The sequence below is a fragment of the Felis catus genome, chromosome A3 (assembly GCF_018350175.1).
Source record: "Felis catus isolate Fca126 chromosome A3, F.catus_Fca126_mat1.0, whole genome shotgun sequence".
Taxonomy (NCBI): Eukaryota; Metazoa; Chordata; class Mammalia; order Carnivora; family Felidae; genus Felis; species Felis catus.
In genome coordinates this window covers 26,110,273-26,245,522 of record NC_058370.1, presented here as the reverse complement: position 1 = coordinate 26,245,522, position 135,250 = coordinate 26,110,273, and the positions used below count along the sequence as shown (strand labels likewise).

At 48.8% G+C, this 135,250-nt stretch overlaps 3 protein-coding genes and 1 long non-coding RNA gene across 17 annotated transcripts; 1 reads left to right on the top strand and 3 right to left on the bottom strand.

The window, feature by feature from the left end:
- Positions 1 to 10,784: 10,784 nt before the first annotated feature.
- On the bottom strand, positions 10,785 to 25,165 carry LOC109498496 (uncharacterized protein C20orf203). Its single transcript, XM_045055075.1, is given in 6 exon segments — positions 10,785 to 16,079; positions 16,081 to 16,191; positions 16,193 to 16,239; positions 16,241 to 16,298; positions 23,036 to 23,129; positions 25,108 to 25,165. Coding segments are annotated over 6 exon segments (477 nt in total). The 3' UTR covers positions 10,785 to 15,970.
- Positions 25,166 to 55,111: 29,946 nt separating this feature from the next.
- COMMD7 (COMM domain containing 7) lies at positions 55,112 to 74,766 on the bottom strand. 3 transcript variants are annotated; one of them, XM_045053753.1, is made up of 9 exons: positions 74,607 to 74,766; positions 67,136 to 67,189; positions 66,940 to 67,042; positions 58,023 to 58,079; positions 57,900 to 57,937; positions 57,168 to 57,258; positions 56,808 to 56,857; positions 56,381 to 56,456; positions 55,112 to 55,857 (listed from the first exon to the last, which is right to left on the bottom strand). In XM_045053753.1, the coding sequence occupies exons 1-9, from the start codon at positions 74,688 to 74,690 to the stop codon at positions 55,781 to 55,783; spliced, it is 630 nt and encodes a 209-aa protein (XP_044909688.1). In that variant the 5' UTR covers positions 74,691 to 74,766; the 3' UTR covers positions 55,112 to 55,780. The 3 variants fall into 3 exon arrangements, with proteins under 3 accessions (XP_044909688.1, XP_023107107.1, XP_044909689.1); XM_023251339.2 differs by having other exon boundaries at positions 56,381 to 56,429; positions 74,607 to 74,765; XM_045053754.1 differs by having other exon boundaries at positions 56,381 to 56,429; positions 67,136 to 67,186; positions 74,607 to 74,764.
- Positions 74,767 to 86,636: 11,870 nt separating this feature from the next.
- On the bottom strand, positions 86,637 to 94,095 carry LOC123384326. Its single transcript, XR_006595245.1, has 3 exons — positions 93,962 to 94,095; positions 90,918 to 91,087; positions 86,637 to 87,087 (listed from the first exon to the last, which is right to left on the bottom strand). It is a non-coding gene; the product is annotated as an uncharacterized LOC123384326 (long non-coding RNA).
- Positions 92,654 to 134,383, top strand: DNMT3B (DNA methyltransferase 3 beta). Of its 12 annotated transcripts, none has more exons than XM_023251333.2 (23): positions 92,654 to 92,938; positions 107,636 to 107,798; positions 108,778 to 108,839; positions 110,816 to 110,923; positions 111,895 to 112,020; positions 112,680 to 112,889; positions 114,043 to 114,201; positions 116,714 to 116,821; positions 117,699 to 117,843; positions 118,651 to 118,710; positions 119,888 to 120,013; positions 120,174 to 120,218; positions 121,589 to 121,668; positions 121,976 to 122,088; positions 122,717 to 122,900; positions 123,460 to 123,544; positions 124,564 to 124,709; positions 125,709 to 125,799; positions 126,114 to 126,262; positions 127,340 to 127,425; positions 130,245 to 130,314; positions 131,077 to 131,195; positions 132,789 to 134,383. In XM_023251333.2, the coding sequence occupies exons 2-23, from the start codon at positions 107,642 to 107,644 to the stop codon at positions 132,928 to 132,930; spliced, it is 2,571 nt and encodes an 856-aa protein (XP_023107101.1). In that variant the 5' UTR covers positions 92,654 to 92,938; positions 107,636 to 107,641; the 3' UTR covers positions 132,931 to 134,383. The 12 variants fall into 12 exon arrangements, with proteins under 12 accessions (XP_023107101.1, XP_044909681.1, XP_044909682.1 ...); XM_045053746.1 differs by lacking the exon at positions 92,654 to 92,938 and adding an exon at positions 98,377 to 98,399; XM_019826656.3 differs by lacking the exon at positions 92,654 to 92,938 and adding an exon at positions 103,604 to 104,206.
- The last annotated feature ends 867 nt before the right edge of the window (positions 134,384 to 135,250 follow it).

The following is a 135,250-nucleotide window of genomic DNA, read 5'->3' as shown; positions in this document are numbered from 1 at the left end:
CTTTGTTCCACACTGCCCGTGTGGCGGAAGCCTTAGGAAAAAGAGCTCCCAAAAGGGGCAGGGACTTCACCAAACTTCCTCTTCCTTTAGATATGGGAGAAATTTGGAGGCTAGGAGATTCCTCCGTTTTCCCTGAAATCACCCCAGGCAGGAGGTCACTCACTAGCAGGACAAACCAAGATGGCTGGAAAGTTCCCTGTAATCCAGGTTTCAAAGCCATCCCAATAGAGTGATTGGAGGCTTGGGAGGTAAGGATCATGCTGGGGAGAGATGGTCTGATACAAAAATGTGATACACTGGGCAGCTGAGTGCCAGTGATGTGCACAGAAGCAGGCGGTCTATGCCCTGTGTGGGAGTGTGGCTTTGCTCTCTGGCTTCCCCGGGCTGCGATTTTTTAGTACTCGTCACAGATGGGGTACCCAGTGTCTTCAGTAGTGCTGGGAGGTTAGCCAGGTACCTATCCCAGAGAAATTGCTCCGTGCAATGAGGCCTGCCCAGGGCCGTTTGTGGAAGCAAAACAATAGAAATCATTTAAATGTTCAATAGGGGACTGGACAAGAAACGACGGGCCAGCTCACATGGTGGAATAGTGCTCAGCTGTTAAAAAGCAGGTGGTTGTATGTCTGCGGACCCAGAACAACGCCCATATGACATTCAGTGAAAAATGAGGCACCTTGCAGAACAGAACATGCAGAACGTTACCACTTATGTGAGAAGCACACACACCTCTACATCCATAGTTATAGATACAGTTGATGCAGATATAGACGAAGGTATAGTCACATCCGCAGATGGAAATGTACATACAGAGGGAAAGATAGACATATACACAGGATAGCAAAACGTTCAAGGGCATACCCACTAACAGGCAGTAATGTTTGAGGGGAATGAGGCTCAGGAAATTCAGGGGAATTACTCCGGTTTTCGTCTGCTACATTTTGTTAATGCTTGAGATATTGCAAGGAGAACGTTTCCCTGAAATATGTGCATAACGCTAAAAATTAAAAAAGAAAAGAGCCTGGCCACGTGTCTGGCATCTCGAGGCAGGGCTGGGCCGGGATCTCACGGGAGGCTGCTCTGTGGGGGTCAGGCCCGCTGGGTAGTCTCAGGCTGAGCCTGGAGCTCCTTCCTACACCAGCTGTGGCTCTTTGTCCCTAAGGCCAGAGGCAGAGAGAACTGGCTTTGGTGGCAGCAGCAGCACATGCAGGTTTCCTAGTCTGGGAAGTCTGGAAGTATGTGAACGCTGAGCACTTACCCCGCAAGATGGGCTCACTTCCACCCCAAGATGCAGGGAGAGCCCTGGAACCTGGCAGATGGCCACCTCGGAACATGTAGGCACAGAAGCGGGTGAGGGTCCTGTGAGCCCCAGGCCTGCGGTTCCCAGACTGTGTGTTCCCAGACTGTGCTTGCACCTGAGCCGGATGAACACTGTGCCCCTCGCTTACACAGACCCGCAGCCAACGAGGCCATGGGTGGGAGAGGGGAGAAGGCCATTCATGTACATCCCGGGTGCTGGACCCTGAGCTAAACGCCTTTCCTGCTGTGTATCTTTGGCCTTCTAATCGTTTAGAATCGTTCTTTTTTATTTTAATTTTGGGTTTTTTTTTTTTTTTGGACACACAGGTTTTTCAACCTGATGAGGACAACAAAAGGTTAAAAGCCTTCCAACAACACAAAAGGATATATAGTGAAAAGCTGATCTTTTCCTCACCTTCTCTCCCCAGCCACCCAGCTCCCTCCCCAGAGAATCCACGCACATGAACATGCGTGTGTCTATTCACACCCCTCCTCTGATACTAGTGGAAGGTCTCCACACAAAACGTTCCGTACCTTGCCCTTTTCACTAAAAATATGTATCTTAGAGCTTCTTCCATTGCGGTACACGCGAGCTGGCTCATTCTTTTTCATGACTGGATTTCCATGGCACATGGAAGTCTTTAATATTCATGTAATCGATCTAGAATTCTACTCCCATGGTTTTCTGCCTTTCCCCTGTGCTTACTTCTGTTGTGCACAACAGCCCTGGGAGGCGGGCGGTTCCCCATGTCCCAGGTGAGGGAACTAGAGTGACCAACCATCCCTGTTTGCCTGGGACTGTCCTAGTTTTAGCAGGGAGAGCACCGCATCCTGGGGAAATCCTCATTCTTAGGCAAACCAAGATGGTTGTTCGCCCTAAAGGAAACCGAGGCTCAGAGGGGGTAGGGACATTCTCCAAGACCCTGTGCTCGGTCAGCACAGGCTACCTGATGATGACGACACCTCAGGAGGACTGGCAGCATCTCCTGCTTAGTAAGTGTTTCCTCCGTGTGTAACTGCACCTCCTCTGGTCTCACCACAGCCTGGGAGGGAGACTGCAGGGAATCACGAACGGAACCTGTGGTCTCCAAACCTGGGTTCCATCTCGGCTACAGGGCTTGCTCGCGTGTGTGACCGTGATGGTCAGTTCCATCTCAGCCTCTGATCCTGGGCCCAGAACAGACACTCAACAAGTGTCTGTTAAGCGAGAAAGAAAATGAATGAATGAATGAATGAATGAATGAATGAATGAATGAAGTACTAACATTTGTTATTCACATTTTATAGATGGAAAAACTGAGGCACAGAAAAGCAAAGTCACTGACTCAGAATCACACAGCTTGTACGCATCAAGGTCAGGATTTGATTCCACGTGGAGGCTCCAGAGCCCATGAAACTCTTCCCTCTTCTGGAATGTTCTTGTCCACATTACCCTCCATTCGCGCCCCCCTGCCTCTGACTCCCAAGGTCAGTCCCTAGTTCACTCCCTCCTTTGCTGCCCTGCACTGCCCAGGCCCCTGCTTCCTTTCTCAAGAGTCTGCCCTTCCCTGTTCCTTGCTCTTGGCTCAGGGGCCCTGCTCTGCACCCCACTCTGTCCCCCTGCACTGGATGCTCGTCTGAAGTCCAATGTCGGAGCCCCAGCCTCCTCCATGGACTTTGTTTCATTTGTTCAATTCATTTGTCCAACTCTCCATTCCTTTGCTCAACAAACATTTACTGAAACTGAAATGAGCCAGCTCAACCCCTGGTTCTGGAAATTCAGAGATGAATCTAGCCTGGGCCTTGTCCTCAGGGGACAAGGAAAACCAGACAAAGAAACAGCACTTGTGACCCCGCAAGAAAGCACTCCGGTGGAGATGGCCCAGGCACACAGCGGCAGAGGGAGTGGCGGTGGGGAGCTCCCAGCCTGGGGGCCCTGGGAAAGCTCCCTGGGGAAGCTTATGCCAGCGTCTGGAAAGATGAGGAAGTCAGTAAGACAGAGAGAAGGGGGAAAAGAGAGAGCTCGGGGAGGGGCGTTGTAACACCCAGACAAACCGGCCTGGAGGTAGGTGAGACCAGAGGCACTCAGAAAGTGCAAGTTGTTCCCTACAGCTGAGGCCCAGGCTGTCCTCAGGTGGGACCGGGTGGCCTTGGGAAACCCACCCCCTCTCCTGGTTACCCAGCCAGCTCCGCGCTGAGCAGGGTTTCCAAGAATCTCATGTCTAGGAACTGACCAGAAAAAAAAAAAAATCAGCGATGTGGACATGGAATTATGTATGTATGGAGGCTGTTTATCACGGTGTTCTTTGTTACAGCAAACAAGTGCAAACAGTGCCCAGCCATGAAAAATCACCACTTTAGCCAAGAATCCACCACTGGCTGGAGTCATCCGAATGGCTTAGAAATCAGGTTAGCAGAGGTTATTTAATGGCACTAGAAAAATGCATCTGGCGCAATGTTAAGTAAAAAGCAGCAAAATGCAGGGGCTCCTGAATTTCGTACACCATGCCACTCTCGATCTCCGGGTTGTGAGTCTGAACCCCAGGTTGGGTATGGAGGTTACTTAAAATCTTTAAGGGGCCCCCAGGTAGCTCAGTCGGCTGAGCGTCTGGCTCTTGGTTTCCACTCGGGTCATGAGCTCAGGGGGCGTGGGATTGAGCCCCGCATCAGGCTCTGCCGTGCTGAGCCTGGAGCCTGCTTGGGATTCCCTCTCTCCCTCTGCCCCTCCCCCACCTGCACGCGTGCGCGCTCTCGCTCTCTCGAATTAAAAAAATAAAAATAAAATTTTTAATCTTCAAAAAAACCCAAAGACAGCATGATACAAACTAACTTATTATTCTAAATTATAAGTATGTATAGATACATGTATATATAAAGATATTAGGAAATGCGTCGAATACTTCACAATGGTTACCTCTGGTGGTGGGCTAACCTAGGGGTTGTATTTCCTTTTTTAAGATAATTTCCTGTGTTCTCTGATTTTGCAACAGTGGGCCAGTCTCACTTTTATTTTCAGAGGCGGAATCGAGGAGACAAGGTCCGTGAGGCCACAACTTCCCTTTCCAGTCTCTCTCGAACCCTCCATTGAGCCACACAGAACGTCCTGTTGCCTCAACATCCCTGTGCCTCCAGTCTCTGAGCTTTTGTCTCTGCTCTTCCTCCATCTGAGTGCCCTTCCCTTTCCCTTTCCATCCTGTGAACCCCGGCTGCCCGCCTCCCCCGCCCCACTCCCACCCCCTGGCCTCCCAGGCCTGCCTCAGGGCCCTTCCTCTGAGGACCTCACACACACGGAGCACCCACCCTGTGGAAAGGCGAGTTTATGGACCCAGACCCCGCATCAGAGCCTGGGCTGCTGGAGGGAAGGACCCTGCCTCATCTATACCCTCCCCAGATCTCTATATGGGGCCGAGGACTTATTTTTATTTACTCTTCACCACAACATTTTTTGAATATGTCTAAACCTACAGAAAATAATGCAACAAACACCCCTCTACCCTTCAGTTAGATTCTCCACTATTCGCTTTGAAATTCCCTGTCTTGCTGACCCAGTGCAGACATCTTGGCCAGAGCTGGGAGATTGGAAGGTGCTCAATGCTCACTGGAATGAAGGAAAGGAGGAACGAGGACATGGTATTGCGCTCTCTCTCTCTCTCTCTCTCTCTCTCCTCTGCTTGGGGAGAAAACTTGCAGAGCAAAGCACGGCTTTTTCTAAAATGCAGACACAGGCACCCACCTGCTTGGAAGCCGGCTGCCCACAGTCAACGCCGCCCCCACACAGACCCCCAAGGCCCCGTCATGCCTTCCTGCCCCATCGCCTGCTGACCCCCGGAAGACAGTGTTGTCCCATACCTGCAGCCCCGACAGGCTCTGGCACTGGTGATTTGGGGCCTCTGTCATCCTCGCTCACCTGGCAAGGGCGCATGGCCTCTCCCTTCCCCATCCCTCGCAAGGGTCACATCCTCAGAGAAGCAAGTGGAGGCCTTTGCTGACCTTTCCTGGGCCCGCTGGTACCGAGGGCAATCTCTGTGAGGGCGACCACTTGTCCTGGTTTGTCCGGGACTTTCCGGTTTGGCACTGAAAGTCCTGTGTCTCGAGGACACCTCAGCCCCGGGCAGATCCCGTGACTGGTCACCCTAGATTCTGCTTCCACTCCTTCCACCAGGCCTGCTAAGGCCACATAACGGGCCCAAGGAGATGTTTGGTGTCACTGGCTGACTGCCTGGAGGGAGGGAGGGAGGGAGGGAGGGAAGAAGGAAGGAAGGAAGAGGAAGGAAGGAAGGAACAAATGAACAAACGAGTGAATGAATGAATGAATGAATGAACAAATAACCCCATCTCCTTTAAATCTTTGCTCAGATACCCCTTCTCCGCAGGGCCTCCTTGGCTCCCCTGTCTCAGCTAACAACCTCTCCAGTACCCTCCTCCCTCTCCCTGCTGGACGTGTTCTTCCGGCATTTATCACGAACCAGCATTCTCTCTGTGTCACTATTCATTTCCTTTGGGGTCTGGCTCCCCTATGAGAGTGTCCCCTCTACCCTGGCAGCGGTTTCCCTGTTGTGTTTGCTGCTGGATCCCCAGTGCCTCCAATAGCAGGTGCTCAGCAGGCAATAGTTGAATAAAAGAATGAACGGTGACCGAATGAGTAGACCCTGCACTTTCCCCTCTCCACCTTCTTTTTATGCATTTCGTCTTTTGTTTAGTTTGTTCAACAGACATCAGCACACAAGGTGTCCATGCAGGGTGCGGGCGGGGGCCTACAAAGCAGAGTGCCCAGTCTAACGGGCTGGTGGTAGGAGGGACAGAGACCAGGCTGTATGTGGGTCCGCAGACCTGGCATTTGGAGCTGGGGTCCCTGGGGCAGGACTTGGGCACTGCAACAGTCCTAAGAGGCCAGGATCATAGTAACCATGGCCAAAATATCTTGAACATTTGCTATGTCCCACCCACTGTTCTGAGGCTTTTACATGTAATTTTCTCAGTGAATTCTCAAATTGTGGAGGTGCAGATGAGGAGACTGAGGCTAGGGAGGCTGAGTTACTTTCCCAGGGGGCCACAGCAGTAAGTGCGGGGGTCAGAATCGGACTCTGGAGCCAGCTGCTAACCTTGCTACCATAGGGAAGGAAGGAGGCTCGGGGGGGGGGGGGGCGTCTCTTACTGAGGTCACCGAGCTGCTCAGAGGCAGGGCTGAGCTTCACAAAAGGGTCCACAGGACTACAAAGGCAGCCTGGGTCCCAGTAGGTGGCTGTCCTAGAGTTGGTGCTGAGGGGGATGAAGGGAAGATGGACAGGAAGCAGGGGAGGGGTACAGAGACCAGGCCAGGCCGGTTGGGGTCCATGTTGAAGGGGTACAGAGAAACTGCCTGGGACAGGCAGACAGGGGGTACCCAGCCTGTCTGGGGAGATGGGGGCAGACTTCTTGGTGGCGGTGTCCCCTTCCTCTTCTCTCCTAGTCAATGGGTTGGGAAGCTGTGGCCAACTGTCTCCAAGCCTTCACATGGGCTGGCCACCCATCCGCTGGGTCTGGAGGGGAGCATACAAAACGCCAGCGTGGGCAAAAGCCCCCTCAGGGGCCCTTCCTCCTGGGCTCCCTGCCTCTGTCAGCCTGGCTCACCCCAGTGATACCAAAGCTCATCCCATGTCAGGAGCTACGCTGAGTGACCCCAGGCACTCTAACTTATTCAGAGCTTACACCTACCTGTCTCAGGAAAATCAAGTTCAGACCGTGGGGTAACTGCCCACGTCACCAGTGGAGGTGGGGTTCCAAGCCCGACTGTCTGGCTGCAGAGCCTGTGCCCCTCACCCCTACCCGGGAGGTGGGGCCCTGGCTCACCCTGGCGGCCACCCTGCCAGCCTGTGCATTGAGCAGACACCGCATTCAAGCCCCTACTGTGTCCCCACAGCCCAGCAGAGGGCTCAGAGCGAGTAGGCACACATGAACACATCTCTTGTTCAAAATCTAGCAGCAGTGACTTCCCCCTTGGGCTGCTCCCTCTCCAGGTCTGGGAAATAATAGCCCAATCCCCAATTTGGACAGGATTCAAGGCTTTTCAGAGGTGTCCCTTCCTTGGAGGACAGCAAAGCAGCAAGGACACTGACTTTCAAGAGGCAAACCTGGAAATGAACCTTAGCTCCACCCTCGACTGTTTGCAAAGGGCAGGCGGCAGCTCCCTGAGCCTCAGTTTCCCCATCTGTCACATGGGGTTGATGGTATTGTAAGGAGACAACATGAGCCTACGCCAGGCACACAGTAGGTGCTTGGGAAGGGTGGTTTCTTTCCAGAGGGTCACAACCACCTCCGGGGTCAGTGCCTGACCACCCTCCCTACTTTTAAACCATGGATGTTTTAAACCATGATGTGTCGGAAGCATACAGAACAGCACAGAAAGGAGCTGGGCCTGGCGGGAGTGCTCAGCTAGGCCCAGATGGAATCTGAACAGGGCCTCCACCTTCAGAGTGTTTCCCTTGGGCCCCGTGTCTGTATCACGTGCCTTACGTGTGCCATGTCCTTCCTTCTGTCCTCTCTGCTTCCTCTGGAGGGGGTCCTTGGGTTACCCCAACTTACAGGTGGAGAGACCAAGTGTCTGAGAGCTGAGGTTGGCTTACCCAAGGCCCACAGCCAAGGAGTGGTTGAAGCAGGATTCGGTTTTACATCCAGGTAGGTTTACTGACATGTTCTCCATGTATTATCAAATGAAAAAGCAGCATGTAGGGCAACTATATAATTTGGGAGAGTATCATTGAGATGTAACAGGGGAGGGGGCACTTGGGTGACTCAGTTGGTTGAGTGTCCGACTCTTGATTTTGGCTCAGGCCTTGATCACGGTCATGAGATTGAGCCCCACACCTAGGTCCACACTGACAATGGGATTCTCTTTCTCATCTCTCTCTCTCTCTCTCTCTCTCTCTCTCTCTCTCTCTCTCTCTCTCTCAAAATAGAATAGGATAGGATAGGATGGAATGGAATGGAATGGACTAGACTAGAATAGAATAATAATAAAATAAAATAAAATGTAACAGGGGAAAAAAATACATAAAATGTAACAGGGGTTGTCTCTACATGATAGGATTATGACCTTACCATTTTTTTCTTTTGCTTATCTGTATATCCTAACTTTTTATAGCAGCTTTATGCTGATGTAATTCACATATCACACAATTCACTCATTTAGAGTCCAATTCAACGGTTTCTGGTGTATTCACAGAGCTGTGCCTCCAACACCACTATTTGCTAAGTTTGTCATCATTCCCCCACAAAACCCTACTCATTAGCAGTCACTCCCCATTTCCCCAAACCCCTGCTCCTAGCCATAAGCAACCACTTTTTGTCTCTCCAGATGTGTCTGTTCTGGACCTTTCATACAAATGGATTCACACAATGTGTGGTGCTTGTGTCTGGCTTCCTTTACTTAACATGCCTTCAAGGTTCACCCGTGCTATAGCGTGTGGTCGGCACTTTATTCCTTTTAATGGCTAAGTAGCATCCCATGTTATATTTCTCAATTCATCAGTTGAAAGACATTCAGGTTATTTCTACTTTTCTGGGTATTATGAGTAATACTTCTACGAACATTTATGTCATTTGTGTGTGTGGACATGTGTTTGCAAGTCCCTGGGGGGATCCACCTAGGAGTGGAATTGCTGGGGCATAGGATAATGCTATGTTTCATCTTCTGAGGATGTTTTCCAGAACATCTGTACCACTTTACATTCCCACCAGCAGTACATGAAGGTCACACTTTCTCTATGTCCTCGCCAACACTTGTTATGATCTGTCTTTTTGATTAGAGCCATCCTAGTGGGTATGATGTGATATCCCACGTGGTTTTGATTTGCATTTCCCTGATGGCTAATAGTGTTTAGCATCTTTCGTGTGCTTATTGGCTCTTTACATATCTTCTTGGGAGAAATGTCTACTCAGATCCTTTGCTCATTTAAAAAAAACTATGGGTCATTTGTGTCTTTATTATTAACTTACTGAAGTAGGATTTGAGCCCACATCCTGTCCCACTGTCAAGCAATAGATCCTGCCCATACAGTCATGCACCCCTGACTCCAGGGAGATCTGGAAGCATCCTGGAGTCCTGCCTACCCTCTGGGCAAGTGAGGGCCAGCACAGCTGCTACGGAAGCCAGCCCAGCTGGGGCCAGGCCCACGACAGGTGTCCAATGAGGGTCTGTGGATGGACACAGACGGACAAACAAGTCCACCTCCAGGAACCGGTGAACCAAAGGGAAGAAAAAAACACCCAGAACAAAAAGTCTGCGCCCCAGAAGGAGGAAATGGCCAAGACCCTGCTCCGGGAGCTGGAGATAAAGCCCTGAGTGGCCGAGAAGCCTCCATGGCAACTGCTTCTTGGTGGCAGCAACCTATCCACCTGTTTTTATGCTACTGACTGTTGGCCTGTGTAAGGCTGGGAAGGGGAGGCCCGGAGACATTGGCAAGGAACTGGAGAGCGTGTCTGTCCAGAGGGGGACTGTAGAGGATCGGTAGGGGCCATGGCGAGTCAGAGGAGAACAGGGCCGTGGTGGGGCGTGACCCTGCTGCTGTGCCCCTGCCCTGGCTCCGGAAAGCCACTGCTTTGTCACCAAGGGCACCTGAATCCTGAACACCCAGCTCTGGAATCCAACTGCCTGACTGTGAATCCCAGCCTCACCATCTCCTGGCTGTGTGGCTGGGACAATTACTTCCCCGCTCTGAGTCTTGGCTCCCCTCTAAGCCTCTCCTGCAAGAATGGAGAAACCGGGGTGCGGATGAAATGAGACCATAACAGAGCCTCTTGGTGGGGCCAGACTGCTGCTAGGCAAGCTGTGGACAGCAGGGCTCACCTACTGGGTGTCCCCAGGCCCTGGATTCAGAGCTTGAAGACTGTCCTCCTGTGAAATGGGAGGCAGACTCTCCCAAGAACGCTGGAGACCAGCCTCTTGCAGGAAGCTTAACCGTCAGACAGGAGCCTCAGCGTGTGGCTGCTGGGCAGGGCCGGCTTCACCAACCCAGCCTCCGTGGTGAAGGCATGCGCGGTGGTTGTGTGTGTAGCCCCTCATTCAGGCAGCCTGAGTTCAAATCCCGCTTACAAGCTGTGAACCTTGGGGAAGGGCCTGCCTCTCTGTGCCTCTGTTTACCCTCAGAAAAATGAAGACGACAGCAGTGTTTACTCTCCAGGGTGGTTGTGAGTTGACGCACATAAAATAGGGATTAAAGTCTCAGCTTTTTAGAGATTAGTTTATTTTTAACTTCTGCACCCAATGTGGGTCTCAAACTCACGGTCCTGAGATCAAGAGTCACATGCTCCACTGAATGAGCCAATGTCCCAAAGTCCCAGCTTTAAAGTAAAGGTTGGAGGGGCACCTGGGTGGCTCAGTCGCTTGAGAGTCTAGCTCTTGATTTCAGCTCAGGTCATGATCCCAGGGTCATGGGATTGAGCCCCGAGTTGGGCTCTGCACTGAGTGGGGAGCCTACTTAAGATTCTTTCTCTCCCCCCCCTCCCCCTGCCTCTCCCCTCTGCTCATGCAGTCTTTCTCTCTCTCTCCCATAAATAAATAAATAATACAGACACCATTTAGAAAATAAAATAAAGGTTCGAACATCCTCCAAGTCCTTTCAACTTATTTGGCCCCCATCTTCCCTTCATGTCCTCCAGCTTTCATACATGGAGGAGGGGGAAATTTTCAACCATTTCGGCATTTCCCAAAGTGAGTTCCATAGCCCTCTAGTCTCACGAGATGCTTTTTGAAAAAACAATCCGAGGGACGCCTGGGTGGCTCAGTAAGTTAAGCATCTGACTCTTGGTTTCCGCTCAGGTCGCGATCTCACGGTCCGTGGGTGTGAACCTCACGTCATCGGACTCTGCGCGGCTGTGAGGAGCCTGCTTGGGATTCTGTCTCCCTCTCTCTCTGCCCCTCCCCTGCTCACGCTCTCCCTCTTTCTCTCTCAAAATAAATAAATAAATTTAAAAGAAAGGAAGGAAGGAAGGGAGGGAGGACGGAAGGGAGAGAGAAAGAAAGAAAAGACGGTTGAAAAGAACATGACCTTCCAACAGGCCTGGCTGCTGGGTAGGTACAGCCCCTGCCCTTAGCAAATGCTCAGGAAAGGGCCTGAGAAACCTGCAGTGAGGAAGCCCATTGGATGTTCATGGTGGTGTTTCCCAAATTTATTTGACCACGAATGCCCTTTTCGGCCCAATATCAATTTAGCATCTTCCTGGAAAAACACTGATGGTCAAGGTCATATCTGGCTCACAGTTTCCACCTCACAGAAAAGACAGAACGTTTTCTAAAAATCATCCTCCTTGCCTTGAAAACCCCCTCAGAAACCCCCAGTTTTTCAAGCACGGTCACGCTGGCCCACAGGCGAGCGTCGCCCTGCCATGTGCCCTCAGCCCTGCTCCACGGGTCGGGGGGGATCGGAGCGTGAAGGCCCCTCAAGGATGCCCAGCAAGAACTGACCCAGCCCGCTTCCACCCTCCGCAGCAGCCTCGGCTCTTACAGACCACACGCAACACCCAGACATCATCAGGACAGAAGGCGGCGTCTTGTCTTGTCAGGAGCCTTTGAGAAAAAGGACTTGCCAAAGAGAAACCTCTGTGAGTTGGGCAAGCCCAGCCTCGGGCAAGAGAGAGGTGTCTCAGGCTCAGGAGACTCCTGGCACCTGCAGAGGAGGCCCTGTGACCACCAAGCCCCATTAGCAGGGACAGCACCACTTGCAAATCATCTCTTCCATCTTCTTGTAAATGTTCCAGCAATTCTAGCATTTGGCAACCAAAGTACAGATCCCAGACGGCCGTGTGAATACAGGACAAGTGCCAGAGTTTGTCTCTAGGCCCCGTAGGGTTTGGAAAACAAGATTACTTGGCTAGTCAGTGGAGGAGAGTGACTTATTGAGCACCTACTACAGGTTGTGCATCGTGTCAGAAGCTCTATCTTTGTGGTGAGATCTCGGCCTGATAACGGCCCCGTTTTACAGATGGGGAAAATGAGGCTCACGGTGGTGACTTAGCATGCCCAGGGACACAGCAGAGCTGGGCGGCAAACCCAAGCGTGGTTTTGCCTCCCCGGTCCCAGCATTCTCCGCTCCATGGTGCTGTTCTGATGCAGCCTGGCTAGAATCACTCCAAGACCTCGCTCTACACCTAGATCCCAGGGCCCCCTTGTTATTACTAACCCAGGTTCTCAGGGCCTAGGGTGTGAGGAAGGGAACCGGATGGGGGGCTAAAATAGTCTGGCCCCTAACAGTCTGGTGCACACTGCAGATGAAAAAACTGGCATTTGGGTTTGTTCTGGAGAGTCTGATTGTTTTAGCCCCCAACATTCTGATCATCCCGGGGTGGGCAGGGCAGGTAGATGAATCCGTTTTCTGAGCCTGCCTGGCTGGAGGCCAGCCCACCAGCCTGAGGTCACACTGCCAGTATGGAGACCCCCAGGAATCCAGCCTAAGCTGGCACCTGGGTGCCCGCTTCTGGCTGCGGCCTCCTCGTCTGCATCCTGCCCCGGCCACCTCCCCACCCCCGCAGGGTCCTGGCGCTCAGCCCGTGTGTGGGGGGGGGGGGGGGCGGGCATCACACAAACCTTTGGAAACCCCCCTCCCCTCTCCTGACTCCTCAGAACTCCTGGGTCAGCAGCGTGGCTGCGTGCTGGGAGGCAGTGGGGAGAGGGTTCCACCCATCCCTCTCGTGGGCCGGCCCCCTGCTCTGTCTGCACAGCTGCAGGGAAGGAAGGCCCCACCTGAGCTGAGGGCCCCCTGAAGCACCCACCTGGCCCTGCCCTTCCTCCTGCCCATCATGACAATCGGGGGTGAGACCAGTGTGCCCGGAGCCCGCCCCACGCCTGAGCTCTCCACCACTTGCACTCACCCTCAAGCCATCTGAGAGGAGAGCTTCCTTCTCTTTGTCCTGGCGGGGGAGGGGGCCCGCATCGCAGGGAAGACGGTGACTTGCCCGAGGCTATGCAGCCAGGCAGTGGTGGACATCAGTCCTGGGTCCAGCGGGCTCCAGAGTCGGGGGCGTTTCTCCCAGGACGGTGCCGCAGCGGTGCAGTGGGTTCTGAAGTGAGCCAGCCGGACTCAGGTCCCGGCCCCTCAACCCGCTCAGAGTCACGGGGGGCTGGTCGCACAACCTCTCTGTGCCTCGCTTTCCTCATCTGTACAATGCTGTCAGAGAGTCCCTGAGTCTGAACCCTGTGGGAGAGCGACTTAACCTGCCTGTGCCCCAGTTCACTCTGACTTAACGTGAAGGGCTCAATACACGCACAGCAAGGCTGGGGATGAGGATGAGAAAAGACAGCCCTGTATCTAGGGCTTTCTGGAAGGTGGTACCAGGGGGCCCGCCGATGGTCCGCTGGTGTGGTCCAAGAGTTGTCGTCCAGACCGCAAGGAACGGGTCTCAGACAGCATCTCTGGGGAGGAAAAGTGAGGGGGAGGGGGGAATCTAAATTGTCATCCTATCTGTTGTTTTGGACTTCCAGAATTTTGTATGACATACGTGTGGTGTTACTGTTACTGGAGTGGATTACGTAACTATCACACAGAGGTGCTCCCTTGCCGTGACACATGGTCTCATGCTGGCCAGAGACCGCATCCACAGGGTGCCTGGCTTGGCCCACCCCTCTGTAGCCACACCCAGGCCTGGACCCTCTCCGTGTCTCCCAGCAAGACCCCAGCACAACCTCAACACCCAGGAGGTGTCCCTTCCAAGCACAGGCCTGTGACATGGGCCGAGTCTCCACCTGTCCACCGGCCCGTCTAGAAGCGAAATGACCGCATTGCCCCCACGGGGTAACTAAGTTACAGACTAAAATGAGCTACTAGAGAGGGGCCTGGCTGGCTCAGTTGGTGGAGCGTGCAACTCTTGATCTCTGGGCCGTGAGTTCAAGCCCCGTGTTGGGCATAGAGCTTACTTAAAAAAAAAAAAAAAAAAGAGGTACCAGAGAGCTAGGTACAGGCTCTTGCCGAGTCTCCTTCCTTCCTGTCTTCTGAAAGGGCAAAATGATGCTGAAGGGAAGCTACTTCCCCCTCTGAACGCATCTCCCCACATGGAGCCTCTCCCACCCAGCGGGTGGACTGCAAACCTCCCAAGGCAGTGGTTGCCTCCGGGCCTTTGCACTTGCCGGTCCGCTTGGGGCAGGCCCTTCCATCTCCCAAGGTTGGCTCCTTCCCATCACTCAGTTTCTCCCAAGTGTCGCTTCTTCACAGAGACCCTCCCCCACACCCTCTTCTATCTTAGCCCTGTTTATTTTCTTCATGGTGCTTATCCTTACCCGAAATTGTGTTTTTTAAACAAACTTTTTTGGGGGAGGGATAATTTCAGGTTCACAGAAAAGCTGCAGAGACAGTACAGAGGGTCGCTGTATACATTTCGTCCACTTTTCTCCACGTCACCGCGTCACTTAACCTGACCATGGTACATCTGTTAAAACCAAGATGTTAACGCCGGCACATTACTATTAACTAAACCGCAGACTTTGTTCAGACGCAATTGCAATTTTCCTTTATTTACTTGTTTTCATCCGCCTCCCCCACCGGAAGGAAAACTCTGAAAGGCAGGGAGATTGCCATATTACTCACCACCAAGTCCCTCATACCTGGCAATAAATATCGATCGGTAAAAAGCAGGGGAAATCATGGCAGAAACAGCCAATGATTCCTCCCTCTGCCAGGCGCCGTTCTGAGTGTGTTAAACATCGTGAATCATTTAATCCTCAGGACAGCCCGCGAGGTAGACATTATGGGGAAACTGAGGCACGGCACAGTTTGGTGGCTGGCCGCGGCCACGCAGATGGTCAGTACCAGAGAAAGCGCCAGTCCTTCCGTGTCCCTAGTCCATATCAGAGCAGGGGGGCCGGCACCCTTCTGTGGGCAGGACTGAGGCCCCAGGGCGGCTGATTTGCCTGAAGCCACAGGAGGGACTGGGGCGCAGGGCTGCTGGAACCTGAGCCTCCAGCCTCCAGCTGGCTGCCCTGAGGCGGTGGCACCCCGGCTCTGCCCGGAAGGGTGTGAGCGCGGCTGCCGGGGCCACCAGCTCCGCCCTGCTTCAGGGCAACAGAGGGCAGCTGGTTCGGCCACACACTGTGGGCTCTCTCCTGTGCCCCCAAGGCCCCAGAGGGGGGCTGAGACGCCTCACCGCCTCCCTTTGCCCATGGCCTCGGCCGGGGCCTCTGGGATCTGAGCACTGCGGAGGCCCGGCTGGAGGAAGGGCCCTCTCCCCTGCAGTGGATGCAGCCTTCTCCGGGGGGCTTGCTGGGCTCTGGGGCAGGGAGGCGAAGGAAGAAACGGTCGTTCCTTTCTGGTTGCAGGGTGCGGGGCGGGGAGCAACAGGGAGGATTATTAAGCTTTTCCCAACACCCTGGGACCAGCTGGAGAGGTGTCCCGGCACCTCCCAAAGGGAAAAGCCGTTCTGGAACAGTTGGACAGGACGGCGGCCGGCCACCCCCATCCAGCCTGGGTTCCGCCCAGCGCCAGCCTGGCGCAGACTCGAAGCCCTAATAATGTTTGCTGGATGCTTTGAATACAAGCGTCAGTGCCCAGAATCTCCTTGAGGTTTCAGCCAGGCGTGCCCGCCCCATCCCCCCTTCTGGGGAGCAGAATAAATACGGTGGGGTGTGTGTGTGTGTGTGTGTGAGAGGGGACACCATGAGGTGGTGGCAGCCTCCGTGAGAGAGGCAGGCTGCTCAACCCAGAGCTGGGGGGTAGGGGTGCCTTGTGCGCGGCTAATTAAACAGTGACTGAGATGAATCGGGGAGAGGCTGCTGCTCGCTAATTAAAGGTGCGGGCGCCTTGCCTGGCAAGGAGGGAAGGCAGCTCTGGGACCATGTCAAGAGGCCAGGCCAGCAAGGACAGCGCTGGCTCCCGGCATCCCTTCCATCCTCAGGCCCTCCCAGCAGGGCCCCACGGCCCCCTCCCCACTTCCCTATCTCTCCTACCCACCTTGCCGGAGCCCGGGGCCTCGGACTTCCCCCTCCCCACCAACCCAAATTGCTTTCCTGATAAGGGCCCGGGCGTTGGGGAGGAGGAGCCTGCTGGTGCCCAGTGTCTGGGCTGGAGGGTGGGCATCATTTTGAGCCTCTGAGGTACTTCCTTTCACCCTCTCCCAAGACCCCCGAGTTGGGCAAATGAGCTCGACCAAGACGGGAGGCTGGCTGTTGTGGACGAGACCCCGAGATGACTTTTCGAATCACAGATTCTGAGACCCATAGGGGCTTTGAGGATTACCCAATTTCCCTGCTGTGACAACACCTGCTGTCGCTGGGGTCCTGCTTTGCCCCACAGGCCCTGGTGTGTGTGTGAGAGAGAGAGACAGAGATTGAGAGGAGGGGTTCCTTTCTGGTCTCGGTACACAAGTCTAGAAAAGAGGATCAGAACCGAGGATCTGTGGTCCTTGGAGGTTCCAATGTAGTGGACAAAGAGACCCCAAACTGCCCGTCCCAGCCCCACATCTGCTCAAGGCAGGAAGTGGCCCAGTGGCTAAGAGCGTGGGCTCCAGAGGCCAGAGGTCCAAGCCCCAGTCCCACCTTTTGCCAACTGTGGGACCTTGGGCGAGGCAGCTAATCGTTCCATGCTTCGGTTTCCTCATCTGCAAAGCTGAGGACGGTAACGCGTCCTCCTCACAGGGTCGCTGAAGGGATCAAGAGAGATGACCCAGGTGAGCTACTCAGCACGATGTCTGGTGCACAGAAGGGGCCCAGAAAACGCCAGCCATTATTTGAAAATCCCAGGGAGTCACGTGGCCTGCTGTCCACCTCTCTTCCATGTGACCTCCTAGCTGACACCACAGCTGCAGCAGGGGTGATAAGGGCCTGTGTCCCTGTGTCGGACACAGAAAGAGCAGGTCACCCCTCACACCACGGCTCTCATCTCCGCTCTGACCCCTGTGACCGTCTGAGGGAAGTAGAGGAACAAAGAAAAAACAAAGTGGATGCGCAGAAACCTAAGTGACCTGCCCAAAGTCGTATGGCTCAGAAAGGGGTAGAGGCAGCCCTGGTCCCCGGAGTGGGAGACAATGGGGTCAGGGTTCCCATGGTGACACCTGCTGAGCTTCTCTACTGGACGCCAAGTCCTGAGCCAGCCACCCTGAAGTGGACGTAGGGGAACTGGACACTCACTCTGCCTTCAAGAGGACCCGGTGTGGAAGGGGGGGAAGACACAACGATAATGGGGGCTCCAGGCAAACGTGGTGGGCATCTGGGCACATGCTCCCGTGTCCTTCCACGCGAGGGGCTGAGAGCTGCTGCTTTGACTTGGAGCTCGATTTGAAAGCAAAAGTTCTGCTTCTATTTGGACGGTACAATCAGCATCAGGGGGAGGCTAGAGAGGGCTGCTGGAACCCCTCTGGTGCTCCCAGGAGAATCCTTCGCCACGGGGGTCAGATACTCTGCCCTGGGGAGTGTCGGGTGGTCTCTGATGCCTAAGGTGCCTAGTTCCGAGGTTTGGGGAGTCGGTCTCTTGAGGAATCTGGGAGTCCCAGAGGGTGTGGTTTCAGACAAGACACTGTCCAGGACCCCCGGCAAGAATCCATCCATGTCCTAAAGGGGCTGTAATTGTTCCCTTCCAGGTGGCCAGGAACTCACCAGGAGGGAGGCTTTGTACTGCCACGAAATGCAGTAGGCAAAGGATGCGGTGCCCACAGGGGCCCAGAGACAGTAGAAACCTTTCCCGGCTGAGACACTCAAGGCTGTTGGCCCTGACACCGGATGCCTGGGCCTTAGGCGGCCAAACCAAGGCAGTCAGGGATGAGTGCAAGGTCACTGGCCTTGGGGGTGATGTCTCCATCCTCCCTCCTCAGAGACCAGGGCTCATCCAGAGGAATGAGGCACAGGGCCTGGCAGGTGTAGCCACAAGGAAGCCTGAGCAAGCAAAGCTAGCAGCTCCTTAAAAACACACCCTGCTTCTCAGCCTCCCCAGGGCCCCCTGTGCCCTAGCTGGGCCAAATGCTGGTCTGGGGTGCCCTCTGGTGGCCACTCTGGGCAGTGGCAGAAGCAGCCCAGGTTTAAGGGTGGACGGTCAGACCGGTCAGACGGGTCAGACGTGGAGACTTCAGAGTTGAACCACTTCTCCACTGCACAGATAGGAAAACCAAGGTCTGGGGCTGCGAGGGGTGTGGAGGGGGAGTAACTTGCTCAAGGTCATGCAGTAAGTCCGTGGCCAGGTCCAGAACAGAAGCCAGGTCTCCTTCTGCACCAGTGGCTGCTCTTGGTGGGTCGAGAGGCATCTCCATCAGGGGAGGGAAGACTGAGTGTCCCAGAGGCTCACTCCCCAGTGACCAAAGACAACTGGAATGGCAGGTAGCTGAGCAACTGTGTGATGATGTATGCAGCACTTCCGCTCTCTGGCCTTGGGCTCCTCACCTCTAAAACCTGGAGCTACTGACAAGGAGATTAGGGACTGGGGTCCCTCTCATATGCTGCTAATAGTGAGGCTCTAACCAACCAGCCTTTCAGGAAAGCCTAAAATGAGCCTTCCTACAGAGAGTATTTGGTATCGTACTTAATGGTGAAAGACTGGGTGCTTTCCCCCTGAGACCAGAACAAGACAATGATGTACATGTCTGCCCTTCTAGTCAACATTTTACTGGAAGTTCCAGCCAGTATACTTAAACAAGGCGGGGAAAGGCATCCAGGTTGCAAGGGAAGAAGTAAAACTATCTCTATTTTCAGGTGACGTGATCTTGTAAATAGAAAATCCTAAAGAATCCACACACAAAAATTTAGAGCGAAAAAATGAGTTCAGCAAGGTTGCAGGATTCAAGATGAATATACAAAAAAAGTCAACTGTATCTCTGTGCACTTGCAATGAACACTTCAAAATGTAATTAAGAAATTAATTCTATTTATACTAGCATAAAAGAATAAAATGCTTACAAATAATTTAACAAAACAAGTATAAAACTTATACTCTAAAAATTACAAAATACTGTTGAAAGAAATTAACGTAGACCTAAATATATGGAAAAACATCCCATGTTCATGGATCTGAAGACCCAATATTGTTAAGATGGCAAGACTCCCAAAATTGATCTTCAGATTCAATACCATCTCCAACAAAATTCCAACTTTCTTCTTTGCAGAAATTATCAAGATGATCTTAAATTTCTTAGAGAAATTCAAGTGACCCCAAATGGCCAAAACAATATTGAAAAAAGAAGAACATTGTTGGAGAAACCATAGGAAGTTTTCCACAAAGTTACAGTAGTTAAAACAGTGTGGTATTGACATAAGAATAGATATATAGATTAACAGAACGGAATGAGAGTCCAAAAATAAACCCTCACATTTACAGACAATTAATCTTCAACAAGAGTGCTCAGACAGGGGCGCCTGGGTGGCTCAGTCGGTTAAGCGTCTGACTCTTGATTTTGGCTCAGGTCATGATCTAGCAGTCACGGGATCATGGGATTGAGCCCCGCATCAGGCTCCATGCTGAGTGTGGAGCCCTCTTGAGATTCTTTCTGTCCCTCTCTTTCTCTGTCCCCCACTCCCCCCAAGATAAACACGTAAACTTAAAAAAAAAAAAAAAGAGTGCCCAGAAAGTTCAGTGGGGAAAGGACAGTCTTTTCAACAAATGGTGCCTGGGGCAACTAGACATCCACATTGCAAAAAAAGGAGGCTGGGCACCTTCCTCACACCCTACACAGAAATTAACTCAAAATGGATCTTACACCCAAATATAAGAGTTAAAACTATAAGACTCTTAGAAGAAAGCACAGGCCTGAATCTTCATTACCTAGGATTAGTCGATAATATGACGCAAAAGCATAGCAACCACAACAAAAAGAAAACAGGTAAATTGGACATCATCAAAATAACAAACTTCTGTGCTGCAAAGGACATCGTCAAGAAAATGAAAAGACAGGGCGCCTGGCTGGCTCAGTTGGTAGAACGTGCAAGTATTGATCTCGGGGTTGTGAGCTCGAGGCACGTTGGGTGTAGAGATCACTTAAAATAAAATATTTTTTAAAAAAGGGAAAAAAGTGAAAAGACATAGAATGGGAGAAAATATCTGCAAACCATATATCCAGGGGCGCCTGGGTGGTGCAGTCGGTTAAGCGTCCGACTTCAGCCAGGTCACGATCTCGCGGTCCGTGAGTTCGAGCCCCGCGTCGGCCTCTGGGCTGATGGCTCAGAGCCTGGAGCCTGTTTCTGATTCTGTGTCTCCCTCTCTCTCTGCCCCTCCCCCGTTCATGCTCTGTCTCTCTCTGTCCCCAAAAAAAATAAATAAACGTTAAAAAAAATTTTTTTTTAAAAACCATATATCTGGATAGGAATTGTAACCAGAATACATAAAGGACTCTTACAACTCAGTACTAAAAGACAAATAACCCAATTTAAAAATGGGCAAATGATCTGCATAAACATTGATCCAAAGAAGATATACAAATGGTCCATAAGCTCATGAAAAGATGCTGAAAATCACTAGCCATTTGGGAAATGCAAATCAAAACCATGAGATGCTACTTCACACACAGTAGGTTTGCTGTAATCAAAAAAAAAAAAAAACCAGTGAAAAGTGTTGGCAAGGATGTGGAGAAATCAGAACCCTCACACGCTACTGGTGGGAATGCAAACAGTGCAGCCATCTTGAAAAACAGTCTGGGAGTTCCTCAAAAGCTTAAATAGCATGACCACGTGACCCAGCAGTTCTATACCTGGGAGGTACAGATCTGAGAGAAGTGAAAACATATGTTCATCCCAAATCTTACATGAATGTTCACAGATGTATTATTCATAATAGCTAAGAAAGTAGAAACAACCCAAAGGCCCATCAACTGATGAATGAATAGATCAAATGTGATCTAGCCACACACAGAAATATTATTCAGCAAGAAAAAGGAAAGGAGTACTGATACGTGCTGTGACATGGGTAAACCCTGAAATATATGCTAAGTGAAAGAAGTCAGTCACAAAAGATCGCAAATTGTATGGTTTCATTTACACGAAGTGTCCATAATGGGTGAACCTTGCAGACTCTTTTACAGCAGTGATTGCCTAGAGGTAGGGGGAAGGGACTGGGGAGAAATGGGTGTGGAGTTCTTTCTGGGATGATGAAAATGTTCTGAAATTGATGGTGGTGATGATTGCACAACTCTGAACATACCATTGAAAAACTATTGAGTTGTGTGCTTCAAATGGGCGAATGGGATGGCAAGTGAATCATACTGTTAAAAAAAAAAAAATCTATTCTTTGGACCCATGACTCTACTTCCAGAAATGTCTTCTAAGAATTACTCAAGTGCATAAAAAGATAGGTATAAAGATTTCCATCACAGTATTGTTTGTAACAGCAAGAGTGTAAACCTAAGTTCCATCAGTGGGGGGGGGACCGGTCAGTTATGTTCAACCCTGAGATGGAACAATGGAATCATTGAAAAATATAAAAATAACAATGAGAGTCACATTTACTAACATGGACAAGGTCTAGGATATACTGTCATGTTTTGTAAAAAAAAAAAAAAAAAAAAAAAAGTTAAAAAAATACATCTATAGATTAAAAGGGACTTAAAAGAGATTTTTTTTAAAAGACAAAATTATAGTATCTAGGGATTCACACTGAGTGATAACTAGCAAGAAAGTGATGACCTTAAAAGTCAGGATAACAGTGGGGCGCCTGGCTGGCTCAGTCGGTGGACCATGATTCTTGATCTCTGGGTCATGAGTTCAAGGCCCATGTTGGGCATAAAGCTTACTTTAAAAAAAGAAAGAAAGAAAAAAAAAGGCACCTGTCTGGCTCAGTCAGTAGAGCATGTGACTCCTGATCTCAGGGTCATGAGTTCAAGCCCCATGCTGGGAGGAGAGATTATTTAAAAAAAAAAAAAAAGAAAAGAAAAGAAAAGAAAAGGAAAGAAAAGAAAGAAAGAAAAGAAAAAAAAGAAAAAAAAAGTCAGGCTAACAGTAACTCTTTGTGGTGGGGTAGGGTGAGGGGGCACACTGAAAGCTTCTAGGGTGGCTGGCAGAGTTCTTCACCTGGGCAGTGGTTCCAGAAGTTTGCCTTATAATAATATGTCAATTGAACAATTATTTTGTATGGTCATTCTGTATCATATTTTGTAACAAAAAAGTTAAAAATCAAGTATTCTCAGGGCACCTGGGTGGCTCAGTCGGTCAAGTGTCTGACTTTGGCTCAGGTCATGATCTCATGGCTCATGGGTTCGAGCTCCGCGTCGGGCTCTGTGCTGACAGCTCGGAGCCTGGAGCCTGCTTCGGATTCTGTGTCTCCCCCTCTCTCTGCCCCTCCCTTGCTCATGCTCTGTCTCTCTCTCAAAAACAAATAAACATTAAAAAAATCAAGTATTCTCATTTCAATTTTTAAAGCGTGTATCATAAGAGTCGACCTTTGTAAAAAACAATCTATATCTTTATGTGCATATGCACAAAAGCAGCCAAAAGTTTGGGATTTGGGGTGCTCTTAATTTACGCTTTTCTGATTTTTTTTTTCCTGCAATGAACAAGAATTACTTTTACAGCCCGAAAGAAAACAATAAAGCTATTTGCTGTGGCTGGGGCATTCCTTTGGCGCTCTGACATTGTGTAGCCAGAAAAGTAGACGCTGGGGCATTGGGAGACTGCACAGGGGCACTTCAGGAGAAGACCAAAGTTCGTTCTCTGCTCAGCACCCCAGGGCTTAGCTGAAACCCCAAGGCCCAGCCTCCACCGCGGCTTCCTGGAGACTCAGCCGGTCAGGTAGCTGGCAGCAGGTGCTGCGTGGCCATCCCCCCCTGCGCTCCAGACACTGAGAGTGCGGCTCTGACCTGGCAAACCCGAGGGAGGTCACTCTGGTCCCACCTGTATGAGCCTCCTATTGTGGGCCAGAGGAAGAAGCCCTGGGCAGGGGGCAGGGCGGGCGGCGGCAGGGTCTCATCCTGGCTGGCTTTGCCCACTAGCGGCACAAAATCCCGTAATAACGAGCTAAATGAGCAATATATATTTGTGCTAGGTGGGTTACATGGTTGGTTTTATGGAACCTTCCCGATGACCTGAAGCCATGGGTAGGATCATCATCTCCATAGTATACCTGGGCAAACGAGGTCTGGGAAGCCTGGGTGCTTGGGGAAGTCACTCTCACTGAGGCTGGACTTAGCCAGACCCTTCGCAGGCACAGCGTCAGAGGCTTCTCCCGGAAATCCAGGAAGGTGGCTGCCCTGGTTTTGCAGATGAGGACACGGAGGCGGAGAGAGGGAAGTCACCTGTCCATGTCCCACGGCGACTATGTGGCAGGGCCAGGCGCAGAGGCAGAGACTCTCAGAAGCTCCGCCAGGCGGCCTCCGGTAGCTGCGAGAGGCCCCGGCACGGCACGCTCCCCACCTCCGTGGGCTGGCTCCTAGTAAAGTGACTAGTTACTGTAGCACAACCTCAGGAGCGTTCGGGGCAGAGGCGAAGGTGCATTGTTTCATTTGCTCCTCTCATCAAAACTGCAAATCTTCCATCTGATTGAAGCCTGGAGACGGGAGGTCCAGAGCCATGAGTGACAGGCAGTGAAGGCATGGGGGCCCCCATGGCACGGTCCAGGGCAGCCTGGTGTGGAAGCTCCTGGCAGTGCAGCCAGCTCCCTTCTCCCATCACAGGGGCATCAGGAGAACAGTTCTCCAGCGGAGCGGCCTGCCTCCCAGCCAAGCCCCCCACCCCCAGCACCCCCCGCCCCCGCTGTAGCGTGAGCCTTCCCGGCAGGGGAAAGGGCACTGAATGGCAGGGCCAAGGCGAATTGCCAAGGACAGCTGCAGGGGTCTCAGGGGATCTGTAACCCTCTGCTGCCTCTCAGGTAGCCCCAGCTCAAGATTATCTCATGCTCCTCCCAGAGTCAATAGTTCAGCCAACTCGAGTCAGAGAGCTCATCGTGGACAGAGGGCCAGGCCACTGGCAACAAGAGGGGCTGCCTCTTTGGGTACCTACCACCTTCCAGGCGCCAGCTATATGCAATCGGGCAGCAAGCCTCATAAAGCCCTTTCAAGACATCATATCTGCCTCATTTTGCAGAAGAGGTGATGGGGGCTCAGAGAGGTAGAGTGACTTGTCCAAAGTCACACAGCCAGGAAGTCTCAGAGTTCCTGGCGGCCAACTTCAACCAAGGAGGGACAGAGGGATGGATCATCCAGGACCCTTCAGAGGGAGGCCAGGGACCCACTATGGAGGGGAGGTGGGGAGAAGGAAGGGCCTGCGTCATGAGCTCTGACTCTCTTGGGACATGATTTATTCATCAATCCATTTGTTCTCTGTTCATGCATTCATGGACCTCTCTCCACATGTCAGTGTCTTTGCTGGGCATTGAGGACTCAGGTAAAGTGGGCTCATCTGTGCTCTCGCAGAGCTCATGGCCTAGCAGAACAGGAAGGGAAACTGAGGCAGGAAGAGGCCACCACTTGCTTGGGTCTGCTAGAATTTACTGAAGGCTTACTATAGGCCAGGCCCCGTGCTGGGAACCGGGGGCACCAAGTAAACGAGAAGCACAAGGCTCTTCCCCTCCTGGAGCATATATTCTAGTAGTATCCAGTTCCAAACCTCCAGAAACCCTGCTTGCGTGACCCCTGAGTCCTGAACACAATGGGAAATTTCTCTAGGGGTTGGGTTCTCCATGAGTCATACGTGGGCCTGGTTCTGGGATGCTGAGCAGGGATCCAGAAAGGGCAGGGAAACCCAATTAATGCCTTAGGAACAAGCGTGTGTCTCTTTGCTCCCCACTGACAGCATACTGGCTCAGAGGCAGCGTTATGGCATTCGGTTCAGCCACTCTGACACCAGGTCCCTTTCACAGCCTAGGAAACGGAGAAACGGGGCAGGGGAAGGACTGGCCCAAGATCACACCAGCCTGTGGCACAGGCAAAATGTGAACCAAGGACTGCCAGGCCTCTCCACCAGCTCACATGCCAAGAAGCCACCTGCAAGGATGGGCACATCTACACCCAAACTGGCTATGCCCATGGTTCTTCACCGCATGAGCTGCAGGCACAGAGGGAAACTCCTTTCCTTTTTTAATTAAAAAAATTTTTTTTTGTTAATGTTTATTTATTTTTGAGAGAGAGATGGAGACATAGAGTCTAAAGCAGGCTCCAGGCTCCGAGCTGTCAGCACAGAGCCTGACGTGGGGCTTGAACTCACGAGCCGTGAGATCATGACCTGAACTGAAGTCGGACGCTTCACCGACAGAGCCACCCAGGGGTCCCAGGAAACTCCTTTCCTAAACATCCCGATGGTGGTGGTTTTTATTTTTTGTTTTTGTTTTTGTGTTTCTAAATACTCTACCTCTGCTGTCACCTGAGCTGTTCAACCTGAGAGGCCCTTCTCAGTGTGAATGGCAGAGAGCAACCCAGAACTGTTCCATCTCAGCAGCTAAAAAGCTGGATCTAAATTTTTAGGTGGAATTTTATTTTTTTGAAAAAAGTATTTCTTAATGTTTACTCACTTTTGAGAAAGAGAATGTGAACGGGGTAGGGGCATAGAGAGGGGGACAGAAAATCCAAAACAGGCTCTGAGCTTACAGCAGAGAGTCTGATGTGGGGCTCGAACTTATGAACTGTGAGATCATGACCTGAACTAAAGTCAGACTCTTAACCGACTGAGCCAACCAAGCGCCCTTTGGGCAGAATTTTAAAAACTGCCAAGTCTCCTTGGTTTAAAAAGAGAGAGAGAGAGACAGAGAGAGAGAGTCAAAATAGGAGAATGAAAAAAAAAATAGGAGAATGGCTAAATTATTAACACAATACCATATAGCCATTAAATAACTTTAAAGAAAATTTTAACTGTGAGAAAACATTTCACCATATAACGTAAGGCAGGGGGTAAAGCCAGCTACAGAGTATTATTATAATTAAAAAATGCACTTATATGCATATGTATGATCCAAAGAGAAAAACAGAACTGGAGAGAAATATAACAAAGTAGTTATGACAGTTATCTCTGGGCAGCGAGATGACAGATGACTTTCATTTTCTCCTTTGCACCTTAATGTAGTTCCCCAATTTTACAATGAGTATGAATTGCTTTTATAATTAGACATCAAGCAGAAAGGCAGAGAAGGGGTTGCCCTTGCCCAGGCCCGTCCCCGCCACCTCCACCCGCCCCCTGCACACAGCTGGGTGGCCTCTGGGTCTGTCCTCACTGACCAGCCCAGCGCCGGCCAGAGCTGAGGGGCCCTAGCCAGGCCACTGGAGGCCGAGGGCAGCCGGCACAGAGGGCATGGGATTCACCAGCCATCTCTGCCCATGAAGGAACCAGCAAGGGGACACTGCCCTGTCTGGGCCCTCCAGAAGGGTCAATGGCAGGCTGTAAATTTCCTGGCCGGGGACATTGGGATTTGATGCTCTCAGGGGCTGCGAATCAGAACATTCATTATCTGCTGTATGAGAGAAGTCATCTTCTTTGTTCCTTGCATTTCTTTCAGAGCTGCTGAGTACAGCAGGAAGGCTGGAGGACAGCTGGCCTTTGTCACCCTCTCGCTGTGGGCTCAGGCAGGCTCTCGGCTTCCCCACATGGGACTGGAGTGCCTGACCCACCTCGTCTCCCTGGGCCCTTGTAACTAACCTGAGAGGTGAAGGCCCAGGGGTGCTGGCCTGCGTTTGCCCTCCCAGGTTACTGTGCTCCAGGAGCGACTCAGCTTTGCCTCTGGCAGGGCTGCCTCCTGTCCCACCCCGATCTCACCCAGGGGGGCTGGATAAGGCAGAGTTTCCAGAGAAGGGCCTCCCTGCTCTCTGGAGCTGCAGACTTGGGCAGGTTCCAAGAATGGTGCCCTCACTTCCTTCCAGCTGAGATCTTAGCCACCCCCTCCCTGTTCTGGAAGCTTCCGCCCTCCTCCTGGGCTATTTTAGCAATCAGGTCACCCGTTGGCTCACTCTGAGCTTGCGGTCAATTAAAACCCACAGGCCCTTTTCACAGAAATGGTGGCATCTCTCCCTCCTCCAGATGCTGCCAAAGTCAGTGTCCTCAGGGTGAAAACTGCATGAGGGGACAGCCCGGTGGTCCTCCCGTAGCAGGGGGCTCTTGCTCAGGAGCTGAGGCCATGCATTATTTCCATGCCCACTGTGGCTGGCATCCTGTGAAGGTGGCTGAGGGCAGGAAGGGCGAGCTGGTCACAAGGATGTTCTGATGGCCTGAACATCTATGTGTCCCCACGCCGTACCCTGCTGGTGACACACAGCCCTCCCTCTGGTCCTCACTGGCTCTAGGCAGGGAGCCAATCCTCACTTAAATGGGAGCTGGGTGACCTCCAAAGGTCACCGTGTGGTAAGCAGCAAGGCTGAGAGGGACCCTGGGGTGTCCCAGCAAAGCCCAAATCCACCTCGGCCGCACTGGCGATTCCCAATGACCTGGCACACATGACCGCGGACCCAGGCTGCCAAACGGGTTCTTGTGATGAAGACTGGGGAGGCTTCGCACCGTCATCCTACTGACACGGCAGGTGCCCCAAACCCCACACAAGCCCAAAGGCCCTCTCTCAAAGTTCATGTGTGTGTTCTGCTCAGAGCTGCTGAGGATCCTGGTCACCTGCTTCAGCTAAACCCTGGCCAGCAGCACGCGGAGCCCTTTGGCTGGAGACCCCGGGTCAGTTCCCATCCTTCCTTCCGCCAGGTATGTGACTGACCCCAGGCTCTTCCTGGCTGTGGTCCAGAGTCAGGTGGTGGACCAAGGGCAGAGCACCTGCAGTGGGGGACCCCAACTCTGCCTGGGGCAGCAAGACAGCAAACAGGAGAAAGATTGCAAGGGCGCCTGGGTGGTTTAGTTGGGGAAGCATCCGACTCTTGGTCTCGGGTCAGGTCATGATCTTGCAGTTTGTGAGATCGAACCCCACATCGGCTGTGCTGACAGTGCAGAGCTTATCTGGGATTCTCTCTCTCTCTCTCCTCATTCTCTGCCCCTCCCCTGCTCTCTCTCTCTCTCTCAAAATAAATAAATAAGCATTAAAAAAAATAACTTAGGGGCGCCTGGGTAGCTCTGTTGGTTAAGCATCTTATTCTTAGTTTCGGCTCAGGTCACGATCCCAGTTTTGTGGGTTCGAGCTCCGCATTGTGCTGTCAGCACAGAGCCTACTTGAGATCCTGTCTCCCTCTCTCTCTGCCGCTCCCCCACTCACACTCTCTCTGTCTCTCTCAAAATAAATACACTTGAGGAAAAAAACTCAATAAAATAAATAAATAGATGAGCATTTCAAAAATAAAATAAAATAAGAAAATCAAGATTTATTTTTAAAAAGGAGAAAGATTGCAACTGCAGAGGGCACTGAAAGTAGCAGACAAACATAGGCCCTGCCTGCCTGAGGGAAGACCTCGGGCAGACCAGGAACTGACAAAGGCCAGCGTGTGGCTGCAACAGCACTGTCTGATGGGACCAGAACACAAGCCATGCTTGGAATTGACAATTTCTAGTAGCCACAATAAAAAAAAGAGAGTCTTAGTCAGTTGAGCGTCCCACTCTTAATTTCAGCTCAGGTCATGATCCCAGGGTCATGGGATCAAGCCCCACATTAGGCTCTGCGCTGAGTGTGGAACCTGCTTAAGATTCTCTCTCTCTGTCCCTCTCCCCCGCTCCCCTGCTCACGTGCTCATTCTCTCTTTAAAAAAGAAAAAAATGTAGGGGTGCCTGGGTGGCTCAGTCAGTGAAGCGTCTGACTTTGGCTCAGGTCATGATCTCACAGTTCATGAATTTGAGCCCTGTGTTGGGTTCTGTGCTGACAGCTCGGAGCCTGGAGCCTGCTTTGCATTCTGTGTCTCCCTCTCTCTCTGCCCCTGTCCTGCTCACGCTCTGTCTCTCAAAAATGAATAAGCATTAAAAAAATTTTGTTAGGGGCGCCTGGGTGGCTCAGTCGGTTGAGCGGCCGACTTTGGCTCAGGTCATGATCTCGCGGTCTGTGAGTTCGAGCCCTGCGTCGGGCTCTGTGCTCGGAGCCTGAAGCCTGTTTCAGATTCTGTGTCTCCCTCTCTCTGCCCCTCCCCTGTTCATGCTCTGTCTCTCCCTGTCTCAAAAATAAATAAATGTTAAAGTTAAAAAAAAATTTTTTGTTAAAGGTAGAAAGAAGTGAAATTAATTTTAATAATGTATTTTGTTTAACCCAATATATAAAAAACATCATTTCAACATATAATAAATATCAGGGCGCCTGGGTGACTCAGTCTAAGCGTCTGATTCTTGGTTTCAGCTCAGGCCATGATCTCACAGTTCATTTGTGAGTTCAAGCCCCGTGTTGTGCTCTGCACTGACAGCATGGGGCCTGCTTGGGATTCTCTGTCTCCCTCTCTCTGCCTCTCTCTCTCTCTCTCTCTCTCTCTCTCTCTCTCTCTCTCTCTCAAAAATAAATAATTTTTTTTTTAAAAATTAAAAAAATAGACATATAGTCAATATAAAATTACTAATAAGGTATTTTACGCCCTCTTTTGGACTATAGCTTAGAGAGCCAGTGTGTATTTTATATGGACAAGCACATCTCAATTTGGACTGGCCACATTTCAAATGCTCAGCAGCCCCATATGGCTAGTGGCCACTGGCTGGCATAGCACAGCAGGGCTACAGGGTGCTGAGCAAAGGGGAGGTGCGAGATGAAGTCAGAGAGGCGGGCAGGGGTCATGCTGGGTTTTATTCCAAGAGCTCTGAGAAGCCACGGGAAGGCTTTAAGCAGGAGTGTGATGTGATCCATTGTTGTCTTTTAGAGGCTGACTCTGGCCACTTGCAATGCTGCAGAGCAGATGAGATTGGCTGTCCAGAGACATGCCCAGGTCAGGGCCAAAGGTGGCCTGTACCCTGGTGAAGGCAGCCACGGTGAGCTTCAGGGAACACAGGAGAGGCCATGGAGAGGCGGCGAGACAGGGGGAGAGGCCTTACCATCTGCTTTTTTCCTCCCTCTCTGCCAAAATTCTTCCCAAGTAACCCTGTCTCAACAGTTGCCTCCCTTCCAGGAAGAGATCTGCATGGTAGCTATTTAACAAAGCCTAAAGGAACTCGACCAAAAACATGTTGCCAAGGGCCCAGAACTGAAACAGCTGCCACTTTCTGTATCCCAAAGAATCACTCAAGAAAAGATAAATCTTCTAGATGCTCGTATCATATAATAATTAAGTGGTCTCTGGGACTGACCTGCTTGGGTTTGAACCCCTGCTGCCCTCTAATTAGCTGTGTGACCTTGGAAAGATACTTGACCCCTCTGGGCTTCTGTTTCCTCATCGTATAGTGGATGTGTGAATGATCTTGATCTCTGGGGGGTGGCCAGGAGGAGTTTATACCCTATATAAGTGCTTAGGGCAGTGCCTGACACATAGGAGGCACTCATTACACGTTAGCCTGTTACTATGCTTGTTGTCGGTGTTAACAGACCAGACAACTAAGACACAGGGACAGGAAGGGGCCTGTTTAATGGCACACAGCAAACCTAAGGCAGAGCAGGAAGCAGAATCTAAATGTTCTCATTTCTGGCTCTAATGGCTGCCTCACAATTGAAGTTGCTGGCTATCCCGTCATTCGGACATTTACCCCGTTCTCCGCATGTGCCAGATGTCGTGCTGGCAGCTTGGGGGAGACGCCGAGATGGTACAAGCCTCGTCTCCGCAAAATCAAGGCTTTCCCATTGAGAAAGAGAAACCTCTTTCTCAACCACTCTGGGCCACAGGGGAAGAAAATTCTATTCAATGCAGACAGAGCTACAGGCCGATTCGAGTGCAGTCAAAACAGTACTGGCCTGAGAACTGGGAGAGCCCAGGCTGAGCCACCTCTGGCTGACCCGCTCTGTGACGGGGGCAAAGGGTTTCACCTCTCTGATCTCAGCATCCCTGGCTGCATGGAAGAGAACAAATGTTAGCTGAGCCCCTACTCTGTGAAGTCCCGACTCCAAAGTGCTCACATTCTGGGGAAAAGGAACTAACTGCCAGTCAGACTGGGATGTGGCCTCTAAGGACATAAGTCCTACAGCTCAGATTTTTTCTGGAACATTCCTGACTGACCCATTCATCTCATAAGAGCTATGTGCATGCCAGACCACACATTCAAACTTTTAAAATATAATTGGACACTACAACAAAATTATGAGACTCTGGTTCACAAGATTTCACAGACCAATAACATTTCTAAAGAAACATTGGGGAACCTGCAAAGGACTGAACATTTGTGATTCTGCCAAGGAAGGCCCTTAAAACCAAATAACAAATGGTAGTGGGAAAGCCAGATACCCACGCAAAAGAGTGTAAGGGGGCCCTGATGTTACCACACACAATAATCAACTCAACATGAAGACTTAAATGTAGCACCTGAAACTATAAAACTCCTAGAAGAACACATAAGAGAACAGCTTCATAGCATTGGTGTTGACAGTGATTTCTCGGGTATGATGCCAAAAGTACAGACAACAAGAGCAAAACTGGACAAGTGGGACGCCATCAAACTGAAAACCTTCCGCAGGGCAAAGGAAACAGTAAACTGAGGGCACCTGGCTGGCTCAGTCAGTAGAGAGCATGAGTTCAAGACCCACGCCAGGCATAAAGCTTACTTCAAAAAATTTTTTTTAAAAGGGGAGCCTGGGTAGCTCAGTCAGTTAAGTGTCAGACTCTTGGTTTCGGCTCAGGTCATGATCTCACAGCTCGTGAGATTGAGCCCCACATCAGGCTCTGCACTGACAGCACAGAGCCTGGTTGGGATTCTCTCTCCGTCTTTCTCTGCCCTTCCCCAACGTGCGCACACATGCGCGCTCTCTCTCTCTCTCTCTCTCTCTCTCTCTCTCTCTCAAAGTAAATTAAAAAAAAAAACCAGAAAAAAATTGTTTAAAAAGAAACAATTAACAAAACAAAGAGACAATCTACAGAATGGGAGAAAATATTTGCAAACCATGTATCTGGTAAGGGGTAATATCCAAACTATATAAGGAACTCCTAACAACTCAATAGCAAAACAAACAAAAAACCTGATTTAAAAATGGGCAAAGGACCTGAATAGACATTTCTCCAAAGAAGACATACAAATAGTACATGAAAAGGTGTTCAACATCTCTAATCATTAAGAAAATGGATATCAAACCACAACGAGGTATCACCCCACGTATGTTCGAGAGCTGTTATCAAAAAGACAAGAGACAAATGTTGGAGTCTGTGGAGAAAAGAGAACCCTTGTGCACTGTTGGTGGGAATGTAAAATGCTGCAGGTGCTAGGAAAAACAGTATGGGGGTCCTTCAAAAAAATTAAAAATAGAACTACCATATGATCCAGCAATCCCACCTTTGGTATTTATCCAAAAGAACTGTATTCAGGATCTCAAAAGGTATTTTCCCTCCCACGGTCACTGCAGCATCAGTGACAAAAGCCAAGAGGTAGAAACAACCTGCATGTCCACCGGTGGATGAATGGATAATGAAAATGTGGTCTATCCATATTATGGAATATAATTCAGCCATAAAAAAGAAGGAAATCCTGTCACATGCTACAACGCAGATGCATCTTGAGGACATCACGCTAAGTGAAATAAGCCACTCCCAGAAGGACAAATCCTGCAAGATCCCACTTATAGGAGGGATCTGACGTGGTCAAATTCAAACCCACAGAAACAGGAAGTTAGAGTGGTGGTTCCCAGGGACTGGGGAAAGGAGGAAGTAGGAGCTGCTGGCCAGCGGGTACAGAGTCTCTGTCACACGAGATGAAGACATACCAGGGACGTGCCATCCAACATCGTGCATTTAGTTAGCAATACAGTACCACACAGTTAAAAACTTGTCAAGAGGGGCAGGTGTCATGTTATATGCTTTTTACTACAATAGAAAAAAAAGAGGGGGCACCGGGCTGGCTCAGGTGGTGGAGCGTCTGATTCTTGGTCTCAGAGTCGGTCATGGGTTCAAGCCCCACACTGGGCGTGGAGCTTACTTTAAAAGAAATTTTTTTTCAGAGCAATGAAACAAATAAACAACAAAGTACCTCCTGGACAGGACATTAAAACACAAAAGAACAGGAAGGTCATCATCTCAGAATAAAGAATAACCCTTCAAATTAAATAGCTTTTGGGGCGCCCAGCTGGCTCAGTCAGAAGAGCACGTGACTCTTGATCTTGGGGTTGTGAGTTCAAGCCCCATGTTGGGTATAGAGATTACTTAAATAAATAAAACTTAAAGTTTTTTTTCCCAAATTAAATAGCTTTTAAATAACCATCATGTGCGGGTGTCTCGATCTCCTGTTCTCTTTCTCTTCATAGCCCCCTCCCCCAACCTGCCCAGACAATTCCTCATCACACTAAGGGCTTGTTTGGAAATCCCAGGGGAAGGAAGCCATGGTCTCTTCCTCCACTGACCACCACTCCTCCCTCCCCTTCTTCCCCCAAGCCTATAGCTCTCTGCACACGCATTTGCAGAAAACTGCTTCTCTTGCTCACTCAGGCCTGGCTCTGCTGTCTGCCCACCGGGCTGGGGGCTCCAGAGGGCAGGGAGCATCCCACCCTCTGTCCCCTCCTCTACCCAGAGCCGGCCGCCACGTGGAGTCCGGTAAGTACTGTGGCTGGGGAATGGATTCTGACTGAGACACATGGGAGGCACAGCTGGCGTCAGGCCTGGGAGACCATGGAGGACCTGAGGAAGGGAAGAGTGGAAGCCAGCAGCGACGAGGGGGCTGAAAGGGAGTGTCGGTGAAAGAAGCCAGCCAGCCCCAAGATGCCTCCCCTCACGGCCTGGGAGGAAGGTGGGGAAGGGAAGTGGGAAGGGGGTGGGGAGAAGCCCTGGAAAATGCCTTCCTGACTAGACCCGGGACAAAGGGCAGGAAGAGGCTGGAGTGGGCCCTCAGAACCACAGACAAACTGGGAGGGGGAGGCCCTCAGTCCTTCCTGGGACAGTCGGGCTGCCCCTCCTGCTCCCCTCAACGCTGGCCCGAGATGCCTCAGCCCCACCAGCAACCACAGGGACAGCAAAGGGCGGAAGTGGCCGGGACTTCAGACCTGGCTGCCGGAGATGGGCTCAACGGCCACGCGCCCCCACAGCGGGGGAGCCCCGGCCACAACAGGTCCCGTGGGCCCAGAGGCCCAGGTGGGGCTCCAGGGGACACGTGAGGGCCAGGGAGACTCAGACAGCAACTTCAAAAGCACACAGAGATCTTTCTGCTCGCTCTTTCCCTCTGTCACCCACCCTGGCTTCAAACCCTTCAGGGTCACCTCGTGCTTTTAAGATAAAGACAGGGGCTGAGCTGGGGCCAGCTGCAGGCTCCCCTCCTCACCCTGTGCTCCTCTGGGCCTCTTGCCCAGGCTGCTTGGCTGTTTGCAGTTGTGTGTTTCTTGGTGAGATTCTTCAAGTTCGCAGGGATGCATCTGCTTTTGCTCATTGTGGCATCCCCAACAGGAAGCAGGGAGCCTGGTCACCTTAGCCACTTAAAGCTGTTTGTTGATGGAATGGATGGAGATGCGGGGGAGGGAAGGAGTGGGCGCAGCAAAGCGTTTGGAGATCAGACAGGTCTGAGAAGCAAAGCCAGCTGAGACCCACTAGCTGTGTGACCTTGGGCCGGTCGCTGTCCGGGAAGACTTTGCCAGCAGCTGTTCTCTCAGCCTTTGCCTGCTAGCTGAGCACGAGTCTAACATACACCCGCTTCTCGAAGGCAGGGTAGGAGCCGTGCTGCCCAAAAAAGACTGGTTCCTTTCCTTTTTTTTTTCTAAGTCTAGGCCCATCATTTTTTTTTTAATTTTTTTTTTCAACGTTTATTTATTTTTGGGACAGAGAGAGACAGAGCATGAACGGGGGAGGGGCAGAGAGAGAGGGAGACACAGAAACGGAAATAGGCTCCAGGCTCTGAGCCATCAGCCCAGTGCCTGACGCGGGGCTCGAACTCACGGACCGCGAGATCGTGACCTGGGTGAAGTCGGACGCTTAACCGACTGCGCCACCCAGGCGCCCCTAGACCCATCATTTTATGGACAGGACACTTCGGGGAAGTGATCTACCCTGTCTCATCTTATTTATGTTTAAATGGACCAAAAAAGGTGGGGGGGGGGGGGCGCGCCTGGGTGGCTCAGTCAGTTAAGCAGCCCACTTTGGCTCAGGTCATGATCTCACAGCTCGTGGGTTAGAGCCCGGCGTCAGGCTCTGTGCTGACACCTCAGAGCCTGGAGGCTGCTTCAGATTCTGTGCCTCTCTCTCTCTCTGCCCCTCTTCCACTCATGCTCTGTCTCTGTCTCTCTCTCAAAAATAAAAATAAGTAAACATTAAATGGACCAAAAAGGGAGTGCAAACTGGTGCAAACTTTTTTGGAAAAAGACTTAGACATAACTTGCCTACATGTGAAATGCTCATGGGGTGCCTGGGTGGCTCAGTCAGTTAAGCGTCTGACTTCAACTCAGGTCATGATCTTGTGGTTTGTGAGTTTGAGCCCCATATCGGGCTCTCTGTCCTTAGCACACAGCCTGCTTCAGATCTTCTGTCTCCCTCTCTCTCTGCCCCTACCCCACTGGTTTTCTCTCTCTCTCTCTCTCTCTCTCTCTCTCTCAAAAATAAATAAATAAACTTAAAAAAAAATAATTGGGGCGATTGGGTGGCTCAGTCAGTTGAGCGTCCAACTTCGGTTCAGGTCACGATCTCACAGCTCGTGAGTTCAAGCCCCGTGTCGGGCTCTGTGCTGACAGCTCGGAGCCTGGAGCCCGCTTCGGATGCTGTGTCTCCCTCTCTCTCTGTGTCCCTTCCCTGCTTGCACTCTGTCTCTCTCTCTCAAAAATAGATAAACATTAAAAAAAACTTAAAAAAAATAAAGTAAAATAAAATAAGTAGTAAAAAATAAAATGCTGGTGTCCACCAACCATGCCCTTGTGCTTTCAGGAATTTATCCTATAGAAAATATGTTGTATTTGGATTTATTTGTTTGGTACTCAGGAAAAAAGTACAGTACCTTGTTTGAATGAGGGAGAAAAAGCAAGCCAGAAAACATTGAGCATTTTTAGAACCAACCACCAGGAGGCACCTCTGGGTCAGGGGCTCAGTCAGGTTAGCCCACAGCGTCTGGATTTAAATGACAAAAACAAATGACAAGGGGTGCCAGGGTGGCTCAGTTGGTTAAACATCAGACTTCTGCTCAGGTTATGGTCCCACGGTTTGTGAGTTCAAGCCCCATGTCAGACTCTCTGCTGGAGCCCTCTTCAGATCCTGTCCCCCCCCCACCCTCCACCTCTGCCTCTACCCCCCTCCTTCTCTTGCTCTCAAAAATAAACATATATATATATATTTAAAAACAACAAATGACAATACCCAGAACTTCTTCAAAAACAGGCCAGTCTTTTTGCTTCATCTCACCCAAGAAGCTTTAGTTGTTGACAATATCTACATGTTTGGCTTCCTCTCTGTCCTTCCTCACAAACAGTGCCCCTTAACCAAAAACAAACACACAGAAAACAATTCTAACTCTTCTATCCTCACATTGTTCTGCTGGGATTATTTGTGTCCAGTTCTCCATCTCTCAAAACTCCACAGTCAGGGGATGCCTGGCTGGCTTAGCTGGTAGAGCACGCGACTCTCGATCTCAGGGTCGTGAGCTCAAGCCCCATGCTGGGTATGCAGCCTACTTAAACAAAACAAAACAAAAAGCCAGTTTCCCACAGGATACTCCTGGATTTCTAGGTACCCCTGGGTTTTCCTCCCACCCTCTCCTTCTCCCCCCCCCCCCCCGCTGCTCCTCCCCTTCCAGTCTGGGCCAGACACTGTGACAGGAGGACATTCACTGCATTCACTTTGCCAGCACTCTGGGCATCAAGCACTGCCCTCAAGGGCACTGGGCCGCTTGGGCTCTGGGAGTGCCTCTCTTTGGGCCCCGGCCTCCAGTCTTGAGGACCCCATGCCCTTCTTAGCTCAGGCATGCCACACTCTTGCCTACCCCTGTACAGCAGCTTTTCATTATGCTAATCTTTTAAGGAGGAAAAAAGAATAACAAAGAATTCTTCTTGTTCCTGACCTCTAGGTTATTTATAATGACAGTTCATGAGGAGCTGGGCTTCGAGCTGAAAACACTCCATTTTGGAAGGGGTGAGGCCTGGAAGGGAGGCAGAGAGGAAAGCAATGGTGACAGCCTCTATTCTGGTCTCTTGCTTCCCTCTTCTCCCACCCCTCCTGGGAGAGTGACAGGAAGGCCTTTTGACAAAAACAAAACAAAACAAAACAAAACACCTTCCAGTCTTTCTACTCTCCAGGAGCAGTACTGGTGTGGTGAGCAAGGCCCCACAGGGTCTGGCAAACCTGCTCATTCGTTCATTCGTTCGTTCGTTCATTCATTCGTTTATTCATTCATTCGTTCATTCACTCACCCATTTGTTCATTCATTCACTCATCAAATATGTATTCAGCACCAAGCCCTGGGCTGGGGAGAGAGAGTAAAAGGTGCAACATAAACATATTGTCGCACCTGATGTCAAGTGTCACAAAGAGCCATAGAAGGGGCGCCTGGGTGGCCAGTCGGTTAAGCATCCGACTTCGGCTCAGGTCATGATCTCGCGGTTCGTGAGTTCGAGCCTCGCGTCGGGCTCTGGGCTGACAGCTCAGAGCCTGGAGCCTGTTTCAGATTCCGTGTCTCCCTCTCTCTGACCCTCCCCTGTTCATGCTCTTTCTCTGTCTCAAAAATAAATAAACATTAAAAAAATTAAAAAAACAAAACAAAGAGCCATAGGGAATGCCGAGGTGTGCAGGCCTCCTGGGGGAGAGGACACTGAGCTGAGACCTGCCTAACGAGGAGGGGTTAGCCTGCGAGGCCACAGGACACCAGAGCAGCAGAGAGGGTGACGGAGGGGCAGGGGCTGGACCACACAGGACTGCCTGACAGGTGGGGGAGCCAAGGCACAGCGCCAGGTGACTTACACATGGACCCGAAGCTTGTTAGGCACCCCTTCCTGACTGCCCCCACCCAAGGCACCCAACCCTTTGTCCAAATGGTTCTGAATCACCTGCCGTGGGTCACGTGTCCACCCTGGGGCTTCCAGGACAGAGGGTGCATCACATCCATCTTGGAGGCCCGGTGGTGTGTAGGAGGTGCTCAATAAGCATTTATTGAATTGGCTCTTGGTGTCTCCAGGATGCTCCGAGAGCACGTGGGCTGAGCCGGCACCGCCCTCGGTGTCACTCAACAGGCAGAGATGATGGGGTGGCAGCCGCATGGCGCTCCCACTGCTTCCTGGCCTCCCTGCTACCTGCTGATTAGCGCCATCACAGAAGTGTGGGGTCTTGGTGGTGCTAGGGCATCAGGGGCCCCTAGAGAGCCTGAGCCCAGCTCCTCACATTGGTTTCACTTCCAGTTTGTAGCCCTCTCAGTCCAGTATGAGCTCAAGCCTCAGTGGTAGAAGTTGCAGAGCTGGTTTCAGGGTGTCTCTGGCAATTTCAAGGATATTACTTACATGCTCTCCTATCTACCTTGACAGTAGCACATGCTTCGGGAAGAAAGCCCCGCCCATAAACATGTATCCAGCAAACACATATCAAGCACCTCCTCGGTTTGGGGCCTTCTAGGATGCTGGGGGTGGTACGATGGGCAGTGGCTCTGGGCACCCCCACGGGCCCGTTTATCAGCTCTCGCAGAGGGACAGAACCACCAGTTCAGGATGTGGCAGGTGCGAATGGAAGAGGAAGTGCATGATCTGCAGCCTGGCTCCTTCTCAAGGCAGTCTGGGCAATCGTCTGCTTCTCCCGGTGCCAGGGGTTCTGCCGGGAACACATCAGCCCCACGCTCCCAGCAGGAACTCGGCAAAGTAAGGGGCGGGGGGGGGGGGGGTTGGGGAAGCACACAGTAGTACCCTGAGGCTCAGAAGCAGGAAGGGCCCTGCCTCCCCTCCTCTCCCTGCGAAGACTGTGAAAGCATCCATCCAACAATAATGGGTGTCGGCCCTAGGGCGCACAGCCCTAGAATCACAGGAGCTCACCATCTAGCTGGGAGACAGATGGGTAAAGAGTCAAGTACAGTGCAGGTGCTCAGATGGAAGTCCCATCACAGTGCTGTCGGGGGGCAAAGGAGACGGCTGCCTCCATCCGGGGACAGTGTCCAGCATAATGCAAGGGGGTGGGCTGTGTGAGGTGTTATGCCAACAGTAACAGCCACCCTCAGCAGCGATGGCCGTCACGGACTGACTCACCCTGGATGCCAAGAATACACACTTGGCTTCATGTACTCCAACAACCCCAGAGTAGGAATTGCTTCCATTTTATTTATCGTTTTCATTTTATTTTTTTAAAGTAAGCTCTCCGCCCAGTGTAGGGCTCGAACTCAGACCCTGAGTTCAAGAGTCTCATTCGGGGTGCCTGGGTGGCTCAGTCGGTTAAACATCCGATTCTTGATCTCCACTTAGGTCGTGACCTCAGAGTTTTTGAGATCGAGCCCCGCGTCGTGCTCTACGCTGCCCCTGTGGAGCCTGCTTGGGCTTCTGTGTCTCTCCCTCCCTCTCTGCCCCACCCCTGTTCACATTCTCTCTCGCGTGCGCTCTGTGTCTCAAAATAAATAAAGTTTAAGAAAAAAAAAAAAGGCTCATGCTCTACTGACTGAGCCAGCTAGGTGCACAGGAATTGCTCCCATTTTAGAGACGGCAAAATTGAGGCACCCAGAGGGGAGCAACTTGCTCATGGGCCCCCAGGCAGTAAGTGTAGGTCTGGAAGGAGGAAGCTGGCATGCCGGTTTCCAGAGACGTTCCCCCAAGGGAGCACTGACAGGGGCTTCCAGGAACCTGATATGTTTAAACTTGCCAACTTGTTCCGTCTTGTTTCCAGCATCACTAACCAGCCTTGCTACTTCTAGCCCCTCTCAGCTAGCAGGGTGGGGCCTCGGTCCTCGGCTGTGCCACAAAGACAAGGATGAGGGGGCAGGCCTGACTCAGCCTGCAGATAAGTCTGGGAGGAGAAGACCTTGACCCAGATGCTCCTCAGCAACTAGATTTTCCAGGCCCTCCAGAGGCTGCCCCCTCCCCTCCGCCCCCACCGCCTGCAGCCGGCTGCAAATTGCTTCCAAATGTTGATAATTACAGCAGACCCAATCTAATCAACACCTGAGAGGGAATAGGGGGCTCCTCCTTCCAGAGTGTCCCAGAGCCCTTGGCATCCTCATCTCCCTTGAGCCTCTAGTACGGAGGCAGGATGTGGGTCATGGACCCCATTCTCTGAGGCCTGGGCTCAGTGACTTGCCCAAGGTCACACAGACCTTTCAGGCAAAGAGGAGTCAGAGCTCAGCTTCCACTTACCAGCAGTGACTTTCCTTCCCAGAACTGAACCAGCTTTGAAGGAAGAGTGGAAGATCCCCAGGAAGGGGCTCTGGTAGCCACAGCCAGGCAGGACTCTCAGCCAAGTCAGTCAGCGTCCAGCCCCCCTGCAAAGCTCTGGGCCTTGGCGGGTGATTTCAGAAGGAAAACCTTGGCACAGGCAGGGATCTCAATCGCATCTAGTTTAAACCCTTTCTGGTACAGATGGAGTAATAGAGGAGCAGAAAGAGGGCGCAGTTTGCCCAAGATCACACAGCAAGTTTGATTCTAATCCCTGACTCCCCCATCTCGTCCTTCTCTATGGCACACACTAAGAGGGACTCTTCCTCCAAATTCATCTTCTTCACAGGTTTTCCCTCCCAGAGGAAGGGGATGAAGTGTAAGGAATGGCTTTAGGGCTAGGCAGACTGGTTGGAAGCCTCACTCTCTGCAACTTAACTGCTGTGTGTCTTTGGGCAACTGGATTCCCCTCTCTGAGCCTGTTTCTTCATATTTAAAATGGGGAAAATAATAACTGCTTCTTAATGTTGTAGTAAGCAGTTGATGACATAAGGTGTCTACAAGATGGAATGTTCCACCTGGGCCCCCGGCGGTCCTTCCTGGTGCCTAGTAGGCGGTCAGACATTCCACAGATTCCCTTCCCCCTCTCCCTCACTTTCCCAAGCTCAGAGACACACATCTGTCCAGGCTCTTGGACGGGCTTGAAAATCCTCCCACGCTGGCCACAAGCACGGGGCTTCTTTCTGGAATGGTTTCTCTGACCCTGGGGAGATGACAGAGTGAGTCAGGGAATTCTCTGGGGGAGAGCTCCCAAGGGCTGGTGCACGGATGGAGGAGGCAGAATCTGTCCTCACCAGTCTCCCTGGCTTCCTGAGAGCTCAGCCCCCTCCCTCCAGTCCCGCCCAGAACCTGCTGGCTGTAGAGGCCCGCTGGGCAGAGGGGCTCTTAGGGAGCAGCCTTCCTCTCCCCCCAACAACCCCCCCCCATACACACACACACACACACACACACATACACACACACGCTGCCCACAGACACGAGGCTGCTGAGAGCTGCACGGGAGTGAGGCGGGCACTGGAGCTGAAAGCTGCTGACGGCAGGCCTCTGAGGAGGAGCACGGTGGGGAGGAGCGGGGGAAGGAAAAGAAAGGAGGAGGAGGAGAGAGGCCTGGTGGGTCCTGCTGGACAAGCTAAGAAAAGCTCTGGGGTAGAAAAACCGCCAGAGATGCACAGTTGCCCTCCCCTCCAAGCGGGCGGGAGGCCCTTCCTTCCCCGGGGCCAGCTGCCCCAGGCAGATTAGTACGAGGCTCCGGAAAAGCAGGCCCCACACACCCGCCTGCGGGAGGCTGCCAGCTGAGTCAGCCTCTCTACCTGTCAGGAAATCATTCATAAAAAATGACACCTTCCCAGCGCCCGGCTCCTGGCCTCACCCCAACCACTGTCCCCGAGCCAGCTACACAACACAACGACATTACCTCCAGCCTCCTCCCTCCCGCCTCTCCCCCGCCCACTTTACACTCTCCTCCTGGGATAAAGACCAATGTGAAATCAGGCCAGCTCAGCCTTGGTAAATCCTATCTACTGGTTGTTTGCCCTGGGGACCATGTCAGCGGTGGACACTTCTTTATCTTCAGTGTATGTACGGGTAGCTGGAGGCTCCCAGGACACCTCAATAGACATAGATCACTGGGCCAGTCCTCCCACAAAGGGAAACTGAGGTCCACAGTGGTGAAGTGACTCGCCCCAGGTCACACACGTCCTCAGACTTGAAGCCCATGTCCCCTCAAATGGAGATGTCGTAAGTTGTCCTTCTCACTTCCCATCATTCAAACCCTGATGTACTCCGACCTGGGAGATAAAAACGCAAGTTGCTCTCCTGAAGAACTCAATTCCTTAGCACAGCCCTGTGTGCCTGGGCCCTGCTAACCTCTGTCCTCATTACGCTCCCCCTTGCTGTCCTCCAGCCACCCTGGCGTCCTTGTTTCTCAAACCCACCAAGCATGCCGCAGGGCCTTTGTACATACCACGCCTTCTGTCTACCATACATTAGTCGCCAGGCTCCTTATCATTCTCCAGGACTAGGTTTCTTGTCACCTCCTCAGAGAGACCTTCCCCGACCACCACAAGAAGCCTCCCCCCACCACACATTATCCCTATCCTTGCATTAAAATAGTTCCCAACCCATATTACAATTATGTACTTCTTCACCTATCTATTGTCTGCGCCCACGTGTAGAGTAAGCCTGTAAGGTTGGTTTTGCTCACAATGGTGTCTCCGTGCCTGATGCAAAGCAGACCTTCGGCAAATATTTATTATATAAGTAACTGAAGGACTCATCGTATATGATCAGAACCCCTCAGGCTGGCACTCAAGTCCCTCTGTCCTCTGACTATATCACCAAGTCGACCAGTCAAATGATCAGAACATGTCCATTCCTTTCACTGTTCTTACTTTTTTTTACCTCGATTTTTTTAAGTTTATTTATTTAAGTCAACTCTATACCCAACACGGGGCTCGAACTCACAACCCCGAGATCAAGAGTCCATGCACTGTCAACCGAGCCAGCCAGGTGCCCCTCATTGTTCTTATTTGACATTCATGAGAGAGGGGTCAGAAGGACACTGGAGGGGGGGGTGGAGCCAAGAGTCTGGAGCCCAGGCACAGGGCTCCACCCACTCAGGTGAGCCCCCCCACCCTGTGGATGATGATGTGAGACAGCATTCTGTAGGACACTCCACAAACTGCCGTCGTCCCGTTCTCTGTGGCCCCAAGCATGGCAGAGTCATCAAACACCCATGGCTTCATGACAGGTGTTTCGAGCTTGTCTGGGTCCCCCTCTGATCAATCTCTAATCAGCATTTACGAGCACCCACTAGGACCCAGACCTATGTCAGAAGGCAAAGCAAATACAGTAAAAACCTTGGATTGTGAAGAACTTGGTTCTGCGAGTGTTCCACAAGACGAGCCAACATTTCTAATAAATTTTAACTTGATGAACGAGCGATGTCTTGCAATAGGAGTACGACGTGGCACCAGATGTCACATGATGACGACTGAGCCAATGGTTCTCTCTCTCTCTCTGCAGGTTTGTGGGTAATGCTCCCCTGCTCGGACTGTGAGTGACGTCTCCCATGTTCGGATGCTCAGTCTCAGGCCGTGGTGTTTGGTGGAAATCAGTGATGTTTCAGAACATTGGTGCCCACAGGTGCCCACAACTGGCACTGGCGTATTTTTTGTCACTTTGAAGCACCTGCGGACAGTCCTTTGCTTTTCCAAACAAGAGTAAACTTAGGGATGTTTTGATTCATTCTAGGTCAAGCTGCCTGCAGATATAGACCCCTTCCTCTGCTGCCTTATTGCCAGTTATGTTAATTACACTATATGACAGAGTTTATTAATACTATACTGTAGTCAATATCCATTAGTGATAGTGAAAGTGGTCCTACAAAACAACCCTCCTCTCTCTTGTCTCTCTCACACCAGCCACGAAGGTTTTCAAAGGTCAGTGCAAGTTAATTTATTTACTTTTCTTTTCTTTTTTAAAAATGTTTTAATTTATTTTTGAAGGAGAGAGAGACAGAGCATGAGCCGGGGAGGAGCAGAGAGAGAGGGAGACATAGAATCCGAAGTAGGCTCCGGGCTCTGAGCTGTCAGCACAGAGCCTGACGCGGGGCTCGAACTCACGAGCCGTGAGATCATGACCTGAGCCGAAGTCGGACACTCAACCGACTGAGCCACCCAAGCGCCCCTATTTACTTTTCTTTATATTTTGTATTTTCTTTGTTATTTTGCATTATATTACATTATTGTAATCATTTTTATATGAATATTTTGGGGCTGTGGAACGAATCCTCTGAGTTTCCATTATTTCCTATGGGGAAATTCACTTCGACATACAAGTGTTTCGGATTAGAAGCATGTTTCCAGAATGAATTATGTTCGCAAACCAAGGTTCTACTGTACATCCAAATGATAGGATCAAGTGTTCTAAACATTGTGTATACATGAGAATCACCCAGGGAGCCTATTAAAAATGCAGATGCCCCAACCATGCCCCCATCCCATGCTAATCTCACAAGTCTGGAATGGGGTGAAGCAAAGGCCCTGGGGGATTCTGATGCACACCAAGGGACCTGAGGAGCTTCTGAAAACATTGATGCCAGGCCCCTCTGCTGCCAGAGATCCTGACTCAAGGGCCAGGGACCTGACATTGGTGTTTTCAAACATTCTTCAGGTGATTCTGTGGTGCAGCCAGAGTTAAGAACCACTGCCTAGATCCTTGTTTTCTAGATTACTCCAGCTGACCCAAGTCAGAGGACCTGGATCATCTTGTGGGAAGTGGATGTTGAGGGTCAAGGCCACCCAACTTCTGTCACCAGCACTCTTGGCAACACTGAACAGTTATGGGCTGTGCTGGACACGTCCCCTGCCCTTGAGGCCTTCACTCCCACTCGGGCTGGGAGACAGCTAGGAGGAGGGCCAGACCAGAAGGCAGGACACGATGCTCCTGTCACTCTTTTGAGTAACACCTGGCTGTGACTCCCTTCAGGACCAAGTCCTAAGGCTGGCCTGCTAGGATCTGGTCCTTTACTATCTTATGTCAACCCTGGGTCTCTGTCACATCTGTCACCTCCCCGCAAAGGCAACACCGTTCCCTCAGCAGTACCATCACCCCACCTTTCCTGCTTGCCCAGATCCTGCTGGTACCTCTCCCCAGTCTGAGTCAGACATGCCCCTCTGGGGCTCCTGGGTATGCCCTGCACTCTTCCTCCAGTGGGCATCTGTGACACTGCCCTGGAGGCACTGTCCCTAAGAACAAAGCTGGGCATCCCAAGTATTGAGCCCAGGCAGGTAGTGGTCTGGGTGAGCAGAGGGTAAGCAGGGACCAGATGTAGTTTCAGGTTACTGTGGCCAGGTTCAAAAGACTCCCAAAAGGACACAGAGCCTCAGGCAGGGCAGAGAGGAGACTCTTCTGTACCAACTCAAGGACTAGAAGATTGCCACAATAATGGAAATCTATCAATTGACAGTCTAGGAATTACCATTTACTTTATCACTTGGTTAAACTCCAGACTCTACCATATACCAGCTGTGGGTCTTTGGGCAAGCTATTTAATCTCTCTGAACCTCAGTTTCCTCATCTGTACAATAGAGATCATTATAGTTCTAAGTCAGGGTTACTCAAAAGCAGTGGAACAAGCCAATGTATATAAAGCACTTTAGGTAGTGCCTGGCATAAAGAATCATTCAGTAAATGTTGGCAATTATTATTGTTATTATTACTCATGGAACACTCATACTGAAAAGGCCTTTAGAGATCATCTAAATTAACTCCTGCATTTTATAGCTGAAACTGAGGCAGGAAAGAGGAAGGTCTCACTGGCGCTCTGTCCAGCCCTCATAAACCCAGTCGACAGGGTCCCCTTCTAGGCCACTGGGGAGAGCAGGTGAGGGGCTGCTGGGAATCAGCTGATGTGCTGGCAGGATCCCAGCCTGGAGTTCCCAGTGACTTAGAGCCTGACAGAGTCCCAACATCTTGGCTCTGTTTCCTGCGAAATCGTTCAGCATATTTTAGGATCAGCAAAAACCCACAATGCCTTTGGCTGAGCACTTTTCCTCTTCTTGTTGAAGCCCAGGGGTATTTTCTAGGAAATTGAGTCCATCTGTTTCTGATTCATTTGTACTTAACTCATCACCAAGCTGTTTTGTAAGAGCCCTTTGATGTGAAAGCCGCCTTATTCTATAAGCCTCTGTAAGCCTTTATTTAGTCAACAGTAGGTAAATGGTCTCTCGAAGAGGCCAGAGGCAGCTTCTTGATCTTCCTCAACACACTGGGCCATGAGAAGGGAACGTGTGGCCCTGGCACTCCCCCTCTTTCAGCCTGTCAGGGCAAAGCGACAGCTCCTGACTCTGGACCAGCCTGCACTGAGGCCTCCACAACCACTCATCCCCTCTCCTCCCCGACCGGTGCTCCTCCTTGTCCACCATGCACAGCCTGTCCAGACAGATTTACCATTTCCGGTGTGTTGCCTGAGTTTCTTGAACTTGATTTCAAGTTCCTTGATGATGAGAAGCTAGATATCCTAATTCACTCTGCACCCCCCCCACCCCCCCTGCCACGCCAGCACCATGCCTCGTACACAGTTACAGGGACTATTACTTCCAAACCAAAAACCTATGGAAAAGATCTCACAAGCTTAAGGGTTCCCAAAGGGACAAGGGGGCAGAATTTTGAAACTGGGGTTGCCATATACACAGCAAACAGCTCAAAAAACCATTGATTGAAGGGAACATATAAGAGTATAACAGGGGGTGCCTGGGTGGCTCAGTCAGTTAAGCATCTGACTTTGGCTCAGGTCATGATCTCATGGTTTGTGGGTTCAGGCCCCACGTCGGGCTCTGTGCTTACAGAGGCTGCTTCAGACTCTGGGTCTCCCTCTCTCTCCCTGCCCGTCCCCTGTGTGTATGCCCTCTCGCTCTCTCTCTCTCAAAAACAAATAAACTTAAAAAAAAAAAAAGTATAACGGGAAGAATCTGTCTTCCCTTCTCTCTGATATCCAGACAAAGCACTCCACAAGTCTCAAACCTGCCCTGTTTCGTACAGCAGGATGAAAAAAAAAAAAAAAATTGAAGAACAACCTAATCCACTAGATGAAACTCTTTACTAAATTCAAGGGTGAGTTCATCATGAAGTGCTCCTGGGGGAAGCCAACGCGTTTTAAGGGACGTCTCTAAATTTCAAGGCTCCTCAACCCATGCTTCAGAGGCATTTCTGTCAGAGGTAGAATCTTAGCAGGGTCCTCCTTGGCCTGGTCATTTTCTGTGTTTATTAAAGACGTGTTCAGGGGTCTCTCAAAGGCAGGGGATGGTGTATGTAATATAGGGGTTCTCAGATTGGAGCGTATACCACAATCACCCTCAGAGGCTTGGTTAAAACACAGATGACTGGGTCCCACCCCAGAGTTCCTGACTCAGTAGGTCTAGAGCGGGGGCAGAAGAATTTATATTTCTAGCAAGTTTCCAGGGAATGCTGATGCTATTGGTCTAGGGACCACACTTTGAGAACCACAGGTCTAACCATTCCTTCAGTCCTGGGGTGAAAATTTTAGGGAAGGGGTGCAGTTACCCAGTACCAATGATTTTATTTCCCTTTTTCTCTTTACCAACAACCCAAAGATGGGTGACAGCAGTGACAATGCACCAACCCCTCTGGAGCAGGCCCTGGGCTTTGCACCGGGCAGAGGCCACCTCAGTCGGTCCTTACAACCACACTGTATATAAGGCAGCCACTCAATTCTACAGATGAACCCAAAGGTGCACAGTGGTGAGGCGAACCTCTTCAAAGTCACATGCAGCTTAGCATCTGAGCTGGTGCACATCAGGTGGCCAACGTATTCTCATGGAACAAGCGTATCCAGGAACACAGCTGGTAAGAGGCAAATTTGAACCCAAGTCCGATTCCAAAGCTCAAACTCATTCTACCACATCAGCGGGAAGCATTAAAAGTCATGCAAGTTCTGGGAGGCGAGGACTAAGGACTAAAGCTTCTTTGTCGGTTTTTTTGTTTGTTTGTTTACTTATTTATTTTGAGACTGCGTGTGCATGCGCGCATGGGCTCAAGGGAGGAGCAGAGACAGAGAGACAGAGGGAGAGAGAGAGAGAATCCCAAGGAGGCCTACAAGAAACCTGACTTGGGGCTTGAGCCCATGAACCTCGAGATCATGACCGGAGCCGAAATCAAGTCAGAGGCTTAATGGACTGAGCCACCCAGGCGCCCCTCTCTTCCTCTACTCCTTTTTCTCTTTTTCTCTTTCCCTCCCTTCCTTCTTTCCTTCTTGATTTTATAAGAGTAGAGATACCTGAAAGTTTTTCTGAATTAAATATACCGTCAAGATGCTCAGGGCTGGATCTAGGGGCACAAGAATGAAAAGACACAGTACAGAGCTGGCTCCAGAGGGGCTGTGGGAGAGAAGTGGGGCCACCAGCTAGAAGAATGGACTCCCAGGTTATGGGCCCACATCAGCCACATCATGGCCTTTTTAGGGACAGGGCAGAAATGTTAGGGACAGAAATAATTCAGGTCGTTGGTGTGGAGGAAGTTCAACTGTTTTGGTTGAAAAAGTTTTTACAAAAATAATAGCTGTTCTTAGCAATCTGAGGGGCAGGGAAGGAGGTTGTTTTCACTTTTCATCATTTTCAGTTCTGTTTGAACTTTTGATTGTGCACCTTTCATGTATTATCTCTATAAATGAATCATATGCTTATATTGAAAAATTTAGAAACTACAGACAAGCAAAAGAAAAAATTAAAATTAATTAAAATTATTTTTAAATTAAAAATTACATTTCTATGGAAACATTTTTTACCAGAGTGGGTTCGCTTTGACCTGTTTTGATAACCTGATTTTTTTTTTTTTTTTGCCTATACACCATGACCATGATCCCTTTCACACACTGTCTTCTTCAGTATCAGCTTCAGTGGCTGCATGCTATCCCATTCTATACCCATATGTAATGTATACAACAAATCTCCGATTACCTAATATTATGTTGCTCTCAATTAGTTGCTATTACAAATGTTTATTTTTAGACTACTACCTTTAAGTCATCATTGGATCACTCATGATTCAAAAAGAGCCCAATATGGATCAAAAAATGGTTTAGGGTGCCTGGGGTAGCTCAGTCAGTTGAATGTCCAACTCTTCTTGATTTTGGCTTGGGTCATGATCTCAGGGTCTTGGGATCAAGTCCTGTGTCCGGGCTCCACGCTGAGTGTGGACCTGCTTGAGATTCTCTCTCTCTCTCTCTCTCTCTCTCTGCCCGTCTCCCCTGCTTGCACACTCTCTCTCGAATTTTTTTTTTAAATGATGTTTTAAGATTCTTCCTGTCTTAGCACAGAATAAGAAATAAAATATTCTTGGAGATGTTTCAGTGGGGATTAGATTGTATAATACTTCCTAGTTTATGTAATTCTGTTAATACCTTTCCAATTTTATAGAATTTTACGGAATGTGGATTATCTCTCAATAAAAAACAAACAAAAACCCTTTCTATTTGGGAGTTAGATGACCAAGGCTCCAAATATTGCCCGGTGACCCCATGTAAGCATAACCCTTGGTGTGTCCTTTTTCTCTGACCTGATGTAACAACTCCCAACTCTGAGGGTGTCCTGGGCTTCAGAAGATGAGGGATGTGAAAGGATGAATGCTGAAAAAACTATATTACTGTTCTTTATTCATAATCACCAATGCAGGGAACAACCCATTCCATTGGTTAGCAGTAAACAGATAAAAACCAAACAAAACACCTGAGCTGTATCCATACCATGGAATGTAAGCCAGGCATAAAAAGGAATAAACTACTGATGTGTCAATAACATAGATGAATCTGAAAAACATGCTAAGTAGAAGAAACTGGGCACAAAAGGGTGCATATTGAATGATTGACTTCCATTCTGGAAAAGGTGAAACTATAGGGATGGCAATCAGGTCAATGGTTACCAGAACTGGGGGTAAGAGGAGAGGATTGCCTATAAAGAATAGGAGGGAACTTTTTGGGGTGATGGAAATATTCTGTATCTTGATTGTGGTAATAGTTACATGACTACATACACCTACTCATTGAGCTGGGTGCACCTCAGTGGCTCAGTCAGTTGAGCATCCTACTTCGGCTCAGGTCATGATCTCATGGTTTGTGAGTTCGAGTCCCACATCAGGTTCACTGTTGTCGTCAGTGTAGAGCCTGCTTCAAATCATCTGTCCTCTTCTCTCTCTGCCCCTCCCTTGCTTGTGCTCTCTCTCTCAAAAGTAAATTTAAAAAACATTAAAAAAAACTCATTAAGCTGTATACTTAAAAAAAGTGAATTGTATTGCACATGAGTTATGCCTTAACAAATCTGACTTCCCTCAAAAAAACCAAAAAACTATAGTGCCATCCAAATACAAGATATCATCCATCAGACATTATCTGTAATGCTTTCCACAGTTCTGAAATAACTTTGTGAAATATAACAAATGTAAAAAAAATACAATCCAGAAAAGACCAAATACGTTTCAGGAAGATATGTGTTGTTCGGCTATCTGCCTTTCCGAAAGGTCATTTTGACACCCCAGCAAATGCTCGTGTGTGAGGCAGCTGGTCCCACAGTGGAGCAGCTGACCACTTGAACTGTTTGGGGATTTTCCTTGTCATCACGTTTTGGGTTTTTTTGTTTTTGTTTTTGTTTTTTTCTTTTCTAAATCACCAGAGTAAAATTAATTCTGTGTCAGAACTGAACAGTGAATGTTTCCTCCACCCCAACCAGGGCAGTCCTTTTTCCTCCAGGGAAAGAAGACAGGTATTGCTGATTGATCTTTTGGCCTGACTACTGCCATCTTAAGAAACGCTATGCTCCAAAAGTAAATAAGATATAAAATAAGAAGAATCTGTAGCCAAAGACTAGGTGAACAGACAGCAGATTTTTAAGCAGAATAGGAACAAGAGTGAATCAACGCAAAGGTGAAGTGCTAACAGTAAGAAAGACCCTGCTCAGAGGCCCCAGCACTGCAGCAGAATCTCTGCCTAACAGTCTACAGGCCCTCTGATCAATGCCCCTGATTCGATAGATGATATTTGGAATGAAATTCCAATCGATAAAGTGACTGGAGGAGCTCCTGGGGTTCATAATGAAATCTGCACTAGAACAATTGGGAGTGAGGATATAACCTCCTCTTGCATAGAACTAGAGGCACTGAAAAGACAAACTGCCAGTTACCGGTGGCGTAGACAGCTTATTGTCCACAGGGACCAGGGGAGCCCTGGCCCATAGGAGGCGCTCCAAGAACGTTGGTGGGATCATGGAGCAAGGTGTTCAACGGCTCCTGGAAGAAGGCCCTTGGAAGAGGGGCACCCAGCCTGGCAAGCTGCCTTGTACTAAGACTTATCTATGATCTATGTTAAAACTAACCAATGATCAAGCCAGGCCTGTTTAACAGTCCTGCCACAGAGGATCTGCACACAGCCTCATTTCATTTCGACTGACAACAGGACCTGTGACCAGGTGGGGGTTGGGATGCCAAGTGTTAGGGTTCCTGAGCCGAAAAACAAGTCTTATCAAGGAGCTCACAGGCTAGTGGGGAAGAGAATCCTGGAAACAAATAATTACAATAAGTTGATAATGAAGAGCTCACCGTTAGTTGAGCAGGCATTATGAGCCATCCGATAACCCTGTGAGGCGAGAACTATACCTGTTTCACAAATGTGGAAACTAAAGTTCTGAGAGGTTAGGAGCTGGCCTGAGGGAGACACAGAATCTGAAACAGGCTCCAGGCTCTGAGCTGTCAGCAGCACAGAGCCCAACGCGGGGCTCGAACTCACGAACTGCGAGATCATGACCCGAGCCGAAGTCAGATGCTCAACCTACTGAGAGACCCAGGCGCCCCTAGGGGAAGTATTTTTTTAATGTCAACTTATTTATGGGGGTGGGGAGTTACAAAGAGAGGGAGAGAGAGAATCGCAGAGCCCAAGCTGAAATCAAGAGCCAGATGCCCACCCGAGCCACCCAGGTGCCCCCTGTAGTGGAAGTGTTGGCGGAGACCAGAGTTCTCCTTATTATGGCCCGGAGACGTCAGAGGAGGTCCTCTGAAGTGCCCTGGATACTACATCTCGAAGCATTGGCAAGCACTGTGGGCCCAAGGGGAAAAGAGGCAGATGGCTTCATGGCTTGTCAGCTGTCAGTAGGCTGGTAGACCAGACACTCCTCTACAGGACACGTGCCAGGAGGCAAGGGGGATGGAGGGGTGGAAGATATAGGCAGGACCAGACTGTGGGGGGTTGGTGTGCTAAGGAGTTTGGACTTTCCCCTGGATACCATGCAGAGTCACGAGCATTTGGATCTGTCTACTGACATGAGACTTGCCCACAAGAATGCTCACACAGGAAACAGGCCAGATAGCAGAAGCTGTGAGGTTGAAGCCTGGGGTGGGGCCATCAGGAAGCCACTGTTGCCATCCAGGTGGGGCCGGAAGGCTTGAATTGGGCAGGGCCAAGGAGCTCCTTGGTCAGAATCTGTCCAGTGGCCAGCTGGGTGCAACCGTTACCGAGTATCCTGACTGAGACCAGCACTTGCCAGGCTGAATCCCCTTCAGGTCTCTCAGGATTGCATTTCTGAACCAAGCAGGACACCCATGGCTCACAGGGCTCACCTTTAGCCAGTGACCAGTTTCAGTCTCTAGGACTCTACTTCCCCATTTGTAAATATGAGTGGATTTAACTAGATTGTATGTATATTTAGGGTGTCTTCCTGTTCTGACATTCTGTGAATTCTTTTTACGTTAGATTTTCATGGTTTCAGGCATATGAGGCCCCCAGAAATCTCACAGACACATTTGGACATTGTCCAAAGGCACCAATTTGCCCTTCTTTGGTATTTGTAAGATTAATTTGGTAATCTTGCATACATTGGAACAATCTCTATATGTCAGTTTGGCACCGTAATGGTTAATTTTATGTATTAACTTGGCTGGCCTGCTAGGGCCAAATATTTGGTCAAATATTATTCTGAATGTTTCTGTAAAACTGTTTTTTTTTATGAGATTAACATTTAAATTGGTGGACTTTTGGGGCGCCTGGGTGGTGCAGTCGGTTGGGCGTCCGACTTCAGCCAGGTCACGATCTCGCAGTCCGTGAGTTTGAGCCCCGCATCAGGCTCTGGGCTGATGGCTCAGAGCCTGGAGCCTGTTTCCGATTCTGTGTCTCCCTCTCTCTCTGCCCCTCCCCCATTCATGCTCTCTCTCTGTCCCAAAAAATAAATAAACGTTGGAAAAAAAATTAAAAAAAAAAAATTTAAATTGGTGGACTTTTATATGAGAGTAAAGCAGATTCTCCTTCATAGTGTGGGTGGGCCTCATCCAATCAGTTGAAGGCCTTAATAGAACAAAGACTGATTCCCCAGGGGTGCCTGGGTTGCTCAGTAGGTACAGCATGACTTTGGCTCAGGTCATGATCTTGTGGTTTGTGGGTTTGAGCCCTGCATCGGGCTCTGTGCTTACAGCTCAGAGCCTGGACCCTGCTTCAAATTCTGTCTCCCTTTCTCTCTGCCCCTCCTCTGCTCATGCTCTCTCTCAAAAATAAATAAACATTAAAAAAAAAAAAAAGATGGATATCCCTACCTCCCCCAGCAAGAAGAAATTCTTCCAGCCTATCCCGCAGATTTTATTTTTTACTTTATATATTTTTAAAGTTTATTTATTTTTCTAGTAATCTCTACACCTAATGTGGGGCTCGAACTCATGACCCCAAGGTCAAGGGTCTCATGTTCTTCCAACTGAGCCACCCAGATACCCCTATCCTGCAGACTTTACCAAATCTCCACAATCATGTGAGCCAATCCTTGAAAGTCAATCAATCTGTCTGTCTACGGTTCTGTGAATATGCTACAGCCACAGGAAAGAATGCACTTTATATACTGACATGGAAAGTTCTCCAAGATATATTAAGGATAGTACATATAGTGTATAATCATCTGTATATAAAACAAAAAGAGTAAACATTTGAATTCTCATTGGTTATATGTTGGGGAAAAACCCTCTGGAAGGATACTTAAGAAACTAACAGCATGGGGCGCCTGGGTGGCTCAGTTGGTTGAGTTGATGTCCGACATCGGCTTAGGTCACACGGCTCTGCGCTGACAGCTCAGAACCTGCTTCAGATTCTGTGTCTCCCTCTCTCTCTGCCCCTCCCTAACTCGTTCGTGTTCTGTCTTTCTCTCTCAAAAATAAAATAAAACATTAAAAAAATTAAAAACAAAAAAGAAACTAACAGCAGGGATTATCTGTTGGAGGAGAGTAGTAGGGAAACTGAGTAAATGGGATAAGGCAGAAGAATTTTTTGTTTTATTCCTTTTCATACTCTTTGATAAATGCACATATTCTTTGACCCAGCAATTCCACACCCATTTGTTTACCTTATAAATACACTTCCACACATGCAAAATGACATACCTACAAAAATATTCAGATGCAGCATCATTAATATGAGAAAAAGAATGGAACCAACCTAAACACCTACCAGCAGGAAACCGGTTAAATAAATCATCCATGTGAAGAAACATGGTACATTTGTTACAGAGGACTGCTCTCTCTGTTCTGATGTGGAACGATTTCCAGGGTAAGTAGAAAACAAAGCAAGACGCAGGATGCCGTGTGTACTTCCCACTTGTGTGGGAAGAAAATCAGACCCTATGCCTGTGTATTTGCAAACACGAGAAAAGAGTCCAGAAGGGCACAGAATAAACTGTAACAGTGGTTACCTCTGGGGAAAGGCACCAGGGAACTAGGGAATGGGCGTGAGGCACAAATTACTTCACAATGTACCTTCTGAACCACGGGCACGTATTATCTACTCACAACGCAGAGGACTAACCACTACACGATCACGGCCATGTATCATCTATGCTCAATTTAAAAAATTCCCGAGGAGGAGGGACGAGGCAGGAGGGGAGAAATCACATACGAGGTGGGGGCCCAGAGTCAGGGGAACACAAAGCATTCGTACGCTACGATCTTTGTAATGTTTTTAACCTGAATCTCCCCTGAACTGCTCTTACAGATTCCAACTTTGGACGACAGTTTCACAGAAGACGCAGGGCCTTCCCCAAAACCGGGAAAATAAGCGTTGCAGATTAGAGCAACGGTGTTCTGCGAGGCAGATGACTCTTTCATCCATGCACAGAGACAACTGGATTCACACCTTTTCTTCAGAACCTTTTTTATTCAACATCTAACCAACAGAGAAGGTCAGCCTGAACCAAAACAAGCTAAAATAGCCTCATTACAACACAACAGGGCACAACCCGAAACGAGGACAGAGGTTGGCCTCGGTTCTTTACTGAGCAGACGAAGCAAGTATTTATACACAGGTGCCCCGTTCAAAACTGATTAGCCATGCACCACCACCACCGCCACCACCACCGAGGCAGGGCGCGCACAGATTGCTGGGGCTCCCCACGTGTGTCAGCCACCGAGTCCGCCTCTTCCTCAGCCATAAATAAGCCCTTGCTTTTTGGAGGGGAGGGTGATCAGCGGGCATCTTGAGTGATGGCACCATCTGTTTACTCTGAAACTTTGATGGGGAAGTGACAACTTATTTCCTCCCCTGAATCTGAGAAGCAATAGCCTGTCTGAATACCTAAAAAGTGTCCTGGGAGATATAGGTGCTGGAGGTTCCCTTTACAAAGAATTCACAGAGTAATGGTGTAGGGCTCTTTAAGTACTTAATCCTGTTGTTTTCCAGAAACCTTTGCACCTGGGCTCCCGAGAAGCAAGCAGGGCTGTTATCAGCACCCCACAGGCCTGTGGGTGAGGCGCCTCTCAGAGCAGCCACCCATGGAAGGGGAGGGGGCAGGGAAGGGGGCCAGACATCAGCTGAAACACTCCATGCTGGCTCTGACCCGCTCCATCTCGTGCAGGAAGCTGTAGAACTGGGGCAAGGTTAATTCTGGGGAGAGAAAATTCAGCTTCAGGTACATGTTTCCAACTCCACAGAATCATCCGAGAAAACGAATTTCCACCCAAAGAGTTTTTTCTGTTTCTTTTTTGACTTAGTACATCTAAGCAGCTCTTGATGGGTAATTGACCATAATAAAGAACTGAGAGCCTTGAGCAGAGAAGGGTTCTCTCGGCTCCATACAGAATTTAAAAGCGGCCTAACTCCACAGCACAAAGAGATGAAAGGACATTAGTCAGGACGCTCAACGCGACTTCTGCAGCAAGGGCTGCTTGCTCTTCAGTCTTGCCGTCCCTTCTCCCTGCGCTTTCCCTTTTTCAAAGAGGCCCTTCAACTGTGGGGTCTCCAACCTGCCGACGGCTTATTATTTACGAGAGGAGAGGCAGCGGAATGGCTCCTCCACAGCTCGGTTATGACTTTGTGCTAGAAGAAATGATTTGTGGTGCTTCACGAGCCCACAGACTGAGGAGAACGCGGGAAGAGTGAAAAGGCTCAAATGGGAATTCGGACTCACCTATGTACAAGTTTTCAGTTTGATTTCCTTTCTTAACCACCAACTTTAACTGATTAAAAAAAGAAGAAATAAAAAGCTGAAATTAAAATGATGACAACTGGGCAAAGAGATTCTTGAAACCCTTCCACTTAAATATCAAAGCATCCAGCTTCGGACTTGAGAGTCGGACGGGAGCGGTCTGGGCGTCTATCACTGAAACTTCTAACAATTTGCATGATTACAGAACAATCGAGCTTTTAAGAACAATGTCAGGATCCTATTAATCCGAGAGTAGGCGTGTCAGTGGCCACATTTTTGGCTGACAATACTGCTCGGAGATACACAGGACCTCCACGTCCAAACTGGGTATTAAAAAAAATCCAATGTCGATTTTATAATTATTAACCAAGTCAAAAATCTACCCATTTTCACAGATCAGGAAACTTACTTGTAAAAAAATACTTCCCACTTTTTCCAGTTCACTGCTCCCGGATGTCACTGTGACACAAAAGAGAAAAGTAGTAAGTGATGGGTTGACAACGGACTCTGAACACCCCAATCTTGCAGACTGTCCAGCAGAAGCCGTGTGGGGACGAGTATGAGGACAGCAAAATGTGCTCTTCAGGAAGTCAACTGACTGAGAGCCATGGATAGAAACAGCTGCCCAGTGGCAATACAGAGCAGCCGCTGCTGGCCCCAATCATCTTTGAGGACTGAGGACCTGTCCTCCCCCTGGAAGCTATCTGAAAGCCTCTGCACCCCCGCCCTACATCCCCCAAATGACCCAGGACTGGCTCTAACTAGTTACCTCCAAATTTCCACTCCATATCTATAAGCTGGTTAATCATCAGAGTCTGTCCTATAGCCCATCGAGCAAGGGTGGGGGCATTCTGCTTCCACTGAAACAAAAGCAAAAAGCCAAAGTCATAACAATGGGGAAAATCCCCCTTCTTCATTCTGCCCCCAACACGGCAATGTATTTATTTATACAGACAAGGTGAAGAATGCAGAACTAAGGGCCTGGCCTATAGGCACAGATCTGGGGGATGTGGGAAGCAAAGAGGGGCAGAAGACGATATAAATGTTTTTCTTCTTTTAATGTTTTATTTACTTTTGAGAGGCAGAGGGGGACAGAGGATCCAAAGCAGGCCCCATGCTGACAGGAGAGAGCCGACACAGGGCTCGAACTCACGAACCACGAGATCATGACCTGAGCTGAAGTCGGAAACTCAACCAACTGAGCCACCCAGGTGCCCCTAAATGTTTTCTTTCATTCCAAGATTTGTTCCAAATTGGAACAAAAACTGTATGACAATTAAAGTCAGACAAATCAGAGGCAAAAAATTAGAGATGCACCAAATAGTGCCGTTTAAATGCTGTATGTATGTTATTTGCATGAAATCAAATGAAAACCAGTAAGCTGGGGAAATAACACATAATGATGAATGGTTTCTCCTTAGTCGGCATTTCTCATTTGTTTCTATTCATGAAATAAAAGCAAACAATCTTAATTAACCTTGATTAAGAGGAATTACGATACCTTTTCAGAAAAGTAAGTGGCTTTCTCCTCACTAAGACCTATAAGAGAAGAGAAGGAGATTTTAACATCGTAAAGAGCCACTGGGCCTGTCACCCTGAGCAACCTCCCTCGGTGATGACCTACCCAGAGTTATGAAATCAGCCCGGACCTGATCAGCTGTGAGACTCTTCTTCAAGGCACCTGGGAAACAGGGGAGAAAGCAGTTAAAAAGGACAAATCAGTAATCAATTGGCAGTAGGCATCAATGGGCAAAAGGGATACACAAAGACGTGGCCGGTTCCAGGAAGATCTCAACCCAGCTGCGGAGAAGATGCAGAAAGGAAACGACTGGAGAACGTGACAGCAGGTTCTATTTATTGTACAACACGGGTGTTCACCCTTCCAGAAAGTACGAAGGAAGCTAGAGACAACAGAAAGGACTTTATGGACTTGGGGCTGGGGGGTCCCTGATCAGAGGCAAGAATAAGGCCTCAGATTCCTGGAGCAACATCGGGGAGCTCGACGTCAGGCTGGGCGTAAGGGCAACAGCCTAGAACTGCGCTGGGCAATACGTAACCATAAAGATGTGTGGCTATTTAAAGTTTCTTTCTCTCTTTCTCCCAGCACCCTCTTAGGTTGTAATTAATTAAAACTAAACAAAATTTAAAATTCTGTTCCTCAGTTGCACTAGCTGTTCTGAGTCCTCGACAGCCACATGGGTTCAGTGGCCACGGTACTGGACAGCACAGATCAGAGACCATCTCCGTCTACCTAGATAGTTGCGCTGGCCAGCGCTGCCATAGAGAACCTGCTTTCAGGACGTAAACCAACACGGACTAAACAGTTGGCCTCTATGACTCACAAGTTACTTCCAGAGGGACCGGGCAAAGCTCCTCACAAGCCCTGCGATCACTCCCCTGTGGGGGCTGCTTTGTTCTGCTTGCGAGCTCCAATTCCTGAAAACAAAGTGTTGCCAGCAACCTGGGCTTCTCAGTGTTCAACCTCAGACTACAGGCTAGAGTCACAATTTGGAAACCACTTTAAAATTTTCCACTTCTTAGTCTTCCAGAAGATGACTAATTAAAGAATAAGAAGATATCCACCACCATCCAGGGAGGGCCCTGAAGTAATACCCTAAACCCAACTCCCCACCCCCATCTCACTCCAGAAAAACAATCCTAAAGCCTGTCCGCTGCAAAATAAACCATGTAAACAAAGGGAGGAAATCTTTTATCGTCAAAATCAGACTGAGCAAGGAAGCCATAGGGAAATAAAAAAGGCAAGACACCCGGAAACCCTGGCCATAAAGGCCCTAGAAAAAGGCCACTTCCTAGCCAATTCAATTAATTCATAACTACCACATGTACAGCCCCTTAGTGTATACCTAGCTCAAATCCAATATATTGCTTGATGATCCCAAAGTACTCTGAAGTGGGGGATTGCTATCGAAGCCTTTAATTTACCAGGAAAACTAAAGATCAGAAAGATTAAGCTTTGGGGGAGAAAATCTGGCAAAGGCACATAGTCAACAACTGCACTGCCAAGAAGTCACCCAACAGATACACTCCCGAAAGTGCACTGAAATACACGCGTGGCAGCGGCTGGCCACCTCTAGAACCCCTAAGCTCTTCTCTCCCTTGCTCACTCACCTTTTTCTACAACATGCCAGGCAGGTTCCCACCTCCTGGCATTTGCCTTTGGAGTTCCCTCTGCTGGGGACACTCCTCCTCAAATCTGCACACAGTCATTCCGGCCTCTCCATGAACATCCCCCCTCCATTTCAGGCGGAGCCACTCTTCACTGGCACCCTCCTACTGCTACGCTTTTCTGCATTGCATTTATAACCACCCAGTTTCATGTTACATATTTATTGTCAATTTTTCCACTAGAATGTCTGTTTGATGAGACTAAAGACTTGGTCCGTTGTGCCCACTGTTGTGGCCCACGTCGTACTTTAAAAATATATTTGCAGGGCACCTGGGTGGCTGCTCGGTGGGTTAAGCATCTGACTCATGGTTTCCGCTCGGGTCATGATTTTCCAGTTCATGAGATGGGGCCCCGCATCGGGCTCTGCGCTGGCAGCTCAGAGCCTGCTTGGGATTCTCTCCCTCTCTCTCTGCTCCTTCCCTGCATGTGCTCTCTCTCTCTCTCTCTCTCTCTCTCTCTCTCTCTACTCTCTCTCTCTCTCTCTCTCTCAAAATAAACATTCAAAAAAATTTAAATAAAAAAAAATCTTAAAAAATATATACATGTGTGCGTATACACACACACACACACACACACCTGTATATATTTGCATCATGCTAGGCCTCAAGCCCTTAATGAATCTTCCTTTCTTTTTATTAAGATATAATTGACCTATAACGTTGTGTAAGTTAAAGGTGTACAATCTGTTGATTTGATACATTCATATATGGCAATATGACTGCCACTGTAGCATTAGCTAATACCTCTATCACATCACATAATTATCATTTCCCTTCTGTGGTTAGAAACTCTAAGATCTAGCCTCTGAGCAATTTTGAAGTTTATAATACAGAATTGTTGACTATAGCTCTTAACTTCTTTTTCAACTTTCTCCTTTGGTGATACCTTTGCCCTAAGCACAAGACAGGCCTGAAGCCTTGACTCTATGTCACACAGAAAGAAAACTGTAAATCCAGAGCTGGAGTCTCCAGGACATGCCACTTGGGGAAATCTGAGAATGTCCATCTTTGAACACATCTAACCAGGGGCGCCTGGGTGGCTCAGTTGGTTAAGTGTCCGACTTCGCCTCAAGGTCATGATCTCACAGTTCATGAGTTTAAGCCCCATGTTGGGCTCTGTGTCCAGAGCTTGGAGGCTGCTTTGGATTCTGTGTCTCCCTCTCTCTCTTCCCTTCCCCCATTCACACTCTTTCTCGCTTTCAAAAATAAACATTAAAAAAAACACACATATAACCATCTGAGATGGTTTATAAAATCCTTGAGCACCAATTGTCACTGGAACAGTTGCCTTGGTAAACCCTTATTGCCATCAAACAGTATGGGGGACAACACAGAAGTGTATGTCCAGGGGACGGTTTCAGTTTTGCCAGGAAACAGTTGGGAAATTAGCGAATTGTTCTACTAGCCAAAAATCTACATAGGCTTATTCTGTATAATAAAGGAAACTCAAGGAAAAGAACTAAGCCTTGGTTAAAACTCCAGGAGAAGGAAGCAGATGGAAGATGATGGTAAGCCACATTTAGTGAGCCATCACTGACCCTGAAGGCTGACCAGCCGAATCCACTTCCCTGAAGTTCACGGAAGGACAGAAGTCATAGTCACTGTGCATGCATTTACTGAGCACCTACTAGTGCCAGCACGATGCTAGATGCTGGCAAACATCAATGTGTGCGGTCGTGAGGCTTACATTCTATCAGGAAGAGAAAGACCACAACAATAATGTAACAAGTAAGAAGGCCATATAGAATATGACTAAAAAGTGCCATAGAAAGAAGTAATAGAGGGAAGTGAGGTTGGGAGTCCTGGGGAACTTAGTTCTACAGCTGTTTAATACCATTTGTGACTATTGTTCATTGTTGATTACTCTATTTTTGCCCAGCCAGAAAGAACTCCTTTGGGAGAAATGAAGGGAAGTTATCAACTTTTCCTAAAAAAAACAGTTACTGAGTGTCCACAAGGGCCACATATCTTGCTATGTATTAAAATAAAACCAGGCTTTGGGGTGCCTGGGTGGCCCAGTCAGTTGCGCATCTGACTTTGGCTCAGGTCACCATCTCACAGTTCGTGGGTTCGAGCTCTGCATTGGGCTCTGTGCTGACAGCTCAGAGCCTGGAGGCTGCTTCAGATTCTGTATCTCCCTCTCTCTCTGTCCCTCCCCCATTCACACTGTGTGTCTCTCTCAAAAATAAGTAAACATTAAAAATTTTTTTCTTAATAGGGGCACCTGGGTGGCTCAGTTGGTTAAATGTCTGACTTCAGCCCAGGTCATGATCTCATGGTCTGTGAGTTCGAGCCCCGCATCAGGCTCTGTGTCGACAGCTCAGAGCCTGGAGCCTGCTTCAAGTTCTGTGTCTCCCTCTCTCTTTGATCCTCCCCCATCCATGCTCTGTCTCTCTCTGTCTCTCAAAAATTTTAAAATAAAAGTAAAAAACAAAAAAAGTAAAAAAAAATTTTTTTAATAAAAAAACAAAACCAGGCTTCAGTAGTAGCCCTACAGCCAAGTAATCTGTAATCTGGGAGCTCCCTGTGTCTGGGAGACAACTCGTAATGATAACAACAATCATAATATTAGCAACAGTGTGGCCACTGCTTACTGAAGGATTTTACAGTTATTATCTTTATTCATATAATGATATATGAGCTACTATTAGGAGCTCTGTTTTCTGAAGAAAACAGATTTTCAGAGAGTTCAGTAACTCAGCTCAAGATCTCAAAGCTGTTAAGTAGCCATGGTGACAAGTAAGCATACGAGGGGACATCCAGCAACCAAATGCAATGCGGGGCCTTCCCTGGATCCTGACGAAAGCAACCAACTATAGACAAATAAAATGTGTGAGACAATGGGGACACTAGAACACTGACTGCATATTTTAATTTTAGATAATGGCACTGTGGTTTGATACGGGGAAAAAAAATTTATTTTTTAGAGATGGTAATTAGGTATTCAGAAATGAAATGATATGACCTGAGACTTGCTTTAAAATGATCCAGTTTGGAGAGCAGTGAGAAGTGGACGGGTTGTACATGAAACAGTCTGGCTATGGGCTGATAACTATTGAAGTCAGGTGTTTCTTTAAAATTTTTTTTAATGTTCATTTATTTTTGAGAGAGAGAGAGAGACAGAGCGTGAGCGGGCAAGGGGCAGAGAGAGGGAGACACAGAATCCAAAGCAGGCTCCAGGCTCTGAGCTGTCAGCACGGAGCCCGACGCTCCATGGGCTCCAACTCACAAACTGCGAAGTCATGACCTGCGCTGAAGTCAGACACCTAACCGACTGAGCCACCCAGGTGTCCCTGAAGTCAGGTGTTTTTTTAAGAATTACACACTAGTTAGTAAAAGAAAAACATTAAAACACACACACACAAACCACTGGGCTTTACACCAACCAAGGGAGGTAGTAGCCCCAGCTTTTCTACTGTAAGATCCTAAGCAAGTCACTTCTTCTCTCTAGGGCTCTGTCTCTATCTACAAGACAAAGATTAGACCAGATCAGCCTTTACAAAAAGGTTTTACTTGACCCTCCCCCTACAAGAAGAAGGAGGAGGAGGAGGGGAAGGAGAAGGAGGGTTTCATGGTTAACTGTTTCTCAGATACCGGATAAGCAGGTTTCTTTATTGCAGGACTTTTCAGAGCCCAAGATATGTTAATGTGTGTGTCTCTTCAAGGTTCCAAGGCTGGGGGAGTGGGAGGGGACCATATTTCCTGCTTCTAGCTGACCACATAAGCCTTTTCTGGATGAAAACACCAAGTTGGGGACAACTGATCTGGAGGGTTGAGGCTCCTCCAGCTCTAACAAGGAGGTCTTACTGCAAGGCAGGCCCGGGATGAGGAAGGAGGTGAGGACCTCGAGGCCCTTGTATTTCAGATGAGATTGGGAAAGGCCTTGAACGCCACTCTGAGGGCTACAGATGTCATCATGTGAAGCAAACAGTTGTGAGGTGCAGCGTGACCCCCGCTGTGCTGCAGACCGTACTCCAGGCCAGGCTGGAACCTGGGATGGAAGAGCCCTGTTGGAGACTCCACTGCCACAAGAAGGCACGAAGGACTAAGAACTTATTCCGGGCTGAGGAAAAGGACAAGTGACTTATAAGTTACACTCTCAGCTGCTCAGTCCTCATAGTCTGAGGAGTCATAGGACTGAAATCAACTACAATACATAAATCGAAGCTTAGCAAGCACCGAATTAAGTGCTTTGCATATATTAACTCATTCGTTCCTAATGCCACCACCATAAACTGCTCTTATCGCTCCATTTTTCAGATGTGAAACTGAGGTTGATTTGCCCAAGGCTGAATAGCTACATAGGTGATGTGATCGACCCTCAAATCCATGTGAGACTGCAAAGCCCATCTCTTGATTGGTATGCTGAGTTCCTTGGGGTTCTCTGCACCTATACAAAATGATCTGCTGTAAACAATGACAACCAATCTTGCCTGAAAAACGTACGCCCGACATCCCCTGGGAGGCGACAGGATCCCCCAAGTTCAGTTCAACTCACGCAGCATATACTGAGCATCGCTTCATGTCATCACTTTACTTGTAACCTTGGCTCAGGAAAGAAGTACGAGATCTTCCTCTGACTTCAAAGAACAAGCTCTCTGTCGAAGCCACAAAACAGACACATGTAAAACAGCATGAACAATAGAAAACTGTAAGTGACTGTGGCCCAAAATGGTAACTGTAGATAAACACCATCTCTCGGGAGCTGAGAGGAAGGGAGGTCACTGCAGACTGAAGTGGTTTAGGAAGGCTTTCTGGTGGGAGTTCCCGGGCTGGGGAGGGGTGAAGGCAGTCTGACAGGGCTGAGGGGCATGGGGAGCAGAGCTAAGGAAGACAGCAAAGGAGGGAGGCAGGGACGCCAGAAGACAGAGGTCTCCTGAAAAATCAGTGTCCACAACAGCTGTTGGGTGGACAGGTCCCCACCTGCAGACAAACCCACTCCCACAGATGTAGGCTAGAGAATGAGAAAGAAAATGTGCATGCCGGGCAGCTATCCTAACGCTCACACTCGGGAGGGCATAATGTCCTAAGGATGTTCACCACCGCACTGTTTCTAAGAGTGAAGGGCTAGAACTAAAATGTCCGGCCGCAGGAGACAGATGGTTAAAAGACACATCCAGTCCACGGCACACACAGCCCTGAGAAGAATGAGGTTCACATGGACAGGTCCCCATGACGTAACAGGTATGACAAAATACAAGCTGCACGAGCACTTTTACGGTTTACCACCATTTACGGCAAACAGAACATGAATGCACACGCGTGTGAAAATATAAAAGGATACACGGCAAAATTAAATTGCGATGGTGTCTGCAGACAAGAGCAGCATGAGGGTCAAAGGGGATCTTTCCCTTCTGACTCTCCAACAGCTCCGCACTGTTGTAGGTGTGCAATGAAAAATGTATGCCCGCGTTACAAAAGACCGCGCACATTCTCCTACAGCCTTTGGTTCACGTGCCTTTAACCCGCCACGAGAGCAAAAAATGCGAGAATCACACACACAGAGGATGGGAAAATGTCACAGTTGGAAACATTGGGAGGTTCTGATTCGAGCCCCCAGAACATCAGGAACCTATGACAGGCAAAGGAAAGGACCTGCACAGAGACATGGGAGGGCGCCCAACTTTCAGCGCAGCACCGGGCTGAGAGCCTGGGGAACATCAGCCCGTTACCAATTTGTAAAACGTGCAAACCGGGGATGCTGTTTCACCCACTTTCAGCCGGGTCAGCATCGACTCATTCTTTGAGACTGGGCTCAAATGTCGCCCCTCTCTTTACATAAAATTAACTTTTAATTAAGTTGCCAAAATCTAGCAACTTTTTAGGCAAAACATAGCCAACAATAAACAAGACAACCTGCTGACCCTCCACCCAGATAATATAGTCACAGTTAACATTCTTTTTTGTTTTTGTTACAAAAGTAGGACTGTGGTAGTTTTATAAGCTATTATTTTTATTAAACAGTTTTATAAACTGTTATTTTTATTAAACTATTATACTGCGAAAGATTTTCCATATCATTACATTTCCTTGATAGCGTCTTTTTAAATTATTACATAATTTCAAAAATTAGAGCAACCTTTACTGAGGTTGCATATGTTAAGCATATGTTTTATATTATCTCAGTCTTCAAAACAAGCCCCGTCCACACACCAAGAAAAAGCTCAGACTGGGGGGAAAACGTGAGAGAGGGGCTGCTGCTTGGGGTTGGGAGACAGAGGGTACTTGGACAGTCACACTACTCATCGAGTGACAGACCCACGTCTACCTAACTCAGAACATGAATTTTTGACCCCCATGATGTTCCCCTGTAGAAACAGCACATTATACTAATCTCCAACTATTGGGCTATTGGTTTCTAATTGTTCTAGACCATTAAAACAGTGCTGTAATGGATGTCTCTACAGCTAAACCTTTGTGATCGCCTCCCTCCTGGCTAGAAACTTTTCCTGATTGCTCTAGGCAAACTCTACCTTTGAAGCCATCTGTCATGGAAGACCTTTTCTATTTTGAATCCACTGTGGACTAATATTTTTGAAAAAAAAAACAAAAACAGAAATTAATTTCCAGAAATCTGAAACGAAAAACCACATACAAAATATAAGCCCCAAATGGTTAAAATGGTAAATTTTACATTATGCATATTTTACCACATTAAAAAAAAAAAATACAAGCCCGTGGGGTGCCTGCCTGACTGGCTCAATCAGTAGAACATGTGACTTTTGATCTCTGGGTTGTGAGTTCAAGTCCCACGTTGGATGTTTAATGTTTATTTATTTTTGAGAGAGAGAGAGAGAGAAAGAGACAGAGCATGAGCGGGGAAGGGAGAGAGTGAGGAAGACACAGAATCGGAAGCAGGCTCCAGGCTCTAGCTGTCAGCACAGAGCCCGACGTGGGACTTGAACTCACAAACCCTGAGATCATGACCTGAGCTTAAGTTGGACACTTAACCAACTGAGCCACCCAGGCACCCCCCCCAAAAAATAAAATCTTTAAAAATATATGTAGATAAGCCCCATTTTAAAAATCAGTAAATTCAAAATATTTTGCCAGATTGCTCTAATTTCGCAAAAAGAAGCTAACTGCCTACTCTCGATTTCTATACACTGTGCAGGGGACCAGATAGCAGTTTGGGGATGGAAGCTGGGATACAGAGTGCACTTTTAGCTGTACCTCTAGTTCACTCTACTGCGGTTATCTGTGTACCTGGCTTCCCTCCTAGACTGAGTCCCGCCCACGTCTGGTTCTCCATTGAATGCACTGGCTCAGCGCCCAAAGCACGCTTGCCAACTCCGTGGTCTGAAACACTGTTCAAAGAACGTCTCTGGCCTCAGCTGCTAAGAGAGGCTACTCACCATTTGGAACCAGAAGGAGGCTTTTCACAATGCTTCTGAGAGGGCCAAGGCTGATCTGATTGGTGGTGGCAAACTCAGAGAGCTGAGCCAGAAACCTTTCCACCTGCAGAGAGGGAACAAGCCAGGCCTTCACTTTCTAAGCATCTCAGGGCTGTAGACCCACACTCAGCACTCTCCTTATCACAAGGTACTTTACCTCTTTTGGCTCAGTTAGGAAGTGGAAAAGCACTTCTGTCAAGGCTGAGAACTGCTGTGAAGAGAATAACACAGAACATCAGCAAAATTCTACTCCTGGGTCAGTGTTCCCACATCTCATCCACATATAGACCCTTTGGAGAGAACACACAGGTGCTGATACCTGTCTGATCATCTTATAGTTTAAATATTCACAATACCCACTACCCAGTGTCAATATATCAGTATCACCATATTGTCTGAAAAACTTGTATATCTTAGTGGAACACCTGGGAGATATGTATTGAGAGACTGTGAGTGTATGCACACACATGCACATGCACATCTCAAGGGTCCAAATACACACACACACACACACACACACACAGCCTGAAAGGAAAATCATTGGAAGATTAATAGCAGTTGTTTTGTTTATATTTCCACATACTTATTATTCAAACATAAGCCAATCCAAATATATAATTTCTTATTCTGCCCCACACAAATGTTAACATACTTCATAAACTTTTTCTCTATTTTTTTTTTTTTGAGAGAACCCAAGTTGGGGAGGGGCAGAGAGAGGGGGACAGATCTGAAGCGGGCTCTTCACGGACAACAGTGAACCTTACGCAGGGCTTGAACTCACAAACCATGAGATCATGACCTGAGTCGAAGTCGGGTGCTCAACTGACTGAGCCACCCAGGTGTCCCTCTACCTTGTTTTTTAAAGCAGTTATTTCTGTGGAGTGAGATTTTGGGTGATGTTTATTTTCTTCTGTTTTCTCTATCCATATTTTCTGGATTTCTTCCCCCACAATAAACATTATTATGTATATAACAAAACAGTAAAATTTACACTTCCTTATACACTGTCTTAGAACAGACTCTTTTTTTTTTAAGATTTTATTTTAGGGGAGTCTGGATGGCTCAGTTAAGTGTCTGACTCTCGACTTTGTCTCAGGCCATGATGTCACTGTTCATGAGTTCAAGCCCTGCATTGAGCTCTGTGCTGAGTGTGGACCCTGCTTGAGATTCTCTCTCTCCTCTCTCTCTGCCCCTCTCCCACTTGCACTCCCTCTCTGTCTCTCGAAATAAATAAATAAACTTAAAAAAAAATTAAATAAATACAAATGGGATGTAAGTGAACCCACACACTGTATCTTACCTTTTTACATTCAATTATATCTTAGAGATTGATCTTATCAGTAGATATAATTCTACCCAGTTTTTCCCAAGAGTTTATTTTTAAGTAATCTCTACACCCAACAGGGGGCTTGAACTCACAACCCGGAGATCAAGAGATACACGCTCCACCAACTGAGCCAGTCAGGTGCCCCTCTACCCAGTTCTTTTAACAAGTGCATGGTATTCAACTGCATAGACAGTATAATTTAGCTCCCTAGGGATGAACATTAGTGTGTGTGAGTGTGTGTGTATGCGTGTGTGTGCACATGTGCTTTGTTGATGTTACTGCAATGCTGCAATAAATATCCTCCCACATATTTTTTTGACATACATGTCTACAAAATACTTTTTAAAAATTTCTTAGGTCAAATAATATGTACATTTTAAATTCTGTGTAAAATGGTGCCAAGTTGCCTTGCAAAGAAGTTGCATGGATTTACATTTCCACCAGCCAATGGCACATAAATATCTACCTTCTCAAAACTTCATAGATATTCCCTGGAAACATTTTAACCAATGCTGACCCAGGGGTTGTCTTTCTGTGGTATTTATGATAATAGCTTTGCCTAACTGCTGATTCTATATAGTAAAAACAAGAAAAGTCAGGGACAAGCTTCAGACAGTGTCTTCAAACTGTGAATTTTCCTTTATTTAATTTTTTTTTTTTTTCAGCTGTGGATCTGTGGACCATCAGATCTTTGGCTGACCCTTTGCCAGCCTGAGCCTTTTAAGAACGAGAGCAGCTGTGAAGCCCTCCAGCAGCTTTTCTATTTCCAGGCCTCAGCCTAGCATTCAGGCTCAACCTCCCTGTGAGGCCTCATTCCCCCATGTCTCCTCTCAAGGGGAGCCTCAACTTCATCTGGTCGGCAGGACATGCTGTCCCCCATCCCTATCTCCACTTTTCCAAACCCTCCTTTATCCTTCAATGCTCTGCCAAGACACAATGACCCTCCCAACAAGAAAGTGACCTACCCAGATTCTTAACTTCTAAGGCTCCCTCTTGGAACCTTGCCTGAGGGCACTTAGAATTTTAAATCTTGATAAGAAAAGACTTGTCTTAGCAGAGAAGGTTCCTTGTATACGTTTGTATGGTCACAGAGCCTTAGTTAATGAAAGTGCATAGTTAAGTATTTGTTGAATAAATCTCCCTAAATACTTTCCTCATTCTTTGCCTTTTTGTATCTGCATAGCTGTCTCGCTCTGGAATGCTCACCTGCCCATCACCATCCGAGAAATCAAAATCTTAACTGTTCTCACTAGTGAATACATGGAAAGACGCTCCAGATCATTCCAGATGAGAAATGCAAATAAACAAAATAAGGAAATGCCACTGCTTTACTTATCAAATCTTCAAAAATAAAGGTCTGATGACACCAGTGCTGATGCAAGTAAGTGCCAGGAAACAGATGTGCTCCCACTGCTGATGAGAGGACAAACTGGGGCAACCTTTCCAGACAGCAATTTGATAGTCATATCTAATTTTTATTTATTTATTTTTTAAATCTTTTTTTTTTAACGTTTATTTTTATTTTTGAGACAGAGAAAGACAGAGCATGAATGGGGGAGGGTCAGAGAGAGAGGGAGACAGAATCTGAAATAGGCTCCAGGCTCTGAGCTGTCAGCACAGAGTCTGACGCGGGGCTCGAACTCACGAACCGTGAGATCATGACCTAAGCTGAAGTCGGACGCTTAACCGACTGAGCCACCCAGGCGCCCCTAATTTTTATTTTTTAATTTATTTTTAAAAAACATTTATTTTTGAGAAACAGTGCGAGTGGGGAGAAAGGCAAAGAGAGAGGGAGGCAGACGATCTGAAGTGGGCTACACACTGATGGCAGTGAGCCCCATGTGGGGCTCGAACCATGAGATCATTACCTGAGCTGAAGTGGGATGCTTAACCAACTGAGCCACCCGGGTGCCCTGATAGTTATATCTAATGTTTAAATGCTCATATCTCTTGACCTAGTAATTGATTGCAGGAAGAACACCCTTCAGATATGTTCCCAAAGGTAAACCCAGCCACATTTACACAAAGCAGTTCATCGGCAGCACTGTTCAGGAAAACAAAAGACTGAAAGCAACTGAAGTGTCTATTAACAGAGGGCTAGTTAAACAAATTATGGTAGATGCATTTCAAAGAATATCATGCAAAAGAGAAAGAGGCTAGTCTAATCTCTTGTGTAAAAAAGAAAATGTTTTAACGGCTACCCATATATATACAGGCAGAGGCAGACTTTTTTTTTCTCCAAAGATACACAAGAAACTATTAAAATGTCAATTTCTGCAGAGAAGAGAAACAGGTATTTTAACTTCATACCTTGAATACTGTTTAAATTTTCTAACTGCATGTGTTGCTTTCATTTATAGCTAGATGAGAGGATTACAGACCATTTCTTTTTTTTCTAATGTTCATTTATTTAATTTGAGAGAGTGCACACATGCCCACGTGAGGGGGACAGTGGGGAGGGGGGAGTAGGGGGGATGGGAGAAGGGAGGGAGAGAGAGAATCCCAAGCAGGCTCCCCACGCAACAGTCCATTTGACACTCCACTCGATCCCAAGACTGCAAGATTAGGACCTGAGCTGATATCACTCAACCAACTGAACCACCTAGGCGCCTCATTCTTCTTTATATTTTTCTGATTTTCCTCTCAAATAACCATTCTAAAAATTATTTTTATTTTGTTTTTAAAATATTTTTTAATGTTCATTTATTTTTGAGAGAGAGAGAGAGAGAGAGAGAGAGAGAGAGAGTGAGCAGGGGAGGGACAGACAGAGAGGGAGACACAGAATCCCAAGCAGGTTCCAGGCTCTGAGCTGTCAGCACAGCTTGAGGAGCTCGAACTCAAAGACCGTGAGATCACGACCTGAGTGAAAAGTTGGACGCTTCACCAACGGAGCCACCCAGGTGCCCCCCAAATTATGATTTTTAAAATCATATTCTCAAGGCTCCACATTACCTAGGACTGGTCCAAGCCATTACAGGATGTATCTAGGTGAACTCAGCATTGTACTTTGTCTCCATTTTCTGACCTGCCCTAGCAGATCAAAATTTCCCCAGCATAAGAGGCTGTGTCCATCAACCCTTTGCACACCTCACTGTGTTTAGTGGCTATTTGGGTACAGTAGGGCATTCAGATAAATACCCACAGAGTGAGCAACAAATGGTGATGCCCACATTAATACAGTGATTCTTTTTCTCCTTGAAATCTAGGCCTCAGACTTCAAAATAAATTCGGCTAATAGAGTGGGTACTCGGGGAAATCTGATCACCCAACAAAAGGCAGGGAAAGGACTCTGCTAAGTTGCTCATCAGGAAGAAGCTTTCTGTGTTAAAAAACCAAGGTAAAGGGGCACCTGGCTGGCTCAGCCAGAAGAGCACGCACTTCTTGATCTCTCGGGGTTGTGAGTCTGAGCCCCACACTGGGTGTAGACATTACTAAAATTAATAAATAAACTTAAGAGAAAAGGGTTAAAGGTCCAGAGTGTAGTTTAAGGTTAGAATGAGTAAAAAGCAAGCTCTGATTTTAAAGGACGTGGTTTATATTTTTCCATGAATACCAAATTGGAGGAGGTAACCTTAGGCATCATAGCATCCTGTCGCTTCAAAAAAGTTTTTTAGCAGCAGAATCTTTTTTATTCTCCACATGGAAGTCTTCCAGAAAATCCTGCCACACATACAAGTAAAAGCTAAGCAACCTGGGTAGGGAGGTCATCTGGAAAGCTCTGTTCTGTATATTTAATCCCCCGGAATCTAAAATCAAGCATCAGGTCCTGAATTCCGGGTTCTACCACCCCCGGTGCCTGACCTTAAACAGGTCAATTTCTGGGGTGTCTGGGCGGCTCAGTCGGTTAAGTGTCAGACTCTAGCTTGGGTCATGATCTCACGTTTCAGGCGTTCAAGCCCTGCGTCGGGTTCTATGCTGACAGCTTGGAGCCTGGAGCCTGCTTCAGATTCTGTGTCTCCCTTTCTCTATCCCTCCCCTGCTTCTCTCTCAAAAGTAAATAAATAAACATTAAAAAAAAAAAAACAGGTCAATTTCTTTCCCTGAACCATTTTTCTTATCTTATCTTATGGGAATTATAACAGCACCTACCTTTTATTTTTTTTTAAACTTTTTTTAACGTTTATTTTTGAGACAGAGAGAGACAGAGCATGAACAGGGGAGGAGCAGAGAGAGAGGGAGACACAGAATCTGAAACAGGCTCCAGGCTCTCAGCTGTCAGCACAGAGCCCGACGCGGGGCTCGAACTCACGGACCGTGAGATCGTGACCTGAGCCGAAGTCGGACGCCCAACCGACCAAGCCACCCAGGCGCCCCAGCACCTACCTTTTAGAGTTGCTACACATAAAGCACTGAAAACAGTGCCTGCCACATGGTACATGCTCCATAAATGACCGCTATTTTTGTTCAACCACTCTGTGATCCAGTTTCCTTAATCTGTAAAATGGGGATGATAATAAAACCTACTGCCTAGGGTGTCTGTAAAGACTCAATGACGTAACATACATAAAAGCACTTAGAAGCGCTGTATGATAAACAGTGGCCACTAGCCACATGTAGCTATTAAACACTTGAAAAAGGCTAGTCTAGGGGCGCCTGGGTGGCTCAGTTGGTTGGGCGTCCGACTTCGGCTCTGGTCATGATCTCGCGGTCCGTGAGTTCGAGCCCCGCATCGGGCTCTGGGCTGACGGCTCAGAGCCTGGAGCCTGTTTCCGATTCTGTGTCTCCCTCTCTCTGACCCTCCCCCGTTCGTGCTCTGTCTCTCTCTGTCTCAAAAATAAATAAATGTTAAAAAAAAATTAAAGAAAAGAAAAGAAAAAGGCTAGTCTAGGGACATCTGGGTGGCTCAGCTGGTTGAGCATCTTGATTTCAGCTCAGGTCATGATCCCAGGTGGCAGGATTCAGTCTTTTGTTGGGCTCACGCTGAGCATGGAGCCTGCTTGAGATTCATTCTTTCTCTCTCTCCCCCTCTCCCCAGCTTGGGCTCTCTCTCTAAAATAAAGAAAAAAACTCAAAACCCTATTAAAAAGAAAAAGGCTAGTCTAATTTGAGATATGCTGTAAATGTGAAACGCACACCAGAATCAGAAAAATTAGTACTAAAAAGTAAAATATCCCCCATTGATATTTTTTATGTGGATTAGATGTTGAAATGATAGTATTTTAATATACTGGATTAAAGAAAACATTAAATTAGCCTTCTGTTTATTTATTTCTTTACTTATTTATTAAAGATTTTATTGTCAAGTAATCTCTACTCCCAATGTGGGACTTGAACACACAATCCTGAGATCAAGAGTCACAGCCAGGCACCTTCTTTTTAATTTTTACATATGACTGCTAGAAAATGTAAAATTAGACATGTGGCTCGCAATTTATTTCTGTTGGACAAAGGGGCTTCAGAATATGTCTGGCACTGCAATTACTTTAGGAGAAAACAGTAGGTTGTAGGGGATGCTGAGATGAAGGACAGGGAACCCCATCTCCTGGGAAGTTAAGACTTGGTGGGGGGAAACAGATGCACCTTTACAATGGTGGTGAGAAGTGCCATTTTAACCTATTTATTTTCGCTGCCTTGGTGCTTTGAAAAGGGCATCCCGGCCAGCAAAAGGACAGGAAGTCGGCTGGCTGGCATTTGCTGCCCAAACAAACAAAAATCAGCCTCCCCACTTACACTATCAAGGTGGGGGGCGGGGGAGGGGTCCTCCACTGTGTAGACTATATGGCTTCTTTCTTTGAGGACTGCCAGGTATTCCTCTTAATTGGGAGGTAGGACAATCCCACCCTGGCCTGGCCATTACCCAAACCCACATGCGACCCCGGATTACCTGCCCCTACTCCAGGCTCCCCCACCTCCACCCCCGGGCTCCCAGGGGATGCAAAGACCCTCAGTCTCCCCAGTTGGCCTCCCTACTGAACGTCTCAAATTCCACAACTCCCCAAACTCCCTAGGCCTCCCGACACCCCAGTCTGTTCCCTCGGTTCCCCACAATGCTTTCAGCCTCATCGAGGCTCCCCTCAATTCCTCTTCCGAGATCCCTCCCCGTTCTCACGCCTCCCGGAAGTCCCACGTCTGAGTCCCCACGCCCCCGGGACCCCTCAGCTGGCCTTAAGGCCTCCTTAGAGCCCTCGGCCCCCCGAACTGTCCTCAGACCCCAATTTCCCTCTCAGCCCGCCCCTGAATGTCCCTAAGGCCACACCGCGCCCCGGACTCTCCCCGCCCCCAGGCGGCCCTCGGCCCACACCCCTCCCCTCCCTCGGCCCTCGGGACCGTCGCGGGCCCGCGCCCCGGCCGCCCGGCCCACCTGCGCGCCCAGCTGGTTCAGCTGCTGCATGTCGCCGCCCACGGCCTCGGGCACCGGGTCCTGCGTGCAGTGCAGGCGGCCCATGGCGTCGGCCCGGCCTCGCAGCGCCCGCCGCCTCCCAGCTTCCTCCCTCGCCGCCGCCCGCCTCGCCGAGCTTCCGCAGCCGCACTTTCGCCACGGGCCCTCCGGCCGCCGCCGCGCTCCTCCCCCGGCCGGCCTCGGGGCGGGGCACTCGCGGAGCCGCGGACACGCGCGGGCCCCGGGGCGGGGCAGGGCGCCCTGGCTGGGCAGCAGGAGCGTGCGGCCGCTGCGACCCCTGGAGAGGGCGGAGGAGCCCAGCCGCGAAACGCGGGATTCCATGCGGGATCTCCAGCTCGGTGACCCCAGAACACCTCAATACCCTTGGCCTCCCTGAGCCTCAGTTTCCCTATCTGTAACGTGATCCCAGCGACGGCTGCTTAACTGAGCTAATCCTCCTAAAATGTTCAGAACATAGCCTGGCACAAAGGAGGCCCTCAATCAATGGTTAGTGGCTATCATTGTGATAGTTATGCATTCAGCAGATATTAATTGCACGCTGACCATGCCAGGCCCCGCGGATGGAGAAGTGAACAGTGCAGGCCCAGTGTCCCCAGGAGAGCTTGTATCAGAGCAGAGCAGTAAGGTCTCAAAGTTGGGCTTGCATCAGCATCTTCTGGAGGTCTTGTTGTAAAGCAGATTGCTGGGCCCCACCCCCAAAGCATCTCATCTGGAAGGGTCTAGTGTGGAGCCTGAGAACTTGGATTTCCAGCAAGTACTTAGGGACCACGCTTTGAGAACCTCTGGAGTGGAGGACACTGCCCCAAAGAAGTACTAATACTGTGATAATACCAGGAAGGGTGGTGGTGGTCAGGTCCATGAAGTGAGATTATTATGACAGTGGTAATCACTGCAGCCCCTGAAACACTTTAACCCCCAGTCTGTCTCTTCCCAAGGACCTCCCACAGCCCCAAGTAACTTTTATCCTGATCTCCATTGGACAAAGAAGAAAACTGAGAGATGCTCCCTGGAACCTAGGACAGGACTCCCAAGTCCAAGAGCCTCTTCACCTACCCCTGCACTCAACTTTGAGGGTAGGGAGGTGGTGCCTAGAAACGTGGAATGGGAGACCGTGGAAAGGATTGGCTGGCTTTCCCTACCAGGCTTTCTTCTCTACCTTTTACTAAATACCCTCTGGACGGGTATGAACAAAATGCCTTCTACCTAGAGGCCAAGCACCTCCCCTTTAGTCATTATTTCACTCATGTACTCATTCATTAGATAATATCCGGTGTCCACTGTGGAGTAGATGCCGTGACAGGTGCTGGGATACCACACTGCAACCAGATGCGGTGCCTGACTTGGGACAAGTCAGAGTTTACTCAGGATAGCAGACACACACATGGGAAACTCACATGTGCATGAAATTGTTAACTGATGCCAAGGAGCACAAAGTGCTTTGAAAATATATGCAGAGCACTTGTCCAACTCCAAGTTACCTGGAAGAGAGTAAACCTTCAAGTTACGGACAGATAGGAACTGAACTCAAGCCCCCTGACTCACCCTCCAGGAATTTTTATATTAAAATATTTTTAACCTTTTAAGAAATATCCCTGAATAAATATAATGCCCTAGCATTATTCGTATGCCCCAGATATTTATTCATATCTTTAAGTGTTAAATCAACTTTGTTGAGGTATAATTTACATACAGTGAAATGTGCTTTTAAGTATGTTTCTTTAAATTATTTATTAAAAAAAGTTTAATGTTTATTTTTAAAAAATTAATGTTTTTATTTATTTTTGAGACAGACAGAGCATGAGCAGGGGAGGGGCAGAGAGGGAGACACAGAATCTGAAGCAGGCTCCGGGCTCTGAGCTGTCAGCACAGAACCTGATGTGGGGCTCAAACCCACAAACCATGAGATCATGACCTGAGCTGAAGTCAGACGCTTAACCGACTGAGCCACCCAGGCACCCCTAATGTTTATTTATATTTCAGAGAGAGAGAGACAGTGCATGAGTGGGGTAGGGGCAGAGAGAGAGGGAGACACAGAATCGGAAGCAGGCTCCAGGCTCTGAGCTGTCAGCATGGAGCCCGACTCACAAACCGTGGTATCATGACCTGGGCGAAAGTCAGATGCTTAACTGACTGAGCCAGCCACCCAGGCACCCCTAAGTTATTTTTAACTTAAAAAAATTCTTAAGGAAACCATTGGATTTCTTTCATTTCTGCTCCCACAGTGACTGGTGCTGAAGCACTCAATAAATATTTATGGAATTGAATTAACCCATGTGACCGAAAATAGACAAAAGGGGAGGAGGACACCTGAGTGGCTCCATCAGTTAAGCATCCAACTCTTGATTTCAGCTTACCTCATGATCTCACAGTGTCTGGGTTTAAGCCCTGCCTCGGGCTCTGAGCTGACAGTGCAGAGCCTGCTTGGGACTCTCTCTCTCTCTCTCTCTCTCTCTCTCTCTCTCTCTCTCTCTCTCCTTGTCTCTCTACCCCTTTCACATGCGTGCTCTCTCTCTCTCCCTCAAAATAAATAAAGAAAAGAAAAGAAAAGAAAATAGAGGGAAAGAAATCCACTCAAAGCTGCTGTCCAACACTGTAGTAACACAATGACTGTCTTACTTTCCAGTTTTCTCCCACATCACAGGTCCTTGGGGCTTCTGTGATTTGTTTTGTTTTTAAATATTCAGCGTTTCCCACTTCCCCAACCTATTTACTCTCTGATAGTCAAAGTGTGATCCTTGAATGACATGGACACCAACTGGGAATTTGTTAGAAATGCAGGCTCTTAGCACCCGTCCCCCACCCCCAGACCTGCTGCAGATTCAGGATCTGCATTTTAACAAGATCTCCAGGTGATTCCTGGGCACATTCGAATTTGAAGTATAAATAATAACAGCCATTTTTAGATGCTTACCATGTGCTAGGCTTTACCTGAAACACCCGAGTGGACAACACGTAACATCGTCTACGTATAGTCGCTCATGTTGTTTCTATTTTAAAGTTTATCACGTTGCATTATTGCTGTCATTTGCACATCTGTCTCCCTCACTTACTAATAATGTTGTCTTGGGCAAAATACTAAGCTTTTTGTGCCTCCATGTCTTTTTTCATTTGTAAGAATGGAGACAAAAATAGAACCTACTTGAAAGAATGAAATGAGACAAAGTTCATGAAACAGCACAGCAACTGGCCTATGGTAGGTGCTCAACAAATGCTTGTTATTATTATTCCAATTTTTTAATCTTACAGAAATATGGCAATAAGCATTTTCCCCCACCTCTGATGATTTATTTATGAGAAATTCCTATGAGGGTCAAGGAATGTTATGTTCAGACTTTCTGGGTTCTAAACAGCAAAGAAAATGGCCAAATTTTCTAGGTAGGGAGAGACCATGACTGATCTCAGAAATTAGCATTTCACCCTAAACAGGGATCCGGGGGTAGTTTCGTTTCCCTGATGATGCTCTTAAGAGCATTTCGCTCTTCTTCCAATCCAGCTTCCCTCAGTCTTGAGGAAAATTCCAAATCCTCTAAAAAAAAACCCTCAAGATCTCAGACAATGCCATTCTTGGCTTCAACTATAAATGCTATTAGATGCTGCCTACTATTCTTCTGAGCGAGAATATAATGCTCATAACTAATCCCCCAAGGATGCCTATTTAGGGCTTTACAATTTTTCAATTTTATTAAGTACTTGGCAGTTAATGAAAATAATAGGTGAAATGGCCTTTCCAAGTGTTACCCTTCACAGTCCATTCTTGGTTGCAGGAGTGGTGATTATTGTTAATGCCATAACTTTGTCGCAGGAAATGCAGACCTGGGGCCAGGCCTCCTTTCTAGAAAACCCCCGCCCCCAGCAGCTCCCATTTCAGCCTTAATGAGAGACCTTGCTCCCTTCATTCACTTTAAAATGTCCCTGTGGAGGGCAAAGGAGGCGCCCTCCCCCCACCCCTGCAAGTGAAAGGAGCTCATTAAGAAGTCCTTTCTCAGGCACGAGGATTCCCGCTGGGAATTCCACCACAGGGCCAGGTTCTTCCTGGGAGAAGGGTTGACCCTTCCTGCTCTGAAATGCCAAAAAGCATTTTTAAAAAATTAAATTTTTAATTCTGTGACAATTGGAGATTTATGTACAGTTGTAAGAAACAATAGATCCATTATACCTTCACCCAGCTTCCCTCCACGTACAGATCCTATCCTCTAAAGCAAAATACTAACACTGGTAGGAGATGCAGAACATTTCCATCACCATTAGGATCTGGCGTGTCACCCAAGGTCCTTATAACAGAAGGGGTAGACTCCAGGTCCTCCTCCTACCAAAAACTGGGGAAGAAAAATACTATGGACATTTTCGTGTTTCCATTTATTATTACACTCATCAGACCTCCAATACTAGCTCCTTTATTATGAAAGCACATAACGGAATGCAAAATTATAGTTGGCCTAGACTCTTCAAAACACCTATGTCATGAAAGTCATCAAAAAAGGAATGTTGGGGAATCGTTCCAGATTAAAAGAAAAAAAAAAAAAAGACAAGACAAGACAACTAAATCCAATGTGTGGTCTTGGATGGAGGTAAGCAATTGCCATAAAATATGTTATTGGCACAACAACATGAATATACTTAACATTACTGAACTGTATGCTTAGAAATGGTTAAGATGGTAAATTTTATGTTATGCAGGTTTTATTTTTTTTTTTAACCACAAATTTAAAAAAGGACATTATGGGGACAATTGATGAAATTTGAAGATGATTTTAAAGTAGATAATCCTATCGTATCAATGTTCAACTTCCTTTGTACTTTGGTTATGTAGGAGAATGTTTTTGTCCTTCAGAATTACATGCTGAAAGTAAGGTACAGAGGGATGAAATGGTTCAAGAAAAAAACCTGGAGAGGCAGTTAAAAGCACAAATATGGCAACGATGAACAGTTGTTGACTCTGGGTAGGGTGTATGGGTAGTCTTTGTATTCTTGAAACTCTTTCATCAATTTGAGCTTATTTACAGAATACATTTTTAAAGGAGTGAAAAGAAGTTAAATGATCTTTGTTCCCATCCTGTCACAAGGGAAATAAATTTCTACTTGAACTAATATATCTGAGTACTCACTCCGGGAGAGGTGCTGGGCGTTTACCTGCATTTTCTTCCTTAATCCTCTCAGTAACCCCACCAGGAGGTCTTAACTCTTATCCTTGTTTTTTGGGGGCAGGGGGTTGGGGCCTAGGGAGGAAAGGTGCTATCCAAGGTCCCACGCTGGTTAGGGGCAGGACTGAGATCTGAACTTCCCAAAAGTGCTTTTAGGATCATTCTAGAATGGCTGAGACTTCTTTCTCTGAGTTATTATTTTTGGTTCACACCATGGACTCCTACCTACACTACTACACTCCTCAGCATCTTGCCTTTTCATATACAGAGGTATCCATGCAAACAGATATCTTATGAATGGCATTCCTGGGTCTTAACAATGGAATTGCTGGGTTGGCCCCTTTCATTCGGGTAGGAGTTGCGAAATTGCCCAAGATTTGAAGTCAACCCTGTGGATATATTTGTCCATTCATGCAACATGTCTTTACTGAGAATCATGCTGGGTGCTGGGACAGAGCAGTGAACCAGACAAAACTCCCCTGTTGGGAGGCTGTTACTGGCTGAAGAAACGAGCCACTTAAAGTGGGAGGGTTAAAAAAAACAACCACCCCAAAACCAAAAAAAAACAAAAAAAAAAAACAAAAAAAAACCCCACGTAAATCAGGACCAGGTAGCGTGCAAACTCACCAACATGTGGGGCAGTAGAGAGATTATTGACTAGGCTTCAAATTGGCTCTGAGCTTGCTGAAAGCTGTGGGGAGAGGGGTCATTTCCTTTTCAGCTTTTCTATCCTTATACTTGCGCATTAATGTAAACATTCCTCTATTGTTGGACTTCTAGGACAGTTCCAATCCTGATTTCTGAATAGGATGTAGAGAAGAAGTTGCTCACCTGTTCGAAAACCTCCCTCAATCTCAAGATTTTTCTTTGACGTAAATTTTAGAAGTGGAACTCCCAGGACAAAGGTGAAGCCTTTTTAAGACCCTTGGCCTAAGCTCCAATAGACTTTTAAACGGTCCCTCTAGAAATGTGCTTTTTATTTAATATATATATACATATATATATGTGTGTACATATATATGTATATATATGTGTGTGTATTTTTTTTCTTTTTCTCTTTAGAAATTTGCTTTTTAAAGGACCCTTGGGAAGTTCCTAGTTTTGAGGGTGGGGGTGATAATGCCTCCACCTTAGGAGAATCTCACTCCTTATTTCAAATTCATAGTTGGAATCTCTTTGCCTGAGAAAATGAGGCCTCGGATCTCTATTGTCTGTTTTGTTTTTCTCCTCAGGACAATTATAAAATGAATGCCTGGCCTCGCCTGAGGTAGGACTGCAATGCAAATGGCCGCAGGGTGCCGAGAACACGGCCTGGGTGTAACCTTGGAGGAGTTACCAGGGGAACTTTCGCTTCTAGACCATCTTTCTCATCTGAAAGATGGAAAAGTCCACTCAGTCACTCTGGCAGCAGGTATTTACGGAATACTTTCTGTGTCCCAGGCCCTGTGCTAGGTGCTGGGGACACAGTGGTGACCAAGACAGATTACTGCCCCGCCCCCCCTTCCCCCTTCCCCCCAGCAGCTCACAATCTGATGGGAGAGACCCACTGCATTTAGAAAGTCGCTCAAAGACATTGCAAAGCGGTAAATTCTAGGAAGGAGGGGAGGTTGTGAGCAGGTTCAATGGGGGTGAAGCGTCCGTGGGGGTAAGCCATCTGTGGGTAGACCTGAAAGACGAATGGAGGTTAAGGCGACTAAGTCCTCCACCTCTGACTGGCCGTGGGCATAAACCTAACAACCAAGGGGGAAACCCTAGGGTTTGGGGCTTGCCACCCTGCCTTCTCCCGCTCCTCCCCAGGTCAGCATGACTCAGTAAGCACTTTCCAAAGCCCAGCCTGCAGGCAGGGTTATCTGTAGTCTGTGTATATGGACTTCCTGAAGCTTGGAGGGAGAGGGCCTGCCCAGAGGAGATAAGGACGAGTCTGGACAGGTCTGTTTATCCCAAAACAAAAGAGGAGGCAGAGTCCAGATCCAGAGCAAATCCCGGGAACTAGAATCCTTCTTTTCCAGTCCCTCAACAAGGACGGTTGTTATTATTACTATATCAGACACTGTGTTAAGCACTTTCCTCATGGCTTCTTGTATAACCCTCAGGAAACTTCTGAAGCAAGTACTAGAAGGGCCAGGGAACCTGAGTGACCTGGTGTTGGAAGCCAGTGCCCTAAGTCATAAGGCCTCTTCACTCTTAATTAGGCAGCACTCTATAACATGGAAACACATGTTATATTTCACAACAACACAACGAGGAAAACATTGAGAGCCTTTTTAAAGGGAAGAATCCAAGCCTTAGAAAAGATCATTGCTAGAGGTAAGTCCCAAACCCACGTTCCCTGACTCCCCCACATATTTACTGAGCACCTACTATGAACTAGGCCCTCTTCTAGGTGCAGAGTGAACAAAATATAGCAGTGGTCAAAACAGATAAAGAAGCTGTCCCTCATGGAGCTTACATTCGAGTCAGGTAGACAGGCAGTAATAAGTAAGTGAATACATAGCACATTGGACGATGGTAAGTGGAGATGGGGAGTGCTGGAGGAGGAAGGTGAAGGCTTGCTCTTTAATAGGCAGGTGAGTGAAGGCATCTTTAATAAAGTGTCATTTGAGCAAAGACCGGAAGGTAGTGAAGAAATGAGCCATGAAAGTATCTGGGGGGAAGAATTCCAGGTAGAGGGAAAAGTAAATGCAAAGGCCCTGAGGTCAGAGTATGCTTGGCATGCTCAAGGAAAAGCAGAGGTCAGTGTGGTGAGAACTGAAGATGGTAGGAGGTGGGATTGGGTCAAGGTCATGGGGGCCCTTGGAAAGACTTTGGGTTTTGCTCCCAGTGGGATGGGGAGTCACAGGAGGGCTTTGGACAAAGACCGGCCTGGCTGCTCTGGAAGAGCAGACAGGAGTGGGCAAGGGTGGAAGCTAGGGACTCAGTGAGTAGGCTCGGTGCAGGATTCTGGTGGAGTGAGGACCGTAGCTTGTACCACGGTGCTGGCACTGGAAGAGTGGTGAGGGTCAGATTTGGTATCAGAGCTGAAGGAAAAACTGTCAGATATGCTGGTAGATCCTGTGTGGAAACATGAGAGAAGGGTGTGAAGAATGACACTAAGGTTTTTGGCCCCATTCCACACCGTCCCATCTTCCTTGTTTGACAGTGTGGGAAGCCAGTGCCCAGACTGGGGAAAACATTTGCACAGGGTCACTCAGTGGGTTGATGGAAGAATGAGACCAGGCTGCTGACCTTCTTCCCTTTACCATCCTACCCCCCTCAGGAGTCAAACCTGAGCTTCCAGAAATAAAGGAAAACCCACAGGTACTTTATGGTGTGTTTGAAAGTAAGAGAAAAATAAGTTAGGGTTTCAAGGGAAGAAACATTTATTGAGCACCTGTTGTCGGGTAACTGTGGTCCCTACACTAGGGTAGCTCAGAGCCTAATTACATGTGTCCCAGGGAATGAGAAGTTAATTGCTTATTGGAACTCAAAGAAGGAATAGAACTTATCTGACCAGGAAGAAATTCCTTTAGGCGTTGAAGAGGAGGTGAGATACTTTTTTTCTCCCATTGAAATAAAAGGAAGAAAAAAATTGTAGGTAGGGAGAGTCCCCCCCCCCCATCCCCACACTCATTAAAAAACATAAAGACCTAGAACAGGCAATCAGTGGTGGAAAAAATTAGAACACCAATGGTCTCTGCAAGAGTTGGGGCAGAGATTGCCTGGAAAGGCCAAAAGAACTTTCCAAGGTGATGTTCTGTATCTTCATAGGGGTTTGGGTTACACAAGCACACACCTGTGTATATGTGCATATAAGTGTTCAGGGAATGTGCACTTGAGATGTGTTCCTGTCTTTTATGCAAATCTTACCTTGAAGACAAAAAAGTGTAAACAAATGTTAAACTCTAGTTAATGAAATGCATTTTGAAATGCTTAGAAGGAAGTGTACTGATGTCTGCAACTTACTTTGAAATGCTTCAAAAGGTAAGATGGATGGCTGGATGGATAAAATGTTCACAGCAAAATCTGGGTGGAGGTGTAAGAGTGTTCCCCATAAATTCTTTCAACTTTGCTGAATGTTAGAATATTTTCCATAATAAAATGTTGGAAAATCATAAATAACTAATAAATTGTTCCATAGTCATCTTGGACAATTGAACAGTAACTATAAAACTAGAAGTGTATATACATATGAAGAGGAAATATAGAGGAATGTTCTTGGTAACCAGGATTGTAATGGGAAAAACTTGCGAACAGATGAATTGTCCATGAGCAGGATCCGTTGTGAAATAAACTGCAGTTCATTCATCCTGTGGGATTCTGTGAAGCAGTTACAAAGAATGACAGTCATATGTGTTGACATGGACATTTTGTCCATATGGATTGGCCGAGGAAAGGACAAGATGTTACACACATAAACATTACGTGGCCTCAATCCTACCTCCAGGACTTTGGGTTTTGCATCAAGAGTGACCTGTGTCAGGGTTTTAAGCAGAAGCTTGAGGGCACTGGAGTAGGGGGATGAAAAAGACCTTATGATGTAAGATCCTTTAGGCATCCATCTGGGTGTAACAGACAAGAACTTCAGGTGAAACCCTGAAACCTGGAAGGTGGACTGAGGTCTCTCGGAGGCCCTGAGAACAGAAACAGAACTGGGGTGGGCCTGGGGCCTAAAACTTGTAAAGGTAAACATGGCCTGGTTACTGGGCACCTGTATTTCCCTGTCACCATCTCTACCACCAGCCCAGCTGATGTGTCTTCAGGAAAATCTCCAGGCTCAAGTCTGTGCCAATGTGCACGAGGACAGACATGAGGGCATGCGTCATTCCTTTCAACACTCACCATACCACACGTTACAGACGGAGACGGTAAAGCTCAGCCAGGCGAGGTGGCTCTGCTGGGTAACAAGTGGCAGAAGCAAGACTTACTCAAAGAACTTCCAAAAGTCAGAAACCGATCAAGTATGGGTGAATACCTTATTTCATGATCGTCACAAAAAATGGAGGGATGTTCTCTCAAAAGTAAGGCATGCTATCTGTCTTAAGGCTCAGGATGGGGAAAGCAGCAAGTGGTTCACACCTGGGACCCAGGTCAAAAGCCAAAAACGGATCATGGACTATTTTGCAGTGGGGCCTCTTCTTAAAAGGGCCATTCTGAGGGGTGTGTTTCAGGGCAGTGGTGGGCAATAGTGTTGTGTTTTCTTTCCTTTTCTTTTTTTTCAAGTTTGTGTATGTATGTACATCCATGGGTACGTATGTAGCCTCTACAGCCAGTATGGGGCTGCAACTCACAATTCCGCGATCAAGAGTCACTTGCTCTCCTGACTGAGCCAGCCAGGTGCCCCAGGGCTGTGTTCTCCTAACTGTGTCTCATACCTTTTAAAAAATCATCTCCTTAGGCAATTCAGGGGAAGCAAATTAGGAGTAATATTGTTACCACTATGAATAATAATGATGATAAATAACTTGAGCATTCATTCATTTGATGTCTGGAGAAATTGGGATAAAATATTATCTACAGGTACAGAAACTTGCAGAATGAAGGGAGGGCTTTTTTGCTTTCTATTAGCTACCATTGTGCCAGACACGATGCAAAATGCTCTATTTACATCTGATCACATTACTAATCCGTCTGCTGAAAACCCTCCAATGATTTCATTGCTTAAGGTCTCGTGATCTGGCCCTGCCCTCTTCACCGGATTCTTTCTCTCCAGTTGCTTGCTCCAGCCACATACGGCCTCCTCTCAGTTCTCTGTGTTCCAGGATCTTAGCAAGTGCTACTCCCAGTGCCCAGAACACACACACATTTCCCTCCACCTTGTAGCCTGCATCCCCTCAGAGCGCTGTTGGACCATCACTTTCTCAGGGAAGATTTCTCAGGCCCTAAAACCGAAAACGTTTCCTCTTATTCACCGTGTCTTTGTCTTCTTAGCATTTAACACAGCTGTAACCTCCTAATTGTTTATGAGATAAATTGAATTAGTGTCTGTTTCCCTACTTGGTTGTAAGCTCCAGGAGGGCAGAACCAGGACTGAGTCCATTTTTGTTGTGTGCTTTGCCCCCAGCCCTTCCCACCCATTCCATAGATATCTACACCCTCCTCCACCAAGGCATCCGCCTCAGTGACAGCAGCGAGGAGAAAACTGCTTCTGTAGGGAATGGAGAGAGGAAGAGTGGCCTACTTCCTATCCTAACTTCCATGCCCACCCCAGGGCATTTCTCTGTTTTGAAGGAGGGAAAGGAGGAGGAGAAGGAAGATGCCAGGAGCAGAGCCTCAGGACAGAGTTTCCCTGGCTGAGAAGGCACGGGCGGACTCACTTCCCCGGGCAAAGGAAAGTCAATGGGGCTGTGCAGGGAGCGAGGGGCTCTTCGGGAGATGCAGGGTCCCTTCACCTGCTCACCAGTGCCACATCATAGGCATCATGCTAAAACTTTTACAGGGTAGCAAAGTGGTTAAGACCACGGCTTAGAATTTAATCTCGGCTCTCAGCACACTTCCTGGCAGTACGACCTGGAATAATTATTCTGCCTCTGTGACCCTCAGTTTCCCCGTGTGTCACATGGAGATAACACCGCTTTCTACTTCGTAAAGGGGACGCAAGCATCAGTGTGTAATAATATGTGTAAAACACTCAGCCCAGTGCCTGGCACAGGGTTATTCCCTTGATGGCTGTGACTAGCATGCTTAGTTAATAATAACTAATGAATAATACCTGGCCAGACTCTGTGTACCTGTCTAGGCAGGTATATTTAAAACAGATATTTCAATGGCCCATTTTTAGGTTTGAAAGGCATAGAAGAATTCCTTCTGTGGGTCGACTGGGGCAGAGAGAAATCTGGGTGTTCCAGCAGAAAATGAAAGGTGAGGAACCCACTTTGCAAATGAAGGTGGCCTTTAATGACACTACAATTGAGACTGAGTAGTTTACAATAGAGTTCTTTCACATACCTGGGCTCAGAGAATGCCGGCAGTCACTCCAGGAAGCAGTCATTACTATTATTATTATTCCAATCAGACTGGGAGTTGACTGAGGCTCAAACTCCTTAGCATAGCACACAAGGTGGGGGGGGGGCGGCGCACAGGGTGGGGGTTGAGCTGGGAGTGTAGTTCCAGCTCTGCCACCGGCCAGTTATGGCTTTCAGGCAAACCTCCTTACCTTGCACAGCCTCAGTTTCCTCAACTATTATATGGGGCTCATCATACTAGCCACTGCTTGTGGATCCAGCGGTGAACTGGGTTTGCCTTGGCAGCCTGGAACCCAAGGGACAGGGCTATGTGATGCTGGGGAGGCCCCGAGAGCTTTTTTTCTCTGCACCTGCCAAGAGCTGGGACAGCAGGGGAGAGGAGCAGCATGAATTCATGTATTTTGGGAGCCGCCTGGGTGGCTCAGTTGGTTAAGCGTGATTTCGGCTCAGGTCGTGATCCCATGGGTTCGTGGGTTTGAGCCCCGCATCAGGCTCTCTGCTGTCAGCGTGGAGCCGGCTTGAGATCCTCTGTCTCCCTCTCTCTCTGTCCCTCCCCCGCCTCTCAAAAATAAAAATAAACATGAAAAAAATAACAATGTATTTTTTAAATTTACTAAGCATGTTTATGGTTGTTATGGTTCAAAATGCCCTCTGTATATTAACTTATACGATTCTCACGACAATCCTATGAAGTGCTCTTATTACCTCCATTTTATAGATGATGAAATCGAGGCAGAGAGAGATGAAGTCACTTGCTCATAAAAATACCTACCACATGTGAAAAACCTATTATGCAACAAGCACAGTGCTTAGCACTTTGTATGTTATTAAAAACCTGTAGCTGCTTTGAGAGTTGAGAAAACAGTGGTAGAATTCAACACAAGTACCATATTTAACCACAACTTAAGTGTAAACCCATCAATGTGTTGATTAGTGTGATATTTACGTGTGCTTTAAAAAATGTTTTTTCATTGTTTAGTTATTTTGAGAGACAGAGAGAGAGACAGAACATGAGTGGGGTAGGGACAGAGAGAGGGAGACACAGAATCCGAAACAGGCTCCAGGCTCCGAGCTGTCAGCACAGAGCCCGACGCAGAACCCACAAACACAGAGATCATGACCTGAGCCGAAGTCGGATGCTCATCCGACTTAGCCACCTAGGGGCCCCTTTGTGTGTGCTTTTTAAAAAAATTTATTTAAGTCATCTCTACACCCAGTGTGGGGCTTGACCTCAAGGCCCCTAGATCTAGAGTCACACGCTCTACCCACTGAGCCAGCCAGGTGCCCCTGTGTGGTTTCTTTTTATATTTTAGTTTTTAATTTAATTTAAATTAATTAATTTTTGAGAGAGAGAGCATGAGTGAGTGAGGGGCAGAGAGAGAGGAAGAGAGAGAGAATCCCATAAGGGGCGGAGAGAGAGAGAGAATCCCAAGCAGGCTCTGCACAGTAAGGAGCCCAAAACCGGGACTGGAGCTCACCCAGTGCGGGGCTTGACCTCACCTGAGCTGCAGTTAGATCCGTAACCAACTAAGCCACCCAGGCACCCCTGGTTCATTTTTTTAACGCTAATTTTTGGGGGGCATCTTTTTATTTGCATAAGCTCTAGTTTACAGAAGAGTTGTAAGACTAGTACAAGGAACTCATGAATGAATGCCTTAGCTAGATTTTCCATTTGTTTACATTTTGCTCCATTTGCTTTATGCGTATATATACGCATATTATTGTTTCTGAACCATCTAAGAGCAAATTGGTGATATTGTGCCCCTTTACCTCTAAATACTTTAGTGTTTATTTCCTAAGAGCAAGGACATTCCCTTATCTATGTGTTTTTTCAGATGACGAAACAAATGACCTTTAATCACAGAATTTTTGTTGTTTCCTTATAAACATTGATTACCATCGTGAGTATAATTGTGATCTGCTTAGATAAATTTTTATTTTTACTTACTATTTATTTTTAAAGATTTTATTTTTTTATTCTTATTACTATTTTTAAAGATTAAAAATTTTTTTTTAATATTTATTTATTTTTGAGACAGAGAGAGACAGAGCGTGAGTGGGGGAAGGGCAGGGAGAGAGGGAGACACAGAATCTGAAACAGGCTCCAGGCTCTGAGCTGTCAGCACAGAGCCTGTCCCGGGGCTCGAACCCATGAATCATGAGATCATGACCTGAGCTGAAGTCAGACACTTAACGGACTGACCCACCCGGGCGCCCCTATTTTTAAAGATTTTTTTTTTAAGTTTATGTATTTATTTTGAGACAGAGAGAGAGCAAGTGAGCAGGGGAGGGGCAGAGAGAGGGAGGGAGAGAGAGAATCCAAAGCAGGCTCTGTGCTGATCCTGTGCTGAGCCCATCTGTGCTCTGTGCTGATCCTGTGCTGAGCCCATCGTAAGGCTCAAACCGTGAGATCATGACCTGAGCTGAAATCAAGAGTCTGTTGCTTAACCAACTGAGCCACCCAGGAGCCCCTTAGAGATTTTATTCTTAAGTAATCTCTATACCCAATGTGGGGCTCGAACCCACAACCAGAGATTAAGATTCAAATGCTCCACTGACTGAGCCAGCCAGGCACCCTAGCTACGTGGTTTTTTAAACATCAAAAAGCAAAATCTTGGGGAGTCTGGGGTAAGAAAGAAAAATCTTTCATAAAAATATTTCTTTGGGGCCTGGAGCCTTGTCTGCCCAACTGGGTAATCCAGCATCAATGTTTTCATTTAAGGTCATTTAATGCTCCCTGTGCCAATGAAGTATTTTCTCTCTCTGGCTGGGGAAACCGAGGCTCAGAGAGACCAGGTGATTTATCAGATTCAGGCAACTTTGGAGGTGGGATCCCAACCACAGTGTGTGATGAAAAATCCCTTTCTAGGACACGTGGGTCCATCCTTCCGAGAATGGGTCCACCACCCTGGAGGAGGGGTGTGGTGTGGGAGATGTAGATGGCATGCCCTACCACTCAGACAGTGAGAGGAGCACTGGACACAGTCAGGGGACCTGGGTAGCAGCCCAGACCACAGTGTGACTCCACATTCGTGCAGCCAAGGCCAAGGCAGACTTGCTGAGCTCCCTTTCAAATCCGCATTATGTAAACCTTCCTCCTTTAGGTAAATGCGCCACCCTTCACCCAGGTGCTCAGGCTGAAATTCTAGGGGCCATCCGTGATGCCATCCTTTCCTCTACCCCCTGGAGCCATCAGCACTACCTGCCCCAATCCCCACACCCTATCCCAAATTCAGTCCCTTCTCTCCACCTCCTCTGCTCCCACCGTGGTCCAGGCCAACATCCTCAGTTCTCCAGACCAGGTCCCTTCCCTGTCCATCTCCCCACCTGGATGTGTTTTAAACATCTGAGTCAGATCGTGGCTCAAATGGTGACATCCAAATCCCCTGCCATGGCTTACTAGGTCCCACAAGACCTGGCCCCCTATTATTTCTCCCCTCCTCACTCCCTCAGCTCTGGCCACACTGGTGTCCTGCTTGTCCCTACCACATGCTGTCCACAAGCTGGATCCTGACCTAGGTCTTCCCCTGGCTACATCAATCTTGTCTCCATTTTATCTTCTTCCCAGATTGATCTTATTCTCTTATTTCCTTATATGTGTTCATTTTCTGATGCTCTCCACCCAGCAGGTAAGCTATGGGCTTTCTTGTCTCAATTCCTAGCCAGCCACCTGCCACATAGCAGGTGCTCAGTCAAGGTCAGGCTGCCTGGCTGACCCACTTTGCACAAGTGGGTCCATCTCTTCTCTGGGCCTCAGACCCCTCATCTGAAATGGGGTGCCTGATTCTCCTTGCCCTGACTCCTCATGGAGTGGCTGTGAAGTTCAAATGAGGTGGTGACCATGACCAATGAACTTTGCAAATTATAAAGTGCTGTGCCCTAGGGAGACGTCCTGCCATTTTTCCTTCACCCATTCTGGCATTCCTTCCTTTCCAGATGATAGGACTCAACACTTGCTCGTTCGGATCCTCTACTTTTTTTCTGAAGTTAGGTGGTCTGCTTTTGCCAGAGATGTCTGCATGTTCCGGAAAACCACCCCTTTGGCACCTAACCTAGGCCTCCCAGGCACTCCTGGTGGTACAGACATCTTTTTCCATGTGGCAGATCTTGGTTTATGGATCAGAAAATGGGCCCACCAGCCCTCCCTAAAGGCCCACCAGCTTATATATTTCTTTCCACTAACGGCATACCTCAGAAGGGGGCCAAGCCCCAGGTCCTTTGAGAGATCCCATTCTTCCTACACCAACTGACTGGAAGCCAATTTTGGATGTTTGGGCCAGAGGCCAAGAAGATCTCGCTGCTCCTTCACGGGAGGCTCTCCCATTTCACTTTCATATTTCCTCAACCTCCATCCAGGTTCCTAGGTAGAACAAGATCCAATAGGTTTAGAAATGTTTGTAGCTTCTACAGAGTTTGCCATGTAGTAATTTGCAAAGGCCTGGTAAGAGATGAAGGGAGAAAGCTGTGGTTTTACTCAGAGATCTGGAGCCCTGGAGGCTGGAAACCTGTGTTCATTCATTCATTCAACAAACTTGCACTGGATGCCTCCTGTGGGCACTAGACATCCAGCTTGGAGCAAGATAGATGTGGTTTCTGCCCTCACGGAGGATAGTTTATGGTACCTGTGTCACAAGAAAAAAACAAGAAAAAGAAAGATGTAAACAAGGAAGTTGGCAAAACAATGTGAGAGAGCTCAGAGTGCTATCTAGGGAATGACATAGGAGGGATGGAGAGGGGAGACTGTTATGTGGGGTGATCGGCGGCAGAGTGGGAAGGCCTCTCTAGAAGATGACCTTTTGGCAGAGAACAGAAGGGTGAAAGACTGGCCATGTAGAGATCTCTGGACAAGGAACGTCCAGGAACATGCTCTATGCGTTTCAGAGCAGAGTGGTGAGAAGGCTGCCTAAAGTGGGGGGTGGGGTGGGGGTGAGGAGGATAGGAGATGCAGGGAAAGGCAGGCAGGAGCCAGCTCCTATAGGGCCTTGCAGGCCATCATGTTATCATCCATTTGTTCTTTCACTCATTCATTCAATACATATTTATTAAGCATCTACTGTGTGCTAAGATACCCGGAGATCCATCCTGCCCTCACAGTCTAAAGTGTGGAGAGACACGCACAATAAGCAGACAAATAAATATATGAATATAAATACCAGGGTGCGATAAATGTTAGTAAGAGAGCTGTTTTCCAAAAGTTCAACGCCCTTTAAGGGCAGAGGCAGTGGAAAAACCTAACAGAGTGGGGCTTCTCCTTCTGCTGGTGAGGCCTGCGGGACCAGAGAACCCAGGCAGCCAAGGACCTGACTGCCTTCCCTGTCTGCTCTCCTCTCCCCTCCCCTCCCCTCAAGATGGCTGACAAAGGCCCAGCAGGGTGGGAGGAAGGAAGGAAGGACTGGTCCGAGGGTCCAGAGGGGGTGACTGACTGGCGGGGGCAAGGCAGCGCCCTGGTAGCATTGGGGCTGAGGTGGGGGTAGAGGGAAGACTCAACTGCTGTGTGACTCCAGTGGGGGCGCTTCCCTCTCTGGGCCCTGCATCCAGACCGGCGCGTGCCAGCTTGGGGTGGGGGTGGGGGTGGGGGTGGGGGCGGGGAAGCAGGGTCCCCGGTGGAGTCCCGGAGTTGGGGGGATGCCTGCGAGCTCCCCATCAGGGCCGGTTCGAGGGGTGGGTAATTTAACAGGCCAGGGGTAAGGTGGGGGGGAACAGGAGGCGGTGCCTGTGGAGGAGGGGCGGAGGGGAGGCTCCGGAGTGATTTCAAATTTCCCTCGTCCCCACCCCCGGCTCCCCCCGCTCGCGCCCGGGGCCCGCTCTGAGTGGCTGCGGCGGGGGCGCCCCCGGGCGGGGGCGGGGCGAGCGCCGGGCCAGGGTTACAAGGGGCCTCGGCACCGCCCCCTCCCCACCCACTCCAGCTGCCTGGTCCGGCCTGCGCTGCCTCCGCGCCGCAGCCGCCCCCCAGCCCCGCGGACCCGGCCCGCGTGGACGCCCCTAGCGCCCCCCGACGGACGCCACCGGCCCACTGGCAGGCCGGCGAGCGGGCGGCCGCCGCGCCCGGCCGGCAGCGCGGGGGTTAAGTGGCCCAAGTAAACGTAGCTCGGTGATCGGCGCCGGAGATTCGCGAGCCGAGCGCCCAGCGCGGCCGCCCGCCGGCCTCCCGCCAGCCTGTCCCGACCCGCGGTTCGACCGCGGAGCGGCGCCCGAGCCAGGCTCTCGGCAGGTGAGCGCCCCGTGGTCCGGGGGAGGCTCGCCAGTCCGGGGGCTCCGGGGGCTGGGGTGGGGGGAGGGAAGAGACAACAGAGGGGTCCCGGGACTGGCAGGAGGGACCCTCTCTTCGGGACGTCCGGGGGAGCGGCTCCCATCCGTCTAGAGACCCGGCTTGGTAGGGGAGGAGAGGACCACTGGACCACCTGGAACAAGAAGGAAAAATAGGGCGGGGGGTGCTATGTCTTGCAGGGATAATCTTGCTGTAGTCCCAAGACCCCGGGGAGAGAGGTTTGTCTTCAGGGAGGGAAGATGGGGTGGCCTTCCTGGGGTCTAGACTGGAAGGGAGGACGTGTTCCTCCGGAGAAAAGTGGAGCAAGAAGGGGTCTTGGTCATCAGGAGGGGGAGTCCTTACCTGGCCTCGGCTTCAGAGGGAGCCTCATTAGGGGCGGGGGAAAGAGGAGAGAGTTCAGCCAGGAAGGTGGGCGTCCGTCCCTTAAGACTTGGACTAGAGGGTTTCGGGCGAAACCCGTTTAACCCCCTCGCAGGGATGGAAGAAAAGTAATGGGTGTGAGTGCGGGTGAGCAGGTGGGCCAGGGTGTGCACCAGGGGGGTGGCCTCCCGAGGTCCTCTCTAGATGAGCCACCAGGGCGAGGCACAGCGGGACTGCCGGGACGTCCTCGGGAGGGGCTGCCCTCTCCCCTTTGCACACCTGGCCGGGGAGGAGCCCGGCTGAGGCGGCGCCACCCTGCCCCGGCCACGCTGCCTGCCCTGGGGGCTCACTTTCCATTTTTCCCCTCTTCCGGGATGAAGCCGGTCCCACTTCCCAAACTCCGCAAACCGAGGTCTCAAAACCTTTAGTAGCACCTCCCCGATACCGGCTTCCCTGCTAGTGTGAGTGTTCGACGAGGGAGAGTAGGTGTTGAGTCCCGCTTCGTAGGAGAGAAAGTGGAAACCAGGAAAGACTGCGGGGGGGACTTAGCAAGTTAGCAGCAGGGAGCCGCTCTTGGGCTCGGGCTTTCCTGCTGGATTTACTCACCTGTGGCAAAGAAGGGCAGCCTTTCTGGGCCCAGCCCCAGGCCTGTGCCTCCAGTCTGCCCTTTCCCCTTATCCTCTGGCCTGAGAGACTGGGCTCCTGTGTTTCCCCATCTCCCCACTTCCCTCGCGCCTCCCCCCCCCCACACCCCCCCGCCCCGACGCCCTACCCCTGCCCCCAGCTGAGAGAGTGCATGCATTAATGAGAATTACGGACAGTGAATTTGGACCGCTTCCTGATTTCTGGATGCTGTGGGTTTAGACTGACGGAAATTTTCCCGAGGAGGGGTAACCCTTCTGCCGCTCTCAGGTGGAGGGCTCAGAACCCTGACCTACCGCTGCCCTCCTCCCCAACACCTGCTCTGGCTTCTTGCGCCCCCACCATGGATTCCAAGACTGCCTCTATTTTTCCAGGGTTGAATTGATGATACCTATTTTATAGGGCTGGTATACAGTAATTACTCAATAAAAGTCTGCTACTGTTGGCATCCTTAGCTAGCATGTGGGGTAAGCTGGCTGCCCTCTTTAGCGGCACACAAAAGTCTTTGGCGTGCATTTAAATCTGTCCCAGCAACTCCATTTCCCTCTGTGCCTCAGTTATTACATCTGTGAAATAGGAACAGTGTTACTAATAACCCTAGGTTGTGTAAGAATGAAACCAGTTTCATGCACGATTTAACATTTAACCCTCTATGTTCCTCAGATGTCTGATGGGTGTCAATAGCTCCTTCCACACTGGGCTTGGGGAAAGGGCTCGATGGGATAGTGCTTGGCATAGCAGGTGATGAATGTTGACATCTGAAATAAACAATAGCCCCTCTTTTTAGGGCAGCCACTAATGAGAAATGGGGATGAAGGGAGGGACCTCTGCTGGCCCTACCTATCCTGTATTCCACCACGGTACCCTATTCCTTTCAGTTAGGAAAGCTTTTCCAAGTCCTGTTGGGAGTTGGCAGGAAGGAACGCCTTTGTTACTTTTTGAAAGGAGCCAGGGTTTTTGACGGCTTGGGGCCGCTTTTACCATCCGTCCCCCGAAAGTTGGAGGCCTACCTTGGAGGCATAATGGCAGAGCTAAGTGAGATCCTTTACCTTTCCTCCTTGGGGTAAAGAGGGCCAAGACAAAGGGGTTGGGCCTGGCTGCATCATGCGCCTAAAGCATAGGCATTACCTGCCCCTCCTTCAAACCCTAGAAGGGGAGGAGAGTATCTGGGAGCTGCAGGGGGTGAAAGGGAGGAGCAAGGGAGGTAGGGTTGGGGGAAGTACCTCGCCTTCCTTTCCTTCCTTCCTTCAGCCACGTGGGGCCTGCGACCCAACGGTGCCTGTCACCCCTCATTGCAGCCCCAGGGACCCGTTTCTGATTTGGGAAAGTTTTTCCAGGAAAACTTACCTTGTGATTCCTTTGTCTCAGACCAGCTCTCATGCAAGCCATCTTGCTCAGACACCTTTTCCAATTTCATCTGAGGTGGTGCATTTTATTATTTTATTTTATTTTATTTTTATGGTTTTAATTTTAATTTTGAGAGAAAGTGAGAGCTGGGGAGGGGCAGAAAGAGGGAGACAGAGGATCCAAAGCAGGCTCTGCACTGTTAATGTAGAACCCAATGCAGGGCCTCGAGCCCATCAACTTTGAGATCGTGACCTGAGCCCAAGTGGGACGCTTGCTTAACTGACTGAGCCACCCTGGGCTAGTCCATTTTAAATCTCTAACTCCTCCTGGGTCCTATATCATGACAAATGCTCCCACCTTCCTCCAGCACTTGATAGGTACAGGGCCTCAGCTCTGGCCCGTTCTTGTGAGTTATTTTTTAATTGTGAATTCAGGTTGCTGGATCAGAGAAGTGCAGAATTCCTCTTGCATTTTCAGACCATTCTTATCTTTGCAAAGTGAGGGGCTGATTTGTCTAACTTTTTGTGGGGGCTGATCTCATCAGATCCCTTTTGTAGCTGATGGGACCAGGGGTTATGGGCACTGACCCCTCTGCCTCCACGCACTGGAAAATCCGTGTATAACTTGACTCCTCCAAAACTTAATGGCCTACTGTTGATGGGAAACCTTACTGAGAACATAAACAGTCTATTAACACATACTTCATATGTTACATGTATTGTATAATTCTTCCAATAATACCTAACTTAAGTTTTTTCAGGGCACCTAGGTGGCTCAGTTGCTTAAGTGTTAGACTTCGGCTCAGGTCACCATCTGCTGTGGCACAGAGCCTGCTTTAGATCCTCTGTCCCCCTCCCCCCTCTGCCCCTCCCCCACTGGTCCTTTCTGTCTCTTAAAATAAATAAATGTAAAAAATTTAATTTTTTCCCTAGTATTGCTAGGTTATGCAGCTAAATCTTTTTTTTTTCAAATTGTTGTACATTTCCAAACTTTTTTTCAATATATTTCTTGAAAAAAATCAGCATATATGACACCTTTAGTTCAAGCCCACATTTTTCAGGGTCAACTGTATTGTAAAAAAGCCTGTTATCCATTGGGTCATATTATTAGTCTGAGGCAATAAAGGGGCCTGGGCATTAGAATAAAGTCTGGACTTATATACCTGTTCACTCCATTTATAAGTCACTGGCTTGAGCCTCAATTTCTCCATCTGTAAAATAGTCCAAGAATGGTTGGCTAATTGCAGGGGATGTTTAAGTCTGTTGAGTTGCTATAGCTTAAAAAATTGAGTAAATGTTGCATGTTACGGGGGCCCCTGGATGGCTCAGTTGGAAGAACATGCGGCTCTTAATCCCGGTTTGTGAGTTTAAGGCCCATGTTGGGTGTAGAGACTACTTAAAAAATAAACTTGAAAAAATGCATGTTTTGTAGTAAACACTCAAATATTGGCAAGTGGTTATTCTTTACTCCAGGAGGGAAACACAGTCCCAGTTCGCACAGTCTCCTCAGTTTTCTTCCAGGGAATAAGCAAAGATTTAGGAGGACCTGTTTTGTGTAGGGAATGGAAGTACTTCAAAAAATGCTTCATACAAGTGAAAATCAAATTTACCGTCTTCAGATGCCAAGAAGAAACTAGTCATCACCTGTACTTTCACAATGCCAAGGTAATCAACGTTTTGCTTTTATTTGGGGGCCTCCATTTCTATGTAGATAGGACCAGGAGGCCTTTCTAAGGGACCTGGATCCAAGGAGTACAGACTGGCAAGGAAAGGCAGCTCAATTGGTGAAGGCCTTAGAGGGCACTGTGGTCACCATTGGGGCTGGCCTTTGCAAGCAGATGGAGAATAGTTTTGGGGATCAGGGGGAACAGAGTCTCTGGAATCTGCCACCATTGACTTCTGTTTGTTTGTTTGTTTGTTTTTTAATTTTGTTTTTATTAGCTTGCCTAGTCAAAGTTGCCTGTCACTTCACCCACAGAGATTTCATTCATTAAAACTGTGGTCTGTGGGCTCTGCCCTAGCTCAAACCCCTGTGTGCCCTCTACCTTCTCTCTGTCTGCTTTAGTTCTGTGACTCAGGGATCAAACTCAACTTTTGCAGAAAATTGTCTTTTTATAGCCTTTGAAATGTGTGAAGAGCGGTAGCCATAGAAAGACTACAGGAGATTTAGAAATGCGCTTTCAAAAATGACCGAGAATTGATGGGTGGGAGAGTAAACAGTTGTCAGTGGATAAAGGTTCTTAACCAATACATTTCCTTTTGGGGGCAGGTGGATACTGAGCAGGTGTGGGATGGGAAGAGGCCCAAGGTGGCTGGGGGCTCCTAAGGTTGAGAGAATACACTTCTTGGATCATCACCTCCCTAGTTTTTTTTCTCCTCTCATTCTATAACTCTTAAGTCTCCTGGCCTGGTGGAATTTTCTTTGACCATTTGTTTTTATGTTCTGCTTTTTGGGAGATGGTCCTCAGCTTCCAAGCCCTAATATTTTAACTTTTGTCTTTTGTTTTGAAGTGTTCTTGTCCCAGAAATTCCATGTGTAATGGAGTCCTCATCCATCTTTTATCTCCCTGAGAGTATTGTTCTCTGTTTAGTGTTCATTCCAATATTTATTTCTGAGGGTTTTTTTCTGTTTACTTTTTCTTTTTTTTTTTAAGGCTTTTTTTTAATGTTTATTATTTTTGAGTGAGAAGCAGAGACAGAGCAAGCAGGGGAGGGACAGAGAGAGGGAGACACAGAATCCAAAGTAGGCTCTAGGATCTGAGCTGTCAGCACAGAGCCCGACCCGGGACTCCAACTCACTACAAGATCATGACCTGAGCAGAAGTTGGACACTTAACCCACTGAGCCACCCAGGCACCCCTTTTCTCTTCTCTTCTCTCCTTTGCTCTTTTCTCCTTTGTGAGAGTGCAGGCGGGGAAGAGGCCGAGAGAGAGGGAGACAGAGGATCTGAAGCAGACTCTGCTGACAGCAGCGAGCCCAGTGTGGGGCTTGAACTCCAGAAACGCAAGATCATGACCTGAGCAGAAGCCAGGTGCTCAACCGACTGAGCCACCCAGGTGCCCCTACAGTTTTCATTTTTAATATTTAAGTTTTGAGCTTGATCTTCATGATTGAGAAGGACGAAAGTCATCTGAGACTTGAACCGGAGCATTTATTTCTGTGGGACAATGACTTGCATATCCCTATGGGTCTCCCCAAATAGGAACGATGTTCTCTGCCCTTGGGTCTGTCACCAGAGGAGAGGGATCTCCTAGTGTCCTGCCTGAGAGGCACAGGCCTGGCTGCAGAGAATGTGGTTCTCAGTCTCAGGGATCCTGTGTAAGCCTCTGGCTGGAGGAGGAGCATGGCCTACAGAACAGGCTGACCCAGGGGGATACCAAAATATTTCTTTACCTTCCACCCTGCAGTCCCATCTTCTGAGGCTAATTGGGTCTATTCCTAAGCAGCATTTGTTTGCTGTTGGAAGTGGACACACTTGGGCCACAGCTGGGGCTGGAACCCAGGCTTCCAGCTCTAGGAGAAGGGACGATGCTTTCTCGGTCAGTTGGTCTTCCCAGCAGCCAGCACAGTGCTGGGCCCCTGGCTCCATGAATGTGCGCTGTTCGGCTTGACTGAAGCATTGCTCTGCCTGAGTTTTGTGGCTGCAGCACTAGAATCTAGAGGAGAGAGGAGCAGAAAGAAGCAGAAGGAAGCTGGCTCACCCGGGATGTGGTGAGAAACGGAGTATTAACTAGGCTAGAAGCCTGAACAGGCAGGTACTGTGACAAAGATCTTCTGGGTCGTCCTGGGTTATGCAAGAGGCAGTGTGCGACACTGGGTGGAAGGGTTTGGAAAACTCTGAACAAATCTGCATAGAGGTGTGGGCAAAATCTGTCCTGCTGTGCTCTTGTAAAAGGGTCTTAATTATATTGGGAGAGCAGTGTAGATTTTGGGGTGAACCAGCCTTGTTATTGTCTCCTCCACCACCTGGCTTTGTCCTACCACCCTCTCCTGAACCAGCTGTGGGCTCCGTGAGGATGAGCTGTTGGCCGTTGTCTGCCTGTGTTTCTCAGTGCGGAGCATGGCTCCTGAAGCCCGGGGGAGCTCCTGTCTGATGCTTGTAGGAGAGTGGCCTTTGCCAGCGTGCTGATCTGTCTTGGGAAGTTCTGTGTAAGCGCCGGACAGAGTGATTGCTCAATATTAAGCTTGATTGTCACCATTACCTAAGGCCACACAGCTAGCAGGGAGTAGAATGTGGATGGCAATGCTGTTGCATTTCTTTGAGACCTTTGTCCCCACCTGGCTTGGACCCACAGAACTGGCAGGATGCACAGATGTGTCGGGTTAAGATACTCAGGAGTGCCCACTACAGCCCGCTCTTTGCCTGCAGGCCTGCTTCACCACTGTTGAGACTGGCAGACCCTTGCCCATACCAGGTAATTGTAGCTAGTTTTTGAAAAAAAGTGGTTTATGTGGGACATAGGCTTTTTTTTTTTTTTTTAATGTTTATTTTTGTCAGAGAGCAAGCAGTACCTGCACAGGAGGGGCAGAGAGGGAGACAGGATCCAAAGCTAGCTCTGAGCTGAGAGCAGAGAGCTGGACACGGGGCTTGAGCTCATGAACCCTGAGATGATAACTTGAGCTGAGGTCAGTTGCTCAACTGACTGAACCACCCAGGCACCCCTAAAATTTCTTTTAATGTTTATTTTTGAGAGAGAGAGGCAGAGCGGGAGTGGGGGAGGGGCCGAGAGCGAGGGAGACACAGAATCTGAAGCAGGCTCCAGGCTCCAAGTGTCAGCGCAGAGGCCTATGGGGGCTTGAACTAGTGAACCACGAGATCATGACCCGAGCTGAAGTGGGAGGCTTAACTGACTGAGCCACCCAGGCGCCCCTATACTTTTTTTCTTGTGCAGAGAACTTTTAAGGTTTGCTGTCTTAGCAACTTTCAAACATACAATATAATATTTTAGTTGCCGTGCTGTATATTACTTCCCAGGGATTTATTTGTACCTATTGACCATCTTTAAGTCATCTCTACACCAAACATGGGGCTCAAATTCACAACCCTGAAATCAGGAGGCACATACTCTTCTGACTGAGCCAGCCAGGTGCTCCCAAAATTTTGTCTTACAAAATATACTAAAAGAATACATACATACATACACACAACACACACACATATAAATATTAGGACTTTCTGCTTATGGTAGCAGTAATCTGTAAGTCCTCCCATGTTGAATCAACTAGAAATGCTGTGTAAATTTATTTGTGTGCAGAGCTAAGCTCCCTAGAAAAATCCCCTGGAGACTAACTAGAAGAGGGAACCAGAAATAAGAAAATGTAAACTAAGGGATGTGCAAGACCTTTAGGGAGAAAACTGGCAAAAATTTTCGGTAAGGTTGGCAGGCTTGCCCTAGCATAGGAGCACTTATTAGTAAAGCTATGATGATTAAAAGGGGTGGCAAGGGATAAATGCCAAAGGGAAAAGTCAGTCCAGAAACATCCTACATACATGGGGGGAACGTTATGAAAGAAGAGGAGTTGGGACATGCTTGTCATTACGTGTGTTTGGCTTTCCTTGTAGGGAAAAACGAGATCCCTACCTCATACCATACACAAGTAAATTTAGATTGTTTAAACTTGAATGGCCATTTTCATTAGTTTGTTTTTTTTTGAGAGAGAGCACAACAAGGGAGAGTAGTGGTGCGGTGGTGGTATGGGGGGCGGGGAGAGAGAGAGAGAGAGAGAGAGAGAGAGAGAGAGAGAACCGGAAGCAGGCTCCAGGCTGTGAGCTGTCAGCACAGAGCCTGACTTGGTGCTTGAACTCATGAACTGCAAGATGATGACCTGAGCTGAAGTCAGACATGTAACCAACTCAGCCATCCAGACGCCCCTTGAATGGCCATGTTCAAAGAAAGAAACGTTTCTTGGACAGTATCTGACTGTAAAAGTAACATGAGCATATGGTAGTTCACTCACAAACTACCCTCCCGGGAGACCTGACTTTTTACAGTTAGAGAACAAAATGCTGGAGGGACATGGCTTAATGCATATGCTAGCGTATTAACTGAGACTGTGTTGCATGGACTGTCACTTGACAAAGCTTCGGACTGTCACTTGACAAAGCTTCATCTTCCCATCATTCCCTCATTCATTGCCTCTCACTACCATCCCCCACTATGGCTGCATGGGATTTAGGCAGTCATTTGTTTGGAGCTTTTGCTATGATAAACAGGACAGCAGTGACCATGCTTGCACTCAGGTCTTGGTAAGAGCTTTGGACTGGGTTGATTTGTAGCAGAAGAGTCCTGTGTAACAGGATATGGAACATTTGGCATTTTTAGGTATTGTCAGTTTGCCATCTCAAAGGCTCACTCTATCCCCATTGCCTCTCTAAGAGGACAGTTGAGATTTAAGGCATTGGCTATGTGGCAGCAGGAGCAGACTACTGTGAGGGGCAGACCCAAGGTGGTGACTTTATAGAAATTTGGTCTTCACTTACCCCTTAGGGGAGAGGGCAGTGGGCTCTTCCGCTCTGGCTTTGCTAAGGGACACATGACTATAGGAGCGAGCACTGCAGCTCCCAGAATCCTTTGCTCCCTTGCTTCCCACCCATCATTGTCAGAGTTAACCATTGGTTTCCGCTCCACATTTGCACACCCTTCCAAGGGTTTCCCAAATAATTGTAGGTGAAGGGGGCTGCGTTTGTTTATAGGGTAAAAAGCTTGACTCGAAACTCCGCTTTAAGTTGCCTTTTCTTTGCAGATCTTTCTGTATATTCCTTGTGTTTTCTCTCTTTAGTTTAAGATTTTATTTTTAAGGAATTTCTACACCCAAAGTGGGGCTCAAACTCACAACCCTGAGTTGAAAAGTCACACACTCCACGGACTGAGCCAGTCAGGTGCCCCAGTTTTTTCTTTTTCTGTGAATTATCTATAAGGGTAATGGTATATAATTTAATTCCCATCCACTGAAGAACATCTAGATGTTTGTGAGTATTTTGCTAATATGAGCAGTACTGCAAGGAACATGTTCCTATAGCCATTTTTTTTTTTTGCATTTGTCTCATTTGACCCCTGCTGGGATCAATTATTTTAATAATTCTGATCAATATACCAAAGTTCAGTTTTTATTGTACAATGAAAGTGGCGCTTGCAGCCATGGCCTAGAGGCACGGAGCAGTTGTCCACATTCCTTCTGAATGCCCCAGGATGAAGGGATGCTTTTGTGAGGCAGAGCTGGAAAGTCTGGCAGGATGGCACACGGAAATGTGTAAGCCCCGGGTTCTTCTCAAGGTTTCATCCTCTACGTTGGGGGTCCCTAGCACCAACCACCCAGGGAGTTAGGGGAGGTCATCTCATTTCACAAATGATAAAACTGGGGTTTGAGAAAGCCATTGAGGGCTTTTTCATTCCAGCTTTCCATGGATCTGGTAATTTCTGGAATTTAGCAAAGATATCCTAAAAGTCAGGTAAAGACCTTGAACTCTGTGACCTCATACTCTGCCACCAGCCAGGTGGGCAGCCTGTTTCCAGCCTCTTAGACTGTTGTACTTATTGTTCCCACTTCCCTCCTTCTCTCTGCTCACCTGGGTGAGGTGTCCCTACCCAGGTTTCACTTTTGTAACTATACTTAGCATATTGGTTTTAAAATGTCTTTGAGATCTGGCTCCTGAGTGAAGTCTAAATCTCTATCACTTAGCTGCTGTGCAAGCCTGGGCAAGGAATCTGCCCATCTGTTACCTCTGAGCTTCAGTTTACTCATCTGCAAAATGGGGCATCTTAAGAGTAAGCTCTCTCTTTTTTCGGTGAGATACATAGTAATTACTCCATCTCAACTATTTTGTTATCTCCGACAAGGGAAGCAGCTAAGAAAGACTTGGGCGGCTGAGGGGGAGGATACAGGAGTCTAGATTTCCCTCCCAGGGGCTGTGGAGAAGACGAAATTGCTTTAAAAGGTGAATGGGAATATCTTTCAACCTCCCTTTTACTTCACGTGATCTCTAACCCCTGGGGGGACTCATGTGGGGCAGGGAAGCCCAAGTGGCCCCGCCTTCTACCTACTTCTCCATCATGTCCACCATCCTCCCCCCTTCCTGTATTGTGCATTTAATTAATGCAATTAACATTTACAAGATGCTGTGAAATGACTGCTGCTGGTGCCAGCCTGGAGGAAGTGAATGACATCACTCCTCAGCCTTATAGCTGGGTCGGGTGGGGGGGCGAGTCCCTGAGCCTCCTCCCTGAGTCTAATTGGGGGTGCCACCCACCCTTCTGCCTGCCACATTGCATTTGGACACGTCTGACCTGGTTCAGTTGGGACACAGGCACCCTGCACTAATGAGGCAGAGCCTTGCAGGGAGAACCTTGCGGGTGAGCCCACCCTGTGCTGCTGTCCGCCCCCAAATCATGTGCTGGACCCCAGCTTCTGGGAAAGGGTCAGAGTTCACCACGCATCACGGTGGGTCCTGTCCCTCAGCCCTAAAGTTCCCCACAGTCTCTGGGATGGGTGAGGCAGTGTCCCTAACTAGAATTCTCGGCCGCCGTGTCTTGGCACGGCAGTTACAGGCACGTGCCCTGGACTGCCTAGGCATGAGTCTTGGCATTGCCACCTTGATGGGTGACTTAATTAATTCATCTGAGCCTGTCCAAAGCAGGTTGATAACAGGACCTGCCTCAGGATCTGGTGGGGGCTGAGAGAGCGGTTTGTACCACCTTTAGCTTTTACGGTCGGGACCTGGGCCCTGTTACAACAGTGGGGTGGCAAGGCACGGTTGTTCGGCTAGCACAGCAAGTACTCTGGAAAAATCCCTCCGGAAGGTGCCATCTCGTTCAGGGTGGTAACCCAGCCAGGCTATCCTCCAGCGCTGGAAAGATCACACTAGGTAAAGCACTCGGCTTGTCTTGGGGGCCACATTATCCAAGAGGTGGTGGGAAGAGATGACGGTGATTTGTCTCTACCATTCGTTACACGCCAGTCTCTGGTACTAATTTCTTCCTGTTCTCAAGAGCATGTGGCTAAGTTTATGTGTTCTTCTCTAACTTTTCCTGGACTTGAGCACGTTAACAAGTCACGCTGGTCACGTGTGTATTATGTTGCTTAACAAGTGTGTGTTTTGTTGCTTAATCTGTGCCTCAGTTTGTCCATCTGTAAAATAGGCATACTATGCACCACATTGAAGGATTAAATGAGTTGATGCAGCTAGAGCACCGAAGAGGGTGTTGCATATAGGGTAGTAAACGCTGACAGAAAATTACTGTATCTTTAGGTGAGAGGATTTGTGTGAGGAGGGCCAGGTTATTACTTTTTGGAGCAGGAGTATTGGGAGAAGCCTTCCCGACTGTCACGATGTGGTTTTGGAGTCTGAACAACAGGGAGGTATGTGGTAGAGATGGGGAGGGCTTCCCGGCTGAGGAGGCAGCTGCAGCACATGCCTGGAGGCGCGCTTCATTCATCCTGTGTGTAGAATTGGTCAGGGAGAGGCACTGAGCCGGGCACCTTTCAGCCTGCGCAGGTTCTGGACGCCGGTGTGTGTTGTGACAGTAAGACAGCAAGGCAAGTTCATGTCACTGCACACCCGGGGTGATGCAACTCACATAATCGAATTATACATTGGGAGAGGGGGAGTATTTTAAAATAGCTTCCCCGCTGGGGCGCCTGGGTGGCTCAGTCAGGTAAGCCTCTGACTTCAGCTCAGGTCATGAACTCACGGTTCGTGAGTTCGAGTCCCGCGTCCGGCTCTGTGCTGACAGCTCAGAGCCTGGCGCCCGGTTCCGATTCTGTGCCTCCCTCTCGCTCTGCCCCTCTCCTGCTCACGCTCTGTCTCTTTCTCTTAAAAATAAACTTAAAACAGCTTTCCCGGGCTAGCCCAGGTAGCTGAGGACACTTAGAGCTGGTTGGTGTCCTTCCCTGAACCTTCCTCCAGTCCTCATGTGCCTAGTTTATAGGGGCAGGAGATTTTTCCTGAATGTTGGCATGCGGCTTTGGGAAGGGTGCTCTGCTCACATGTCTGCTTGGTAGACTGGGGGACAGGTTGGCGCTGCTGAGGCCCTGGGGGAAGGCCCGAGGTAGTTAATCATTGTCCACTCCTGGCTGCAGGCTCCACCTGGGCCTGTCTAGGAGGGAGCCTCCTGACTGACACAGTAAAGGGCCGTCTGAGGGAATCTTGGGCCCTGGATGAGAGGGAAGTAATGGCCCTCAATTTCAGCCTCTGACCTGCTTGTTACCAGCTTCTGACTGGAAGGCCTCACTGCCCTCCCCCCTCCCCAAGCTTCTGTGTACCCTTTAGTGTCTTACACCCCATGACGCAGACGCCCTCCTGGTGTCAGGCTACCTAGGTTATTTAGTTCACTGGCTTGGCCAAGGGTAAGACGCTGGGAATTAATTATTACTTGGAACCACACTCCAGCAGTTTTCCTCGGATTTTGGCAGCTTGGCCTCACAGGAACTGGCCGTAGGTCAGCCAACCTGTTCTTCCGGGTCAGGGCTTGGCAGTGAATGGGGGTGAGGAGCAGCTGATCAGACCAGGTCAGGCATTCCTCTGTTTCCGTGGGGCTGGTGAGGTTCCTTAACATGTATCAAGAGAAAACAGACCAAGAAGTGTGGCCCTGTACACCCTGGACCACGTGGGGTAGGTAGATGCCACTATGTGCTATGGATCAGTGTACATTTAGAACCAGAACAATGCTTCTCTAACTTGCACATAATCACCCAGGGGTCTTTCGAACATGTTGGTCTTGACTTAGGAGGTCTAGGGCCAGTGCCTGAGATTTTGCAGCTCTGACCAGCTCCCAGGTGATTTCCAGAGGTGCTGCTCCCTGGGCCTTATGGGAAATACAGCAGGGGTCTAGTTGCCCCATGCCCTGGCCTGGGGGACGGACAGGTGCAGAGGATGGCTTCGGGACCCCAGGGCACACCGCCCATCCACCTGGGGGCGCTGCAGGCCAATTCAGACCGCTCCCCACATCGCCCCCTGGTGGATGTGGTGCCACATCACTATTGCAGTCCACCGCCCTGTAGCCTAGAGGATGTTTCTAGAAGCTACCCTGGGAGGCTAGTGTGCGTCATCTGGTACGGTGCGGTGAGTTCCCAAGATGGGGCACAGGGGTTGGGAGTGCTCAGTGCTGACGAGCAGCCTTTTGTTCAGGAAGCTTTTCCCAAGAGCTCAGGAAGCTTTTCAGTCCAGAGCAATAGGGTGTGGTGGCAAATACCTCTGGAGTAGTTTGGGGGAAAGTAAGGAATGGGTGTCTGGGGGCCTCATTCATCTACTACCTAGGTTCTAGTTTTGCCTTGGTGCCCTACCTCTTAGGTGTGATTTTTGGCCTTGGAGACTAATCCTGTCTGTGTGTCAGTTTTCCTTTTCTATAAAATGGGCCCATAATCACATTAATAGGCGTAAATGAAAGGTGCACGCTCTTGCAGCCAACATCTGTTGAAGACCAGGATGAAGGTCGCACAGCCCTTCAAACCTTCAGCGAGGACCTGGCCTGAGCTGGTCTGAGCTGAATAGCTTGGTGATGATGCAGTTACCAGGACGGGCAGCAGTGGGGAGACAAAGGCCCAGAGGTGGGGTGAGGCTGGAGCCGATGGGGAGCATGCCCCTTGTTAACTGCCCCAGTCCTTTGCCTGTGCTCCTCCATCCTTTCCCTTCTTGGGAACTTGGGACTCTGAGCCCCAGCTGGTGAGGGAGGAGGGGAGTGAGCGACAGGCCAGCAGACCAATGGGCCCCTGAGGTTGGGGTGGGGCGGGGCTTGTGCTGCCATGGAGAGGAGAGAAGCTGTTCTGTGGGGGAGGAGGGGGCGGGTGGGAAGAGGACCTGGAGATTGAGGGGAAGGGAGAGAGCAAACAAAGGGGTCAGGAGGGAAAATAATGCACTGGCTTCCTGAGGCCCTGCGGAGGCTGGGCAGGGAGAGGGGGCCAGGGGCAGAGGGGACCAAGGCTGGCTGCAGGCAGACCCGGGCAGGCGGGTCCTAAATGGCATTGTTTGAAGTGGCCGGCTAATTGCACAGAACAGCCTAAGCCTCAGACCACAGCCCAGCCCCCTCCTCTGTCCTGGGTGCTGGTGTCTGAGCCTTCGGGCCGCCTGGCCACATGGAACCAAGTCCTGAGCCTCCGAGTTTGGTGAGGGGGGCAGGCTACGGGGTGGGGGGGGGGCAGCCTGGGTGGGGTCCTTGGGTAGGAGTATCACCCGGAGAATATGTCAAGGGCCCTCCCTTGGCCTGAGGACGTAGAGCCATTGGTGGGAGGTTTGGGGTGTGCTGCCCCCTTGTGCCCTTGTTTCCCTGCTACCCTACCTATTCTGGCCCTCCTGCAGGAAACAATGAAGGGAGACACCAGACAACTCAACAGAGAGGAGGACGCCAGCGGGAGGGAAGACTCCATCATCACTAACGGGGGCTGCAGCGACCAGTCTTCTGACTCCAAGGATGCGCCCTCACCCCCCATCCTGGAGGCTATCAGCACCCCGGAGATCAGAGGTGGCCGGGCTAGCGGGGAGGAGGGGTGGGACAGACAGGCCCTGCAGCTGGGACATGAGCCTCCGAGCAGGCTCGAGGCAGGTTGTGGGGAGAGGCTCTGGTCTCTGACAAGCCCCGCCACATCTCCCAGGAAAGAGAAATGGATGGAGGCAGAGCCCAGCCCGTTTCTCATCCCTGTCCACAGCCCTTGCCCCCCTTCTCCTCTCCCCTCAGCTGGGACTCTGAGGAGGTAACCCCGGGGTGATGACCCCTGTCCTTTTCCAGTCATGATGGGGGGGGGGGAAGGTTGCAGCATAGCCTGGGGTCTTTGGCTCTAATGCAGAGGGACCCCTCTCCCCTTGCAGGTGATTATGTGGCAAGAAGACACTTGCCACATGTGGGGGAGGATCTGAGGCTTGCTTCCTTTGCCATCCTGCCCTCCCTGCCCCTCCCCTCCACAGTTCTGGATCACATCACCTGGGATCCACCCCACTGAGATTTCCTGACCCAGCTGGTTTAGAAACGCCTGTATTGTCCCATCCTGTTGTTGAAATCCTCTAGAGCTGTGCTGTCCAATAGAACACTCTGCAAGGGTGAAGTGTTCTGTTTTGGCATGGTGCGCTAGAATAGCCACTAGCCACATGCGAGCACTTGAAATGTGGCCGATATGGCAGGCACTGGACTGTTCAATACTTGCAGCTGGTGGCCATAATTCTGGAAGGAAATTGATGCCTTTCCTGCTGAGTACCTTCAGTCATTGTTTTGGGTCCTATTATGTGCCTGGCCCTGTGCCCTGTTGCCTTATGAATACGTTGAAGGGAAATCAGATCCTGAGGGGCTCAGTTAACCCTCTGAGGATGCCAGTGGGTCTAGAGAGATCTCTGCCCCCAACCCAGAGAGGAGACTACAGGGGACAGCAGGTCAGCGAGGGAAGACACGGCTGCCCCCCGGCCCGGAGGCTGGCCCTTCCACAAAAGACAAGACCGGTTCTTTTCTCCAGGCCGAAGATCAAGCTCACGACTGTCCAAGAGGGAGGTCTCCAGTCTGCTAAGTTATACTCAGGTATGTGTCCTCACGTCCCTTGTGCAGGATTCGGGAATTCTCTTGAGTGGCATCCAGTAAATACTTGTTGAGTGACGGATTTGAAAACTGCTAAGCACACAGAGGGCTTGGAACAACCTCATGCATGAAGGCATTTTCTGCTACATGCCAAGTCTTTTTTTTTTTTAATCATAAACATTAATTTTACTCCATTATAAAGTTTTTTACTAAATGCTTCCCAGCATATTTCTGAAATTCTCATTTTCCCAGTCCGGAGGATCCAATTCCATTGATAAAGTTTTAATGTAGTAAAATCGCTCCTTTTATTCCTGGAATGAGCCCAACTTGTTTGTGGTGTGTTTTCAAGCTGATCTCCTTTCACATCTATTCGTGAATAAAGTGGATGTGTGATTTTTTTTATTTCTTGGACTATATTTGTGTCTGGTTTTGATCTCAGGGTTATGTGGCCTCAAGGATTTTTTTCCCCTCACGTTGGAAAGAACTTGCCTCAGGGGACTTCTAACAATCATTGCAATGTCTTTTAACGGCTGCTGCAAAGTCAAGGTTTCTACTTGATCAATGTTTTTTCCACCTTAGAGTCTTCCCATAATTTTTTTTTATTCCCGACATCATTTATGCCTTTCTTGTTCTTATTAATCATAGTAGAGTTGGGTGTTTTTTTTTTTTTCCAATTTGGTTACTTTTTTGAAAGAGCTGGTGTCCAGCATTGGGGACAAAGTTGCGGACAAGTGTAAATTCACATTCGCACAGCTTCTGTTCTGCTGGAGGGCAACCAGTGGACACCCAGAGGATGAGCATAAGAGCTGTGTGGACATTTGGGACTGGGTGCTCAGGACACCTGTTTTAGCTCCGGTGGACCATCGGCAGGAGTGGCAATGGAACCTCCGGCCTGAGCATTTCCTCTGAGTCTGGCCTTGAGTGAGGCCTGTGTTGCTTGATTCTCTTTATATTTCTGTTGTGCTGTAAGAAAAGTACTGTTACAGTTTTTAACATTTTTTTAACGTTTATTTTTTTTTTGAGACCGAGACAGAGCATGAACGGGGGAGGGTCAGAGAGAGAGGGAGACACAGTATCTGAAACAGGCTCCAGGCTCTGAGCTGTCAGCACAGAGCCCGACGCGGGGCTCGAACTCACGGACCGCGAGATCATGACCTGAGCCGAAGTCGGCAGCTCAACCGACTGAGCCACCCAGGCGCCCCAGTACTGTCACAGTTTTAAAGAGTGAAATGGACTCACTCAAGGCCTCAAAATTGGCAAGTGAAGTGAAAAAATCAAGTTCTTACTATTACATCTAAAACTCAGGCTGCTTACCAGTGCACAGGTTTTTGGGTTTTGCTGTGCAGCATGGGACATGTTCTAGGGGTTCTTCATTGGTTCATTGGTGCCATTTCTTCCTGGTCCTTGTATCAGGAAGCATCTCCTTTGAGCCTTTGATTTCTCCCACTTAATTGTGCAAATTGACCAGCTCTCCCTGTTAGTCCTAGCCAAATCAGTCTCCCCAAGGTGCAGATCCAGATTGCATTCATACTGTGTCTTAGATTTTCTGATTCCACTGTTTTGTGTGTGTGTGTGTGTGTGTTTTAGTGTGTATTTATTTTTGAGAAGAGGGGGGAGGGGCAGAGAGAGAGGGAGATGGAGAATCTGAAGCAGGCTCCAAGCTCTGAGCTGTCAGCACAGAGCCCAACGTGGGGCTTGAACTCATGGACCGTGAGATCATGACCTGAGCTGAAGTCAGACACTCAACCGACCGAGCCACCCAGGCGCCCCAGGGGTTTTCTTTTTTGATCATGTCTTGAATTTGTGATGCCCAGGGTAAGCCACTGTAATGTCTTATTGGAACAAAATATTTTGAAAATATTTCCAGGTAACTTGGGCCAGTATTGTTTTCAGTACGATTGACTTTTCATTCTTAAACCGTTTGGGGTTATGTCACCTTTTGATAACATTTAAAGTTCATAATGCTTTCATTCATAAAGGATCTGACGGGTGATGGAGATGGCGAAGGGGAAGACGGGGATGGCTCTGACACCCCAGTGATGCCAAAACTCTTCCGTGAAACCAGGACTCGGTCTGAAAGCCCAGCTGTAAGTCCCCCACTTCCAAGCCCAGGCACTTCCAACCAGACATAGGCCTGCATAAACACACACACACACACACACACACACACACACACACACACACACACAAAACCAAAAAATGGTCTTGCATCCTCCAGAGAGAACTTTGGAGAGAGAGGTGAATACATGTTTTGAAAGTGGAGAATGACAGACAGCAAGGCTCACGGATAGTCAGTGAAGGTCTTCTCTCCCGTGGTAGTATTTCAGGTGTTTCAGCTCTTTTCGGACACTCCTGGCTGCAAGTGCCCGAGACTGCTAGTTTGTAGGTGAATGGCTCAAATGCCTATTCCCTCTGGGACTCATTTCCGTAAGTGGAGTCTGTGACTTAGTGTGTGGTGTGGAAACGGGTAGGCGATCGTTGCTAGTGGCCTCCCACCCCATTAGAGAACAGGCTGACGCTCGAGGACCGTGGCGGGTCTAGTTGACAGTCTCCCCCAGCATATGATGGAGGTCATCCCCATTACAGAGGACAGAAGGATCTGGTAACTAACCCAAGGTTAAACATTGATTCTTGCGTGTAGGATTCGAATACAGGAGTGCACCACCCAAGTTCATGCCACTTTGAGTAAGGAGCCTAAGGGCTTCTCATCCAGCTGGTTGATCCACTACCTTCCAGAAGAAGACAACAGTCACTCTAATGCTTTGGGGGGACAAAATGTTTGGTTTGGGGTAAACTGGATGTTATTTTCCATTCAATCTGCAGGTGCCAGTTGCCTCTGACGGGCAGTGCGGGATCTGCTGTGGACCATCGGCAGCCCTGCTGGCACCCTACCCCTTCCCCCAGTAACAGGGGAGTTTCTGGGAGAGATCCTTTCAGCCCAGAGTCCTTCCCTGCTTACCCACCTCTTCACTTCTGGGGACTTGAGGCGACCCCTCAAGTCCGAAACTCCATGCCTGTAGTCACCAAAGGCCTCCTGCTTATCCTCTCTTGCTTCCAGGTCCGAACCCGAAATAACAACAATGCCTCCAGCCGTGAGAGGCACAGGCCCTCCCCACGCTCCACCCGAGGCCGGCAGGGCCGCAGTCACGTGGATGAGTCCCCCGTGGAGTTCTCAGCTACCAGGGTTGGTTCCCCGGACACCCCCAGTCTCTTAAGTGGAAGATCCGCCTCTGTCACTGTGCCACTGAAAGCGGCCGGCGTTTAACCTATATCTGTTCCTCACACTCAGCACCTTTTCAGGGGCTTGCCTTTCCTTTCGCTCCCGGGTGCTGGGTAAGCTTCTCTCTTGGCCTGATCCTGGATGGAACCCTGGTGGAATGTGAGAATTCCCTGTTGACTGGGTTCTTGCTCCTCCTTGGGAATGAGTTCAACTCCACTGACTCCAGAACTGTTTTGTCTCGCTAGTATCTTCACTGACTGTCTTGAGGCAACCCCAGTGGTCACAACAATTCTCCACTCCTGTTGCAAGCCTGGGCACACAATAAGCATTTAAGGAAACCAGTGGCTCTCTCTGAGCTTGGCTCTGGAGTCTCTAGACATCACTCATGCTTACTCTGCCTTTGTCCTATCTGTCATGATTCTGTCCCTGTTCTGATGGAGGTTGCTTTTTCCCACCACTCAAGGGGTGCTCACTCGTTCCTGGAAAACCGTCTTTGGTGGTGTCTGTTCTCAACTCACACCTTCACGCTTCAGGCTTGCCCGGGATCCAACTGGGGGGACCACCGGTCTCCGGTCACCTGCCTGGTTTGCTGTGGCCCAAGATCTGTGTCCTTCTGTCCACAGTCCCTGAGGCGGCGGACAGTATCCTTGGCAGGCACACCGTGGCCGTCCCCCGCCAGCCCCTACCTCACCATTGACCTCACAGATGATGACGTGATGCCCCAGAGCAGCAGTACCCCCTACGCCCGCCTGGCCCAGGACAGCCAGCAGGAGAGCTTGGAGTCCCCGCAGGTGGACGCGGAGGGGACAGATGCCGACAACACCGAGTATCAGGTACCACTGGGAAGGCCTACGTAGTAGGGAAGGGCAGCCACTCACCCAGAGGAGCCTACTCCCACGTCTTTTTTTGGTCACATCTATTCTAATATTTGGATTTCTTTTCCATATGCACCAGTCCTTCCTTCACCCTACTTATCTGCCAGACATAATTCAAACATCTAATTGATTTCCCAAACATCACATTTGTACCCCCAAATAAGTGTACCCTGTTTGTACATGCTTCTGTTCGTCCTGTTTTACATACAATTGGAGACCGGCCATTTTCACTTATTAGGAACTGGAGTTGTCTCACTTTCTTGTCTATAACCCATCTAGTGTAGAGTTCATAATTAACCAGTTGGGCTCAATTATTTCACTCCAGCATTGCTGCATATATACATACGTGTCTGCATATATCATGTAGATAACCTTTTTTTCTTATGTATATCAGACTATAGGTATATTTTCATAACTTGTTTTCATGGGCATCTCACATTTTATGATAAGCTTTTTATGTGCAAACGTCCATATTTTTTTTTTGCATTTCAATGCCTTTGTAATAATCTGTGTAATGGCCTGTGGTGGGAATACCCAGTGATTGTCATTATTTACTCTAATGTTATGTTCTGTGAGTTTTCAGTCGACAACTTTCATTCCTAGATACTAGGTTAAATGTATTTGTGAAATGTTGTAAATCTAATATAATCCCATGTTCCTATCAAATAACCAAACTGGTCCCTTATTTTCAAGGGGTTCAAACTCAGTTTTAATTTTTTTAAAGTAATCCTTGCACCCAATGTGGGGTTCAAACTCACAGCCTCAAGATCAAGCACCCCTCAGCTGGGCACTTGTTTTTTAATATTTATTTTTGAGAGAGACCCCATGAGAGCATGGGGGAAGAGTCAGGGAGAGGGGGACAGAGGATCTAAAGTGGGTTCCACGCTGACAGCAGAGAGCCTGCGGGGCTCCAAGTCACCAGGAGATGGAGATCATGACCTGAGCCAAGGTTGTACCTAGGCTCCCAGGGGCCCCCATGCTGGGCACTTTGGAGGGAGCCCCAAGTTGGTCCCTCAGCAGTGGCCATTGGGGTCAGTGGGGTGGGCAGGACTTTTCCTTGGCCCAGGCAATCTGTCTCATTGGGATTCTTTCTTGTGGTTCTTCCTTCTAGGATGGGAAGGAGTTTGGAATAGGGGACCTTGTGTGGGGAAAGATCAAGGGCTTCTCCTGGTGGCCTGCTATGGTGGTGTCATGGAAGGCCACCTCTAAGCGACAGGCCATGTCTGGCATGCGGTGGGTCCAGTGGTTTGGTGACGGCAAATTCTCCGAGGTGAGTCCGGTGCAAGGTAGGCTCCCGGGCCACAGACCTGCAGTGTTTTCCTCCCTTCCTTGTACGCTTGATGTTTTACGATAAAAGGCCCGTGATTGCTTTCTCCAGATGGATGAGGCTATTTGACTCAGTATGTCTAGGAAGGATAAAAATTTCTTGTTGTTAAATAGCATAAACACATATTTAGGGTCTCATGGGGCTTAGAGCTCTGTCTGCTCTTCTAGGAGACAAAAAGCTGGAACGTTCTCTGAATCCAGTTGTGGCCACTTGTGCTCTCTTTTTTACTTTTTATGGATTCCTGTGGAATTGGGAATGGCCACTTGGGTAAGCACCCTCAAAGATCTTTGGAGAAGCTTAGAAGAGACAGGAAAGGTGGTCTCTGCCTCTGAGTATCATTTAGCCCTGGAGGCATGTGGGGAGGAGCATGTCTGGCTGGGCCTAGGGTCACCTGGTGACAGTTCTGAAAAAGTTCAACTCAGAGTACCGACTTCAGAGTTTGTTGATTATGTTCTTTTTGTTGCTGATGATATATATATCATCTAATGTTTTATATATATATATATATATATATATATATATATATATTATATATCTAATTTTGGTATGATTAACATGATTATGTTCTTTTTGTTGCTGATATATATATCTAATGTTTTATTTTTGAGAGATAGAGTGGGAACAGGGGAGGGGCAGGGAGAGAGGGAGACGCAGATTCTGAAGCAGGCTCCAGATTCTGAGCTGTCAGCGCAGAACTTGACACGGGCTCGAACCCACGAACCGCGAGATCACGACCTGAGCGGAACTCGGATGCTTAACCTATGGAGCCACACAGACACCTCTGTTGTTGCTGACATTAACCACTTTATGTTCTTTCTTGATGAGAGTCTGTGGGACAATAGCTGAATCAGCCACTTTTGATTTCTTACCTGTCCAAAGCACACTATGAGACCTCAGGTTTTGATGAGGCAATACTTTGCCTGGGATGGTCTCTTTTCAAAATGTTAGTCCAGTCCAACCTTCAGCACATCCAGAGGTTAGATGAGGAACAACAAGCTGGGCTGGGATGGAGGCAGATGTGGTAATGGAGGGCCATTCAGTACGTCTGTGTGATTCAGCATCAAGTTGAGGTTCTGTTTTTTCCCACGATTTGGGCTTCCTCGGGATCATTTGCCATAAACACATTGAAATTCCCAATAGGCAGGACAAGGAGGATTTGAGTCCCCCTGGTAGGCAGAATACACGTAGATACTCTGTTTGACCAGCAGAGGGAGCAGGTCAACAAATGTCCTGGGCTTGGGCTCTCCCTGAAGCCTCTAACTGAAGGATGTGGGCTATGAGTTCTGTGAAATTAAGCAGCAAGGATTGTTTGTAACTGCTTTGGCCCAGTGAGACACAAATTGAGCTTTGCAAGGCTGGTCTGATGTTAGTAAGATGATGTGGGGGGGCTACTAGCATTATAGGATAGGGTTGCAGTGCAGGTCTTGGTGTTTGGGGTACACATTGCATGCAATAGAGCAGTTCAGGACTGGGAACAGCACTGGTGTTTTCAATGTACAATCACACCGACCCCTAATTTCTTTTAAATGCTTTTTTTTGAAAGCTTATTTTGAGACAGAGAACTCAAGTGGGGAGGGGCAGAAAGAGAGATGGCGAGAGAATCATAAGCAGGTTCTGCAGTGTAAGCACAGAGCCTGATGCGGAACTCAACTCAAAAACTGACATCTTGACCTGAGCCCAAATCAAGAATAGGACGCTTAGGCGACTGATCCACTCAGCAGCCTTCCCCCCTCCCCGGTCCCCGCCCCCCGGCCAGTTTTTTATACGTGGTGGCAATTCCCTGCCATGGAAGGTCAGGATTAGAGGTATAAGCGCGAAACGGAAGTTGGCATGACAGAGAGCATGCGCTGTGGGGAACCAGACATCACCTGTCTTTCAGTGCTAATCAGCATCCCAGGACAGGAGTTTCATCCCCTCCCTTTGGCGGCCTGATTAGTTCATGTAGGCCCTGGAGACTTGGGGAATATATGGGTATTTAGCCCCAATGGAAGGCACATATCAACAAATCAACATAACTAGAAAGTGCTTACTTTTGCCACACTATTCTCTAAACATGTACATTAAATTCCCTTAATAAAAGGCTAAATAGTTAATCTCAGCTGTCATTTGTCATGCTCACGAAGGAGGGAAGGACATGTACAAAAGCACCAATATTGGAACGTCCACTGTGCATGTCAACACTGAGACGGGGCCCACACAAGGGACCTGTGGGTCATTTGGTCTCAGAACATAACACAAATACAGGGCGCATCCTCCATTTGGAGAATCCTACTTTCTCCCATTTGGAGTGTCATGTTCACTGTGCTTCTGGCTATAGGGTGTGTCAGAGGCCGTGCACCAGTTCTGTTTTCTACTTTCTCTAACCTCCTTTTCAGTCTGTGAACATGATCCCCAGGAATAAGCCTGGGAGAGATACAGGCTGCAGACGGGTGTTGATGATGGCTTTCTCTTTCAGGTGTCTGCAGATAAGCTAGTGGCCCTGGGGCTGTTCAGCCAGCACTTTAACCTGGCGACCTTCAATAAGCTGGTGTCTTACAGGAAGGCCATGTACCATGCTCTGGAGGTAACGTGGTGGGTGGTGGGGGTCTGGACCCAAGAGCAGAGTTAAAGCAAGTGACGTACAGAAAGCCAGCTCAGGCCACAGCATAGCCAGTGCTAGCATGGAGGGGACACATGAAGTGCGTGCAAATATGACAGTAGCCTGATGATTGAGAAGAAAAGGAAGGGATTTGAGACTTCCATGCCTTCCCGGCTCTATGCCCCCTTCTCCGTGTACTGCTAGAGGGGGGAAGAGCACTGGGAGGTGGGAGACCATATTCCTATCTGTTGAGCTTTTCCAGAGCCTCAAAAGCTGCTGGAGAGCAGCTGAGGCCTCTTCCCCTTGTCTGTGGGGGATCCATCAGGCTGTCATTCCCTTTACCTTGACGTGGAAAGAAAATGGCCAGTGGCCTCGGTCCAGCATTTGTGAGCCAGGCTTTGTGCTTATATGACCTGTAAAACATCATAGTGCTTCTGTAATAGGACTTAACACTTGATGTCTCCCCAGCTTCATTGGGGAAAAAAAACACAAGAAATCTGGAGCTTTCTTAGAGGCAATGAGACTGTGCTGTGGCTGATGGCTCTCCTATATCTAAAAGTGACAGAGCTAATTCTGATCCTCTGGCCTCTGAGAGGGAGCTGACCACTCAAAGCCCAATGGGGAAGAGATGCTCTTTGGTGCCTGCATGGAGAGACTTCATTCTCTGCATGGCCTCCTGCCTGTCTCCGTACACAGGCAACCCCCCCCCCCCCCCCCCAGTCACATACCATAGCCCAGGACAGCTGCTAGGCTATGAAAGGGGCCAGTGTGAAGAGGAATGCAGGCCCCGCTGGGTGAATCCCTGGGTGTGGCCTGGCAAGCCTCCACCCCTCCTGTTCATCCCGCCTCTTTATCTCCACAGAAAGCCAGGGTGCGGGCTGGCAAAACCTTCCCCAGCAATCCTGGTGACTCCTTGGAGGACCAGCTGAAGCCCATGTTGGAGTGGGCCCACGGGGGTTTTAAGCCCACCGGGATCGAGGGCCTCAAACCCAACAACAAGCAACCAGGTGGGATTGGGTCCCTGGGCAGCACCCACCATCAGCTGCTGGTGGGGACAGTCTTGGGAAATGCAGTCACCCCTTGCTGCCACCTACCCTACCCCGGCTTCCCAGCAAGCTGGCAGCCCTGGAGCGCTTTCACCCTGTGAACCGCCAGGGAAGCTGGAAAAGTGAATAGGCCAGCCTTTTCCAGCTTCCCTGGCTACCCTTCTTGCTAAAGGTCAAGTATGCGTAATTGGGATTGAGTCTGTTGCAGAAACTTGAGTAAATAGAAGGCCAAGACGGAATTGTCACTGATGCCCTTTTATAAATTTCTCTTACAAGTTTTTGCATATTTATTTTGAGAGAGAGAGACCACACTTGCGAGAGTGAGAGGGGCAGAGAGAGAGGGAGAGAGAATCCCAAGCAGGCTCCGCTCTGTCGGCAGCACAGAGCCCCATTTGGGGCTTCACGTCACAAACTGAGATCATGACCTGAGCTGATACCAAAATGGGTGTTTAACTATTTGAGCCACCTAGCTGCCCCATTAGTGCCCTTTTGTTTAAAAAGGAAAACAATAATTAAGCTATGCTTACTGGAGAAAACTTGGGAAGACTTAACCCTTCCCCAAACCCCACAGGCCACCTCCATTCAGAAGGCAGCATCATCCATGCTAAAGGTTTGACCGGCACCGTATTTCCTCTCTAGGTGTGGTTTCACATTGTCACTCCCAGGAATCCCAGATGTCTGAAATCCAGGATTTTATTTGTCTTAACAATCCATACGTTTAACATAGTATTTTCTGTTTTGTTTTGTTTCCCTCTCCCCACAAATAAGTGGTTAATAAGTCGAAGGTGCGTCGTGCAGGCAGTGGGAAGTTAGAATCGAGGAAACACGGTACTCCCTTCCCGTATTTTGACTATGCACTGTTTTCTCTGCACTTTCTTTCAATTTCTTGCATATACAGTGGTCACTGGGAACGAATCCAATCTGTTAAAAAGTCAACCTGAGCTCACACCTACCCCTTCACTCCCATCCCTCACAACCGCCCTCCAGGTTAACGTTGTTGGGTGTGCACACCCTCCCAGACTTTTCTATACACTAGTTGGATTCCTGCTTTCCCTTAATTTCTCAACTCTAATGGTATGTGCACCGTCAAATGTAATTTTGTCACTAAAGGGTTCTTACGATTTCTGATGACTATAATTTTCCTTTACCATGCTCCTTATAGATATTTACAGGTTGAATAAAAATATAAAAGGAATGTATAGAAACAGAAACAATGGCCATATAATATAATTTAAATTTGTTCTGGTAGCAGCGTTGGAGAGAATACAAGAAACAGGTGAAATTAATATAAATCATGTACTTAATCTAATATTTCCAACATTTTGGCATTTCTAAGTCAATATAAAAATTATGAGTTTGGATTTTTCTAAATCTATATTTTTACATGTCTTATGATATCTCAATTTGCGTGCTGAATTTTTCATTAGAAATAAGTGATATATTTTTTAGAGATGTCCGAGTTCCAAATGAGCTGTTTGGTTGGCTTAATTGGGCCGGTTTGTTTTTTTTTTTTAAGTTATGTAAGTATTCTCACCCCGTGTGGGACTTGATTCCATGACCCCGAGATCAAGAGTGCCCTTCCTACTGAGCCAGCCAGGCTTCTTCAATGGGCAGTTGTTAAATTTACATCAAAATTAAGTATAAAATGCCTTTGCTGAGTCAGCACAAGTCACATCTCAAGTGCTCAGTCACTACCTGTGGCTGTTAGCCAGCGTGCTGCACATCAGAGGCCAGGCTTTGTCTGATGTTCCCGGTGCTGGGTCTATGGGGATGTATTCTCTTATACTCCTGGCTGTTTAAACCCCTGTAAATAAATACAGAGTGAGGGATTTTGAATTCCTCTGACTTGTCCATAGAGGGGCGGTCGGGCACGCAGTGTGGACCCATGTCATGGCCCAGGTGCGGCTGGCACCCAGGCATGGTCCTGTCCTGGGGTCTCGGTTTCCCCGCACCCCCCTTCGCCCCCACACCCCAGCCACGGCTGCCATCTCCTCACCTTTCCCAGAGAACAAGACCCGAAGACGCACAGCCGATGACTCGGCCACCTCGGACTACTGCCCCCCACCCAAGCGCCTCAAGACAAACTGCTATAACAATGGAAAAGACCGAGGAGAGGAGGACCAGAGTCGAGGTGACTGGGGGGCGGTGAGGAGGCTGGCGGCCTGAGCTCACCCACTTGGGGGGGTGGGGGGGTGGGGACAGTACGGAGGGCCGTTCAGCAAGCGAGTGTGGCTTAGCTGATGAGTAACAGGCTACCTGACGCCATGTCCCATCTGCTCTTTTCTCAACAGAACAAATGGCTTTGGATGTTAGCAACAACAAGGGTAGTCTGGAAGGTAATGTACTCTCCTTTGTAGTGGTCTTCCTTCTTGCCCTGAGTAGTGCTAGGATGTACCCTGGCCTGTTTATCTGCCCTGTGGGAGTTTAACCCAGTGCTCTGTGCCTTGACCTTGGGCTGGAGTGCGGACATCTTAGTTGCTACATTTAATGCAGTGAATTGTCTGACTTTCACAGAGACTGATCCTACCCCCTTGAGTATGTAGGAAGGGGAGGGTCGGCAGTTTGTCCTCAGGGAACTCCAAAGGAAACCATGACGTATGACATCTTTAGTCTTTCTCAGCGAAGAGCCAGAATGGGATTTGAGGTAAAAGGCAGACAGACTTCACCACCATCACTCTCTCAGGCTAACTCTGGTCCATTTGTCCGGGCTGGGAACGAGCCCCTGGAATTGCCCAGAATGTATCTGAAGGAATTCAGAATGTGTGAGGATGGATGGACTCTCTCTTGCTTCCTCAGCCTGATGTCCGTTAGTCAGCAAATAACTTTGAGTGGTTCCCTCAGTGCCGGGTAGCAAAACAACCACTCCTGACCCACAGTGCTCTGGGGAGAGCTCAGGTTTGGAGCAGTCCCTGACAGTCCCGGAAACCTTGACCCGTCATCCTCCTATCCCCCAACACTCTGTCACCCATCTGTGCTTCCTGGCTGGGGATGCTTGGTCTCAGGCACTTTAATGACCCTGCCCACATGGTCAGTGATGTGGGCCATTCCTGACCTGCTGAAATGAGGGGAAGGCAGAATATCCTAATGGGAAGGGACCAATGTCCTGAAATCATGACCAGATGACAAGCGATGGGCATTTTTTTTTTTAAAGATTATTCATTTTGAGAGAGAGAGAGAGAGAGAGGGCAGAGAGCATGCACAACTGGGAGAGGGGATCAGAGGGGAGAGAGAGAATCCCAAGCAGACTCCATGCTGTTGGTGCCCAGCCTGACCCCAACGCAGGGTCGATCTCACAAACCATGAGATCATGACCTAAGCCCAAATCAAAAGATGCTTAACCGATTGAGCCACCCAAGAGCCCCTCACGTTCCTCTTTAAAGAGTCTCGGGGGTTTTCAGGCCAGGCCCTCCCAAGAACATCCCACTGCTAGCGTGGCCCCTGCTCGGTGTCCTGCCTCAGGTCTTCCATTTGGGCCTTGCCTCTGCCCGCCTCAGGGACTTCCTGCCTGGGGCTATGGTTCTGGCCTCTCCCCATCTCGGGAATGGGGACCGTGGGCGCCGCGACTTTGAAGTGTTGCCGCAAGGAACAAAGCGTGAGGAGTTACTTAGCCAGCATGGAGCACGTAACAAGAGCGGTTAGACTCCAGGCTTCCACTGTGCTGTTGTGACCCTACTTGCCAAAAGCTGCATCCCTGTCTTTCTTACAGATAGCTGTCTGTCCTGCGGTAGGAAAAACCCTGTGTCCTTTCACCCTCTCTTTGAGGGTGGGCTCTGCCAGACATGCCGGGTAAGTCCTAACCTGGGGCTTTCCTGCCCCTTCCCCACTGCACTTCCCTGTACTGGCCCAGAGGAAAGCACCCACGTGTTGGCAATAGAGAAGCCTCTGGTGCAACCCCTGCGCTGAGCGTGAGGTGCTGCAGAGGGAGGCCATCCTGCAGCGGCACGCAGACAGACCCCTGCTGGGGTCCCTGGACAGGACACCAAGCCACCCGTCATCTGTTCTGTGGCTGCGTCCTAGGGCCTCAGCCAGTGAGCCAGCAGGACCTGGTGGTCCCTGATCTCTGAATTCATGGGTGTTTCTCTCTGGCCGCCAGGACCGGTTCCTCGAGCTGTTCTACATGTACGACGATGATGGCTATCAGTCCTACTGCACTGTGTGCTGTGAGGGCCGTGAGCTGCTTCTGTGCAGCAACACGAGCTGCTGCCGGTGAGCATGGGCCATGGGCTGCGGGCCTGGTCTGTGGCCCTGAGGGATCCGAGGCCATGGTGCTGGGCCCAAGCCGGTATCCCACAGGGCCATGGTCATCGTGTCCTGGAAGTAGAACTGGGGTGTAGGGATGGGCTTTAGAAACATAGATCTGTGAGGGGGCGCCTGGGTGGCTCAGTCAGTTGGGCGTCTATCTTTGGCTCAGGTCATGATCCCACAGCTCGCGAGTTCAAGCCCCGTGTAGTCAGCCTGCTTCGGATTCTGGGTCTCCCTCTCTCTGCCCCTCCGCCACCCCCACTCATGTGCTGTCTCTTCCTCAAATATAAACAAACCTTAAAAAGAAAAGAAACATAGGTCTGTGAGGGTGGGCGTGGCCCCCTGGAGATGGGCCATTTCTGGTGGGGAGCTTTTCTGTGCAAAGAACCTGTGGGCTGAGGTTGCATGGGCATCCAAGGAAGAGGTTAGCGCAGCCCAGATCATGACCCCGTGCCTTCTAACCCACAGGGAGGCACAACTGGGGCCCCAGGAAGGTTTCAGGCAGTCCGTTGCTGTCTCTAGGGAAGGTGGGGTATGTAGGAGGGCTGCCCGGTGGCTAAGGCAGCCCCCCCCCCTTGGCTACCTGGCACAGGTGCTTCTGTGTGGAGTGCCTGGAGGTGCTGGTGGGCACAGGCACGGCAGCAGATGCGAAGCTGCAGGAGCCCTGGAGCTGCTACATGTGCCTCCCACAGCGCTGTCACGGCGTCCTGCGGCGCCGGAAGGACTGGAACATGCGCCTGCAGGCCTTCTTCACCAGCGACACGGGGCTCGAATACGTAAGCCGGCTTCTTCCCCCAGCACCAACCCACCCCAAGTGCGCTCTGGAAGTCTGTCGGCAAGAGTTAATGGAAAAATGCGTTGTCCGGACGGGCGTTTGAGAGCCTCAGACCACATCCTCTGCACAGTTCTCGAGCTTCTCTAGGGCTCTCTCTCCCCTCCTCTGTGGCCTCTCATTGATGGAAGGAATGGTTATAGAACTAACCAAGCCTTAGCCTTAGTGGAACTGAAGAGGGAAGGGAAGCCTGTGACTTACTCTTAAGTCTTAGTGGAACTGGGCTCCTTTCTGCAGTCCATGGAGGGAGGCTCCAGGTCATTCCTGGATAGGGTAACGTGTTTCTGTGTGTGTGTGTATCTGTACCAAAGTCGCATCTGTGTTCATGTCTAAGGGTAGAGTGGCCATTCTGTGCCAGAGCTCCCGAGGGGATCCCAGCTAAGAAGCTGCAGACAGAGCACAGGGCTTGTGACTCTCAGAGGAAGGTCAGCCCTCCCCTCCACCAGAGGTTGAGTCTTCCCCCTGCACCTTGACCTCCATGACCTCCTTCTTTAACCTGGCAGGAAGCCCCCAAGTTATACCCTGCGATTCCCGCAGCCCGAAGGCGGCCCATTCGAGTCTTATCCCTGTTTGATGGAATTGCAACAGGTGAGTTTGGAGTTCACCTAGGGATGCTCACCTGCTCCAGGTGTCCCGTCATCAATGCTAAGAAAACCCCCTGGGATGACCTGTCGGTCACTTGTTCTCAGAAAGCCACTGACTCTTTTGTTTCTCTCCTCAAACCTCTCCCACCATTTCACCTACCTGGCCCTCCTTTGGGCCTTTCAAAGACAAGTATATCTTAGCTGTGTTGTATTTTGTATTATGCACAAGTATCTTGGACAGTGATTTTCCATTCCATAAACATAGATCTGTTGGAGGTGAATTAGGCAGTTCTGAGTATCTGTAGTCTTGGTTCCCTTCCACATCCCCAGGTTGCCCAAGTGTAGAATGAGCACAAGCCAACGTGCGTGTCGGTCCTGGAAAGTTGACCCAGTTTAACTCATTTAATCCTCAAAGCCACCCTGAGATGCATTGTTGGGAACATCTCCATATTACCAGAGCAGGAAGAAGTAGAAATGAGCTGCTGTGCAGCTTGCATCATTTGTACTTAATGTGTGTACATTGGTGTCCAGATTCCTCACTCAGCGACAGCTTTTAATGACTGGGTCCGGTCATTACTGGTAGCTTTTCTCCACTCTGTTGGGCCTTATAAAGACTTGTTTGTGTCGGCACAGATAACCCGTAGTAGGACTGAGCCTTGGCCATGCCACCAGACCTTAAGAGTTTTCTGAACATGGTTTTGGTGAGGATTCCTGTCCGTGTGTCTGTGTTTGACTGTGCTGGGTGGTAGGTGCTGGAGTCTTGGCTAGATCCTGCCGGTGGGTTACGCCAGTTATCCATACATTTTCTTCATGAAACTCCACAAACCAGGGAGCCTGGTGTGGCCAGTGTGTGGTTTCTGTGCCATCCGCCCGAGTTCTCGAGGACAGCCATGTCCTTGCCCTCGAGGACAGCCATGTCCTTGCCGGGTCTGGTCTGAGCTCTAGAGATGGCTTAGAATCAACTGCAGGGAGGGCCCCATGGAGGACAACCCTAATGCAGTTTCTGTCCCTGACGCCCTGTAGGGTACTTGGTCCTGAAAGAATTGGGCATCAAAGTGGAGAAGTACGTCGCCTCCGAAGTGTGTGAAGAATCCATCGCTGTTGGAACTGTCAAGCATGAGGGCAACATCAAATATGTGAATGACGTCAGGAACATCACAAAGAGAAACGTGAGGGCTGCCTGCACCCCTGCTGGGCTCTGCCCCACCCCCTCTTCCTCCTTCAGCACTGAGCCCCACAAGTCCTTATGGCTATGTGGTCCCCTTCTCCATGCCCAGGGCTATGGTAGAAGAGAGAACCTGGGCTTACGTCAAGCTCTAGTACCAAGATCCACAAGTTGGAAATTATTCATAAAGATTTAGATCTTAGTGTGTCTGGAGCCTTAGGTCTTCCTGGGTCATTAATGGAGTTGGGGGAAATAAATGACCAAACAAGATTCTAGTAGTGGGTTCTTTCTTTCTTTCTTTCTTTCTTTCTTTCTTTCTTTCTTTCTTTCTTTCTTTCTTTCTTTCTTTCTTTCTTTCTTTCTTTTCTTTTCTTTTCTTTTCTTTTCTTTTCTTTCTCTTTCTTTCTTTCTTTCTTTCTTTCTCTCTCCCTCCCTCCCTCCCTCCCTCCCTCCCTCCCTCCCTCCCTCCCTCCCTCCCTCCCTCCCTCCCTCCTTCCTTCCTTCCTTCCTTCCTTCCTTCCTTCCTTCCTTCCTTTCTTTCTTTCTTTCTTTCTTTCTTTCTTTCTTTCTTTCTTTCTTTCTTTCTTTCTTTCTTTCTTTCTTTCTTCTTTCTTTCTTTCAGGCTCCACACCCTTTGTGGGGCTTGAACCCACAGGCCTGAGATCAAGAATCGCATATTCCACTGACTGATCCAGCCTGGTGCCCCTAGAAGTGGGTTTTCTCAGGGCACCTGGGTGATGCTGTCAGTTAAGCATCTGACCCTTGATCGTGGCTCACATCATGATCTCATGGTTTATGAGTTTGAGTCCCAAATCAGGTCTGCGCTGACAGCAGGGAGTCTGCTTAGAATTCTGTCTCTACTTCTTTCTCTCTGCCCTTTTCTGTCTTTCTCAAAATAAATAAACTTAAAAAAAATGGGTTTTCTTGATAGTTGCTTGGAACCTAGGCTGCATCCTTCCATCGTCACCTCCATCCCTCCCCTAAGAGTGTTTTTCTTTCACAGATTGAAGAATGGGGCCCCTTTGACTTGGTGATTGGTGGAAGCCCATGCAATGATCTCTCAAATGTGAACCCAGCCAGGAAAGGCCTGTACGGTGAGTATCCCAGCTGACCCTATGTCACCTGAGTGCTGGTCCAGGAGGAGTGGTCTAAGAAAGAACTATTTGTTTCTGGCCAACCTTACCTCTTGGCTCTTTCCTTGTCCATAGTAAATCCTGTCCCCCAGAGATACCAGTAAATACTGCACTGCTGATGCCCATGTCCTTAGTCATTCCAAAAGACTGCAGGTAGGAAGACTGTAGGGTATCAGCTGTAGTCAGGTGATCCCTGGGGAACCCATTGGTCTCACTATGGAGGGGTGGGCTGAAGGATTTGAACCTGGCTCTGCCATCTTGTTTTGTGGGCTCAGAGGGCACCGGCCGGCTCTTCTTTGAGTTCTACCACCTGCTGAATTACACACGCCCCAAGGAGGGTGACGACCGGCCCTTCTTCTGGATGTTTGAGAATGTGGTAGCCATGAAGGTCGGTGACAAGAGGGACATCTCTCGTTTCCTAGAGGTAAGGGACCTGGGGTCTTGAGTATCCAGAGTGCATGGGTGGGTGAGTCCTGCTGGCATTGGAGGTGGTTGGGTGTTTCCGCTTTGGGGAATGACTTTGGGTTCTAGATGGAGGACATGGCTAAATCCAAAAATCTAAAACTAACGGAGTCAGGTGGGTTGATTCTTTTTAGTACATGGAAGACGATTTGATCTCGACCTCACCCTGAATCCCCCTGAAGTCTGATGATGAAATCCTCATCTCCCTACTTTTGGAAGCCTCAGGGGATTTGACTAAACTTTGTTTTTCACTCTGGGGTCATTTTTCTCCTCCCCGTTCTGAGAACTGCTGTTTTAAGGGGCTGCCAGCAGTTCATTGACACAATATCATCAAGCATTATAGTAAATGCTTTTTATGCATTTAATTCCTTTTCTCCAAACTTCATAGCTTGTGGTCAGCTAGAGAGGTTATAGAACTGGCTCCTTAGTTCCTTCATGGTGTGTGAACTTGGCAGAGGGCTGACGGAAGCCATATTTTGCCAAAACTGTATTCCTGCACCCACCTTCCAACTTGACAGATTTCAGTTTTGAGCTACTTTTACCCCCTGTACATATAGCACATTCTGTAATTATCTGGCCTGTCCGAGGGTATATCCTCTCTTAGAACCTGCAGGTCTGGTCGGGTGTCTCTTGCCACCATTAATATCTGGGCACTTCTGTCTTCCAGCCAGATTCTTACCATTTTTTTAAAGTTTATTTATCTTGAGAGAGAGAGAGCGCGAGCAGGGGAGGGACGGAGAGGGGGAGAGAAGGAATCCCAAGCAGACTCCATGCTATCAGCATGGAGCCTGATGTGGGGCTCGATCCCACAACTGTGAGATCAAGACCTAAGCTGAAATCAAGAGTCAGACTTTAATAGACTGAACCACCCAGGCGCACCCAGCTAGATTCTTAATGGGAATTGGTCTTTCCTCTTGCTGAGGGGAACCATGCCTCTTCTGTAGCAGAGGCTGCCCTGTCACCTGCCCCGGTCAAGCCCCACCCTGGCTTACACCTGAATACTGACATGAGCTCCCAGCTGCTGCCCTTCTCTCTGCAGTGTAACCCAGTGATGATCGATGCCATCAAAGTGTCTGCTGCTCACAGGGCCCGCTACTTCTGGGGCAACCTGCCTGGAATGAACAGGTAACAAGGGGCTCAAGCTGGGTCAGGTAATGGCCGAGTTAAATGTAACTAATGGTGTGAGCCCTAACTGTGAAGTCTTGTGACCCAGAGAATCATTCAAACCTTCTAGAAAGCACCGAATCTGCTGAGAAATGGCCCCAGCTGGGATTCAGACTGGTGTTGTGGTTGATGCCTGTTGGGAAGTACAGCAACTACATGGAAATCGGAGGCCGGGATTCCTTAGTCTTCTCTGACTTGTTCCCACTCTGCCCATGGGGCAGGTTCTTAAAAGTGCCTGGAGCTGGGATAGAGCAGAGTGCTAATGCCCCACCTGTTCTCCTAGTTGGTATCCAATTGGGAAATAAAAGTAAATTGTTAGATGAAGTGACCCCTGGATGAGGCCTGTGGTGACCAGCCAGGTGGCAGAACCGTGCTAACCTGTCTCCCTTGGATTTTCTTAATCAAGAGTTTTCACAACTTTTTATCAATCTTTTCATGTTCAAAGCCACAAAGTAAACGGCATTGCTGAGGATTCGTTATCTCCTATATGTGGTTTCCAGGAGAACAACCTGCTGATTAAGATACACAATGTGATGGTTAATGTGACATCCCAGACTTGCAAATGAGTTGAGCTTAAAGAAATTTCTCCTTTAGAAAGAAGGACTGAAAGCATAATAACTTTCAGGCATTTAGCAAAGTGTGAACAGAGGGGAGAAGGTGCTGGAATAGCTTGTAGGATTTCTGTTGGGTAGGCTGTGTTTTTATTTGGCTGATCAGCCAGTGAAATGGAAAATGTCCATGTCTGGATGAAGTGGGCTTTTTCTTTCTTTTTTTTTTTTTTTTTAACGTTTATTTATTTTTGAGACAGAGACAGAGCATGAACGGGGAAGGGTCAGAGAGAGAGAGAGGGAGACACAGAATCTGAAACAGGCTCCAGGCTCCGAGCTGTCAGCACACAGCCTGACGCGGGGCTTGAACTCAACCGCGAGATCATGACCTGAGCCGAAGTCAGACACTTAACCGACTGAGCCACCCAGGAGCCCCTGAAGTGGGCTCTTTCACTCAACACTTGAGCCCTCTGTGCCAGCCACTGCTGTATGTGCTGCCAGCTTAGTGGTATGCACATTAGATGTCAGTCGCAGCTCTTATGGAGTTGACGTGCTCATGGCAGATGGGTAGAGAAGACAGTAAATAATTTTGCAGTCATGGCTGGAGGTGGGGGCATCGTAGGAACCAGTGGGGATGCTTCTCCTTCTGGCAGGGCGTTAAATGAAAGAATAGAGCCATGCGGCTATTAGAGGGAAAGACAAACATTCCGGGAAGAAGGAATAGGGGAAGGGGCGATGTTGAAGAATGCATTGGAAGACCGGCTCAAGAACTGTTCCAGGGGCCAGAGTGGCTGGGGCAGTAAGGCAAAGGACTCGGAAGTATGGGCCAAGTTATGTGGCCCTTCTGGGTCATCGCATAGAAATTCGTGAACCGTTTTAAGCAGGTGAGAGTTGGATCTCATGTTCATGGTACTTGCTCATAGAAGGATAGACAATAGCAGGATGAGGGCAGCAATGGGGAGACCAGTGAGGGTGGATGTTCAGAGGAGGGCGCCAGGAGGCACCACCCATACATGCTCAACACAATGTGAGTATGGCTCTGGGTGGGGGGGGGGGTGGTGGAGTCCTGTGGAATTCGGTAGGACGGATGGATCAGATTGTGGGTAACGTGAGGGTAGGACTAACAGAATTTGCCGACCCATTGGGTGTAGGGTATCAGATGAAAGGAGTCTGCAGTCTCCACAGCTTTCTGCCCAATTGTGAGAACTGAATGGCTACAGCTGTGCTGTGCAGGGCTGTAGGAGGGGTGACCCAGCCATCACCTGGTGATCACAGACCCAAATCCAGCCATTAGTCTACACACCTTGGTTGTGTAGAGTCCAAGCTGCCTTCACTCCCTTGGGTTCATGGAAGACTCAAGATTCGGGTAGGCAGGCATTTTGAAGCTTGGAAGGTGAGGTCAAGGGAATCTCTGACAGAATCTAGGGGAATGTTTTGTGTGATTCAGAGGCCCCTCCTATGGGCACCATATTCATTCTTATATCTGATTGCCTTTTGGCCTTGAAGTTCCTAACACAGGGGTGCTGTGGTGTTCGTGAACTCTGTGCATTCAGACCTTCTGCTGTTTTTCTGCTCTGGAACTGCTTAACCCCTTGGTTCCTCAATTTCTAGCCCTTCCCCTTCTCAGGCATCTGTCTGCCTTTCTCCATTTGCAGGTTTCAATGGTAAAAGTTAAAAGAGTGATTGGTAGTATTGTGAACCCACCTCCTGTCTCTCTTACTTGTACTTCCTTTTAGCCATGAAAGCTTCCGGAGGCCCCATCCACCCCCCAGTGTAAGCCACCAAATCATGGGTTTGATGTGCTAGTTGTAACGAGTAGACCCACAAAGACCTAACCCAAGTTCCTGATGAAGCCCAGAGAGGGGGCCTAACTTGCTCAAGGTCACTCAGCCAGTGAACAGTTGGGGCTGGACTGGAAGGGTTTCCTGACCTTTTCCAGTGTGCTTTCCCTCATCCTGCTCTCAGGGGAGAGCTCTGCCTAATATTAAAATTTGGAAATGGGGAGCATTTGCTCTGGGACATTGGGCTGCCTCTTCAAGGGGCTAGTCTGTCCATAGCTTTGTTGCAGAGTCATGTGCTCTTGCGAGGCTCATTTTTTTTTATCAGGAATTTGTAGCAAGTTCACTGCCAGAGCTCATTTTGCAGTCTTTGGCCCTCACTCCCACCTTGGGGAGCGCCTAGCCGAGGCCCCTTTGTAGTTGGTAGAAAGTAATGGGTTTTGGATGTTCCCAGGCCCGTGATAGCATCAAAGAATGATAAACTCGAGCTGCAGGACTGCTTGGAGTTCAATAGGACAGCAAAGGTAAGATGTTCTAACAAATGGTCTCTGGAACCACACTTGGTGACCTCCAAGTGAGGACTTGACCGTGGTGTCCAGTTTGTTCCTGCCACCCCTCCCCTCCCGCCCCCCACATGACTCCCTGGTGCTGGGCCTCTTTCACCACGTCATTGCTCTCTCCCGTCTTTAAGCACAACAGTAGGAGAGGTTCTTGATAAACAAATAATCACCATGAGAAAAGGCAACTAGACTTTCCAATTGTGAATAGAGACACAGATTATTTCAGCCCATCCTCCTGGTAACAAACAAGTAATTCTACCTTTGCCAAAAAAAAAAAAAAAAAAGTCTGCTGTTAAGTCATAGTTAATTACAAGACCTCCATAAATGTAATGTTTATATCAAGCTAAGTTTCATTCCTTCAAAACCCAGTGGGCCATTCTCTACAATCTGGGTGGGTTTTTTTACTTTTGCTTAATCCTGCTTGGTCAATAACTCTGGTGTTTTCATGGCCCCCATGTGGTCTCATTCATGGTCACTGTTTTGTTTATCTGCTGTTCTCTGTGAGGCTGGTCCTTCATGTTCATTAACTTCTTGGTGTTTGTGGGAAACACAAAATGTTCTTGCCCTTCCAGCTCTCCTTTTCTCATTCCCTCTGTGAGCCCATCCCTGCCCCCCTCTCTCCCACACCTGCCTTCCCTCCTGCATCTTCCCTAGGTGCTTTTGAGCCTTGACTTGACCCCAATCCTTCATTCTGTGCTCACTCCATGATGTCGTTTTGTTCTCCAGTTAAAGAAAGTACAGACAATAACCACCAAGTCGAACTCGATCAGACAGGGGAAAAACCAACTTTTCCCTGTTGTCATGAATGGCAAAGAAGATGTTTTGTGGTGCACTGAGCTAGAAAGGTGAGCAGGGCTGCACGTGAAGAGGGAAATCCCACAGGCAGAGAGAAAGGGGAAGAACACGTGGTTAAGGATGGCAGGACAAATGGCCAGGTGCTTGCCTTAATTCTGCACGGTCTCCCTGACCTATGTTCCTGGGGCTGGGAATAATACCTTTTCAGAGTTAGTGCTGATTTTCCTGGTAGAAATGACCGAAGGGTGGTGGTGGTGAGGAATCTGAAACATGAGGTCATTAGATGGCACCATCTCTCTGTGTTCTGGCTGTGCTGCCCTGGCATTTACCTCCCCCAACATGTTGGGGTTCCAGAATGTATGAGGAACCAGCTAAAGAAAACCCCATTGACTTGCCATTGGTCTTTCTGAGAAGATCCCTTCGGCCAAGTTGTTGGTTCTAAAGCTGATTCCTACTTAGCCACAGTCTGTCATCTTCTTCCATTTACTTGGCTAAGTTGGCAGTTAAACTATTTTGATTCAAAAAACTAGCTCTTGGGTTTCAATTCTCCTATTCTGGTTTCAATTTTTTTTTCTTTTGTTTTCCCTTATTGTTCAAAATGTAGGAAGGGCTATGAATATTCCTTTTTACATTTTTGGCTGTGTCTCAAGGATTTGATAAGAGTACTTTTATTCCAGTTAGTTCGGTCCTACAGCTGGTTTTATTTCTAATTTGATTTAACAATAGTTTGCTTAGTTTTAAAGTTAAGTTCTGATTTGTAGAAAGAAACTGGTGGGTATTCTTGCCATTCATCTCGTGGGTTATTCTGTATTTTGAGACCTAAACCTAACATGCTGGGCTGGCTCTGTGATACGGGGGCTGGTGCAGATGGCTGTCGTTTATAGGCTAAACAAGACAGAAGCCTAAGGTGTTACATCTCTGGCAGGTTTCTTCAAACCCATTCAGCCATTGGCCCATTGGTGTGCACACTAAAGGGGTTAGTTTGTAAAGCCAGGAAAGACTGAGGTCCAGTGTGTATCTGTAGCCTCTCACCAGGCCTGGTAGAATCCCATAGAGGAAGCTCTTGGTATATTTGGTTGCCACCTCCGTTACATCCAGCTTGGACCCTGATCTAACAACTGGCTTTGAAGAGAGAAAGAAAATGCAGGATAAGTCAATGTAGTCACGGTTAATTATTTGAGCACATGCTGATCCATTTCTGGAAGTGTCCTTATTTCTTATTAGGGAGATTGCCTAACTTTTCTCATCTTGTGGTTTGAAGGCAGATACATGTCTCTTTGCTTGCTGTCTGGCTTTCTTGGCATGCATTCACTCATCCATCCATCCATTCATTTATTCACTCATTCTTATGGGAAAGGTCCACTGAGCACCAGCTGTGCGCCAGGAGCACAGTGCTAAGGCTTGGGTATGCACAAAACAGACATCCTCATAGAGGAACCCTGCCCTCATGTGCTGAAGAACCGGTGGGCCTGACCTCTGGGGCTCAAGAGAGGGCTCATGTGCAGGCCTGGTTGGCCTGATGGGATAAAGGGCAGAAAGAACAGTGCCATACTGTTCACGTTTAAGATCTTCCAGAGGTGCTAAGCGTGGTGGAGGGGGGCGCTTCTGACTCCCTGTCTTTGTACTCTGGTGCCTCCCGCCAGGATCTTCGGCTTTCCTGTACACTACACGGATGTGTCCAACATGGGCCGTGGTGCCCGCCAGAAGCTGCTTGGGAGGTCCTGGAGTGTGCCTGTCATCCGACACCTCTTCGCCCCCCTGAAGGACTACTTTGCCTGTGAATAGCCCCCAGGCACCCTGAGCCCAGGAGCACTGGGGCATGTGGGGCAGAGCCAGGACCCAGGAGGTACAGCCTCAGCTCTGCCCTTCCTCTGCTCCGCGTTGTGGGGTTGCGCCACCTATCCTTGGCAGGAGCAGAGCCGTGCGACCCCCTCCTGGCAGGGAAAGCCTGAGGTGCTGCCTCCTTGTGCACAATTCAGACCTGGCTGCTAGGAGTGGCCAAACACGGTGCTCGTTTTGTCTTCTAAAATTTTTAAAACTTGAAGTAGGTAGTAAGATGGGTTTTTTTCTTTCCCCTCCCGGGTTTACCGCTCAGAGAAACAATGGCTAAGATACCAAAACCACAGTGCCAACAGCCCTCCAATACTCAGGTTGATGCTGAAAAATCACCCAAGACAGTTATCCCAAGACTATGATTTTTAAAAAACATCTGCGGCTCCTTGTTTCCCAGGACTGCAGTGGTAGACATGTAGCTAAGGGACATTTTAAGGGCCCTGGATGTTTTTCTTCCTAGGGCTAGCAGAAGAGGAGATGATGTCTATGTCATTCTTGAATTTTCCCTAGCACATTCCCCTGGCCTCAGTATAAAGAGCTGGGACCCGCTGTCAGGGCCCGTGTAGAGTATTTTCTGTAATGATGATGATTTCAGCAGGGATGACCTCATCATCACATTCAGGGCTATTTCCCCCCCCACAGACCCACAGGGAGGACCACCCTTAGCGATATCCCTCCCAGTGACTGCAATAGAACCCTCCGGGGAGCTCAGGAAGGGGTGGGCTGGGTATAAATTGCCATATATTATGCGGACAGGTATGGCTTCTCGCTCTCTCCCTCTTCCCCACTAGAAGGGAACAAAGGAGTAGGCTTAGGTAAGACATCCCTGCCCACCCCCAAAATGCACCCTTCCAGACTACTCTGCAGGCACAGGTCTCCACATTAGAAGTAGGATACCCCAATTCCTCAGCCTTTTTCTAAACTGAGAAGCAATGACAGCCGGGGCACAAGCACATTCCCTGCACTCTCCCCTCATCTAAGAGATTGCAGGGGGAAACTGCAATAAAAGCTCGACCCTCCTTCCAGAGATTTTAAAGTCCTTTTGTATTCCGTGAGAAGTTGTTTTTAGGGGGAATGGGAGGTCGGGAAAGCTGCATTTCAGAAATGCTGTCGTAATGGTTTTTAACACCTTTTACTCTTCTTACTGGTGCTATTTTGTAGAATAAGGAACAACGTTGACAGGTTTTGTGGGAATTTTTTTATACACTTTTTTTTTTTAAATCACAGACTTCTATTTTTATGTTTTAACATTTTCATAAAAAGTTTTTTTTTGTAACTGGAGCCACGTAACAAGTATGGGGGAAAATTGTGCCTTGTTTCAACAGTCTTGCTAATTTTTAGGCTGAAAAATGACAGATGCCTAGAGTTTACCTTATGTTGAATTAAAATCAGTATTTCTCTAACAGTCTGGTGTCCCTTCTTTTGCAGGTCAGATGGGTGGGACGTGGGAGGGCCTGATTCCAGTGGAATAGGTGGGAGTCGAAGTAGGCCCTTGGTTCACGCAGCAAGCACAGTGTAGAAGTGAGAGTGAATGCAAGCCGGGGAGAGTGGGAGAGAGAATCCTAAGCAGGCTCCACACTCAAGCCTGTTGCTGATGCCGGGCCCAGTCCCAGTACTCTGGGATCATGACCCGAGCCAAAGTCAACAGTCACACTCAATGGACTGAGCCACCCAAGTACCCCTCCAGGCTGTTTCTTATAGCTCTTGGGTAGCTGATCAAGATGATTAAGGACTCCAGAATCCCAAGGCTGCTTCTCTCAGTTCTCTACACCTCGGTTGGAATCCCTTGCACCCGGACGCACTACTCCCAAGTTGTCCTGTCCCTGTTCAGTCACAGGACCCACGGTAATAGCCCTAGGAATCTAACCTGTGGCCGCACCTCTTTGGGTAGAGTATCCCCGTTGCTCTGCAGGACTTTCCCAGCCGGCCAGCCAGGTGTCCCAATACCCCAGCCCATCATGCCATAGTCCTATCACTAGATCTACTAGATCTAGCCTTTGGTCAGGGACTAGGAGCCAGTGAAAAATTTCAGTGCCTCTCCCGAGGTTCATCTCGGTCAGCTGATGCCTGCTGAGGGAAAAAGGTTTGTAAACGGCTGCACACGCAACGAGTCAATTGAACATCAACTGCACGTGGCAACTATATAAGCCTCTTCCTGTAAAAAGTGTTCTAGTCCTGGCCACCTCCATGATTGTAGTTGTGGGCCTTATTAAGGCCACTGTTGGAATGGGGGATGAGGAACGTTTTGGAAGGCACCATGGTGAGACGGTTG

What these genes read in the sequence shown, in the direction of transcription:
- COMMD7 (XM_045053753.1), bottom strand. Translation starts at nt 74,690, where the DNA reads ATGGGCCGCCTGCACTGCACGCAGGACCCGGTGCCCGAGGCCGTGGGC. An exon ending in TGGGAAGTATTTTTTTACAA is followed by an intron (nt 56,457 to 56,807) that starts GTAAGTTTCCTG and finishes TTTTAATTTCAG; the next exon opens with CTTTTTATTTCTTCTTTTTT. An exon ending in AACTGAAAACTTGTACATAG is followed by an intron (nt 55,858 to 56,380) that starts GTGAGTCCGAAT and finishes TTCTCTCCCCAG; the next exon opens with AATTAACCTTGCCCCAGTTC.
- DNMT3B (XM_045053745.1), top strand. Translation starts at nt 99,657, where the DNA reads ATGTGTCGGGTTAAGATACTCAGGAGTGCCCACTACAGCCCGCTCTTT. An exon ending in GGCTCTGCCAGACATGCCGG is followed by an intron (nt 121,669 to 121,975) that starts GTAAGTCCTAAC and finishes TCTGGCCGCCAG; the next exon opens with GACCGGTTCCTCGAGCTGTT. An exon ending in AGCCAGGAAAGGCCTGTACG is followed by an intron (nt 125,800 to 126,113) that starts GTGAGTATCCCA and finishes TTGTGGGCTCAG; the next exon opens with AGGGCACCGGCCGGCTCTTC.